At 40.0% G+C, this 144,179-nt stretch overlaps 1 protein-coding gene and 1 pseudogene across 1 annotated transcript; one reads left to right on the forward strand and one right to left on the reverse strand.

Moving 5' to 3' along the window:
- Positions 1–28,849: 28,849 nt before the first annotated feature.
- CDH17 (cadherin 17) lies at positions 28,850–118,070 on the forward strand. The gene is made up of 18 exons (XM_036830603.1): positions 28,850–28,942; positions 40,556–40,626; positions 45,886–45,984; positions 62,026–62,160; positions 63,108–63,246; positions 65,188–65,346; positions 65,453–65,652; positions 69,712–69,843; positions 70,158–70,308; positions 75,332–75,547; positions 79,148–79,224; positions 81,190–81,381; positions 103,382–103,626; positions 106,690–106,820; positions 108,959–109,198; positions 113,788–113,904; positions 114,039–114,152; positions 117,161–118,070. Exons 2-18 carry the CDS (start codon positions 40,576–40,578, stop codon positions 117,259–117,261), a joined length of 2,499 nt encoding a protein of 832 aa, XP_036686498.1. The 5' UTR covers positions 28,850–28,942; positions 40,556–40,575; the 3' UTR covers positions 117,262–118,070.
- On the reverse strand, positions 51,041–53,266 carry LOC118883761 (annotated as a pseudogene).
- Positions 118,071–144,179: the final 26,109 nt, after the last annotated feature.

A 144,179-nucleotide genomic window follows, 5' to 3' on the forward strand; every position in this document is an offset into this window, starting at 1 on the left:
GGATTACATTCTCTGCCAGGGCCGGGGGGAGCTGCAGCTGGGGGTCCTTCCAGACTGGAGAGTGTATTTGTGAGATGTGCAAACCGAGCAGATGGGGGAATAATGAGATTCACTGTCCTCTCCCCTCCCCCCCCACCCCCCCACCCAGAAACCTGGGGAAGTAAAATCGAGCCTGTTCCTTTGGAATTTGAAAGAGAAATCAGGTGGCACAGTTTTTTCCTCAAGAAAGCATATTTTTTCAATAGACACAGAAAAAGCTTTTGACAAAATTCAACACCCATTTATGATAAAAACTCTCCAGAAAGTGGGCATAGAGGGAACCTACCTCAACATAAAAAAGACCATATATGACAAACCCACAACAAACATCACTCTCAATGGTGAAAAACTGAAAGCATTTCCTCTAAGACCAGGAATGAGACAAGGATGTCCACTCTCACCACTATTATTCAACACAGTTTTGGAAGTCCTAGCCATGGCAATCAGAGAAGAAAAAGAAATAAAAGGAATACAAATTGGAAAAGAAGTAAAACTGTCACTGTTTGCAGATGACATGATACTATACATAGAGAATCCTAAAGATGCTGCCGGAAAACTACTAGAGCTAATCAATGAATTTGGTAAAGTTGCAGGATACAAAATTAATGCACAGAATCTCTTGCATTCCTATACACTAATGATGAAAAATCTGAAAGAGAAATTATGGAAACACTCCCATTTACCATTGCAACAAAAAGAATAAAATACCTAGGAATAAACCTACCTAGGGAGACAAAAGACCTGTATGCAGAAAACTATAAGACACTGATGAAAGAAATTAAAGATGATACCAACAGATGGAAAGATATACCATGTTCTTGGATTGGAAGAATCAATATTGTGAAAATGACTCTACTACTCAAAGCAATCTACAGATTCAATGCAATCCCTATCAAATTACCAATGGCATTTTGTATGGAACTAGAACAAATTATCTTAAAATTTGTATGGAAACACAAAAGACCCTGAATAGCCAAAGCAGTCTTGAGGGGAAAAAACGGAGCTGGAGGAATCAGACTTCCTGACTTCAGGCTACACTACAAAGCTACAGTAATCAAGACAATATGGTACTGGCACAAAAACAGAAACATAGATCAATGGAACAAGATAGAAAGCCCAGAGATTAACCCACGCACCTATGGTCAACTAATCTATGACAAAGGAGGCAAGGATATACAATGGAGAAAAGACAGTCTCTTCAATAGGTGGTGTTGGGAAAACTGGACAGCTACATGTAAAAGAATGATATTAGAACACTCCCTAACACCATACACAAAAATAAACTCAAAATGGATTAAAGACATAATGTAAGACCAGACACTATGTAACTCTTAGAGGAAAACATAGGAAGAACACTCTTTGACATAAATCACAGCAAGATCTTTTTTGATCCACCTCCTAGAGTAATGGAAATAACAACAAAAATAAACAATTGGGACTTAATGAAACTTCAAAGCTTTTGCACAGCAAAGGAAACCATAAACAAGACGAAAAGACAACCCTCAGAATGTGAGAAAAATTTGCAAAAGAATCAACAGACAAAGGATTAATCTCCAAAATATATAAACAGCTCATGCAGCTCAATATTAAAGAAACAAACAACCCAATCCAAAAATGGGCAGAAGACCTAAGTAGACTTTTCTCCAAAGAAGACATACAGATGGCCAAAAGCACATGAAAAGCTGCTCAACATCACTAATTATTAGAGAAATGCAAATCAAAACTACAATGAGGTATCATCACACACCAGTTAGAATGGGCATCATCAGAAAATCTACAAACAACAAACGCTGGAGAGGGTGTGGAGAAAAGGGAACCCTCTTGCACTGTTGGTGGGAATGTAAATTGATACTGCCACTATGGAGAACAGTATGGAGATTCCTTAAAAAACTAAAAATAGGATTACCATATGATCCAGCAATCCCACTACTGGGCATATACCCAGAGAAAACCATAATTCAAAAAGACACATGCACCCCAATGTTCATTGCAGCACTATTTACAATAGCAAGGTCATGGAAGCAACCTAAATGCCCATCGACACTGAATGGATAAAGAAGGTGTGGTACATTTATTCAATGGAATATTACTCAGCCCTAAAAAGGAAAGAAACTGAGTCATTTGTTGAGATGTGGATGGATCTAGAGACTGTCATACAGAGTGAAGTAAGTCAGAAAGACAAAAACAAATATCATATATTAACGCATGTATGTGGAACCTAAAATAATGGTACAGATGAACCAGTTTGAAGGGCAGAGGTTGAGACACAGATGTAGAGAACAAACGTATGGACACCAAGGGCGGAAAACTGCGGTGGGGTGGGGATGGTGGTGTGCTGAATTGGGCGATTGGGATTGACATGTATACACTGATGTGTATAAAATTGATGCCTAATAAGAACCTGCAGTATAAAAAACCAAACAAACAAAAAAAGCAACTAATACTAAACTTTCTTTGGGTTATATGTATGGAAATATGTTAATATAAATGTTTCAGACGTTACATGAAATTTCTAAAAATCTTATATGTTCTGGTGTAATGTTATAAGTCATAATTCTAGTTATTACTTTAAAATGTATATCTCAGAAATAACTAAATTTCCTTGTCAATTGCATTATTATGAACTTTCATCAAATCTTTAACCATGGTCATTTTTAAGTCTTTTGTCATTTACAGTCAGTTCTGGGTGTACTCTGATGCTTTTGCAAAAATGTTCCTATAAAAGGGTTTCATCTTCAAGGAATTCATGGAAAAGACTCTGACAAGTACAGGTTTCTGGTAACTGACTATACTGTTGAACTGAATGAATAAGCATTTTCAGAACTCTAATGGAAAACTGATGAATTCATAAAAGTGTTAACAAAAGATCAAGGTAAAAAAAAATTAATTACATGGGACTGAGTGAACTGATGAGGATGATTATAATTTTTGTGACTTTCTGTTTGAATAAAAAAAAAAATCCCACAAGGACTCAGAGCCAAAAAATATACAAATCAATTTTCACTGCAAAGTAAAGGAGCTGTTACAGTGGAGGATTACTGGACTGAATGTCAATATTCTGACATAGTATGAGTGAGTTTTGTGTTTGTTAATTGCAATCATTGTTGCTTTTGTTGTGGTCATCCATTTACAATGCTTGGTGTCAGTTTATTTATCTCTTGTAAAAATAAAATACAGTGTGTGTGTGAGAAAAAACAAACAACAACAAAACAAACAAACAAAAAAAGAAAGCATATTTTTAGGGGAAAATTTCTAGCATCCAGAGATGATATTGACCCTGCACTGGTAGAGCGAGAGGGGCAGGAACACAAACCGTGGGTTCCTGATGTTTTCTGTGATGCCCCAACTTTAACTTGCCCATGTCTTGATTTTCCCCTCCCCTGTGCCACGCGGATGGTCGGCGCACACGCTGGAGTGGGTGAGGCTTTCTCTGGGCTGCACAGCCAAGCACAGGCTCTTGCAAAAAGCGCCGCATCTTGGGGCAGAATTGGACCACTGGGTTGAGCAGGGAATGCTAATGTGACCCCCGGGCTGGTCTCCTGATCTGAGGGCCCAGTCCTACCACATGGGGGAAGACGGGGTGGTCACAGGAACTCGGAAGCACTGGCTCTTGTTGAAAGCAGAGCGGATGGGATGGGGGAAGCCAATGGAATTGTTCACCAGAGAGAAAAGTCCGAGGCGGCTGGTTGGGATGGCACTTGAATGGGATGGGAGGATTTGGATCTTGGGATTAGGGGTCACTTTATTCAACCTTTACATAAGGCTGGGGTACAGTGGAATGCCACATCCTGGGAAGCCTGGAAGTTTTGAGTTTCAGGAAGAAGGGTTCAGAACTCCTACCTCCTAATCAAATTTACTCAGAAAGCTTGAGTCAGACAAATGCAGTTCCACCTCCTCCCTGTTGAGTCATCTTCGGGAGGTTATTTAACTTTCTAATCCTTATCTTTATAATATGAGAGTAATAAATACCTCCCTGTTAGGGCTGATGTGAGGGTCAAATGGAATAATACCAGCATACCCAGGGGTCAGCTGCTGTGGTGTCCTGAGCCCTCTAGCCTGAGAGACTCACCTTTTCCTTGATACCCTGAAAGTCTTACCTGAAGCCCACTCCACACACTGTGGCTGGTCCCATCTCCCCTCCTTCAGGGCTCTCAGAATTCTTGGGGGGATTTTGTTTTCCTCCTGAGGATTTCTCAGTCTGATTTCCTGCCTCCAAAGAATTTTCAGGCCCCGTCTGCATCTTTCTTGCTGTAACTGCCCTCCTGTGACTCCCTGACCCCTGTCCCTTTTATTTACTAGGAAAAGTATCATTACAACGGTGGTTGTGTTTACTGAAGATATTGGTCTAGTTGAGGGTGGTTCAAGAGGGTTTACAGCACAGGCCAGACAACAACCTAAAGCTGAGTGTTAGGTATTACCCTTCTAATGTCTCTCAGCCATTCCACAGGCCGTCTCACTAGTCATCTGTATCAGTTAGCTATTGCTACATAACAAATTACCCACAAGTTTTGGTCACAATTCTGTGCATTAGCAATTGATGGTCAGCAATGTGGTTCTTCTGGTTTCAGCTGGTCTCTCATATGGATCGTCAGTTAGCTGTGGTCAGTTTGCTGATCTTGGCTGAACTCTCACATGTCCGGGGGCTTGGTTGGGACATGTAAGCTCTATTTCATGTGGTCTCTCAACTTGTAGCAGTTAAGGCCAGGTTTGTTCACAGGGCAAGTGAATGGAAGCATGCAAGGTCTCCATGATGTAGGCCTACAATTGGCACTCTACTACTTTTACTGTATTCTGTTGGTCAAAGCAACTCATAGAATCAGCCCCGATTCAAGAGGAGACAAAAAGGAATCTCCTTTTGGATACAAGGAGCTGCAAAGCCACATGGCAAAGGTGTGGATACAGGGCAGAGTGAAGTACTGTATCTATGTTTTGTAACCTATGGCTCCATCTTTTCCCCTCAGGGTCTCTCCTGTTGTCTTATTGTTGGATCTTCAGCCTCTCCTCCTGGACTGTCTGGATCTCTTTCCAAAGAGATCTCTTCTCCCTCTTCTAGGTTCCCCAACTCTTCTTCCTATTTGAAGAACACTCCAACTTCTTGTAACTTTATTATGCAAAATGTTTATTTTTCTTTGTTGACAATGTTTTCCTTTCCAATCATGTTCTCACCAAAAATAGTCCTAAGTGTGTTGATTAAAGTATACCAGTGGTTCTCAACCTGGGCATCAGAGTCACCTGCAAAACTTTCAAAAATTACTGAGGACTGGGTCCCACCCCCAGATGTGGGGTAGGCTTTGATGTTGGTATTTTTAAAAAATCTCTCCAGGTGGTTCTAATATGTAGCTAAGGTTGAAAACCACTGGAATAAACAAAAACACCGTGTATCTCTGAGATGAATTTTGCTCCTTCTTTAAAATGTGGACATCTTAGAAGCTGGATTTTTTTTTTTAATGAGCAAATTCCCTTTTCATACTACACTTGTGTAGTGTCCAGTGCATTGCAGATGGCTCACTAAATATGAGCCATCATCAGTGTTACTATTGCCATCAGGGATAGGACAGTGTGTTGGTAAGGAACGTGGGCTCTGAAGTCAGACCATTTCCCCTCTCTCTGCCTCAGTTTCCTCATCTATAAAATGAGGATAATTAAAATTCTTACTTCATAAATATCTACTTACCTCATAGGACTGTTGTGGGGATTGTCTTAATGATTGAACTTAGACACAGAGTAAGTGTTCAATAAATGGTGGGTACTCTGTAATTATTGTTTTATTCTTTCAGCACCCCGTTTTTTTTTTAACTGAGCTCAGTTTTCTTTCTCTTTGGACCAGTTTCCAAATCAAATATGATGACAATGGATGGGGAGAGGTGGTGGTGCAGTTACACTGGAGCGTGCTGGGGTTGGAGGATGCGGAAGAGGGACATTTCCATTGCTCGGGGGAGCCCTCAGCTCTGCCAAGTCTAGATTAGTCACAGCATTAAGAAAATTCTCTCACAAACTTGGGAATTGTCTTTCTTTTCCAAGCTGAAGTTTTCTTCAGCCCAAACATTCATTTTAATGGAGGCAGCTTCAAACTTGTGCAATTACTTGAGTAGTGCATAGTTGGCACATTTAGCTAATTCAGATGTCCTGAAGATAATAGATGTGAACTAGGATGCGAAAATCTGCCAGGAGCCTGGACCGGGTCTGAGTGCCCGCCTGGGTGGTGGGGTACAGTCAGCACACTGAGGGGGTGGTGGGTAGGACAGAGGACATCTTGGAACCACAGAGAGAGTCAGTGGGACCCTTTGATGTCTAGACCCACATACAGGGAAACAGAGTCTTAGAAGAATTAAGCATATCCAAAATCACATAACTGTGACTGGTAGAGCTCAGACTAGGGGAATCATGCAGATGTTAACTGTCATTGTGTCCTTCCTTGTGCCAGGCTTGTGTTGGGTCTCTATCTTTACTACCTCAGTTATATCTCACAATTCCAGGAAGTAGGGATTATTGACTACATTTTGTAGCTGAGAAAACTGAGGCTTCAAGTTACGATGCCGCAGCAACTAAATGAAGAGTTAGGTCACCACACAGTGAGCCTGTGACACCACAAGGACTGTTTAAGGCATTGGAATGACAAATAAAAAAAACTCCTATAAAATTTCTGTTCACCCAGAAGCAAATTGCTCCCTATCTGCAGATGCAGAATGGAATTATCTCCATGGTATGATTGTAGGAAGACCATAAATTAAAAAAAAATCCTTTCCAAAAACTGAAAATCAGAAAACCCAAATCTCACTTCAGTTTCCTCTCACCTTACTCATTGATATGTGAAAATAAATTAGAGCTCAACTTAAGGCTTTAATTTCTGATACAATGAAATCATTCTTGAAAGAAGCTAAAACTCAGTTTGACCTGAAAGAGGCAACATGGTATAGGGTAATGAGCAGTGTGATCTCATATTTTAAAGAACCAATTTGGGTTAAAACTTGGCCGCCCAGAACAAGTCACATATATGGAAAATTCTGGAGGGAAGGGCATGGACAAGATCTTATTTGTTGGAAAACAAGTCAAAATTATAAAATACTTAGAAAATATACAATTTTATTATTATTATTTATAAACAAATGTATGTGATATTTTTGAACTATAAGATGGGGATAAGGAAAAGCTAAATCTCAACAGCCCTATTAATGTCTCACAGGCATAAAAACATTACAAAATTAGGATGCCGTGTAGTAGGGTGGCTAAGTTTTTAGACTTGGGAGTCACACTTCCTGGTTTCATATTCTGGTTGTATCATGTTACTAGTTATGTTACTTTGTGTAAGTTTAGTTAACTTCTCTGGGGTTGGGGACCCCTGAGTTAATGTATTATTATCTTCTTCCCAGTGCAGGATTCTCTTAATAGAAATCCTCTCTGAATTGTTACCTTATTGCTAGTAATATGTTTTTTTGATTTAAGGCAACCACTTTCCTGGTTTCTGGTCATTATCTTGGCATCGGAATGTCTGGGATTATCTCTTGTCACTTGCCCATGGTTGCCTTGGCTTAGACCAGCTGCTCTTGCATTGTTTTTCACATTAGTCATGATTTGCAGAGCTTTGGCAAATGTACACTGGCCCATTGTTGGCAGCAAGAGGCACTGTGGAGGGGAAGACAGTTTCTCCTGTGTCATTCCCACCAGAAGGTGACCAGGGCATATCCGCTTGCTCTGGACGTGTCTGTTGGGTGTGTAACTCATGGATGGGTGTGTTATTTTCATGTCTGCACCCAGAGGCTTTGCCAAGCACTCAGCCTCTTACCTACTCCCGGTCCTCCTGGAGATCAGGCACTGCACTAAGGCAGGAATAGGGTTATCTGGGACCCATACGGAGAAGAAAGAGATAGACTACTTTCCTAGCCAAAATACCACCACAGACATTTTTTAAAATTAATTTTTATTGGAGTACAGTTGACTTACAATGTTGTGTTAGTTTCTGCTGTACAGCAAAGTGAAATCAATTATACATATACATATATCCACTCTTTTTTAGATTCTTTTCCCATATAGGTCATTACAGAGTATTGAGTAGAGTTTCCTGTGCTATACAGTAGGTCCTTATTAGTTATCTATTTTATATATAGTAGTGTGTATATGTCAATCCCAATCTCCCAATTTATCCGCCTCCCCAATCCCCCTTGGTCCAACACAAACTTTTACAAGCAAACAGCACAAATGTTTCTATTACCACGTTCTTGGATTGGAAGAATCAATACTGTGAAAATGACTCTACTACCCAAAGCAATCTACAGATTCAATGCAATCCCTATCAAATTACCAATGGCATTTTTTACAGAACTAGAACAAAAAATCTTAAAATTTGTATGGAGACAAAAAAGACCCCGAGTAGCCAAAGCAATCTTGAGGGAAAAAAACGGAGCTGGAGGAATCAGACTCCCTGACTTCAGACTATACTACAAAGCTACAGTAATCAAGACAATATGGTACTGGCACAAAAACAGAAACATAGATCAATGCAACAGGATAGAAAGCCCAGAGATAAACCCACACACCTATGGTCAACTAATCTATGACAAAGGAGGCAAGGATATACAATGGAGAAAAGAGAGTCTCTTCAATAAGCGGTGGTGGAAAAACTGGACAGCTACATGTAAAAGAATGAAATTAGAACACTCCCTAACACCATACACAAAAATAAACTCAAAATGGATTAAAGACCTAAATGTAAGACTGGACACTATAAAACTCCTAGAGGAAAACATAGGAAGAACACTCTTTGACATAAATCACAGCAAGATCTTTTTTGACTCACCTCTTAGAGTAATGGAAATAAAAACAAAAATAAACAAATGGGACCTAATTAAACTTTAAATCTTTTTCACAGCAAAGAAAACTATAAATAAGACAAAAGGACAACCCTCAGAATGGGAGAAAATATTTGCAAGTGAATCAGCAGACAAACGATTAATCTCCAAAATATATAAACAGCTCATGCAGCTCAATATTAAAAAAATGAAAAACCCAATTAAAAAATAAGCAGAAAACCTAAATAGACATTTCTGCAAAGAAGACATACAGATGGCCAAGAGGCACATGAAAAGATGCTCAACATCACTAATTATTAGAGAAATGCAAATCAAAACTACAATGAGGTATCACCTAACATGGGTCAGAATGGCCATCATCAAAAAATCTACAAACAGTAAATGCCGGACAGGGTGTAGAGAAAAGGGAACCCTCTTGCACTGTTGGTGAGGATGTAAATTGATACAACCACTATGGAGAACAGTATGGAGGTTCCTTAAAAAACTAAAAATAGAATTACCATATGACCGAGCAATCCCATTACTGGGCATATACCCAGAGAAAACCATAATTCGAAAAGACACATGCACCCAATGTTCATTGCAGCACTATTTACAATAGCCAGGTCATGGAAACAACCTAAATGCCCATCAACAGATGAATGGATAAAGAAGATGTGGTACATATATATAATGATATATATAATATTCCATTGTATATATGTGGTACATATATACAATGGAATATTAGGAATGAAAAGGATTCCTTAAAAAAGGAATGAAAGCCATAAAAAGGAATGAAATCGGGTCATTTGTAGAGATGTGGATGGACCTAAAGACTGTCATACAGAGTGAAGTAAGTCAGAACGAGAAAAACAAATATCATATATTAATGCATAAATGTGGAATATAGAAAAATGGTACAGATGAACCGGTTTGCAAGGCAGAAATAGAGACACAGATATAGAGAACAAACATATGAACATCAAAGGGGGAAAGCGGTGGGGGGGGGTGATGGTGGTGGGATGAATTGGGAGATTGGGATTGACATATACACACTAATATGTATAAAATAGATAACTAATAAGAACCTGCTGTATAAAAAATGAATAAATAAAAAAAAAGAAAAACAAGTTATGCAAGTGAAAAAAAAAAAGAAGAAGAAATAAAATAACCATACCTTGAAATTGATATGAAGATGCTCTCATCAGGCAGGTGACCTCTTTGGAGGGCTCCAGAAGACCCCTGGTGCTTGGCATTATGAGGTAGATACTTCCTTCCTCACTTTGTGATGAATCTTGATCAAGTGTGTGTGTGTGTGTGTGTGTGTGTGTGTGTAAGAGAGAGAGAGAGATTGTGACAGTTAAGGGACAATTTGGCTGGGCCATGCTGCCCAGATATGTTGTCAAACATATGTGCTTCTGTGAGAATGTTTTTGGATGTGATTAAAATTTAAATTGGTGGGCTCAAGTAAAGCAGATTGCTCTCCCTAGTGTGGTGAGCCTTACCCAATAAGTTGAAGGCCTGAACAGAACAAGACTGATTTTCCCCTGGGCAAGAATTCTGTCAATCAGTGGCCTTTGGACTTGAACTGCTCTTCCTGGTTCTCCAGCCTGCTGGCCCACCCTGCAGATTTTGGATTTGCCAGCCTCCATAACTGCATGAGCCAATTCCTTAAAAGAAATCTCTTGCTGTTGGTTCTGCTTCCCTGGAGAACCCTGACTAATTCTGGTGAGACAATAAGGGTATCAGTGTTCTCTGCTGCCTTGTATCAGCTGAGGGACTTCACTTGACAACCCTGCTCATAGCACTTTTTTCACAAAGATTCTTCATTTTAGAAATACTGTAGTCTTTTTGTCTTGTGCCTGCTTTTCAGTATTTCCTTACTTGGGATAAATGAAAAGCATAAAACAGGGAATAATATGGTCATTATTAGATTGTACTATGTTCAAGGGAATCTTAATTCAAACTAAGACCAAAGACACACACCCACTCCTCTTCTGATGACAAAATAAAAGACAATATAAGCCAGTTTCCATCAACGTAGTTCTATTATAAGGACCTACAAGGCAAGGATCATTTTAATAATTATGATAGTAATAACAATAGCTGCCACTTAGGAGCCCTTACCAATTATTTGGCATATACAGGACTTTACATATATTATTTCCTTAAACAAGATAATAGATTTGGACAGCCTCCCCAAATGTACCGGGGAATCACTGCAGGCTTCCAAGTTGTAGTGTTTAGTATCTCCCTAGAAATGATACATTTTGAAAGGGCTATCTCCAGATGATTTTCTACCAGATTCTTTCCAGTTCAGTTTTGTCTATCTTCAACTCTTCATGTGGTAGAGTAAATATGTACGGTGGAGGTTTTGTTTATCTAGATCCAATGACAGAAAAGCCAGCATGATCAGAGAATATGTTTATTCTGGGTAATCAAGTATTCTGGTTATATAGATTTCACATAACCATATGCAGCTGAACAGTTGTCAGATAAATCTAATTCAATAAGATATATTTAATGCTCTGCCTCTGGAATGTAATTGCATTTTGATGGGTCATAAACCTCTTTAGGATATCTCACTGCCTTTGGGTCATCTTCACAGTCCAATTCTCACAGTATTGTACCACTACTTTTTTTTTTTGCAGGGGTATAAACTTTATTCCTAATATTTTATGTCATAAGCTGGGCAATAGTAACATGGGAGTTTAATATATAACTTACATCCTTCATGTCTAAACTGTTTTAAACAAAAAACAAGAACAAAGATTCATGCAGTCTCTGCTTCCAGAGAGACCTGGTTTTGAATCCTGGCTCTGTTACTTACAAGCTGTGTAATGCTGAGTAAATCACTGAACTCCCCTAAATGTTAGCTTGCTTTTCTGTAATTGAGGATAAAAATAGAAGCTACCACATAGGAATGCTATAGAATATTGAAATAACAAGATACATTTAAAGCTCTTAGCATACTGCCCTGTTCTAGAATAAGTGGCAAAGAAGAATAACCTCTGTTTAAACACGCTTTAAATAGTCTCCTTGATATTTTTTATGCTCTTTATTTTTTTTGACAACTTTATGGCAGTATAATTGCTTTATAATGTTGTGTTAGTTTCTGCTGTATAACAAAGTGAATCAGCTATATGTACACATACATCCCCATATCTCCTCCCTTTTGTGTCTTCCTCCCACCCTCCCTATCCCACCCCTCTAGGTGGTCACAAAGCACCGAGTTGATCTCCCTGTGCTATGCGGCTGCTTCCCACTAGCTATCTATTTTACATTTGGTAGAGTATATATGTCAATGCCACTCTCTCACTTCATCCCAGCTTCCCCTTCCCCCTCCCCACATCCTCAAGTCCATTCTCTACGTCTACATCTTTATTCCTGTCCTGTCCCTAGGTTTTTCAGAACCATTTTTTTTAGATTCCATATATATGTGCTAGCATATGGTATTTGTTTTTCTCTTTCTGACTTACTTCACTCTGTATGACAGACTCTAGGTCCATCCACCTCACTACAAATAACTCAATTTCGTTTCTTTTTGTGGCTGAATAATATTCCATTGTATATATGTGCCACATCTTCTTTATCCATTCATCTGTCGATGGACACTTAGGTGGCTTCCATGTCCTGGCTACTGTAAATAGACCTGCAATGAACATTGTCATACATGACTCTTTTTGAATTATGGTTTTCTCAGGGTATATGCCCAGTAATGGAATTGCTGTGTCATATAGTAGTTCTATTTTTAGTTTTTTAAGGGACCTCCATACTGTTCTCCATAGTGGCTGTATCAATTTACATTCCCACCAACAGTGCAAGAGGGTTCCCTTTTCTCCATACCCTCTCTAGCATTTATTGTTTGTAGATTTTTTGATGATGGCCATTCTGACCGGTGTGAGGTGATACCTCATTGTAGTTTTGATTTGCATTTCTCTAATGTGTATCACTACTTTCTAATCAATAGGATGCTAAATAAATGAGCCTTTATTGTATTACTTGCCACAGGGAAAAGGGGCTGTGTTTGTCTATAAAAATATCATTTGAGGTCTATTTAAAAGTGTTATAAGGTAATGGGAAAAAGGAGCTGTGAAATATACTTTCTCCTTACTCACTGCCCACCAGCACCTGTCGGGCTTTCTGGATGTTTTTGTCCTGGATTTGCTGCCCGGATAGGTGACAGCGGCATACATTGTCTTCTGAACTCACTTAACTTCTGTAACAGGTATTCATCCTTTCCCTGATGGTGCCGTTGCCCTTATTTCAAGGGGTAGGATTTTCACCCAGGAAATGCTCTGTGCATGATGCCTGCAGTGACACCAATCACTGGTGTCCACAAAGTGCTGCCCAAGGCCTGCCAAACCCAGACAGTGGAGGAAGGGTTTTGCAGGCAGACTTCCCTAGGTTCGAGGACAAATGAAGTCACTTGCTAGCTGTGTGACCCTGAGAGGATAATTCGACCTCTCTGAACCTCCTTTTTCTTATCTGTAAAATTGGGGTGATAATTCCTGTGCCATGGTGGAGGGGAAGGAGCGTGAAGATTCAATGAGGTAATTAATATAAAATGCTTAGTACATGGTCTGGAATGATAATTCATGAACGGCAGTGAGTCTAATTGCTTGTAAACCTGCCATCAGCTCAGATTTCCCTGACCATTGGAGACACAGAATCTCAAATCACGCTGTGAAAGGCTAAAGACATCCCCAAGATGTCTGCAAATTCCTGAGGCTTAATCTCAAGTGGACAGTCTGCCCCTTTCCCCTACACCCGCTTTGCTTCCAGGTCACCAACTCCTCTGTCTACAAGCACTACTTCTGTTCAGACGCTAACAAAGGAGAACAGTTCTTCTGTTTCAATATTAATATTGTAGTACTTTGACTTCCAAATTTACCTTCCAGTTCAGGAATCTTCATTTACTTTTTCTGAAAGGCCAGATTCAGAATGTGAAATCAGAGGAACAGCACATGGAGTTACGGTGGAACCGCCTCTCTTCCGGCAGCTTTCCAATGAGAATGTGCCCATCACTGTCTCTAAAGAAATAAATGTCTTGATTGTTTGAACAAAAAAAATCACCACTCACCCATTATTGACCCAGATCCTTTGCTCAAAACATGATCAAGAAGGTAGGGAAAGTCAGGGTGTGTGTGTGTGTAACAAATTTTTTCGTTTTAAAGTTTTCTAATAGAACATGTCAAAATAAACAAAAGTAGAGAGAATAATGTAATAAACTCCCATGTACCATCATTGCCCAGTTCCTTTGGCAATTATCAGCTCATGCCTAGTCTTGTTTCACTTCTGCTGCCCTCTACCATACTACCCTCCCCGACAGCCGGAATGGATTCTTTTGAAGCAAATACAAGATAGCTGGGCTTCCCTGGTGGCGCAGTGGTTGAGAGTCTGCCTGCCGATGCGGGGGACGCGGGTTCGAGCCCTGGTCTGGGAAGATCCCACATGCCACGGAGCGACTAGGCCCGTGAGCCACAATTACTGAGCCTGCGCGTCTGGAGCCTGTGCTCCGCAACAAGAGAGGCCGTGATGGTGGGAGGCCTGCGCACCGCGATGAAGTGTGGCCCCCACTTGCCGCAACTGGAGAAAGCCCTCGCACAGAAACGAAGACCCAACACAGCCATAAATTAAAAAAAAAAAAAAAAAATCAATCTAGAATATTAAAAAAAAAAAAAGATAGCAAACCACTTCACCCATAACTATTTTTATGTGTATTGCTAAATGAGAACCTTTTAAGAACTGAAACCACATAACCATTTTCACACCTAAAAGTGGACAACAAAAGAATTTCCCTATTTATATGTATTTTTTTAAAAAAAGAATTGGTTTGGGGAATTTCCTGGCAGTCCAGTGGTTAGGACTCTGTGCTTTCACTGCCGAGGCCCTGGGTTTGATCCCTGGTTGGTGAACTAAAATCTCACAAGCCTCGGGGTGTGGCCAAAAAAAAAAGAAAGAATTGGTTTGTTTCAATCAGGTCCAAATAAGGTCCACACCTTCTCTTAAATTTTTTTTTTTTTTTTTTTTTTTTAAATTAAATTTATTATTATTATTATTAATTTTATTTATTTATTTATTTATGGCTGTGTTGGGTCTTCGTTTCTGTGTGAGGGCTTTCTCTAGTTGCGGCAAGTGGGGGCCACTCTTCATCGCGGTGCGCGGGCCTCTCACTCTCACGGCCTCTCTTGTTGCGGAACACAGGCTCCAGACGCGCAGGCTCAGCAATTGTGGCTCACGGGCCTAGTTGCTCCGCGGCATGTGGGATCCTCCCAGACCAGGGCTCGAACCCGTGTCCCCTGCATTGGCAGGCAGACTCTCAACCACTGCGCCACCAGGGAAGCCCTAAATTTCTTTTAATCTATAATCTTTTAATCTTTTTTTTCCTTTTCAATTTATACATGGAAGAAACAGAGTCATCTGTCCTGCAGTTTCTCACATTTTGTATTTTGCAGCCCTAAGTGTCATTTCATCTGTAACTTGTTCCTCTGACCAACATTTCCTATAGACTAATTCTTTAGACCTACAGTCTAGAATGGAAAGTTTGATCTGATTTAAGTATAATTTTCCATCAAGAATTCTTCATAAGTGGTATTGCATACTTCTTTCAGGAGGCAAACTGGGCGACCAGTTGTCTGTTTGTTGTTGTAGTTTATCATCTTTGATTAGATCCGATTTTTCAGTAGGGATTGCAAAATGGTAATATTCTAATTCTATCATTCCTTCATTTATTCACTGGAAGACTTCTAGAAAGAGAAACTTTTCCTTAAAACTATTGGTTACCCTGAGATACAGTTTGTATGGCAAGGGCAGGTTAAATCCTTGATTCTTAAATGTGTTCAGAATAATGAATTGGTTCTCAGGCATCCTCCAAAGGTGATCAATGAGTTTTTGTTGTCAAGTATAATTACAACTTCATGGATTTTAACATATTTGATGTGTTTCAGTTCATTGCTGTCATTATTCTTGTTGGTTTTCAAATATTTCCACCTTTTGCCTCTGAGAGCCTCTTTCTGTTTGCTTCTGAATCCTTTGACACAACCCCAGTATTTTTTGATAACTTCCTTGCTGTCCATTATGACAAATGTTCTAGGTACATTTTGTACATTTCCTGCTCCAGACCTAGAATCAGCAATTTCTCCAAGGAGGCTTAGTTCCTTCTGTGAAAAACAATATTTAAAGATCACAAGCTGGCTTTAGGGCTGCTCACTGCTTATGAGTTGGTCATTGTTTCTAGGCTGTTTCAGTGGACAGAATGATAAAAAATATTTAGGAGAAAATACATCATGAGTTCCTGCTAATATTTTGAATTTGAACTTAGTACTGCAGGACTTTAACTTCTTTGATTTTGTATTTGTATATTTCCACTCTTCTGCCTAAAATCTTGGTTCCAAACAATATTAACATAATTACTTTTGACTTTACTATCTACGTTTCAGAATGATGATATTAATATAATTGCTAGCAGAATGATTTCTGAAAACAGTTCAAGATTTTTAAAGTGATTTTTGTCCTTAGGTTCTAACCCAGTAAGGTTCACAGAGATATTACTGTTTGTTTTTTTTTTCCTTTTTTAAAATTTTATTTTACTTTAATTTATTTTTTGTTGTGTTGGGCTGCGCGCGGGCTTTCTCCAGTTGCAGCAAGCTTGGGCCGCTCCTTGATGCGGTGCGCGGGCTTCTCATTGCGGTGTCCTCTCCTATTGTAGAGCACGGACTCCAGGAGCACGGGCTTCAGTACTGGTGTCTTGCAGGCTTCAGTAGTTGTGTCACGCGTGTTCAGCAGTTGTGGCTTGCAGGCTCTAGAGGCCAGCCTTAGTAGTTGTGGCACATGCGCCTAGCCGCTCCGCAGCATGGGAGATCCTCCCGGACCAGGGCTTGAACCCATGTCCCCTGCATTGGCAGGTGGACTCCTAACCACTGTGCCACCAGGAAGCCTGATATTACTGTTTTTAAATTACTTGGATTAGTTCCTCTCAGGTTATGCTTCCGACTCAATATGCAGCGAAGTTCATTTGTTTAATTTGCTTTCTATTTTTAGGAATAGCTCCTTTTCAATTTGATTTAATGTTGTTTTGTAGTTATGTAAAGAATTTACATGGTTCCAATGTCAAATCTATACAGTCAGTTATATTCAGAGAAGTTCTAGCGTCTGTTCTTATTCTCTCCACTTGGATCCCTCGCTTCCCCTAAGGTAACTATTAAACAAATATAGTTTATCCTTCTATTTTCTGAAGTATAAGCAAATACACACTTACATGTGTTTATATATGTACATAATTTTATATACATACAAATATATAAATTTGTATCTTCCCCTTCTTCATTATTAGATAAATGGTAGCATACTATATATACTTTTTTCAATCTTGCTTTTTTCACTTAATAGTTATCCTAGAGATTGCTCCATAATGGTATATAGAAATCATCCTTGTTCCTTTTAACTGCAAACTGTTCATTGAGTGGGTGCACCACATTTTATTCAACCAGAACCTTATTGTGGATATTTTGGTTGCTTCTAGTTTTTTTGGTTTTTGGTAATAACTAGTGCTGAAATAAATGACCTTGTACATACATGTTTGGATAATTTTTCCAGTGTATCTATGGGATATATTCCTAGAAGTGAGATTTCTAAGGCAAAGGGTAAATGTAATTTTGCTAATATTGCCAAGTTCCCATCCACAGCGTTGTAATACCATTTCGCATTCCCGCTGCTCCCACTAGCAATGTATGAGAGTAGTTCTTTCTCCATAGCCTCTCCAACAGGACTTGTATTTTAGATTTTTATTAATCTGATAGTTACGAAATAGTCTTTAATTTACAATTTTTTTTAATTTTTAGTGAGGTACAGTGTTTTTCTCATATGTTTTAGGGCTATTCGCATTTCTTTCCTGTAAACTAGTGTTCCTATTGCTTGTCCATTTGTCTACTCTTTTGGGTCTTTTTTGTTTCTATTTTAAGAAGCTCTTATACATTAAATATTTCAAGTCTTTCTCTGTTATATGTTGCATGTGTTTTTTTCCTAGTTTATCATATCTTGATACTTTGTTCTTAGTGTTCATTTCCATGCAAAATTTTAAAAATTAATATTATTAAGTTTATTAGTCTTTTCATTGTTGCTTCTGGATTTTGAGTTAAGAAGGTTTTTCCATTTCCTGATTGTAGAGGAATTCAGCCATGTTTTCTTCTGGTACTTGTATGTTTCCTTTAAAAAATTCAATCTGTGGTCTACTTGAAATTTGTCCTGGTGTGAGCATCCTGGTGTGTGAGCATTCAATCTTTCTCATATTCATTCAGGGTTTTGATCAGAACTGGGTAGCAGCAGGCAGACAAGACTCAGCTGGTTAGAAGCTGGTTAGAGCCTGGAAGTCAGTTATTCTAAGTTGTTGATTGGAGGCCGCTATAGATCATTTGTTCAACTCATGAACTTCTGTGTTCAAAGTCAGAACTCATGAACTCCTAGTTAAGAGGCAGAACTTACCAACTTCTGTGATTAAGAGAGCAAAATTCCTCAAATTGTCTACAACAAATGGGTGATGTTAAGAGTAACTTGCATGGTGCCTCTTCAGACTTGAGCACAAGTAGACTTGGAAAAAGCGTCCAAGGACCTAACCAGTACAAGAGGAAAAGAGAAGTTACCACCTTCCTCATCCTCAGGAGAGCCTTAGTGAGCCCAGGAGGCTTCTGAAATGGAGAGCATGGCATTTGGACAGAGAAGTCTGGATGAATTCATATAAATATGTCCAGGAGGGACTATAGAAGTAGATGAATTAATAGGACTTGTTTAATATTGCCTACTTGAACATTAGTGTGTTTACCCAAAGCAGCAGTTTTAGTTTTGACATAAATTCTCCAGAACTTTTTTTAAGACTATGTAAAACAAAGTTGGTTGTATACTAAGGCCTCTTCTGATTGGTGGAGTCACTCAAGGCCAAGTGATGAGAGAAAGGGTGGGGTCACAGTGTCCAGGGTAGAAGCTGTGACTAGGACATCTCTATAAATCAGGAGCAATGTTCACAGTGACAAAGATCTTGAGTCAGTACATCTGAGTTCAAATCCTAGCTCTGTAACCTACCAGCTATGTGTCCTTTAGCAAGGTATTTGACTTCTCTGAACCTCATTTTCCTTAACTGTAAGTGGGGTTGGAGATTGTGACCTAACTTTCAGACTTGTGTACATTAGAGATAACAAGCCAAGCACTTTGCCCAGTGCCTGGCACAGAATAGACACTTGCTAAATAGACATCATCAAATAACTGTTTAGAAGTAATTCAGAAAGAGAAAGATAAATACCATATGCTATCACTTATATGTGGAATTTAAGATATGACACAAATGAACTTATCTATGAAACAGAAACAGGCTCACAGACATAGAGAACAGACTTGTGATTGCCAAGGGGGATGTGGGGTGGGGGAGGGATGGACTGGGAGTTTGGAGGAAAAAAAGAGAAGGCATAAATAAACAAATAAATGGAAGAAAAACAAAGTAACTGCTTAATGATCAGACTAAACAGTTAAGCAGGAACTGGGGACCATCCCTAAATTCAGTAGATGAACACTTTAAGTGGCAAAACAACTTCTGGGGCAATCAGATGGGCTACATTTGAAAACTGTGCAAGGTTCCTGCTGGGGAGAGTTACAGGCTCCACAGAATATGAAGACAGGGTTATAAAGAATATGCTGCAGAATATAAAGAATATGCTGCAGGGTTATAAAGTCAGGGCAACTCTCTAGTCAGCTACCAATAGAAATCAGAGTTCCCACCGCAACTCCAGAAGTCATTTGGTGAGAAACATGTCCAAATTGTGTTCACTGTGGTGTCTAATGACTCATTTCAAGCTTTCTCACTGATGTTTGCTGCATTTTAACTTTTTAAATAGAAACTTATATGAGGATTTGAACTTAACTTTCTGTGGCTTCCTTTGTATTTGGTTTGCTATGTTAATGACACCAATTTTAGTTTCCTAGCAGGCTTTGTAATACAACAAGATAGGGTGATCAAGCCTCCTAGGCTTGTGACAGATGAGGCTAATTGCTGTTGGTTTCTGGTCTGGGCTTGGGAGGCAGACGGCAAAAACACTCTCAAGGCAGGTGGAGTAGAGTTGAAAGGCTGTTTAGAAAAGTAATTAATGGAAGATGTTGGGATTTCCTCTTTCTACCGTCGATATATTCTTAAATATCTTGGTACCATTTTTAGACAGAGTTCAGAGCTCCCTACAGACACCCCTAATGCATCTTAGTTTTTCACCCCCTTGGGCCACTGCAGTTATGAGCACAAACAGACTAGGGGCTGAGGTATGGAGGGTCTAATCTAAGATTTCCAAATCCATGTTGGTGATAAATATAGAAGTCAAAGAATAGCATTGGAATTGGGATTCAGATCCTAATTTGCCAGTACCCAAAATCTGTTGTCTTAAACACTCTGACTCAGAGAATAGTAGACTTGTTTATTAGGGAGCTAAATAAATCCGGGGAGAAATAAGTTCTCATTGCCTGTGTCAGTCTCATGAAATGTGTCATTGACACTGAGAACCCCTGGGACTGGCTCCCTGGTAATTTTCCCTTCATTCTTTCCCTCATGATCAATAAAAAAAAGGACCAAAGAGTCCTGTATTCTAAAGACAGAAGAAAATTAATTTTCAAAGTCCAAGGTTCTTGTTAAATTCCAGAAGGAAGGTCAGCACGTTGGCATTGCTGCACTGGGAGCCACATGATACCCCAGTAATGGAGAGAATGTTCAGTCACTGAGGGGAGGGTACATGTAGAAAGCTCACTGAGTGAGGGGTAATTGAGTTACTACTAGGGGCAAGGTGCACCTGGCGTCACGTCTAATTCTTTGAACAATATTGGCTGCTAGGCCTGGCTGGTCTGAGCTGAGCTCCAGTAAAGCTAACCACTTCCTCATTAGCTCTGAGAGAGGGTGACCTTCCTCCAGACCAGCTGAGAGAGAGACTGGATCCAAGTCAGCCAGGGGATGCTCTTGCTCCATGACAAGGGAGGTCAGGGGGACGTCTAAGAGGACACAGCTGGGGAAGAGATCTGGGTAGAAAGCGCTCTATGGGATAAAGTGGTTGATGTTATCAGTGAATGGAAATGACACCCGGGCAGGTTTCACAGCTGGGGCAGGATTCCCAGTGAAGTAACTCTCAGAAAAGGTGGAGTGGAGGGACAGCTGGTGAGAATGTTGCTGGGGTGGAAGTGTTGATGTTTTGGCTGTGGCTCTGTGAGCTGATGCATCCGCCTAGCGGACTGAGCTGCCCATCTGATTGTCGTGCCTGGTAGGTAAGTAGAGCTGCGTAGGAGACGCATTCTACAGGAGCTCAGCCCAGGGCAGCTGTGAAGTGCTCTGATTTTTTTTTTTTTTTTAATTCACACCTGGATTCAAGCCTTGGAGAGTCCATTTTTATCTTCTTTGTTCCTCAGTTTCCTTATTTGTAAAGTAATAAAAATAATGACCTCACAGTTTTGTTGTGAGGAGTCAATGAGATACTCTGCTGAGACCAATTAGGAAAGTGCCCGGCAAAGGCAAGCATTAGATCGGTGGGTCTCAACCTGAGCTGTGCCTTTGGTACCAAGGAGAACCTAGAGATGGTTGCTGTCAGGTCATCAAACACCAATCCTATCAGAATCCCTATGATTCCATGCAGCCAGGGCTAAGAACCTCAGTCCTGAAAATTTATTATTTGTCTTCAGAAAACTCTTTCAGGGGTTAGAAAAGAGTGGTGGGTTTTGGTTAACTTTTAGTCAAGTCCTGTGTTGTTAACTGTTATTAGTTTTCTTTTGTATTTGTAACTTAGAGACGGTACAGCCACCTCTGTCTTGTAAGTCTGTTTGGATGTAGTCCTGGTTCTAGGCAACCCCCTTTGTTTCTCATGTTTAGGGAGCAGATTTGGGAGGATATGGGAGTAAAAATAGTCCCTCTGGAGCCCTACCTCTGTGACACACTGGTCAAGCACATCAGGTTTAAATTAGGGGCATGGGGGTGAGAGGGATTCTAAGCAATTTAATTAAAGGTGCTCTGCAGGGCCTCCCCCATGCTTTGTGAGGGAGACCTGGTGCTTCCTGAGCGTTCATTGGTGACCCCCGAGAATCTCTCCCCAGTGGCTCCCCTCCTCCCCTCCTCCTTTCTCTGCACTGTGAGAAGCTCCTGAGCACTGGCAGAGGCAGGGGAACCAAGTGGATCGCAGATGTGAGATTTCAGTTCCTGGATTTTCTCATGTAGCAACTGGAAAATTTCAGGCTTAAGATAACAGAGGTTTTCCAGAAATTCTCCTGGGTTGTTACTGACACTAGGCTTAATGTTACCCTGAGGGGAAAGACCAAAGGGAGCAAAAAATGTCTCCTTTTTCTTCCGAGTTGCTAGGTGTGGTCATGTAGAAAGAAAATTGTCTTCCCTTTTGGGTGGGCAGTGAGTTTAAAGGGTTTCTCTAGTGTTGAACTGCCTGACCTGAAACATTAGGAGAGAGACCGAAGGGCCTGTGGTCACACTGTCTTCTCCTTCCTTCTTTGCTCAGGGCAAAGATAATCTTCAAGTACTGAAATATTCTTATTCACATTTTTAAAAGTAAAACATAAAAGAGGAGATCAAATAATAAGTAAAATAAGTAAAACAAGTATATTTAAGTGAAAATAAAATGATTAAAACCCCTCAAAACATCTATAATAATAGAACACATTGAATTTGTTCTGAAATGCCTGGTCTGAGGTAACTGCAAATGTTTAGCCTGTGTCTTGTATTTCATATCAGGGTGGGTTTGGCTGCAGGACTTGCCTCTTCCTTTTTTTGTTAACAGCTTTATTGAGATAAAATTAATGTACATAAAATGCACCCATTTAAAGTATAGAATTCAATAGTTTTTAGTATATTTACAGAATTGTGCAACCATCATCACAATGAATTTTAGAACATTTTCATCAGCACAGAAAGAAACCCCATATCCTTTAACTATAACCCTCCACCCCATCCCCCTACTCCCTGACCTCAGGCAACCATTAATCTACTTTCTAGCTCTATGAACTTGCCTGTTCCAGACGTTTCACATGAATAGAATCATACAGTACTTGGCCTTTTTTTGTCTGGCTACTTTTACTTCATCCATGTTGTAGCATATGCCAGTGTTTCATTCCTTTTTATGGCTGAAAAATATCCTATTATGTGGATATACCACATTTTGTTTATCCATTTGTCAGATGAATGGACATTTGGTTGTTTTTACTTTTGGTTATTATGAATAATGCTGCCAGGAACATTCATGTACAAGTTTTTGTTTGAACATATGTTTTCATTTTTCTTAGATACATACCTAAGAATGAAATTGCTAGGTCCAATGGTTTAAGTGTTTGAGGAAACTTCCAGATTTTTTCCCCAAAGTGTCTGTATCATTTTACATTCCCACCAGAAGTGTATGAGGATTCTGATTTCTCTACATCCTCTCCAATACTTGTTATTATGTGTGTCCTTTTTATTATAGCTATCTTAATGGGTATAAAGTAGTATCTTATTGTGGTTTTGATTTACATTTTGCTTATGCCTAATCATGTTGACCATCTTTTCATATATTTGTTAGCTATTTGTATACCTTCTTTAATAATGTCTATTCTTACCCTTTGTCTATTTTTTATTAGATTTTTATGTATTTATTTTTGAATTTATGAGTTTTTTTTATGTCTTCTAGCTACAATTCCCTTCTCAGATATGTGATTTGCAATATTTTCTCCCATCCTGTGGGTTGTCTTTTCACTTTTTCAATAGTATTCTTTGAAGCACAAATTCTTAATTTTGATGAAGTCCAATTTGTTTATTCTATTGTTTGTGCATTTGCTGTTATATCTAAGAAACCATTGCCAAATCCAAGGACATACAGATTTACCATTGTTTTCTTCTAAGGGTTTTACAGAGTTCTTACACTTAAGTCTTTAATCCATTCTGAGTTAATTTTTCTGGATGGTGTGAGGTAGGACTTTGACTTCATTCCTTTGCATGTGGATATGCAGTTGTTTCAACACCATTTGTTGAAAAGACTATTCTTTTTCCCAAGAAATACTTCTTAAGGATAACATTTTCAGAGGCAATCCCAATGTTTTGTTGTCTAGTGAGAGACTCATAAGCAGAGAAGGGAAACCAATGTTTATTGAGGCCCCAATATCCAAGTCACAGAGTCCTCCTAGACAAGGTTGGTGATTTCCAGGCATATCCATTGCCAGTCTCCTATTTGTACCCATGACAGGAATTACTAATCAATCACAGCACACATGCTACCAGGGCTAGCATGAAGCAGTGGTGTCCCAGAAGGATCGGTTTGGGAGGAATTAAAACCGTGCGGTTAATTTTGGATATGTTGAGCTTCGTTGTGTGTTTGGGAAGTGTAGATGGTGCTCTGGCAAAAACTGGTTGGACTAAAAAGACTGAAGCCCGGACCAAGAGAGAGATCTGGGCTGGTGAGAGAGACTTGAGACTTTGGTGTACAGATGGGAACAGAGCCAACCTCCTAGAATGAGTGATGAGGCCAGATAACTTGGGATTGACCCCAGGAGTCTAGTGAGGCTACAGATAGGACTAGCAGGGACTGGCTCAAGAGGTAGAAGAAAAACCAGGACAGAGTACTGGCAAAAAAACCAAGGGTAAAGGGCAATTCAGGGAGAGCTGTGGATAGTGTCAGATGTTGTAAGAGGTCTGGTAAGGTGCAGCCCGGAGAGCATCTCTGATTATCATGAGGGGGTGTTATCACCTTGGCGAGGGCAGTTTCAGTGGGGTACAGAAGGTGGAAACAAGATGCAATGGTCTGGGCAGTGAACTGGATATGAGGAATGACCCATGCTGGTGAAATCTGATAAGAGAGACAGAGATAGGTCTCAGAAAACCAACAAGATTATTGTAATTTCTTGGAATTAAGAAAAAAACTGAGGTCAAATAAAACATTCAGTAGACTGTGAAAAAAAAACGTCTGAGGCAAGATGAGCATCTTTGTGTCTGCCAGATTCAGTCTGCATGTACAACATCAAGCCAACTGCAGTGTTGTATGAGACAGATCCTGCAGAAATGGATCCTAAATGATGGGGGGAAATTAATAGCAAGCACAGGCCTTGCTAAAGAATATTTACTGGTGGATAAAGCACAGAATCCTTAAGCTGTGTTTCTCAGCGTAGGGTCCATGTGATTACCCACATAAGGAATCCAGAGGGCTTTAAAAATGTTGATCCCTGGGATGCACCCCAGACCTACTGAACCAGGATCTCATGATATAAGGCCCAGTTTTAATAAACTCTCCAGATTTAGAAAGCTCTAGGCGGCATTTGTCCAATGTATGGCTGATGTGGATATTTACTAACCATTCCAGTCATAAGATTCTCTAGCAGTTTCCTGACATGGGTAACTAGCGCCAGATTAAGGACCTTGCCTAATTGCCTGGAGCAACCCTCTATAGATGGAGTAAAAATATTCCTGAAATAAACAACTGCAAACCGGATCTACTTCTGCCCAAATAGATAGCAGGGGAAAAAACCTCTTTATTAGCCTCAAACTGTATTTTTTGAATATTTTTAGGTTGAACACAGGTGACTCTTAGCTAAGATTTTGCAACTGCATTATGTATGGTTTGGTGTTTCTTAGCATTAGTGATTTATTTTCTTATCTAGGTCTTAAATCATTTAATAATTCCTTAAAGTGTCCTGGTGTGGAAAATTGCCCAAAACAACAACATCAAAAGAATCCCAAACTCAAACAAACCCACAGACAAGTATAAGACCTGTAAAAGTAGGGGGTGTATTGCTTATATTTAAACGGACACTGTCCTGGCCAGTGAAAGGAATTAGGGAAAATTCTGCTTCAGCCTCAAACATTCACTAGCAGAAAATTAGTTTCACCTCATCCCACTAAATAAATATGGAACAAAAGATGTAAAATATTGGTTTGAGGGGGTACAAAATCATTCACTTGTCTGGGTTCCCATCAGCCTTGGTTGAGCCTGCCTGCAATCCTATTTGGAATTATGGAATTAAACAACTGAAAGGAGTTCAATTCTAAAAAGTATTTTCTGAGTGCTAATGGAAGACAAAGTTTCTGCCATCATTAAGTTAACCTTAAGAGACAGATATCGAGTAATTTAAAAATATTATTGTTACGTATGTATGTATTATACAACTTCTGTCAGGTGAGGCTGTATGTTGATAGGCCCATGATAAAATGTTCTCAAGACACATGATATGTAATGCAAATAAAGTCCATGTTAAAGTGCAAGTGCATGAAAAATGGAAAAATTTAGCATTTGTAGACTTCGTTTACCACGAGTTTTAAATAATAGGAATATTAAAAATGTAACATACTTTGAATTTTAAGAGTCATTCCAAATTTCATAAAGTTTTTATCTGGGAGGCTATCCAAACTTTACTCATTGCTGACTAGCACTGTCCAAAAATTAAATATTACTTACATATTTTCTAGGGCTAATGTTTGAGGAATGGTTAAAACATTATTATAGACAGAAGTGCTAATATTTTTAATACCATGAAGTATTTGCCCAAATCTTTCCAATTGTTCACTTGTTTCCATCATATACATAATTTATGTCTACTTCGCTCTGATACAGGGAATTAGTAATCTTCATCAATTAGATTTTCCTTATTATTCCTATTATTACTGAGCCAGTATTAAACTACTGAACTAGAAATGCCTCATTTTTGTGTGAAAATGGGTTCCTAAAATGCAATGGTGTTCACTCTGAAACACAGGGCAAAACATGCATGCTCTTAATCTTTGGATTTAATCTAGAATTATAAAATCCAGATAATTTTATAAATTATAAATGTATAATTTAATACATAAACGATGAAACACACAGCTCTGAGAACCATGCTAACCTGTTATCGTGGAGAACACAGGAAAAGCCTTTATAATTCAGAGATGCAATCACCTGTTAATTTCTCTGATGGCTTTTTTAGAGTTTAATCAATTTGATTCTCTGACTTGGAAGCTACAGCCTAGAGGTAGCATAAAATATATAGGAAAGCCCAGTTCAGGAACTTGGCCATCTCCCTTCAGTAACGGCCTCACACAGAGGGATTTCTTCCTGTAGATTTTTTATTACTTGGAGTCAGAAGGAAAATAATCTGGCAAATTCAACACTTGTGGTGAATAGGTTGGGCTTTGACTCAGACAGACGAGGGCTGGAGTCCTGATTCTGTAATCACAGGCTGCGTGACTTGGGCAAGAGGTAAAACCCCTCTGTGCCTTTGTTTTCTGTTTATAAGATGGAATCCACTTCAGGCCATGTTGTAAAGACTAAACAAGAAAACATCTTTTTTAACATATGCTATGAACATAGCTGTATAATATTGCTAAGAAACAATGGTTAAAAGTGATACATATACATTCTTTTACAGAAAACTTTATAGATTTAAATGTACTTTTTGCATACCTTATTAGAAAGTACCAAATATTTCCAAAGAAGAAGCAAACTCCTTTCAGAGCAATGCCATGAGATTCCTGTCATTGATTCGGGAGGTGAAACATACAAGAGGAAGCTATTTGATTTTGTGGAACAAGGTCATTTCATTCAGCTCAGGGGAGGGCACAGGTGTTAAGAAAGTGAGAGCTGCTTAGCCTCACTGACCTCATTTCCCTAAATGTGGTTATCTTGGCTGTGAGACAGAGGAAGAAGGATCGTTCCTGGTCCTTCTGGTCCACTGAGTATGCTAACCACTGGCATGCAACTAGGTGGTTTCACTTCACGGTCCCCAAGATAAACGAAACTTAGGGCTTCCCTGGTGGCGCAGTGGTTGAGAATTTGCCTGCTAATGCAGGGGACACGGGTTCGCGCCCTGGTCTGGGAAGATCCCACATGCCGCGGAGCAACTAGGCCCGTGAGCCACAATTACTGAGCCTGCGCGTCTGGAGCCTGTGCTCCGCAACAAGAGAGGCCGCGATAGCGAGAGGCCCGCGCACCGCGATGAAGAGTGGCCCCCGCTTGCCGCAACTAGAGAAAGCCCTCACACAGAAACGAAGACCCAACACAGCCATAAATAAATAAATAAATAAATAATTAACAAAAGTGATTGTTTAAAAAAAAAAAAACGAAGCTTAGAGCAATCACTAAGTCTTCTGAAGGGGATCTGGGAAGCAAGAAGCCCATCTAGACAGTGGGCTGTGCTCTTGTGCTTTCATTGTGCTAGATGCACACCTAGAGGCAGATGGAAAACACAACACAGCTCAGGAGAAGCCCAGAAATGAATATCAGAATGGATATCAAATTTGCCACAAAGGTGACCTTGATTCTCATCTTTAGTGTAGATTCCAAGAGTGACTGAGGGGTGGGAATCAGGAATCTCTCTAAGAGAGCCCTTGACTTAAGAAATCTGGGGCCATGTTGTTTAATCGGAAACCTCATTCTGAGTGAAAAAAGTAGTAACTTGCTCTCAGGCAAATCCATTCTCAGAGTGGTGAGAAAAAGGACTTGGTTTGTGTTTTGGGGGAAGGCTACTGCTGGTTGTTTCATGCAGACTTTGAAGAGGACCCTTGGGTTTCAGAAGCAGGTGCAGCCCGTTTGCATCATTGGCTGTAACTTCTGAGTCATTTCCCATGTCTCTCGTGGCTGGTTATCAATGAACTGAGTCACTGCTCAGACATGGCACCCTGTGCTTGTCTGTGTTTAAGACGGAATCTACACAAATATATGTCAGCTGAGTCTTCTGTGCTAAGTGGTGGGGGAGCAAAATATGGATGAAACTCTTGGATGTCATGGACCTCGCACTCTACAGATAGTTGAATACACAGAGAGTTTTTCCACTTTAACTTCTTCTTGTCTTCTAATTTATTAAACCTACATTCCAAAATTCAGAAACCTGTTTTGAGATGTATTAGATGTGAATTAACTTCTTTTGGTACAAACGCATTTCTTTCCTGGAGTACAATACCTTTTATGATATCTGATGGTTCCTGAAAATCAATAAAGCCAGTCGATGGTTAATGTTTGACTGAAGGTGAAGGGAGAGGCTGGGGAAGCAGAGCAGAGCAGAGGGAGTGTCCTCTGGGGAAGACACTCAAGTCCCAGCAAGAGTCTCAACAGTTGAATGGAAGAAAAATAACTTTTAACAACCATTTTGTTACTTACAGAAAGGTAAGCGTTGACATGTCTTAACTATGTCGATAGTATATTTCTTTAAGAATGACAGAATAGATGGTGGTGGGATTACTTAAGTTGCTGGACAAATTTATTCCTTGAGGGGTGCTATGTGTCATTTGCTGGGAAGGAAAGTTTATTTCTAGTGTGATAAGTTTTGCTTACCGAGCACAACTTCTTTCGTGGTTTCTTCTTATTAGTCTATAACTTTTATAAATTCATTTGATGAAGTGGTTTGGCTTGAATCTCGCTTGGTAGTGGCATTAAAGAAAAGAATAAGCTTTTGGATGTTTAAATGTGGATTACACCCATTCTTTGTAATTAAAATATAAAAAAAGTTCCTAGCCCTGAGCTGCCCTGGGGCTCTTACACTCTACAAATCAGGGCTGGAATCTCATTTTTACGAAGTGTCATCTCTCAGATGTGGTCTTCAAAAACTGAGCATTCTCTTTACTTCTCAGAGAGTGAGATTCAATTTAGGATTCTTAGGACTGACTGCCCAGGACACAGCAGGGAAGGGGAAAGCCATAGGAGGAAAAAAGCCCTTTCTTAAAAGAAGTGGAATAAGATTTGAAAACAAACAGATCTGCCTTCCCAATTGGGAAAGCAAAGCTGGTGTGTATGTTGGTCAGATTCTGGTCATTCTTTCGGCCACATCGGCAGATGTAACATCAACTAATGTGTGATTATTTTGAGATGTCTAAACATGTACAGCTTATTGGTGTCTTCAAAGGTCCAGCCCCTGCCTCTGTCTCAGTTTTTTCTTCATTGTGAGTGAGTGACTTTCTGGGAACAGATGCCCTCTGTGATGGGGGATGCCAAACAGGAGATTGGAAGAGCAACGTATTCTCTAATATTTTCTTGTCTTTATTTTTCTTCAAAAACTTAGATAGCAAGAGAGGAATAATTTGAAAGAAGAAAAAAGCATATGTTTAGATGACATGGAAAATGGATGGCATTCAGCTCTTACCAGGAAACAAATGAGTCTTACTGAGTGAGGGTTTATCATGGACTATAGTGTGAGTGAGGGTTTATCATGGACTGTTAGGTATATAGTTTATGAGTCTTCAGGGTTGGGCACATGGATTAGGCCAGTTTCATCATTTACCAGCCAGCAGGCACTGAACAGATTGCTTAAGCTCACTGTACCTTAATTTTCTCATCTACAAAATGGAGATATTTGCCTAACCAAGTGGTTGTGAGAGTAAATTAGATCAGCGTGTAAAGAACTCAGTACCTTGTCTGACACTCAACAGACGTTCAATGAATATTAACTCTTCTTTCCATGAGAAAGTTCAAGCAGGTGATGCAGGTCAAACTGAGAAGTTGCTGTTTCATTCTCTAGGGGAAAAAACGAGTAATGCTGCAATAACTATATCGTCCATTGTGCAAGGGAGAAACCAATTCTATGCCAAAGAAGTGGGGTCAAATAATATGAGAGGATGAGAAAACACTTGAGTTTTGCTTTTTCTTTTTAATGAGGCATTTTATTTTATTTATTTTTTTTGAGGTTTTTTGTTTTCTTTAACAACTTTATTGGAGTATAATTGCTTTATAATGGTGTGTTAGTTTCTGCTTTATAACAAAGTGAATCAGTTATACATATACATATATCCCCATATCTCTTCCCTCTTGCGTCTCTGTCCCTCCCACCTTCCCTATCCCACCCCTCTAGGTGGTCACAAAGCACTGAGCTGATCTCCCTGTGCTATGCGGCTGCTTCCCACTAGCTATCTGTTATACATTTGGTAGTGTATATAAGTCCATGCCACTCTCTCACTTTGTCCCAGCTTACCCTTCCCCTTCCCTGTATCCTCAAGTCCATTCTCTAGTAGGTCTGTGTCTTTATTCCCATCTTGCCCCTAGGTTCTTCATGACCACTTTTTTTTTTTTTTTTTTTTAGATTCCATATATATGTGTTAGCATACAGTATTTGTTTTTCTCTTTCTGACTTACTTCACCCTGTATGACAGACTCCAGGTCCATCCACCTCACTACAAATAACTCAATTTCGTTTCTTTTCATGGTTGAGTAATATTCTATTGTATATATGTGCCACATCTTCTTTATCCATTCATCTGTAGATGGACACTTAGGTTGCTTCCATGTCCTGGCTATTGTAAATAGAGCTGCAATGAACATTGTTGTACATGACTCTTTTTGACTTATGGTTTTCTCAGGGTATATGCCCAGTAGTGGGATTGCTGGGTCATATGGTAGTTCTATTTTTAGTTTTTTAAGGAACCTCCATACTGTTCTCCATAGTGGCTGTATCAATTTACATTCCCACCAACAGTGCAAGAGGGTTCCCTTTTCTCCACACCCTCTCCAGTATTGTACCTGCCCACCAGAAAGACAAGATCCAGCCTCATCCACCAGAACACAGGCACTAGTCCCCTCCACCAGGAAGCCTACACAACCCACTGAAGCAACCTTAGCCACTGGGGGCAGACACCAAAAACAACGGGAACTACGAAAACTGCAGCCTGCAAAAAGGAGACCCCAAACACAGTAAGTGAAGCAAAATGAGAAGACAGAGAAACACACAGCAGATGAAGGAGCAAGGTAAAAACCCACCAGACCTAACAAATGAAGAGGAAATAGGCAGTCTACCTGAAAAAGAATTCAGAATACTGATAGTAAAGATGATCCAAAATCTTGGAAATAGAATGGAGAAAATACAAGAAACGTTTAACAAGGACCTAGAAGAACTAAAGAGCAAACAAACGATGATGAACAACACAATAAATGAAATTAAAAATTCTCTAGAAGGGATCAATAGCAGAATAACTGAGGCAGAAGAACAGATAAGTGACCTGGAAGACAAAATAGTGGAAATAACTACTGCAGAGCAGAATAAAGAAAAAAGAATGAAAAGAACTGAGGACAGTCTCAGAGACCTGTGGGACAGCATTAATGAGGCATTTTAAAGCCCCTCTGATGTTTCACTATAAGCCTTCTGGGGAGGTGTGGGCGTGGCATCCTTTGAAACTTGCTAAGATGTCCCCTGGGAAAAGCCATTGTCATTCAAGGTGAAGATTGCATTTCTGGTACCTCCTCCATTCTTTTATGAAAGGCAAAATATATCCTGGCAGCAACTCGACTTCCTATTCCTTTGTCAAAGGCACTCTCTGGAAAGTGTGCTCTCGCTTTTCTTCCAGGTCAAGAGAGATGACTCTGAGAAGGAAAGCTGAACACCACTGTGTCCCTTTCTCCAAAGGCTGACAAATAAGTGCTTTTATGGCTGTTAGTTTACACAGATAGAAATATACATATTTGTTTGTTGGCATAAAATTGTATTCCTTCAGAAACCTCTGGTGTTGAATTTATAAGGTACTAGTTGTTCTGTGGTCTCCCCAATGATTAAACAAGGAAAGAGTACTGAATTTTGTTAGGGGAATATCTATCTATTTGTTACTTGTGAGAACAAACATGAGTGTTTATTTAGGTATAAGAAATATTAACTTAATAAAAGCAGACATTCACCTAGTGGTGGAGGTTTTAACCATACTCAAGATGATTTTTTCACTTATGCATATATAACAGACGAAGCTATCCTTGGTTATTGTGTATGTGACACAAAGAAAACTTAATTTCTCTTAAAATATTCTGTAAGACTGACACTGAGTTCTCTCATCCATGATATTCTGAATCAATGATTTCTTACTGTATGTTAATTATTTTAAAACTTTAGGACTTGTGTTGCTGAGTAAGAGATAAAGAGAAATCATAAAGGTAGATTTATGCCCTTAAAGAATATTTAAACTAAGGATGAGCACATCTTCCTCACACAGAGGGTCTGTGCTTGGTCTCTGCAGTCAGACTGACACCCTTTCCTCAACCTCTCTGAGCTGTTTCCTGCCCTGTGGGATGGCAACAGGACCTGCCTATAGGATTGTTGTGAAACTTAAATGAAATAAGTCTTCCAAAGTACTTAGCTTAGTAAATGTTCATTAAATGCTAGTTTTTTAAGCTTTCAATTATTAAAAAATACTAGCCAATGAGTGAGATTTCATAGTGGTATGGCATCCGTTATGAAGACAGAACTAAATTTATTTCCGCCTTACTCTCTTGCCCATCCCAGTTGTCAATTATGATTTAATTACAGAAATCAGAAAGTTAGCCTACTACACTCGAGCATGACTGTGCATTTTTGTCATTGCCTCAAGGTCACCTCATAAATGAGCTAGTATTATAGCAAGTCTTTTGTTTTGTTTTGTTTTAAATCTCAATGTTTAAAACATATGGGATGGGATCTAATTGAGATTTACCTCGTACTGAATTTCTAAGGCCAGAGTGTGTAGTTTTATTATCTTGACAAAATACTCATCTGTGCACTTTATAATACACAAAGAAATGTTGTATAATGCATGAAGCAACACTTTGTCAAAAATAATTAAGCCACTTTTTTGAGAAATAGTGATTTCTACCCTCCTTTTTAGGCCAGAAAAGACCCTTGTGATGTTGTTCTGCTAGATATGGAAGAAAGAAAGTCCTCCCTCTGTCTCCCTTGTAGAGTTTCTGGGGTGGAAACCTGTGCACCTCAGAGAACTCAACACTGACATCCTTACTGCCAACCTGCTTAAGACGTCAGAGAAGCACCATGGGGTGGGGGGGTCACCATCTGTGTCCCCATGTGGGGGGCCTCCCTCCCCTCTGACCTCCTCACCCCTGCTGCCCCTTCCCTTGCTCATGCTGGGGGAGTGCCGGGTGGGACAATAGCCAGCTGGGAGTAAGAGTGAGCACACTTCCTAAAATATTCCTTAGAACTCATTATTATTTTCTTTAATAATTATGCTTGGAATTTGTATTTAAGTCAATCATAGAAATTTAAAATATTTTAAGAGGAGCCATCTATCCTCTCATAAGACTATTTACCTGATCATGAACCTATTGATTAAGTAAGAAATCACCCTCAATTTTGCATATGTGTAAATCCAGATTTTCATATGCTGAAAGATTGGCATACTTATTGCAAAGTTTAGTGAGAGAAAAAAGTGCTTACATTTATGTGTACGTTGGGTGGGGAGGGGGCAATCCACCCTTCCTTTTCCTTCCTTGGTCCTTCCTTCCTCCCTCCTAATCAGTCTGAAGTGCCAGGCAGCAGCCCAGATTTTATGCCTGCCTGTTTGTTTCTAGCTTATTAATGGTCACTTTCATTGGGTCCTTAATTTGCCAAGAGTGCAAATTGGTCAGATCCTCCTGTGATTTTTTTCTAAACTTTAAGTGATGTAATTGGTGCCAGAGATTTGTGAGTGAGAACACAAAGATGGGCATGATTGATCTGAACAATACTTGATGAACAATGGTGTGAGCAAGCTTTTTATCTGACCTTTATTCATATCTGGCCTTGCTGTATAATTTATGCTGCTCTTAGCAATATACAATGCAGAGGTAAACTAAATGGCACACAGGATATTTGGTGCTGTTTGGTTCTGGTGATGTTATGAATTCTAGTCACATTCTTTCCTGTCCACATCACCCATGATATTTGAAAACAAATTTTGCAGTCCTCTCCTTCTGTACCTTCTTTGTTCTTTGGAAATGTGTGGTTTAGCCTTAGAGCATGGTGAAGTGTTTTAATTCAAAGCCCTTAACTTTTTTTTTTAACAAAAAGGATGAGCCATGACTGACTCGATTTAAGGTTTACCTATCACTTAGCATTTGTAAGAGAGGGGAAAAAAATCAGTGCTTATGTATTGATTTACTTGTAGATTTTGAGAACTGATACCTAGAAATTTCCTGTCCTTACTCAGATAAATGGGGAAATGACAGGAGTGTCTAAAAATGCCTCTTGGAGTCTCTGGAGCCCAGCAGGAGATTCGATCAAGCTTGGAGTGGACCCCCTGGGATGCCGTGGGCACTGCATGTATAATAACTGGATAAAGCCCCATCTGAGGCCACCCTATCCTGGGACGGCAGTGCCTTTGTCAGTCAAAACTAGAGTTCCTTGATATGTTAGTTTGCTAGGGCTGCTGTAACAAAGTACCACAGATGGGGTGGCTTAAACAATAGAAATTTATTGTGTCACAGTTCTGGAGGCTCGAAGTCCAAAATGAAGGTGTCTGCAGGGCTGGTTCCTTCTGAGGGCCATAAGGATTGGTTTGAGGGCTTCCTCCTTGGCTCTCAGACAGCTGTCTTCCCCATGTGTCTTCATGTTGTCTGTCTTTCCTCTATGTGTGTCTCCACATCCAAGTTTTCCCTTTTGATGAGGACACCAGTCATATTGGATTAGGGCCTACCCTAATGACTTAGTTCTAACTTCATTACCTCTGTAAAGACCCTGTCTCCAAATAAGATCACATTCTGAGGTACTTGGGGGTTAGGCTCCAACATGAATTTTGAGGCAGGGGACACCATTCAATCCATAACACTTGGCTTGGTTAAAAAATAAGAGACTGCTGAGGTGAAAGTCAGAAGGAAATGAGAAGGAGAGAGGGTAGAAATCAGAAATAGATGTGCTGTAGGAGCCAAACTCCTAGGCTGATGGCCCTCTGAGAAGGCAGACTCATGTCAGCATCTGAAGAAGAAGAGCAGCTATGGAGTGAAAAAAAACCTTTTTGAATTTTTGGAAAGATGTATAATAGATTCAGTACTGCTAGATATCTTATTTATCAGGATGCTTGTGCTTTCATAAAGAGAATAATATATGAATAAGAGTATAGGTGTGAAATTAGCCAGGCAGTGTGATCTTGTACAAGTCTGGTAACTTTTTTGACCCTCACCTCTTGATTTTTGATCTTTGAGAGAGAAATTTTAACAGTACCTGCTTCATAGGGTTCTTATGAAAAATCAGTAAGATAATTCATATAAATCTCTCAGCATGTGCTGAGACAAAGGGCTTCTAGTAGATGTTAGCTGCCTTTGTGATGTTATCCTGGCTGGACACAGATTCAGGATATGGAGGGTTTCAGTGTTGTCTGGGCTACGGTGAATTAAATGAAGCCTTCAGCCTTAATCTGCAAGTCCAGCAGCCCTGATTCTGCATGTGTAAATGGTCCAAGATTAAAGCAAGTGGTGGTGGCTTTTCAAAACCCCCCTAAACCTTTGACCTCTGTTGCTAAGGATGTACTTGCCGTCTCAGATAGTTGCCATAGAAACTGTCTGAATTTAGTCTTTGTACCTGAGGAAACCCTGACAAATAGCAAAAATTCCCAGCAGATGGTTGTATCAACTATTTCAGGTAGTTCAGATGGAATGTCACTGAATTATCTGGAAATCTACTCCAATCCTTTGCCAAGTAGGGTTTGTGAAATAATCTATCAAGTGTGTATGGCTTGGTGATTTTAGGCAATTTCAGTTATAAACCATGGTTTCCCTCCAGCATCATTATGATCCAGGATGTGGTATTCATTAGTGAAATTATGTCTGTAAGAAGAGGAAATACAGGCAAGACTTGTTTGAGAGGCTGAAGTCCTCTTCTGGAATAATCCTAGTAATGGTGTAGTTTGCCTTGGATCATTCAGACGAAGGCTTTGCCTTGCCACTTCATTTGGCTGTGAGGGTGTTGCTGTGAAGGGTGCTTCTTGAGTATCCTTATGGCCAGGGCCATTGAAAGCTGGGAATTGTGATAGGAGCTGTCCTGTGGGACAATATTTAATTTCTGACTAAGCAAACTTGGGTGGCAGAAGGAATTTTTATTTGACAAACACTGTTCAAAATATTAACTTATTGAGTCCCATAACTCTCAAAAGTAGATCCTTTATTATCCTTGCTTTACAGATGAGTAGACATGAGTCAGTGAAGGAGCCAAGATCCAAACCAGTCAATCTAACAACCACATGGTGTGATAGATTTGTCCACAAAGAAATCACAAGACCCTAGGCATGGGAGCAGAAAGCAATTACTTCTGTTTCCCACCAGAAACCCTTCTGTGAAGGATGAAACTAAATGTAAATGACAAAAGAAAGGATGAGTGTAATGCTACGTTTACTTTTTAGGTTCCATTAAAACACCCTGGATGGTGGTCTGTTTGAGCATCTGACTAAAATAAGGCATTTATTTTTTATTTTTTATTTTTTTATTTTATTTTTATTTGTTTTTTATCATTCAACTTGCATGTCTTTGGAAGATTGAAAGTGCTAAAAAAATCATTTCAAGTGGAGATGGTATATATATCAACCAGTTCTTAACCTATTTACTGAACAGAAATCTGTTCATGTATTTAAAAGAGAAATAATCCTTTCCGTCAACAATAAAAATTTATTACTTTGCATCAGAATAAACTTTTAGATCTCAAATTAGTTTCCTTTAACATTTTCTGTTTATTCTGAAAGCTCTTATAGATTGGACAAATTCATAGAATACCAATCTTAGACAATCACAAGTGTTTTAGAATTTAACAAACATCTGTTGAGAGCTTAGTATGTGCAAGCCATACTATGAAGAGCCATGAGAGGTTAAAAAAATATAATTTTTTTAAATAAGTTTATTTATTTATTTATTTATTTATTTATTTGGCTGTGTTGGGTCTTCGTTTCTGTGCGAGGGCTTTCTCTAGTTGCGGCGAGCGGGGGTCACTCTTCATCGCGGTGCACGGGCCTCTCACTCTCGCGGCCTCTCTTGTTGCAGAGCACAGGCTTCAGACGCGCAGGCTCAGTAGTTGTGGCTCACGGGCCCAGTTGCTCCGCGGCATGTGGGATCTTCCCAGACCAGGGGTCGAACCCGTGTCCCCTGCATTGGCAGATGGATTCTTAACCACTGCGCCACCAGGAAAGCCCCCAAAATATAATTTTAAAATGAGGTCTCTGTCTTGAAGGATTTTGTATTCTAGTAGAGGCAGCAACACAGACATGTAAATACGTGATAAAAAATAAAAGGCAGGCAGGAGGGGCTTTGAGAGGAAGATGCTTCTGGCTGGAAATCAGGGAGATTTCATGAAGGACGTAGGTTCTAGCTCCATGAAGCAGACCCTGTACCCCTTATTTTGTCATCCTCGTTCTTAGCACAGTATCTGGCACATAATAGAATTATTAAATTCAGTGATTTTAAAATAAATGAATAAGTTGGTCTTAGATGGTAGGGTATGAGAAGTAAAAGTAGAAGTGAGAAAGGATAATCTCAATCCAGCTTGATTGAGAAAATATCAATTGTCATTTACTCCGGGTGGGGCCCTGTGACAGGTGGGGAGAACAGCCAGTGACAAAGCGTGGAGACAGGGAAGCTCGGTGCAAAGTCCATGGGGTGCTCAGCATTACTGGGTGTGGTGGGTGTGGGAGATAAGGCCAGAAGAGTAAAGTGGGAACAGCATTTAAAGGATCTTGAGGGACTTCCCTGGTGGCATAGTGGTTGGGAACCCGCCTGCCAATGCAGGGGACACGGGTTCCAGCCCTGGTCCAGGAGGATCCCACGTGCTGCGGAGCAACTCAGGCCGTACGCCACAACTACTGAGCCTGAGCTCTAGAGCCCGCGAGCTGCAACTGCTGAGGCCTGTGCACCTGGAGCCCGTGCTCCGCAACGGGGATGGCGGGCCACAGCAGTGAGAAGCCCGCGCGCCGCATTGAAGAGTAGCCCCCACTCGCCGCAACTAGAGAAGACCCACGTGCAGCAGCGAAGACCCAATGCAGCCCCCCCCGCAAAAAATAAAAATAAATAAATAAAAGTTCTTAAACGCTGAGGGGTTTGAGGAGAAAGAGCCTCAAATGTGTCATTATTGTCTGTATTTTTACTTCTCTTAAGCAAATATTGGTTGATAGCTGATCATGTTTATTTGGCTAATATAAAAAAAGACTAGTTAGACTTAAGAATACCAATTTATTCATTTAGATACATTTCATATTGCAATATGCTAGAACCTGCGATTGTTATTTGTTTCTGTGTGTTTCAAAACCCTGTGAGCAGTCTAAAGCAGCAGAAAAATGTCTTGTTTGTGTTTGACAAGGAGCCAATTCTAAAATGACGTTTGGACACATAGACCAGACTAATTCTGTTGCAAAAGCTCATTTCTAAACATTCACAAAATTTACAGATCTAATTGCACTGAAGGGGTGTAGTCCTAGCTCTTCCTTAAAATAGCTGTAGAACCTTGGGACAAGTTGCTTCATTTATATAGCATGTACAAGCAATATGTACATTTTATACGTCTCTACATCCCTACACCTACAGCTACGTCTCTTCGGCTATCACACTGTGTAGGGTATAGCAGAAAGACTCGAAAGACTCTTTGGACTTTGGCACCTGACAGATCTGGTTGGAAACACGGCAATATCACTTCCTAGCTATGTGTCTTTAGGTGAATGGCTTAACTTTGAACCTCAATTTCCTCATGTACAAAATAAGAGTAACATTTCCTAACTCATTATGTCTGTGATAAACTCATAAGAGCACTCATTACTGAGCAATTGCTTTATTACTGAGCAATTGCTATGTATTTTCCATTTGAGGAAACTGAGGCACAGAGAGATTAAGTAGCCACACAGCTACTGAAAGGCCAAGCTGGGTTTCCGGTCCAGGCTGACTCAGAGTTTACGTTCTCCACCTCTGTCATTCTGTTTGTAAAGGTCCCTCCACTAATCTACCCTATAGAATGATGCTTAATAAATGTTCGTTTCTATCTTTATCTCCTGGGGCATTTGTGAAGCTAAAATGGGATAGTACTTTGACCTTTTCAAAGTTCAAATATAAGCTATCCAAAAGTAAGGAATTAAACAGTTTCAGGGTCTAAATTTTTAGAGTAGTTAGAATTTTATAACCATTTTCCCATGCGGATTATATTGATGATATAAGTTCAATGTAGAAAACTTTAAAAAATAAAGAAAAAGATAAAGAAATAAACGAAGATCATCCACAATCCCTAGAGGCAATAAAATAATTGGAATTTTAGTGAAGTGAATGCATTCTTCATTTCCCTGGTTTTTTGTTTTGTTTTGTTTTAGCAGTCCAATATTATGATAGGCAACAACCCTGCTTTACAGGCCATGTGGAAAATTTATCTCAGATCTTAAAATCAGTTAGTCATGATGTGTCTTAGGGTGAAAGTTATGATTTCTGTGAAATGCAAAGGCACAAGGAAAAAGGAAAAATAACATTGAACAGAATAGAAGAGGGGCAGAGTTTGGATTTTTATTGGGTTGCTTTTGAAGTAATAAGAAGTACATTTTTTCCTTAGATGTATTGCATAGTTAACAGCAAGGTTTAGAAGAGCAAAGAGGCAGCTGGTGAGGTCTTTGAATGAAGGGTTGTGAACATTCTTGGGTTCTTCCTGCTTGAAGAAGCTCATCTATTTGCAGCTTTGAATCAGCACCACTAAAGTTTCAGTATCTAGTTATTGTGGCATTTACCAAAACATATATCCCACACACATATAATGAGTGAAAATTATACTTATTGCCTATCATTTAAGACTCTTAAATGAAGAAGGCTAATAAAGTGAAGTGGTTAGTAAAGATGGAATTAGCACATGCTTGTTTCCGGATGTTGACTTGTAGTTGCTGTGGACAAGGTATCAGGAAGCTTCTGGAAGTCCAGGCTGTTCCACAGAGGAGAGGCTGAACTTCAAGGATGCATTCTACTAGGTTTATAAATGAATATCATCCAATGATCCTTTATGCTTGGAGAAACATGGTTTTAACAGGATGGCAACTAATCAACTTATCTCCGGTTTATTCACAGGAGTTTGAATAGAGAAAACCATGATGTTGCAAGCCCAACTGCACTGCTTGTGTCTCTTTACACTTTACTTGGTAAGAGAAGAGAATGTTCTTTATTTATTTAGTAGAATATTTCCAGTCATCCTTCTACCCCGTACCAGGGAAGCAACGGCTATCATCATTTAAAAAATAGTCTATCAAAATGAACTCATTGCGAACAAAGGACACTTTGCCCCGATGGACTATTTTTGTTGAAATAGCTACAAGTCATATGTCCAACCTTCAACCAGAGATGTGCTTTCTCCTCAGCTCTTAAAAGCCAATGCCACTTCACAGGCAAGGTTTAAACAAATCCATCTACTTAGCTTTAGACCATTGCATACAGCTCAGGGAATCTGGAAAGAAAAGTATACTGATACATGTGTTAGTCTATGTCCCTTAATCATGACTTTTTTTTTTTTTTAACTTTGACCATGAGAAATTACCACCAAAATTAAGAAAAGCATTTTCTCCATTTTTGACCCTTCTCTGCTCTGTACTTTTCTTCCCATATATGGCTTGGAGTTTTCTGACCAAATTTGTGCTTAGTCACTTGTTGAGCTAACCCTATCGACTCGGGCTTCTAGAAGTTGGAGCTGGATGGAAACTGGGGAGACCAGATCTTAACCTCCGGTAGAGACAGGGATGCCGTCTTCACTTTCCTTATTAAGCTCATAAAGGTTATACACTTTCCAAATCTGTTGTATTATGAAGCAAGATTATGGGGAAGCATTTGCTTTCTCCTTAGAAGGAAGCTACTAGATCCTCATACCTCTAATCTTGGTTCCTTTCTTCTAAAACCCAAATATAACATATTGAATTTCAAGTTCCAGAGAGCCCCTGAGAGCCCACACAGTTCAAAATATTTAGAGTGAAATACAGCCAAACTTGTAAACCTACCAGAGCTTTCCCCTTGGGGGGAAGATCTGCAGTTCAAACCTTATGAGCAAGGTGCATCCTCACAGACCTGGGCTTGAAGCTTGTAGCTAAGACTGCCTAAGGACTGGGTCCAACATCCCCACTTGACTTCTCTCCTCCTCCTACCCTCTCAGATGTCCTTTGCTATCTATATTATCTCAGAATGGTGGTGAAGTCAGTGCCTAGTTCAAACTTGGCACTGCTATTGATCAGTGACAAGAACTTGGGTGAGTTACTAAGCTCTGAACCTCAGTTTTCTGCCCTGTGAGATGGGTCTAATAATAGTACTTGCCTTATGTGGCAATTAAATGAGATAATGCATTTATAAAGCCCTTGGATCAATGACTGGCACAGTCTAAGGGCTTGATAAATATTAGCTATTAGTATTACTACCACATTTTAAATATTCAGCATCTACACTCAAATGGACTCTGACCTCCATGAGGAGGACTGTGTTTTAATCATCTTTGCAGCCTCAGCACATAGAGCAGTGCCTGGAACAAGTTAGAAATTAAATACATAATTATGGATTTATATTAGGAAACATTAGGAAACAACAGTGAGACCTTAAGAGAGACAGAAGATTCTGTCGCGATAATCTGACATCAGCAGGCTCATCAGCTTCTTGTCTGAGAAGGAGACATGCATTCTTCTTCCTAGATAAAGGATGAAAGTAAGTTTTCCTTTTTCCCTGCTCTCACCCCAGTGGGATTTCTACCTGGAGTAAGAAACACTGCCCAAACTGCTGCTGGCAGCAAGAGCCTTGCCCAGGAGACAGCCCCGTGCACAGCTGTCTCTGGGTGAAGGAGGGAGGCTGAGACCTGTGTGCTGGGATTTCAGGGGCATTGGGACAGAGCCAGTTCTCTTCTGCCTTCACCGACCCCTATGCCCAGACCCCCTCCTGTGAAGGCTGGAAGTTCCATTGGAGCTTCTTTCCTTCAGCATAAAGTTTTTTTAATCAGCAGAGGTAGCCATTTAAAGTGATTGCCAGTCATTTATTCTATACTATGAATGGCTCTCCTGTCCTTTCCTGAGAACTGGTTCTCATAGAGGGTTAGAAACACTGCATGAATATATTGTAAGGGCACTGATGAGAGGGTTTGGGAAAGAGTGCTGAGTAGGGAGGCAGGGAAATCAAGGAGAAGCCAACTATTTTGGAGTTTTGCCTGGGACTATGCTTCTTCCGGAAGGAAGATGAGCTGACATACATACTATGTAAACAATGCAGAGCACTCTTGCTGGAAAGTACAATGACGGTGGCTACTAGGCAGGCAGATCTGACAACAGCATGCATCCTTTGCTGGCCTGGAAGGCAATGGAGCAACATGGTGCAGAGTTGGGGCTTGGTGGTCCAACAGAGCTGGCACCATCCCACAGCAGCACCAATTACATGTGCCTCTGCTGTGGGACTTCTCCAGAGCTTCCCTGATATTGTTGAGGATCAGAAGAAATGATGTGTGTGGAGGGTCTAGTTCCATAGCTGCCATACAGGAAACACTCAAAAATATCAGTTCCATTCTCTTCCTACTTTTCACCTTTTTATGCAAGATGGTGGGTTTTATTCTTCCAACTCTTTTCACAAATTTCCACCATAGCATTCTTCCCAATTATGGATGTATGGCTTGATGACTCATGATGTGCCCATGCATTTTGAAATCTTTATAGCTCAGATAGCCAGGTTAATGGGCAGGAAGAGAGATTTGTTGCCCTGATACGAGAACCCAACCCAACTTTGAACATTGCAGCTGAGACTTATCCTTTATTTCTCATAGGTGAGTCAGCTCATCCACCTGGGAAAAATGCAGGCTTATTTGTGAGGTTTGCCTGACTAATGTAGTTTTCCTATAGATGCCGTCACTGGTGTGATCAGCTGAAAGATGGACTGCTTGCTGATGTGAGCAGAAAGTTGATGAAACCGTTTGCTGTTAAGCAGTAGCCCCTCAAAAAGCACTGCCCTCGTCCTGTACCAACCATGGCACCCACTTCTTGTGTCCTGCCTTCCAGAGGAACTGATGGAGCTGGAGAAGATGTGGAAAGGAGTGGAAGGGAGGAAGAGCCCCCAGAGGAAAATACACTTTGAGAGGAACTGATGAGCTAGAAGTCTATATAATTATTGTGTCAGTTAAGAATGCTTTTAGCTACAAGCAAATTTAGAGTGTCTCCAGTCAATAGGGATTTATTTTTCTCAGACAACGAGAAGCCTGCCGTGGGCAGTCCCGGGCAGGTTTAGCAGTTCTGTGATGTTATCAGAGATTTGGGCTTCTTTCTCTTTGCTCCACCGTTGTTTGAGCTGGTTTGTCCCCTCGTGGTTTCATGATGGCTGCCACAGCTACAGACATGAGGTCCATTGCTTGAGCAAGAAGAACAGGGCAGATGCCAGCCACATCTGTCTTTCTTAATCAGGAATACAAAATCTTGACCAGAACCATTCCCCCACCTCCACCCAGACACAGCAGACTCCACCTTTTGTTTCGCAAACCAGAACTGGGTCACTTGGTCACCCTCCTAGCAGCAAGGGAGTCTGGGAAAGAGATCACTTGTCTTCCCAAGGGAGAGAGGCTGGCGATGGCTGGGGTCAGCTAACCCAAGGGCCTGACACAACTCTGAGGGAGAGGAGACCAAATTCCAAAGTCCTCTGTATTCTTGTTTGTTACTATTTTTTTGTTGGACAACCCAGATCAACTTAATCAAGATTCAATGAACCAAGGGATATAGTACAAGACCTTCTTCCCCATGATTTCATCCTAATTGTTTTTGGGTTATTCCCAGTGTTTCTATACGATAAGGACGTACTAGCTCCTCATAAAGAAATGGAAAATAAATTCTCTTCTCGCCAGTTCTTCTTTCTTTTTTGGTTTTACCTGTCCAGTTCCCCAAACCATTAACTTTCCGTATCATACTTCTGATTCTAACCTATCCCACCCCTGATTCCCATAACAAGTAGGAGACCTAAAGAACCACTCGGGAAGGAGGGGGGACTGGCATCGGTGTGGGTGCTAGATCCTTCGTTCCAGAGGGTGCTCTCTGTGGGGGTTTACCGCTGGCTGTCCCTTCCTGTGTTCTGCCTGCTCCGCTCTGCCTTGCGACTCCCGTTAGTGACCAGTCCTGGTGGGAGACGAAGGGATGGCAGGAACTACTGCTGAATGCACCCTCCTGCACATCCCCATGCTGCCAGCTTCCCACCCCCCTGACCCCCACCCCAGGCTGTCTTGGCTGCTTTTGCTGGTGTGTAGTGGGGGTAGTGGCTAAGAGGGCCGGGTCTGGAGTTGCAGGTTCGAATCCTGCTTCCTGCACTACCTGGGCAAATTTCTTAACCTCTCTGCGTCTCAGTCTAATCACCGGTGAAACAGAGCTGGCAATAATAATCTACCCTGTAGGGCTGTTGTTGGGATTCAATGTGTTTAGGACAAAGCTCAGCATATACTAATTTAGCAAGTGTGAGCTCTTCTTGTTGGGTGCCAGGCAAGCATTGTACTAAACACGTCTACATATTTTTTCCCCTTAAAAGTTCAATTGTCTTTGAGGTGCCTGAACTCTAGTGTGCTGGGAATCTGCCATGGATTTCCTTATAAACCAACAGGAGTGGAATAGAAGGGTTTTAAGAAGCTGGTGTAGGGCTTCCCTGGTGGTGCAGTGGTTAAAAATCCACCAGCCAATGCAGGGGATAGGGGTTCGAGCCCTGGTCCGGGAAGATCTCACATGTCGCGGAGCAACTAAGCCCATGCACCACAATTACTGAGCCTGCGCTCTAGAGCCTGCGAGCCACAACTACTGAGCCCACGTGCTGCAACTACTGAAGCCCATGTGCCTAGAGCCCATGCTCTGCAACAGGAGAAGCCACTGCAGTGAGAAGCCCTGGCACCGCAACGAAGAATAGCCCCTGCTCGCCGCAACTAGAGAAAACCTGTGCACAACAACGAAGACCCAACGCAGCCAAAAATTAAAAAATTAAAAAAAAAAGAAGCTTATGTAAAACCATGTAGAATTTAACAGCATAGTGGCATTGTGGGAAGATCATGAACTTTCCTTCAGTTAGAACCCAGTGTGTGTGCCATGTCAACTGCTTATGGGTTTTACTCTGGGCAAGTAGCTAACCTCTGTGAGCCTCATTTATAAAACGGGAGTGTTAATTTCTCCCCACAGGGTGATTGCTTGAATGGTTAAATGAGAAAAGCAGTGCTAGGCTCTAAGCAAACCATTTTGACATAGTAGAGCCTCAACAAATATTAAACCCCTTCCTGCCTGTTTTGACTAGATTTTACACTGTTTTGAGCCCGGTTAGAATCTTAGGTTTCATATATCAGTCCTGGAACCATAAGAAAATCAGCAAGTGACACATATATATTCATAGTAGATGGTGATGCTAATCTTCTTTTTCTTTCTTTTTTTTAACAGACAACTGGATATGGCCAAGAGGGAAAGTTTAGTGGACCCCTGAAGCCCATGACCTTTTCTATTTTTGAAGGCCAAGGACCGAGTCAAATCATATTCCAGGTAATGGCTGCTCTTGATCACTGTCATCTTGATTTTGCAGGCTCTCTCAGTGGACTTTTACTCCTTTATCTACTGTACACCCAGAAATAAAATATAGGCATAGTAGATCTCATTACCAAGAATGATTTCAGAAGCTAAGTTAAACACAGAGATGAGTGGCTTCAGTGTTGTAAGACGCTGTACCTGACATCCTCATTTGGACTTCCTCAGTGGTGTCTGGGGCAAGTACTCTCATCTCTGGGGTGGGGACCTTGGTGTCTGTAGACTCCGCCTCTTCCCCCAGGGTGGGAAGGGAAACTGTCTCTGGAGTGGCATGGCCATCTGAGTATCTGTCTTTTCAATGAGCTGGCTGCTTGAAGCATTTGAAGATGAGGGTTCTCTGGATTAGCGCTGAAATAGCCTGCTTTCCTCACTGCCTCCTCTGAGCCCATCCCTGGGCCCTCACCCATGGGTTGGACAAGGCACACTGGGTGGCAGTCATCTCATTTAGTTAGTTAACTGAGAAAAGCATCAGATTGAGGGGTGGACTGCAAGAGACTTCAGCTTTAAGGGCACTGAAATAATCCCGGAAATGTAATGGAGAGAGGGAGAAAAACATACTACAGCACGGACCAGAAATCCCCTGGGGAAGCCTGCTTGGCCTTGGAGTGGCTGAGGATACTTTGATGAGCCTCTGGGTGTGCCCATGATCTCCCATCCCATGCACTGGGGTAGCAACAGAGGGTTGCTAAACTACCATCTAAGGTGGATGCCTTCTGTTAACTGTCCAAGCATTTGTTTTCGGCAGTTCCCGTCCACAGAGGAGAGACTGAAAGCTGCCTCATCCCACCTTCTCTCATTTGGTACCAAATTAGTGCCAAGGGGCTCCATAGTATGAGCTGCTGGGGGTGCACGTGTATCTCTGTGCCCTGCTGTGGGTATTTTAGAGGCTTTGACCTCTGCAGTCAGGGAAGCCGCCACTGAGCGAGCAGCAAATGCTTTGAGAACTGGAGGCTAATAAGAGAAGAGTGTCCCAGCAAAGGCACAGCTTGGACACCTGTCCTGTGCTGGGCGAGGGCAGGGCATGCCCCGAGTTTTGGCAGAAGGCCAGCAGAGATCCTAAAGAAGAAGGTAGGAGAGGAGGCTGCAGAGACAGGAAGGGTCCTGACCTCTAAGGCTCTTAGATTTTCTCCTCAAAGCAGCGGACCTGAATCAAGTTTCCATTCAGGGCTACAAACTGGAGGGGGGGCGGGAAACAGAAGAGGTTGCAAAGGAACTGGTTGGGAGTCTATGGCAGGGCTCACACAAGAGGTGATCTCGTTAACTAACTTTCTTTCCCTTGCCAGGGAGCACTTAGTTATAGATATCTCGCTTACATTAAAAAAATTCTGTTCAAGATGTAGAGAACAAACATATGGACACCAAGGGGGGAAAGGGGGGGTGGGATGAATTGGGAGATTGGGATTGACATATATACACTGATATGTATAAAACAGATAACTGATGAGAACCTACTGTATAGCATAGGGAACTCCACTTTGCTGTACAGTAGAAACTAACACAACATTGTAGAACAACTATACTCCAATAAAAAAAATTCTGTTCATTTGTGTATTTTTATGCTTCATAAGCTGGTAAGAATGCTGTGGGCTAGGCACATGTTCATCTTTTTTTTTGAATTTGATATATTCTTATTTATTTTTATTGGGGTATAGTTGCTTTACAATATTGCATTAGTTTCTGCTGTACAACAGAGTGAATCAGCTATATGTATACATATATCCCCTCCCTCTTGGACCTCCCCCTCCCATCCCACCCATCTAGGTCACAACAGAGCACCGAGCTGAGCTCCCTGCGCTATATAGCAGGTTCCCACTAGCTATCTATTTTACACATGGTAGTGTATATATGTCATTCCCAATCTCCCAATTCATCCCACCCCCCTATGCCCCTGCCCCGTGTCCACATGTCAGTTCTCTATGTCTGTGTCTCTATTCCTGTGTTGCGAATAGGTTCATCTGTACCGTTTTTCTAAATTCCACATATATGTGTTAAGATACAATATTTATTTTTCTCCTTCTGATTTACTTCACTCTGTATGACAGACTCTAGGTCCATCCACATCTCTACAAATGACCCAGTTTCGTTCCTGATGGTGCCTATTGTTACAAGGCACTATGCTGGGACTGAGGATACAAGATGACCCCAACACCATCCCTGCGCCCAGTGAGCTCATAGGGTAGTAGCTCTACCATTGAGTAATCCATTAACTCAAAATGGATTAAAGACCCAAATGTAAGACCGAAACCATAAAACTCCTAGACGAACACATAAGCAGAACACTCTTTGATATAAATCATAGGAATATTTTTTGGATCTGTCTCCTAAAGCAAAGGAAATAAAAGGAAAAATAAACAAATGGAAACTAATTAAACTCAAAAGCTTTTGCACAGCAAAGGAAACCATTGACAAAATGAAAAGACAAACTACGGAATGGGAGAAAATGTTTGCAAATGATGTGACTGATAAGAGGTTAATATCAAAAAGATAGAAAGAGATCATACAACTCAACATCAAAAAGCGAACAACCTAATTAAAAAATGGGTAGAAGACCTGAATAGACATTTTTCCAAAGAGGACATGTAGAAGGCCAACAGTCACATGAAAAGATGTTCAACATCATTAATCATCAGAGAAATGCAAGTTAAAACCACAATGAGATATCACCTCACACCTGCCAAATGGCTATCATTAAAAAGAACACAAATAACAAATGTTGGTAAGGATGTGGAGAAAAGGGAACCTTCATGCACTGTTGGTGGGAGTGTAAATTGGTGTAGCCAAGGAAAACAGTGTGGAGCTTTCTCAAAAAACTAGAAATAGAACTACCATATGACCCAGCAATTCCACTCCTGGGGTATATATCTGAAAAAAATGAAAATACTAATTTGAGAAGATACATTCACCCCAATATTCATAGTAGTATTATTTACAGTTGCCAAGATATGGAAGCAACCTAAGTGTCCATCAATGAATGAATGGATAAAGAAGATATAATATATATATATATATATACATATATGCACACACACACAATGGAATACTACTCAGCATAAAAAAGAATGAAATTTTGCCATTTGCAACAATGTGGATGGACTTGGGGGGTATTATGCTTAGTGAAATAAGTCAGACAGAGAAAGATAAATACTGAATGATATCACATGTGGAATCTAAAAAATAAAACAAACTAGTGAATATAACAAAAAAGAAAAGACAGATACAGAAAACAGACTAGCTGTTACCAGTGGGGGGAGTGCAGGGGAGAGGGACAAGATAGGAGTAGGGGATTAAGAGGTACAAACCATTATGCATAAAATAAATAAGCTGCAAGGATGTCTTGTACAACACAGGGAATACAGCCAGTATTTTGTAGTAACTATTACTGGAATATGACCTTTAAACATTTTGAATCACTATGCTGTACACCTATAATTTATGTAGTATTGTACATCAACTATACTTCAATTAAAAAAAAGGCCAAAATAAAAAGTAGGTTACATAGCAAAAAAATAAAATAAAATCTGGAATATACAAAAAAAAAAAAAAAAATAGCATACCATGCTCTTTCCATCTTCTTATGTGGAAATGATGTAGAAAACCCAGCCTTGGTAAGATGTACTTTGGGCTCTTTATTACAGTGGTGGGAAGGAGTTGTCCCAGTTCCCTCATCTGTATCACTTGAAATGTTCTTACCTGAAGTCAGGGAGGCACAAAGCAAGCTTTTTGCCCCATGAGGTTGATCCTTGGGTTATTAACATGTCCTCCAAAAAAGAAAAGAAACAAAGAAAGAAAGAAAGGAAGAAAAAAGAACTAAACACCTACAGACTTCTTTCACTGAGGATTTTCAACTGTCCCCAGCTCTGTACTCTCAGGGGCTTCCAGATCTAAGGATAGTATGATACGTATCTCAGATACGTAATTTTTTTCTTTTTTTTTCTTTTTTTGCTTCAAAGGAGTAATTTTATTTTATAATTCTCCCCATTTTTTAGTTACTTAGTACTTGATTTTTAAAACTGCACATTAAAAAAATGATTACTTAAAAAATGAGAGTTGAATACAGGACTTTGGAATAAAGAGGGCAGGAATACCGAATAAATTGAGCCCGTTTTTAGTTTTGTTCATAATAATTAAAGATGATTCAGCAACGATGGCCATTTTACGCAGCTCATTCAGGAGGGCTTCTGGTACATGCAAGTGCATGAACTTGATACAGAGGAGGATTTCACGAAGTTTTAATGACGACTAGAAATATCATAAGGTGACTATGGACGATCTATAAACACCTGTTGTTGTTGTCACTGGACAGAGAAGGCTTCCAGTTTTCCAGTTCACAGCTGGAACCAAGCTCTTGGATCTTCCACTCGTCTTCACTGGCCAAAGGAAAACTTTGTAATGGCTGATATTTTTTCCTTACTATTTCAATGAAGCCTTAGATTGGATCACATGAAAATGCCTCTGCGTATCTTCCAGAACTCCCCAATACCTTCCTTAATAGCATATTCAGCACAGTTCTTGCACTCTTGGGGTGTAAATCCAATTAATGCTCTCCCTGTAGTACCAATTCCCCAATCACTAGTCAATTTTTTAACTTGAGCTTCTATGTAATGAGGAGATGCATAATAAAAATGGTCCCCAAGGACACTGTAAGCCATGTATTGAGAGCCTTCTGAGGTTTATGTAACTTCTTGATCTTCAAAACTCTCTACATTGCAAGCTATCTCCATTTTCCCTTCGTGAGGAAAAGCCATCGTTTGGACGCCCTTCAGTCCATTCACATTTGAGCCCCGAATGGCACTAGCGATCTCTTTTCCCAGAGCCAAGTCTTGAGAATCTATGGTAACATTGCAGTTCATCACATACGGGCTAGCTACGATCGATGCCTGATGTGAAAGTTTGTTTCTCAGTTTGAGGTTTCACTCAGCTCCTGCCTCCCGCAGATTGGCTCTCGGCTGCTCTAGCGGCGGCATGAATCTCCTCACGGCAAAGCTGTAATTCCAATTTTATTCCAACGCAACTGTCACAACGCCCTGAAGCAAGCTGTTAAACCACATCTTCGGGCAGGTGCAGCTCCCAGGTCAAGTTTAAGAGCACTGAAATCCCTCCTTGTGAACCAGCCCAGTTGCTTCCTTCTCTGGACAAGAGTGCGCTTCTCAGGCAGGTCAGCCTCACCAAAGAGAAACACACTGCAGCCAGGAACACGCTGGACCAGACTCTCAGCAAGGCTTCTGGCCACAGCTCCACACTCTTCCACTCCAACACCAGAGAGAGGGTAAATGGGAATCAGGTCCACTGCTCCCAGGCAAGGATGGATCCCCTCTTGAACCTCCATATCAATTGACTGGAAGGCCTCCAGGCAGGCAGCCAGAAGGGAATTGCCTAACTCAGCAAGAGAAGCTGCTATTGTAGTGACTGATCTGTTGCACTCTTGATCAGAAAATATATTGAGCACTGAGACCTCAGGATGTTTCTGTCCATTTTTTTTCAAGAAAAGCTGCTTTCGCTGCGTTCTCACCAATGTATTTTCTTCTGGCTTCTGAAATGTTTCATAAACAGGCAGCCAAACGGAGCCCCAGTCTGTGTCCTGCGCACACACCACCGTTGGCACTTTCAGGGCGGCAGAGGCTCTCCGAGGAGGCCGTAGTGCGAGGTCTGGGCAGACACCGGCGCTGGGACCCCCTGCGCGGTCCCGCCCAGGTTCTGGTGTGGAGTGGCCCAGACCCACGTGGGCCGAAGGGTAACCCGAGGGACTCGCTGAGGGCCCCGGGAGACTCCAGCAGGGGGATCAGCGTCCCCGGGCGGCGCTGCCCCGGGCCCGCCTCCAGCCTGCGACCACGCCGGCAGCTCCGCGGTTTGGGGGGACCCACCTGCGGGGGCGGAGGACGTCGCGATAGGACGACCTCTTTTTTCTTTGTGTGAGATATAGCTTATGTATCATAAGATCTACCCTTTTAAAATGTCCAATTCAGTGGTTTTTAATATATCACAAAAATGTACAACCATCACCACTATCTGATCCCAGAACACTTTCACCAGACTCAAAGAAACCCTGTACCAACCAGCAGTCACTCCCTATTCTCCTCTCCTCCCAGCCCCTGGCAAACACTAATCGACTTGCAGTCTCTAGAGATTTCCTTTATAGACATTTCATATAAATGGAATCATGTAACATGTGACCCTATGTGTATAATTTCTTTTACTTAGCGTAATGTTTTCAAGGTTCATCTATATTGTAGCAGGTATTAGTACTTCTTTCCTTTTTTTTATGGCTGATTAATATCCCATTGTATGAATATAATACGTTTTGAATATCCAGTTATCATTTGATGGACATTTATGGCTATTATAAATAATGCTATTATGGACATTCATGTACAATTTTTGTGAGGATATATGTTTTCCATTCTCTTGGATATATACCTAGGAGTAAAATTTCTGGGACATAGTTAATTCAATTTTTAACTTTTTAAATAACTGCAAAACTGTTCTGCAAAACAACTGAACCATTTTACATTCCCACCAGCATTGTGTAAGTGTTCTGATTTCTCCACATCCTTGCCAACACTTGTTACTTATCTGTTTCTTTATTGTAATGATAGCTATCCTAGTGGAGTAAAGTGATATTTCTCTGTGGTTTGGGTTTGCATTTCCCTAATGACTAATGTTAATATCTTTTAATGTGCTTATTGGCTATTTGTATATCTTCTTTGGAGAACTGTCTGTTCAAATCCTTTACCTCTTTTTAAATTGAATTATTTGTTTTTTATTGTTGTAAGAACCCTTTATATATTCTGCATAAAATTCCTTTTCATACACATGATTTGCAAATATTTTCTCACATTCTATAGGTTACTTTTCACTTTCTTGATAGTTCATTTGAAGCACAAAAGCTTTTAATTTTGATGAAGTTCAATTTATTTTCTTTTTTGTTTGTGCTTTTGCTATAATATCTAAAAACCTATTGCCTCATCCAGAGTCACAAAGATTTATGCCTGTGTTTTCTTCTCAGTTTTAGAGTTTTAACTCTTAACATTTAGGCCTTTGGTCTATTTTTAGTTAATTTTTGTGCATGATACAAGAGGTAGGGATCTAACTTCATTCTTTTGCATGTGGATATCCAGTTGTTCCAGCACCATTTGTTGAAAACACTATTTTTTCCCCATTGAATTATCTTAGCACCTTTGTCAGAAATTAATTTGACCATAAATACAAAAGTTTATTTCTGTACTCCTGATTTTGAATCCATTGATCTATATGTCTGTCCTTATGCCAGTTCCACACTCTCTAGAATACTGTAGCTTTGTAGTAAATTTTGAAATCGGGCAGTGTTAAGTCTCTCAACTTTGTTCTTCTTTTTCAAGGTTGTTTTGGTTATTCTGGGCCTTATACATTTTTATATAAATTTTAGGATCATTGTGTCAATTCTACAAACAAGACAAAAGTAATTTTGATAAGGATTGTGTTGAGTTAGTATCTCAACTTGGAGAATAGTACTATCTTAACAATATTAAGTTTTTCAAGTTTTGAGCATGGGATGTTTTTCCATTTATTTAGATCTTCTTTAATTTCTTGCAACAATGTTTCGTAGTTTTCAGTTTACAAATCTTGTATTTCTTTGGTTAAATTTATTCTGAAGTATGTTATTCCTTTTAATCCTATTGTAAATGGAATTGTTTTCTTAACATCATTTTCAGATTTCTTTTTGCTAGTGTATAGAAATACAGTTGATTTTTTTTGTATATTGATCTTTTATCTTGCAACCTTACTGGACTTGTTTATTTGCTGTAAAACGTTTTTAGATTCCTTAGGATTTTCCATATGTAAGATCATGTCATCTGTGAATAGAGATACTTTTACTCATTTCTTTCCAATCTGGATGACTTTTATTTCTTTCTCTTGCCTAGGATTTCAAGTACAATGTTATATAGAAGTGACAAAATTGGGCATCATTATCTTGTTCCTGGTCATATAGGGAAAACTTTCAGTCTTTCACCATTATGTATAGTATTAGCTGTGGGTTTTTCTTAGATGCCCTTTATCAGGTTGAGGAATTTACCTTCTATTCCTACTTTCTTTTTTTTTAAATTTATTTTTATTTTTATTTTTTTAAACATCTTTATTGGCGTATAATTGCTTTACAATGGTGTGTAAGTTTCTGCTTTATAACAAAGTGAATCAGTTATACATATACATATGTTCCCATATCTCTTCCCTTTTGCATCTCCCTCCCTCCCTTTGCCAGTGGTAGTTTGATAGGGATTGCATTGAATCTGTAGATTGCTTTGGGTAATAGAGTCATTTTCACAATGTTGATTCTTCCAATCCAAGAACATGGTATATCTCTCCATCTATTGGTATCATCTTTAATTTCTTTCATCAGTGTCTTATAATTTTCTGCATACAGGTCTTTTGTCTCCTTAGGTAGGTTTATTCCTAGATATTTTATTCTTTTTGTTGCAATGGTAAATGGGAGTGTTTTCTTAATTTCACTTTCAGATTTTTCATCATTAGTGTATAGGAATGCAAAAGATTGCTGTGCAAAAAAAAAAAAAAAGATTTCTGTGCATTAATTTTGTATCCTGCTACTTTACCAAATTCATTGATTAGCTCTAGTAGTTTTCTGGTAGCATCTTTAGGATTCTCTATGTATAGTATCATGTCATCTGCAAACAGTGACAGCTTTACTTCTTCTTTTCTGATTTGGATTCCTTTTATTTCTTTTTCTTCTCTGATTGCTGTGGCTAAAACTTCCAAAACTATGTTGAATAATAGTGGTGAGAGTGGGCAACTTTGTCTTTTTCCTGATCTTAGTGGAAATGGTTGCAGTTTTTCACCATTGAGGACGATGTTGGCTGTGGGTTTGTCATATATGGCCTTTATTATGTTGAGGAAAGTTCCTTCTATGCCTACTTTCTGCAGGGCTTTTATCATAAATGGGTGTTGAATTTTGTCGAAAACTTTCTCTGCATCTATTGAGATGATCATATGGTTTTTCTCCTTCAGTTTGTTAATATGGTGTATCACATTGATTGATTTGCATATATTGAAGAATCCTTGCATTCCTGGAATAAACCCCACTTGATCATGGTGTATGATCCTTTTAATGTGCTGTTGGATTCTGTTTGCTAGTATTTTGTTGAGGATTTTTGCATCTATGTTCATCAGTGATATTGGCCTGTAGTTTTCTTTCTTTGTAACATATTTATCTGGTTTTGGTATCAGGGTGATGGTGGCCTCATAGAATGAGTTTAGGAGTGTTCCTCCCTCTGCAATATTTTGGAAGAGTTTGAGAAGGATATGTGTTAGCTCTTCTCTAAATGTTTGACAGAATTCGCCTGTGAAGCCATCTGGTCCTGGGTTTTTGTTTGTTGGAAGATTTTTAATCACAGTTTTAATTTCAGTGCTTGTGATTGGTCTGTTCATATTTTCTATTTTTTCCTGGTTCAGTCTCGGCAGGTTGTGCATTTCTAAGAATTTGTCCATTTCTTCCAGGTTGTCCATTTTATTGGCATAGAGTTGCTTGTAGTAATCTCTTATGATCATTTGTATTTCTGCAGTGTCAGTTGTTACTTCCCCTTTTCCATTTCTAATTCTATTGATTTGAGTCTTCTCCCTTTTTTTCTTGATGAGTCTGGCTAATGGTTTATCAATTTTGTTTATCTTCTCAAAGAACCAGCTTTTAGTTTTATTGATCTTTGCTATCGTTTCCTTCATTTCTTTTTCATTTATTTCTGATGTGATCTTTATGATTTCTTTCCTTCTGCTAACTTTGGGGTTTTTTTGTTCTTCTTTCTCTAATTGCTTAAGTGCAAGGTTAGGTTGTTTGTTTGAGATGTTTCCTGTTTCTTAAGGTAGGATTGTATTGCTATAAACTTCCCTCTTAGAATTGCTTTTGCTGCATCCCATAGGTTTTGGGTCGTCGTGTCTCCATTGTCATTTGTTTCTAGGTATTTTTTTATTTCCTCTTTGATTTCTTCAGTGATCACTTCGTTATTAAGTAGTGTATCATTTAGCCTCCATGTGTTTGTATTTTTTACAGATCTTTTCCTGTAATTGATATCTAGTCTCATAGTGTTGTGGTCAGAAAAGATACTTGATACGATTTCAATTTTCTTAAATTTACCAAGGCTTGATTTGTGACCCAAGATGTGATCTATCCTGGAGAATGTTCCATGAGCACTTGAGAAAAATGTGTATTCTGTTGTTTTTGGGTGGAATGTCCTATAAATATCAATTAAGTCCATCTTGTTTAATGTATCATTTAAAGCTTGTGTTTCCTTATTTATTTTCATCTTGGATGATCTGTCCATTGGTGAAAGTGGGGTGTTAAAATCCCCTACTATGATTGTGTTACTGTCGATTTCCCCTTTTATGGCTGTTAGTATTTGCCTTATGTATTGAGGTGTTCCTATGTTGGGTGAATAAATATTTACAATTGTTATATCTACTTCTTGGATTGATCCCTTGATCATTATGTAGTGTCCTTCTTTGTCTCTTGTAATAGTCTTTATTTTAAAGTCTATTTTGTCTGATATGAGAACTGCTACTCCAGCTTTCTTTTGATTTCCATTTGCATGGAATATCTTTTTCCATCCCCTCACTTTCAGTCTGTATGTGTCCCTAGGTCTGAAGTGGGTCTCTTGTAGACAGCATATATACGGGTCATGTTTTTGTATCCATTCAGCCAGTCTGTGTCTTTTGGTAGGAGCATTTAATCCATTTACTTTTAAGGTAATTATCTATTCCTACTTTGTTGTGTATTTTTTTATCATGAAAGGATGCTGGATTTTGTCAAATGATTTTCTGCCTGTATAGAGATACTCATCTGGTTTTGTCCTTTATTCTATTAATATGGGGTATTAAATTAATTGATTTTCATATGTTGAACCAGCCTTGTATTCTGAGATAAATTCCACTTGGTCATGATATGTAATTCTTTTTATATGTTACAGGATTCAGTTTGCTAGTATTCTGTTGAAAACTTTTGCGTCTATATTTATGAGATATTGCTCTGTAGTTTTATTGTGTTATTTTTTTTTTCTGTTTTGCATATAAGGATGACACTGGCCTCATAGAATAAGTTGGGAAGTATTCCATACTCTTCTACTTTTTGGAAGCATTTGTGAAGGTTTGATGTTAATTCTCCCATACTTGTTAGGTAGAATTCACCAGTGAAGTTACCTGGTCCTGGACTTTCCTTTGTGGGAATTTTTTTGATTACTAACTCAAGCTCTTTACTTGTTATAGTTCTATTCAGACTTTCTACTTATTCTTTGGTCAATTTTGGTAGTTTTTATCTAAGAATTCATCCATTTCACTTAGGTTGTCTGATTTGTGGGAAAACAATTGCTTATAGTATTCTATTTCATCCTTTTTATCTCTGTAAATTTGGTAGTACTGTCCCCTCTTACATTCCTGATTTTAGTTGTTTGATTCTTGTGTTTTTTAAAAAAATATTTATTTGTTTATTTATTTATTTTGGCTGTGCTCGGTCTTAGTTTTGGCACGCGGGATCTTTTTTTTTTAGTTGCAGTGTGCGGGCTTCTTAGTTGCGGCATGTGGACTTCTTAGTAGTGGCATGCATGCAAGATCTAGTTCCCTGACCAGGGATCAAATCCAGGCCCTCTGCATTGGAAGCAGGGAGTCTTACCCACTGGACCACCAGGGAAGTCCCTCTTGTGTCTATTTTTTTCTTGGTAAGTCCAGTTGAAGATTTGTCCATTTTGTTGATCTTTTCAAAAGACCAACTTTTGGTTTTTCTGATTTTCTCCTTTGCTTTTGTATTCTCCATTTTATTAATTTCCACTCTAATCTTTATTTCCTTCTGCTTGCTTTAGGTTAGTTTATTCATCTTCTTCTAGCCTCTTAAGGTAGAAGATTATTGATTTGAGATTTTCTTCTTTTATAGGCATTTACAGCTACAGATTTGCCTCCATGTACTGCTTAATCTGTATCCCATAGAGTTTGGTATGCTGTGTTTTCATTTTCATTCATCTAAAAGTATATTCTAATTTCCCTTTTAATTTCCTCTTTGACCTATTGGTTATTAGAGTGTATTGTTATTTCCATATATTTGTGGTTTTCCCACATTTCCTGCTATTTGGTTTTAGTTTCTCCATTGTGGTTAGAGAACATATTTTGCATGATTTCAATGCTTTAAATTTACTGAGACTTGTTTTGTGATCTATCATATGATCTAGCCTGTAGAATGTTTAATGCATATTTAAGAAGAATGTGTGTTAGGATTTTGTTGGGTGGAGTGTTCCATAGATGTCTGTTAGCTTCTAGCTGGTTTATAGTGTTGTTCAAGTCTTCTATTTTCTTGCTGATCTTCTGTCTGTTTGTTATATTCATTATTGAAAGTGAAGTTTTCGAGTCACCAACTATTATTGTTGAATTGTATATTTTATCCTCAATTCTGTCAGTTTTTGCTTCATGTATTTTGGGGTCTGTTGGTAGGTGCATATATGTTTATAATTGTTATAGAATCTTGATGGATTGACACTTGTATCAGTATAGAATATCCTTTTTTTCTCTAGTAATAATTTTTATCTTAAAGTTTGTTTGTTCTAATAGTAGTATAGTTTAATTTCACCCTCATTTTGAAGGATAGTTTTGTTGCATATACAATTCTTAGTTGGCAGTCTTTTTCTTTCAGCACTTTGAATATGTCATTTCACTGTCTTCTGGTCTCCATGAGAAATCAGCTGTTCAGTTTATTGAGGATCCTTTGTATGTGATGAGTCTCTGCACTTCCAAATTCTCTTTTTGTTTTTTTTTAAATAAATTTATTTATTTTTATTTATTTATTTTTGGTTGCATTTGTTCTCCGTTGCTGCACGAGGGCTTCCTCTAGTTGCGGCGAGTGGGGGCTACTCTTCATTGCAGTGTGCAGGCTTCTCATTGCAGTGGCTTCTCTTGTTGTGGAGCATGGGTTCTAGGTGCAAGGGCTTCAGTAATTGTGTCATGCAGCTCAGTAGTTGTGGCTCACAGGCTCTAGAGCACAGGCTCAGTAGTTGTGGCACATGGGCTTATTTGCTCCATGGCACATGGGATCTTCCTGGACCAAGGATCGAACCCATGTCCCCTGCATTAGCAGGTGGATTCTTAACCACTGCACCACCAGAAAAGTCCCTGTTTGTTTGTTTTGTGTTTTATTATGATGAGTCTAAGTTTGAGTCTCTTTGAGTTTATTGTATTTCGAGTTCAGTGAACTTCTTGGAAGCATAGATTAATGTTTTTCTCAAATTTGGGAAGTTTTTGATTAGTCTTTCTTCAAATAATCTTTCTGCCCCTTTCACTCTTCCCTTTTCTTCTATGACTCGCATTATGCATGTTTGCTTGATGATGTTCCATTTGTCTCTAGGGTTCTGTTAATATTTCTTCTTTCTTTCTGTCAGGATGGATAACCTCACTTGATCTATTATCAAATTCACAAATTCTTCTCCTGCTAGCTGAGACTTACTGTTGGGCCTTTTCTAATGAATTTTTCATTTCAGTTATTATGCTTGTCAACTCTAGAATTCTTATTTGTTTTTAAAAAAAATAATTTCCATGTCTTTATTTATATTGTCTATTTGGTAAGACATTGTTATAATACTTTAGTTCTTTAGAGAAAGTTTCCTTTTGTTTTTGAACCTGTTTAAAATAGTTAATTTAAAATCCTATTTAGTAAGTCTAACATCTAGACTTCCTTGGGGACAGTTTCTGTTGACTGCTATTCTTCCTATATATGGGCCTTACTTTTCTTTTATTTGCATGTCTCATAATCATTTGTTGAAAACTGGACTTTATAAATAATATGATGTGGCAACGCCAGAAATCGTATCCCATTTTCTTCCCAGGATTTGTTGTTGTTGCTGTTTGTTTGTTTAATGACTTTCCTGAATTAATTCTGTAAAGTCTGTATTCTTTGCCATATGTAGCCACTGAAGTCTGTTTGGTTAGCTTAGTGTTCAGCTAATGATTGAATTAAGATTTCCTTACAAGCCTAGAATCAATAAGTCTTCCAACCTTTGCCAATAGGCTCTGAGTACTTGTTGGGTACATCTTCAAAGATGTGGCAAACGGTTTACAACTCTGCCTTAGCCTTTACTTCCTGCTTGCACAGAGCCTCAAGGTCAGTCAGAGGTGAGAGATTAGGGCCTTCTAAGGTTTTTCCTGGGCATGTGTACAGCTCTACTTATGAATGTGGCCTTTTAGACTCCCAGAAATCTATTGGAGATTTTTGATGCTCCCCCAGCCCCTGCAAGGAACATCTTATTCTCAAGTTTTACCTTTTAAATGTTTTAGTTAGAGTCTTGTTTGCATCAACTGTTATCACTGTCTCAGGTAGCTGCAGTGTTAAGCAACTGCTGATGATTATTTTCAACAAATTCCCCAGGAGGAAAATTGTTTGCAGTGAGTGCGCTCTGAGTTGGGTCAAATAAAGACAAGCTGCATGAGTAGGTGTTTCCAGGGAGCTTCCAGATAGGTTAGATAATATCAGTTCTTTGGGGACAGGACTTCTGGGAAACTCCAAACTCCAAACTCCTTCTACCCCCTACATAGTACCGTGGTTGTGAGGCTGTTGGTTTTCAAGGCCACTGCATATCCTGAGAAAGGATGATGCCATTAGGGCAAGTCAAAGCAACTACAAAGCTTGGTTCTAACTGATAGTAATTTTCTTAAATAAACAGTCCTTGGATTTTGAAAGCATTTGGTTTATTTCCAAGGTTCTGAAAAAGTTGATATTTACAATTTTTGCCAGTTTCTCATTACTTTTATGGAGAGGGAGTTTTTGTAGATCCTTACCCCACCTTTCCATTGATTTCCAGGCTTTTTAATTAAAATGCAAAATAGTAACATTTTCATTTATTATATAAACAACATAATATCAACAAGCAAACACTCATAAAAAGCTCTTCACCCACAGTTCTACCCAGGTAACACATCAGCTGTTTTTTTTTTAAATTCCATTTCTTGCCAGCTGACATGAATACACTTGGTACTGTTGCAGTCATAGTCTAGATTTACTCATGTTCTCCTTTTGTTACTTTACGCCGTATCATTGTTCTTTTGCTGATTCATAATTTATAGAATGAACATTTTAATGCTTAAAATTCATTAAGTCTATGTGTTATATAATTGTATACCTTTCTTTTTTTGACCATTTAGGAGTTTTCAACTTTACCAGTATTGTAGGCTACTATACTACAAGCATGCAGTTTATTGTTTAAAAAATATTTCCTTACAATAAATTCTGTTTAGTAATATTTGCTATCAAAGGTTACAAACATTTTATGCCTCAAGTTATTTCCAAAAGGATTATGCTAATTTATATTTTCATCAATAATATGTGTGTTTATTTACATCCTTTACAACATTGACTATTAGTGTTTATTTTTTAAATATATAAAAATATATTAAAAATTATTAATGAGGTTGAACAACTTTTACATCTGCTTTATTTTATGTAAATTTTCTATTCTTGTGGTCTTAAAAGTATTATAGCTATCCCATGAATAATCATTGGGATTTTCTTTACTTCTGAAAAATTAAGTGAGATTGTCATATAGAACTTTATCAATTAAAGCCAATTTTAAGTTGTTTTCCTTAATATTAAAATGTCTTTTAATCTTTGTTACAATTTTTAGAAGTACTAAATGACATCTTTTTTATCCTAGCAATGAAGCTACCCTTTGTAATGTTACTTAAAAGCTAGTAGTATTATAGCTTTCCGATATTCCCAGAAAAATCTCATCTAACTTTAGCTACAATTTAAAGCATCTATTGGCTTTCGTCAATGTACTGAATTATGTCACACATTGTTTCTTGAGGAAAATGTATTTTGAATGTACATAGCTAACGTTCAAGCAGACTTTTAGAATGTATCACTTTAAAAGCTTAGAATTTCTTATTTTAGTGATTGCACAAATGAAAACGTTACCTGAAATTGGTGACTTACTACAAATTCTACAACATTGTTTTTCCTTACAACCTAATCTAATGTTTGCTTTTTCCCAGTTTAAGGCCAGTCCTCTTGCTGTGACTTTCAAACTAACTGGGGAGACAGATGACATATTTCAGATACAACCAGATGGACTTCTGTATCACAACAAAGCCCTGGACAGGGAAACAAGAGCTGTTCACAAACTCCAGGTGAACTGAGACCAGACAAAGAACACTAACTCTAATCTCTCTGAGCACTCTTTGTCCTGGAAGTATCACTGGCACCTTCTTCCCTAGCACAGAATCCTGTTTCAGCTCTCCTAACACTAATGACATGCTTTGCAAATCTCATTTGTCTTTTTTAAATTTAATTTAATTTTTTAACAACTAGAGAGGCGTGTGGCAAAGGTATCCTCTTTTTTAGGCTTTTTGACCAGAGTAGCCCAATTTATATTGCTAAGGCTCTTAGATGGCATTACTCATCAAAATGAGTGGAAACCTGGATGGCACCTGGATCAAAATGATGGCACCTGTTTCAAAACTAGCCAGTACTTCTCTGATATTTCACTGGTGTCTGCCTATGGCTGTTGGGTGGGCTCTGGACCCACAAAGAAGGCAGCACTGGTACTAGATGGAGCTCCTTTGGGCCTTGCAAGAAACAGAAGTAATCAATGACCAAAGTCAGAGGCTGCCTAAAGAGACCCTTCTCTCTCTCTTTCCCCCTTAGTTTTCATGGTTTGTATCTCTATCTGAATGATAGAGAGCTAATTGTGGGGAAAGAGCAAGCCAAAAACTTTCTGTTTAAGTTTTACTACTGGCTCTGCAGATCACGGCTAAAATGCCTCTGTAACAGGACATATTTTCATACCCTCAAGGGTCAAAGTGTTCTTATTTTACTGATTCCAGCTATTTAGAAAAAAAGCATGTCCAGTGTCCAGCCAACCCCACTGCTGGAAAAACACAGTCATGCTTAGATTGGTTTAACTGATAGGGCCTCTATTTTAGCAGCTCCCAATTTGGGCTCTTATGGGTGTCTTTCTCCCCTGTAGTGACCAGGTTATTGGTTATTTGGGCTCTAATTTCCTTCAAGTGACTTTTGACTGTGTGATATGAGGTCCAGACTCACCAAGGAGGTTTCCTTTTCCTGTCAACATCAGGTCTCAGCCCTGGATGCTCATGGCAATACAGTGGAGGGCCCAGTCCCCATCACCATAGAAGTGAAGGACATCAACGACAATCGACCTGTGTTTCTCCAGCCAAAGTATGAAGGTTCAGTAAGGCAGAATTCTCGCCCAGGTAATAGGCAGGAGCCTGGAGATATCTGTGGAAAGATGGAAGTGTAACAGGCAGAGGGGCAGATTTGTGTGGCTAACATGTGTAACTATCATTCATTAAGTACTTACCATCTTATTTAAATTTTATTTATCTTATATAAACTTCACAGCAATCCTCTGGGAGTTGTTTTATTACCCCCATTGCTCTAGGACACAACTTCTCCACGTTGGCACTATTGACATCTTGGGCCTGATAATTCTTTTTTTGTTAGGGGCTGTTCTGTGCGTTATAGGATGTTAGGCAGCATCCCTGACATCTATCAATGCACCAGATGCCAGGAGCAACACTTCCCTTCTAAATTGTGACAGCAAAGACGTCTTCAGACATCGCCAAATGTCCCCTGGGGGGCAAAATCACCCTTAGTTAAGAATCACCATTTTAGGGTGAGAATTTAGAACACCTTACAGCTTTAGAACACTCTAGAACACTCTGGAAAGGTAAGCTTACTCTCCCACATCCTCCCAGAAATCCACACTCTCATGGTCACTGCTGGCTTCCAGTTCTTATTCTTCTCTGTCTTCAGCTCCTAGCTATGGCTCATCCCTTCACTCTTTTACTTTTCATTTCTACAAAAGCCCCTCATCAAAGCATAGGTGTGTGTGGCAGGCTTTACTGAAGATTTAGAGGAATGAAGGAGCATCATGTCATAACAGTGCACAAAATAAACATGAATATTAGAGTGTGAGTTCTCAGAAAGACTTTTGGCCATTTCCATCAACTCACTGTCAAGCTTCCCTCTGTGTCACTTAATCGCTCTCACTCTTCAATGCCCACTTCCAATAACTCAGGAAGAATATTCCTTCCACTTTATTATGTGGAGCAATTTCACGTGTCTCTGCCCCTGAGGTTGCATACCAAAGGCTCACCACTAAACTCTGCCAAGTAATAATCTTCCAGGTCTTATTCTTTACCAATAGGGTTTTCTAATTCAGTGATTCTCAAACTTTTTGGTCTCAGGGCCCTTGTATTCTCATAAAAACTATTGTGGACTCCAAGAAATTTTGGTTATATCCAGTGGTGTGCTGGTAAATTTTAATAGCTGTCTCTCTGGGGAGAAAAAACCCTGATTTGTAGAATTTGTCAATTTCTGTGGTATAAGTACTCTCACCATAACCTATTTTAAGCTACCACTGGTGTTAATAATTGGCTCACAAAATTTCTGAAAATTCAACTAGGTCTCACGAGTTGACTCCAATACATCACTGGCTATATCTATCAATATTTATCGTATTTGAAATTAAAACTGAGAAATTTAAAAATATTTATTTAGTAATTGATTTAAAGTAATAAGCATATTTTAATAAAAATAACTATTTTCAAAGACAAAAGGAATGTTAAGAAGAATGGCATTGTTTTAATCTTTGCACATCTCTTTAATGTCTGGATTAATTGAGAACAGTTGGATTCTCATTTCTGTTTCTGCATTCATTTTGTTGCTGTATGCTGTTTTGGTTGAAATATTTAAAGAAAAACTCTCCTTACACAGTGTTAATAGTGTAATAACGCTTCACATAATTGTGGATATTCTTTGATACTAGACCAAAACTCAACAAGTGGTGGTTTCTTAAATGCTAGTTGCAATGTATAATCTGAAACCATATTAATGCCTTTTTGGGGATATTCCTTTATGCTAAAATCCATCAAATTATGTTTTGATTTGAATGGGTCTTTTACACATGTATGACCCTAAAAACAGTCTCAAAGACCTCTAGAGGTCCCTGGACCATACTTTAAGAAACCTCATCCTAGAGGAAAGGGGCAGAATAAAGAATTATTCCACCACTGATATGAATTATGGCACCTTCCTCCATTCTATTTCTGCCTCTTAGAAGGCAAATGTGTCTATGGTTGGTTTGGGTTTCAATTAATATCTTTTTTTTCTGGGTACATTTTGTTAAACAGGAAAGCCCTTTATGTATGTCAATGCTACAGACTTGGATGATCCAGCCACACCCAATGGCCAGCTTATTTATCAAATTATCATGCAGCTTCCCAAGGTCAACAATGTCATGTACTTTCAGATCAACAACAAAACAGGGGCAATTTCACTTACTCGAGAAGGTAAGTTAAGTGATGCCCTCATATGACTCTATGAGTCAGTAAAAAGACCTAGATCTGTATCACCTTCAGAGACATTTCCTTTTCTTTTCTCTCCTACTTCCCATAGGATCCCAGGAACTGGATCCTTTGAAGAATCCTTCCTACAAGCTGGTGGTCTCAGTGGAGGACATGGGAGGCCAGAATGATCATTCCTTTAGTGACAGCACATCTGTGGATATTATGGTGAAGGAGAATATTTGGAAAGCACCAGAACCAGTGGAGATTGAAGAAAACTCAACTAATCCTTACCCCATTAAAATCACTCAGGTAGTGCCCAAGGAATGCCTAGAGCCTACCCAGTCAATCAGCACTCACATTGTAGGGGCCCACCCTCATGGTCTTCACTGACATTTTTGCATAGCATCATTATGAAGCAAACTAAATAGACAAGGTCTCTGGCCCCAGGTCTCTGGAGTTTGCCATCATGGGTAAACTCTGAACTTTATAACTTGGATTCAGATATATATATGTGTGTATATATATATATATATATATGTATACATATATATATATATATATATATATATATATACACACATATATATACATATATATACATATACATATGAGTTTTAAAAGAGAACTTCACTCACCTTCACCTTCCAAGTAGATAATACTGTTGTTCCCTGTCTATAGTGTAGGATAAGGCTGCCCTAGAGTGGGTTGTATATGGTACATGTACATGATTCAAATTTGGGGCTGCAAATTATTTTTGAAAAGCTGTTTTTTATTCCTTTGGGAAAAATCTCTATGCAAAAGACTCAACCCATCACAGGCTGAGGAACAGAGATAAGACTGGTCAAGTGTAAAAGCTGAGTAGACAGCCTTTACCCTTGGAGCCCACCCCTGCCAACTCCATCTCCTGTGGGTACCTCTCCCCTCCATTCAAACCCTCCCCTGGTCCCACCTCTATGGCTGGTGTTCATCCTGAGCCCCCTCCTCTTTCTTTAGCTCCTGGAAATCCACTCTGGTGTTCACCCAGATCTGATCTTTTCTGGAAGATCAGGAAGTTTCTTGACACAAAAGCTGTGAGTTAATGGGAGAGCACTGGATTTGGAAACAGATAAACTGTTATGAGCCCCAACTTCTCACCAATAAAATGGGGATAATAACAGATCTTTGGGTTGTTGTGGATATTAATTAGTATCTGTGGAAGTGAATAAAAGTTATTAATGTTATGAAGGAGTTGTAGTCTGTAGTAGCCCTAATTTCTTTTAGATGACACTGTTGTTGTTAAGGGGTACTGGAATCGCCTAGTCCACCATATCTATTGTCTAACTTAAAAGGATTTTTATTTATTAAACGTTGAATTAATGAATTTCACCTTCAGAGGAAAAAAAAAAAAAGAATGAAAGCAAGAAATATTCTGCTTTACCAGCTAAGAAAGTATGTCAGGACTCTTTACCATGAGAATTTCAGATTGGGTTCCTTTACTAAAGTCTTCCTGTTTATTGTTTAGGTTACCTTCATAAGGATTTGTAAATGCTAAAAAGAACACATACACTTGTTTTCTCTTAGGGCTGTCAAAGAAAAGAAAATCTAAAGAGCCACACCCAATACCTAGGCCTGGGGAAGGTACTTTGTGTGTCTTGAAACTGAAGAAGAGTGGAGGGGGACAGCTCAAGAGAGAAGAACTTAGGCTGAATTTTTAGGGCATAAAAGGAGCTCGCTTACAACTAAGAACACGGTCTTTGGCTTGGACAGAGGGTGTGCTTAAATAACTAGAAAGGGATACCCTTCCCAGCCTCGTTTGAGAGAATAGTTTAGTGTGGAAATTTCAAATGGCTGTAAGACTATAGGCAAGTCACTTAAATTTTTGTGCCCTAGTTTCCCCATTTATAAGGTGGGGATAACAATAGTCTCTACCTCATGGGGCTGTTTGAGGATTTAATGAGATAACATATAAAAGTGTTTAGAATTATGTCTGGAATGGGGTAAAACCCTCAATACTTGTTGTTATTAGTAGTAGACTATCAGATAGGCCAGGGTCTGTCTGTAGCAAGTAGACAGGTCTTACTATTGAGTTTATTGATTTTTTTTTTCAAACATCTTTATTGGAGTATAATTGCTTTACAATGTTGTGTTAGTTTCTGCTGTATAACAAAGTGAATCAGCTATATTCACTTATATCCCCATATCCCCTCCATCTTACACCTCCCTCCCACCCTCCCTATCCCACCCTTCTACGTGGTCACAGAGCACCGAGCTGATCTCCCTGTGCTATGCAGCTGCTTCCCACTAGCTATCTATTTTACATTTGGTAGTGTATATATGTCCATGCTACTCTCTCACTTCGTCCCAGCTTACCTTTCCCCCTCCCCATGTCCTCAAGTCCATTCTCTATGTCTGCGTCTTTATTCCTGTCCTGCCCCTAGGTTCATCAGAACCATTTTTTTCTTAGATTCCATATACATGTGTTAGCATGTGGGATTTGTTTTTCTCTTTCTGACTTACTTCACTCTGTATGACAGACTCTAGGTTCATCCACCTCACTACAAATAACTCAATTTTGTTTCTTTGTATGGCTGAGTAATATTCCATTGTATATATATGTCACATCTTCTTTATCCATTCATCTATCAATGAACACTTAGGTTGCTTCCATGTCCTGGCTATTGTAAATAGTACTGCAATGAATATTGTGGTACATGTCTCTTTTAAAATTATGATTTTCTCAGGGTATATGCCCAGTAGTGGGATTGCTGGGTCATATGGTAGTTCTATTTTTAGTGTTTTAAGGAACCTCCATACTGTTCTCCATAGTGGCTGTATCAATTTACATTCCCACCAACAATGCAGGAGGGTTCCCTTTTCACCACACCCTTTCCAGCATTTATTGTTTCTAGATTTTTTGATGATGGCCATTCTGACCGGTGTGACGTGATACCTCATTGTGGTTTTGATTTGCATTTCTCTAATGATTAGTGATGTTGAGCATCCTTTCATGTGTTTGTTGGCAATCTGTATGTCTTCTTTGGAGAAATGTCTATTTAGGTCTTCTGCCCATTTTCGGATTGGGTTGTTTGTTTTTTTGATATTGAGCTGCATGAGCTGCTTGTATATTTTGGAGATTAATCCTTTGTCAGTTGCTTGGTTTGCAATATTTTCTCCCATTCTGAGGGTTGTCTTTTTGTCTTGTTTATGGTTTCCTTTCCCATTTGTTTATTTTTGTTTTTATTTCCATTTCTCTAGGAGGTGGGTCAAAAAGGATCTTGCTGTGATTTATGTCATAGAGTATTCTGCCTATGTTTTCCTCTAAGAGTTTGATAGTGTCTGGCCTTACATTTAGGTCTTTAATCCATTTTGAGTTTATTTTTGTGTATGGTGTTAGGAAGTGTTCTAATTTAATTCTTTTACATGTAGTTGTCCAATTTTCCCAGAACCACTTTATTGATTTTTTTTGCCAAGTTGTTCACAAAACAACTCTAGGAGTTGGCAAATATTCTTTGTTTTAAAAAAGTAATTAATTAGTTAATTTATTTCTTTTTGGCTGCGTTGGGTCTTCGTTGCTGCACGCAGGCTTTTCTCTAGTTGTGGTGAGTGGGGGCTGCTCTTCGTTGCGGCGCGCAGGCTTCACATTGTGGTGGCTTCTCTTGTTGTGGATCATGGGCTCTAGGCACGCGGGCTTCAGTAGTTGTGGCTCGTGGGCTCTAGAGCGCAGGCTCAGTAGTTGTGGTGCATGGGCTTAGTTGCTCCGCAGCATGTGGGATCTTCCCTCACCAGGGATCGAACCCGTGTCGCCTGCATTGGCAGGTGGATTCTTAACCACTGCACCACCAGGGGAGTCTGTTGGCAAATATTCTTATCCCTGAAGTCTTTAAGACTAAAGATTTAAGGGAGGAATGTTCTTTACTTATGTGTCGTTTGTCTTGCTTAAATAATAGCATGGTGAAGAACTGAAAGTGTCTCATCATCTTCACTGGTGAGTTCTGGGAGCTTGTTGTCCATCATGGCTTAGTGCTCAGATAATGCCGCTACTAAGTACATTTTGTTTCTTAAATTGGTGTTTCATGACATGAAGTCTTCACATTCGGACTTCCAAAAGAACAACCCACAAACTCTTTAGAGGGTTCACAAAGAATTGCTTTAGAAAAGAAAAATACCCCTATGTGCTTATTTGGAGCAATATAACTTAGTAAAAAGGAGAAAAAAGGGGAGGGATTATTTTAAGCTGAAAATGAAAAATGTAATTTAGTAGTTATAAGAAACCACAGACATCTAAACAAGGTTGTCAGAAATTTCAAATCGAGAACCAGAAAATTATTTCCTTCCCAGTTCTCTCTGTCTGGATGTATCTTTCCTAACAATTCACTTTGGGCCCTGTAGGTGCAGTGGAACGATCCAGGTGCACTATATTCATTAGTGGACAAGGAGAAGCCATCAAAATTCCCATTTTCTATCGACCAGGAAGGAGATATCTATGTGACTCAGCCCTTGGACCGAGAAGAAAAGGACGCAGTGAGTAAAATTAGGAGGACTTTCACAGGTGATGAGATCCTGGGCCCATGGATATCTGAGAGCAGAAACAATTTTACTTAACACCCTGCCCCCCACCAATATCCCCCAAACTGTGTTCTGAACCTCAGTGCATTATTGCTCTCAGAGACTTGATAATACCCCGACAAATTCAACCCATTTTATATTTTCTCATTTCCCAATTCTAAGCGAATTGATGATAAGGGGATAAATGAAATAGCATTGAAATAGTTGTTTTCTCTGCCTTTTAAAGGAGATGATGAAGGATTCATGTCTTAACTCTGATCTCGTTGTAGTATGTTTTTTATGCGGTTGCAAAGGATGAGCATGGAAAACCACTCGCCTTTCCACTGCAAATTCAAGTGAAAGTTAAAGACATTAATGATAATCCACCTACATGTCCATCTGCAGTGACTGTACTTGAGGTCCAGGAGAATGAACAAATAGGTAAGAAACCGTGTATCTGTCCTCCCTATGTTAACTCTGTAATCCCTTTCTCCTCTTTGTCAGGTAAAAGGTGGGCAGGTAAACCTGATTGGGGATAAGTGGTCCATGCCCAGCACAGCATAGAGGTAGAATAGACTTTGGGACTCACATAGGTACAGTATTTAATTTCAAGCAATATCTGGGAAGTGTTTTAAAATTGGAGATTTTATAACTACTACCCCTACTCCTAGCACTGTTACTGCCACTACTATTACTACTACTACTACCACCCTTACCACTACCACTAGCACCGTAACCATTTACACCAGTATCCTGTATACATGTATAAGGTTATCTCTTTGCAAGGTTTTTTTTTTTTTTTTTTTAGATTTTATTTATTTATTTATTTATTTATTTATTTACTTATTGGCTGCATTGGCTCTTCCGTTGCTGTGCACCGGCTTTCTCTAGTTACAGTGAGTGGGGGCTAGTCTTCGTTGCTGTGTGAGGGCTTTTCATTGCAGTGGCTTCTCTTGTTGTGGAGCACAGGCTCTAGGCACGCAGGCTTCAGTAGTTGTGGCACACGGGTTTCAGTAGTTGTGGCTCACTGGCTCAAGAGTGCAGGCTCAGTAGTTGTGGCACACGGGCTTAGTTGCTCCACAGCATGTGGGATCTTCCCAGACCAGGGCTCGAACCCGTGTCCCCTGCATTGGCAGGCGGATTCTTTTTTTTTTTTTATTTTTTATAATTCATCTATTTTATTTATTTTTGGCTGCGTTGGGTCTCCGTTGGTGCGCGCGGGCCCTCTCCAGCTGTGGAGAGCGTGGGCCACTCTTCGTTGCGGTGCGCATGCCTATTGTGGTGGCTTCTCTTGTTGCGGAGCACGGGCTCCAGGCTCACGGGCTTCAGTAGTTGTGGCACGCGGGCTCAGCAGTCGTGGCACACGGACTCAGTAGCTCCGCGGCACGTGGGATTCTCCCGGACCAGGGCCCGAACCTGCGTCTCCCGCATTGGCAGGCGGATTCTTAACCACTGCACCACCAGGGAAGCCCCTGCAAGGTTTTTCCATAGATTCTTATTTGCCTTCAACAAACTCAGTGACAGGTAAAATCCCATCAAATTTGCTAAATAATTTAAACAAACATTCACACTCAATGTCAGATATCCTGCAATTGACCCTTGATTGTCCCTCTCTAGGAAGCTGATAATAGCGCATGAGGCTGGAAGATGAAGTTCAAATCCTATCTGTTTTTGTCCTTTTGTTCTTGACCTGTTTTGTTTCCTTGTACTGTGCCAGGATAGCTTTAGTTTTGTACAGGGACAACTACTATTAGAGCACTGTGATTTCTGGGAGTTTTATGACTTTGCTGGATTTGGGACACCTATTGTCTATTACCCCTTGGTGTTGAGCCCATTGGCTGAGCAGGCTGGCATTGCTTGAAATGTTTTTGTCTGTTTCGTGTAAGTTTCAGGGCTTACAGGGTTAGCAGGCTCCCATGACTACCATTCCCAGGGCTTGGCTGCCCTTGTAGGCAGATCCTCACCTGCCTCATGGGCATTCTCATCATTTTCTTTTGATCTCTTTACTCTTCTTGCCACACACTTTTCACACAGTGGGTGCTGTCTTGGTGGCTTGGTGGACACTGGTCACATGGCTTGCTTGCTCAATGCTCACTTTTTTTCCTTCTTGCTGTCAAGAGTCACATGTAGGCTACCTATTGTCAGTGTGTTCTGCTTAGGTCTTCTCTTTTTCATTTATTCCAGTTATTCTTACAACAGGAAGTATTAAATGACAGTTTGAAGGATTTCAGTTCATTATAAGGAAGAATCTTCTAAAGTGACAGTGGAATAACGATGAAATGTGTGACAATAGCCAAGAAACACTTATGGCATCACCCTTTTTGAAAACATGGGATGGTCTGTGATGCTGAATGAAGGCAGAAGACCTTTGAAGACCTTTGTAGATGATACCTCAAGTCTCTTTGCACAGGGCCTAACATTTAGTGTATTAGTCATCTATGTTGCATAACAAATTGTCCCAAAATTTAGCAGCTTAAAACAGCAAACATTTATTATCTCACAGTTTCTGTGAGTCAGGAATCTGGATATGGGGTGCATGCCTTTGATTCAGAATTTGGATGTGAGGTGAGTGCCTTTGATTCAGAGAGAGAGAGAAAAAGAAAGAGAGAGAGCTCAGAAAATGGCAAGTAAGATGGAAGTCAGTCTTCTTATAACTAATCTCAGAAGTAGCATCCCATAACTTTTACCATATTCATTAGAAATGAGTCACTAGGCCCAGTTCACACTCAAAAGGAGGAGGTTACACCAAGGCATCAATATCAGGGTTGGGGGGATTGCTGGGAGCCACCGTAGAGGCTGCCTGCCTTATTTGGGAGGAGGACAGTACTAGTTTTCTGAAGCTGCTAAGGATGTCATTGTTGGTAAAACAAATTGTTCAGAGGTGCAGCATGCTCTTTGCATCTCCAAAAGTGAGAATTTATTTTGTAACAATATTTCACAAAGTCTTGAATTGTGGACTTAATGGACCAGGAGTTCTTATAAATCAACACAGATTGAGTCTATTTTCTATATGTAGCCCAAAGGGGTACAAAAAATGTCCCTGCCTTTTGGGGGCTTACCGTATAGCTCAATAAAATACTCAATTATTCCTTAGTATATTTATATTCTCCTGTTTGGTGTCTTATATTGGCCAGAATCTTGTGGGACTTATGTCCCCAAGTCTCAGCAATAACAACATTAATTCTGAAATCCCACCTGCTACCAAGACCTTTGTGTTCATACGGGAACTTTATCCTCTCGTAAAAGCCCCACCTCCCTAAAGTATTTCTGAGTGCCCCAAGAGTTGCTGTATGTACCTCTGAATCAATCTGGGCTGCCACTTGTTCCTGGCCTTTATCACTCAGGGACATGGCACTTCTTTGACTCCTGGCTCATTCATAAGTTCTCTGCTCCCACTGAGTGGCGTCTCTTACTGGAATTTCCCTGTCACTGACGTCAACAGTCTTCACGGTGCCTCTGACAGCTGGAGGTTTCCTCCGTGGTGAGAGAAGGACAGTGTCCTCTGTGTTATGCTCACTTGCTGCGGGAAAGGTCCAGAGCAGGGCTGCTCAGACACCAAACAATCACAGAAGTTTGCAAGACACTCTTTCATTCCAACACACAGATGCTTTTCTTTCAAAGACAGATGCATATTCCAAAGGTGACTCGGTTGTTTGTGAAAGCAGAAATGGCAGCAGCTGCAACACTAGATACGTGTTCTCTTCTGCTACCCACGTTGCCCCTCCTCCCCAGCCCATGAGACACATCTGCTCGTGCCGGCTCCATTATAGACATAACATAGGTACTTCCATTCCTCCCCTCACAAACCCTCCAAATCTCCCAGTAAATCAGTAGATGCAAAGTAACATGGGGGAGGGGATGAAACCGACCTCCACAAGTGGGGAATACATATTCAAGTTTTAGCCCTCACACGGGATTCTGGCTGTGTGTAGAGAAACCCACAATTCCCATTTCACGGAGCAAGATGACCCAGCACCTACCAGAACTCACCCAGACCTGGGTGGAGCACTGAGTCAGAACCGGACTTCTGGAACTCCCTGGACTGAGACGTCAATAGAAATAAAACTTAGGACCATAAACTGCAGCAAGGCAGAGACGGTGTCTGCCTGCTCTCTGTCCCATGCCTGTCTTTATCTTTGGGGTGGAGTCAGTCTCTGCCATTTTTCCAGAAAGTTACTTAGAAGTAACCACGGTTGGCTTGTCCTTGTTTAGTTTTACCATTTGCCTTGTGTATTAGTATCTGAGGGTGGCCGTAACAAATTACCACAGACTTGGTGACTTAAAACAACAGAAATTTATTTGCTAAGAGTTCTGGAGACTAGAAGTCTGAAATCAAGGTGCCAGCTAGGGGAGAAGTCTTCCTTGCCTCTTCTGGCTTCTTGTGGCTCCTTGGCTGCTTGTGGCAGCATCGCTGCAGTCTCTGCGCTCTCTTCACATTGCCTCCTCTTCCTCCGTGGGCATCTCTGTGTCTTCTTTTCCTCTTATAAGAACGCCCATCACTGGATTTAAGGCCCACTCCAAATCCAGGATGAGGGACTTCCCTGGTGGTGCAGTGGTTAAGAATCCGCCTGCCAATGCAGGGGACACAGGTTCGATCCCTGGTCTGGGGAGATCCCACATGCTGTGGAGCAATTAAGCCACGTGCCACAACTACTGAACTTGTGCTCTAGAGCCCATGAACCACAACTACTGAGGCTGTATGCCATAACTATTGAAGCCCGTGTGCCTAGAACCTGTGCTCTGCAACAAGAGAAGCCACCTCAATGAGAAGCCCACACACTGCAATGAAGAGTAGCCCCCTCTTGCCACAACTAGAGAAAGCCCGTGCACAGCAAGAAGACCCAACATAGCCAAAAGTAAATTAAAAAAAAAAAAAGCAAATCCAAGATGATTTCATCTCAAGATCCTGGATTGTGTCCTCCCAAAATTTATATGATGAAGTCCTAACCTCCAGCACCTCAAAGGGTGACTATTATTTAGAGATTGGATCTTTAAAGAGGTAATTAAGTTAAAATGATGTCATTAGCATGGGTCTTAAGCCAATATGACTGGTGTCCTTCTAAGAAGAAAAAATCTGGATAGATACAAGTACTGGGGAAGACCATGTGAAAACATGCACCAGACAGCTATCTACAAGCCAAGGAGAAAGGTCTCAGAAGACATCAGCCCTGCTGACACCTTGATCTCAGACCTCTAGTATCCAGAAACTGAGAAAATAAGTTTCTGTTGTTAAAGCCATCCAGTTTGTGGTACTTTGTTATGGTGCCCCTAGCAGACTAAGACACTTCTCCACACACTGCACTACTGAAGGGGTTAGAAGAACCAACATCGATCTAAGAACTTTAGTCTGCTACTCAAAGTTACTTCCAGTGCTCTCTAGGAACCTGATTCTTCAGTGAAATCATTTTTTAATAGAGTAAAAAGAGCCTATAATGGATGGGTTTCCTTCTTTTCTTCTCTACAGGGAGCAGTATTGGAACACTTATTGCTCATGACATGGATGAAGAAAACACTATCAACAGTGTTTTAGGATACAGAATTGTGGATCAAACCCCCAAAGTTCCTAGAGATGGACTCTTCCTGGTCCAAAGCTACTCAGGAACGTTCCAGTTAGCCGTGCAGTCTTTGCGGAAGCGAGACACTCCGCAGTACAATTTGACAGTAGAGGTGTTTGACAAAGGTTAGTATCGCCTTCACTGTGTCAAGAGTGATAACACTTGTCTTCTTTCTAGTTGTGATTTGTTAGGCTGCTCTAATGCCTGGGTGTATTACAGAAGGATGCTGTTTAAGAGTTCTTGCTTCCTATGTAAAACACAGCACAAAGGCAGCAGGCCCAACATGGTAACGGCCAGAGTTGCAGCTTAGGCAACGTTATTATGTTGGTTCCTTGAGAAGAAGATGCCCAAGAGGGGATTAAATATATAAGGATTTTATTAGGGGATTGCCTATGAGAAAAAATGGGGAGGGATACAGAGAAGGCTGGGAGAGCCATCAGAACTCAATACAAGCTGGACGCTGAGTGAAGGAGAGAAGGAAGGACAGTGGTGGGAGTACCATAGACCACTAAGCAGTCAAAGGGAAGCTCAACAAGGTCATTAGGAGTCCAAAGTTGGCCGTGGAAGGAGTCTGTGATCTCCAAAACAGGCCTACCTTAGCCTGCCGGCCTTGCTCTGTCACTGGCTTGGGGAAGCCAATGGGAAGCAAGGCCTTGGTGCAAATGTGGTGATGGGTTTCAGAGCAAGGCGGCATGTTGTCAATTAAGATCTCTGGTGTTAGGGGTTGGCAAGGCACGTTGTCATGGCCACCATGGTCACAAACAAGAAAATTAGTTGTATTTCCCAAGTCTCTCTTTCAGACTCAAAGGATTCTACTGTATGACAGTGAAGGAAAAATGTATCATTTGGGAAGTTTTGTCTTCTTATATTAGCTTCGAGTTAGCCATTTGACGATATCTGGAGACATTCTTCCTTATGCCTTATACAATTTCAAAGCAAGTGGTTTTTAATCTTTGTTAAGTCATGAGACCCTTTGAGAATCTGATGGAAACTATGAATTCCTAAACAAATGTACACATTATTAACAAATCGCACAGACACACAAACTTACATGAACTCAGGGGCAGGCTTATTTTAAGATCATTAATACTCCTAGGTTAAGAATCTTTCTTTAACTAGCACTGAATCTTAGATTACCAAATAGTTCAGTGATTTTTATGCTACGAGAGAGAGATTATACAGGTGTGCGGAAGTGAAGAGCATCATTTCATACTGTGCTTCACATTTTTTTTTCATTACACAGTTGCTGAGATACTGAAGAGAGCTGGGGTTTAGCAGGCCCCTGAAGCAGAATGTTTGAGACATAGTGATTAGGCAAATATTGAGGGCCTAACATAATGTCTAGTATTACGTTAAGAGGTACAACAGAAGTGGGTATAATAAATCACCCCCGTCCGTGATGAGCTGACAATCTCACACCATTAACCAGCCATTCTTTCAGCAGCTATTGAGCATTTACCATGATTGAGGCACCATTCAAGGTACTGGGGATACACAAATGAATAAGACCCAGTGTCTGTCCTCAAGGAGCATTTGTGGTAGAGGAGATGGACATGTGACTAAATAAATTGTAAGAAATATGTACAAGGTAGCCCATGAAGGCAATGAGTGACTCAGTGGAGAGGGAGAGAGCTGATAAAGCTTTCTGGAAGAGGTGTCATTGATCTGAATTTTGATGGATGAATATGACAAGTTACAAAATAGTGTAGAGGCTTACAGAGGAGAAGAAAGCCCATGTGAAAATGCATGGGGACCTGAAGCAGTTTGAGGCTGCAAGAGCATCAGATTACAAATTGTCTATGTACCTGAGTACATCTATAGACTATATGGACCAGATTATACAGTATATTTATATATAACTATGTATGTGTATTGATGGAGTTAAACATCCAGTTGTGTACTATAGAAAATTAGACTGGTAGGCTGTAATGAACATAGTTTTACCTAAAATCAGGGAAAGTCTGCTAGCCAGGGGGTCCACTGCTGGCCCAAATAAGGTTTGTGCAGAGCAGGGAGCAGGGAGCCAGTGAGTTCAGGCCCTGGGACCTCCTGAAATCTTCAGCCATTCTTGCTGTCTACAAACGTTCTGGGGACTGGACCCAACTTGAGTTAACATCCACTTCTTTGTAATACTGTTATTATTAGATTACATGCCTGGCTTTGTGTCCAGTGCATCGAGCACAAGCTTCAGAGCTAGGCTGTGTGAATATATTTGTCAGAATCCCAGCAGGAAACAGACAGCCCCCTCAAAAGAAGTAACCAAAAAGTGTTTAGAGAGGGGATTATTTGTAAAGGCTGGGAGTAGGGGTTATGGGAAACCAACAGGAGGTGTGAAGCACAATGGCAGCCTTTCTTACCTGAAGGTGAGAAGGGATGAGGGAAGGTAACATTCCCTGAAGGAGCAAGGCCTGTCCCTGTGACTATAGAAGAGGCTGCTGGCAGGTGGGGAACTAGACCCTGACCCTGTTCCTCCTGCCCTTCCTTAGATCTCCTGCCAGTGCTCCCACTGGTAGAACCCAGAGGGCCAGGATGCCCACTGATGCAGTTCCTAAGGTCAGCCTCCGGGGCACAAAGCAGGGTGAAGGGCGGAGAGTGGACAGAGAGGGAAAAGAAGCGCATGGATTTGAATTCTGGCTTGACCACTAGTTAGTTGTATGACCTTGGGCAGGTCACCAACTTCTCTGTCCTTTGGCTTCCTCATTTGTGAACTCAATGAGAATGATAATTGTACCTACATCATGGAGTTAGAATGAAGATGAAAAGAGTCATGCAAGCAAAGCACTTAATATGGTGCCTGGTACATAGAGAGTGCTAACAATGTCAGTTAGGACGAGAACCTTGGCTCTGTTGCAATCTACATTTTCTAGATAAACTGACGACTGCACAGAGATTTTGAGTGACATTCCCAAGCTCTCACACGTCTGATAAGTAGCAGAGACAGAATTTGAACAGTGGGGTTCCAAAGCCAGAGTCTTCGCCCTTGTATAATACACTACTTCATAGTTAGAACAATGGAAACCTCAACAAAAAAACCTATCATGTTGGTTCTCACTGTGGATATTTCCCTGGGGACCCCATCCCCACCTGTACTCCATGCTCATCTTGGACCTAGGTTGAACCTGCTGTCTCTGACTAGGTCTCTGAATTGTCAAACCCACCCCTCAAAGCCTATGCCATCTCCCAGAGTTCCATGAGCTACCTCTGCCTCTGTAGGCTGGGCAGCCAGGCCTTTTGAAGGGGGCTAATTGTACATTTCCTCCCTCACTTGGGCCTTCCCTTTAGGGGGGCAGAAGGGATACAGGACAGTAAGTGCTGGAAGTGTTCAGAGTAGGAAAGACAACCCTCTGGGATGCTCAAAGAAGTCTTTCTAGAAGGATAGTTTTGTACTGGGCTTTGAAGGCTACATAAGTTTCACTAGCCAGAAAAGAGAGGCTGCCTCACAGAAAAGAAACCATCTTGCTCAGGGACAAGCCTTACTGAGGAGGGGGCAGGTAGAGGGAGTGGGAAGCCCAGGGGAGCCTCTCGTGGGGTTTTCTTCAGCCCCTGGTGACCTGCTCATGGGTGCAGGTGGGGAGCAGAGAATCCCCTCACCACACAAATCTCATGTCAATAGTAAAATTGTGGCTATGGCTGTCACTTTACATGCCAACTGTTTTTCTTGCAGATTTCTGATTTTAATGCATGATTTTCAGTGAAAATTTTTGTGATATGACTTTGATTTTCAGATTTCAAGACCCTCTGCTTTGTGCAGATCAACATTATTGATATCAATGATCAGATCCCCATCTTTGAAAAACCAGATGTGAGTAGTTATCACCTTGCTTTTTCTTTACTTTGTTCATATTACCTGACCCCTACTTCTGGGATAAAGACACAAACAGTAGTTAGGGAAAATGGCAGACTTAATATCTTAGTCAATGCACTGGTACCAAACTCAAGCATCATCTTCAGTGGAAATCTTCAGGGAACAGTAACATTCACTGTTATAGTATCTGGGAGCATCTGTTCTTTTTATTAGAAACTTTTGCCAACAACTCATTTATTTCAAGGACTGCTTGGAAGCTACAACCACAATCTTTGTCCAATTGAAAGGAGTTGAGTGGCTGCTTGCAGTTTGTCATTATATATTTTGTGGGTAGTAGGACAATAAATAGATTACTGCTAGGTCTCAAACAAGCATGTGTAGTCAGAATTTAAAATTTTGAATATTGGCAATTAAAACTCATTTTGTAATTATTGGATAAGAGAAAAGGGGAAGAAAAAACTAATCTCTGGTTTATGCCAAAAAATGTGCCCAAGACATCTGCAAGAATTAGAATTGGGAAAAAAGAGCAGGAGAAAAAAGATCGGTTGAGTATATCAAGAGGAATTCAAGTTAACTTATTATTAATGTGGGGGTAGTTTGACCGTTGCTTCCCTTAAAATGGATGCCTCTATTTATTTATTCTGGAGAAGAGAGAAGCCCTTTTGGCTAGATTGTTGTGTTTGAAGTCAGTTTATGAGGCGGACAAGACCCTTGTGATTATGTTCATAAATCACAATAGGGATAAGGCAGCGACAAAGAACGGGAATTGATTTATGGGAGGGTTTGAGGAGGTAAAAGGTGTGACAATATAACTTGTAGAGTAGGCACTGAGGTTAAGCAAGTGTGAGACTAAGAGCCTGTTTCTACTCTGCTTCCATTCTCTTGGGCATTTGGTCCTTTCTGTGTGTTGTAGTTTCCTTGCATTACCTCTAGACAGTGTTTTTAGATTGAGGGTAAGAGTTCTGCTTTGGGAATCTCAGAGCTTGGAAAGGCAAACTGGGCCTTAGAAAGGTGAGTCCACGTCTTTCATTGCTGTGGTCCTTTCCTGGACCCTGCCTGTTACCATCTTCATGATCATCATGCCAAGAGACATGATCTGGGGGATTTTCAGCGGAGGAGTGGGAGATGGTCTAGGTCAGTGTTAATTAAGAGCACCTGCTTTGGAGTTGGACAAACATTGGTTTGAATCCCAATTCTGTGACCAGCTAGCTGTGTGGTCTTGGGTGGGTTTTACCTCTCCAGTCTTTTGCTCCTCTGTCAAATGGAGATGATAATATAGCTACTCAGTAGGGTGCTTTGTTTTGTTGCTTATCTTTATTGAGCACTTATTATGTGCCAGGCATTCAGGGGTTTTATATGCATTGTCTCTGTAAATCACCACAGCACACATGAAGTAGGTTCTGTTATTATTATTATTATTATCATCATCATCATCTCCAAGGACAGATGATGAACCTGAGACTTTAAAAAATTAGATAACTTATTTCAGTTCACCCAGGTCATAAGTGACAAGCCTAGGATTCATACCCAGGCCATTTGACTCCGAAGTTCAGGCTCTTAACCACTATTCCCTGATTGATTTAAGAATTAATTAAAATAATGTAAAGTGCCTGCCACATTGTAGGTACGCCATACATAGTAGCTATCTATTTGTCTCAACTATAATGATAATTACAGTTATTAAACATATTGGATGTGAGTGGAGGGATACGTTTTAGAATCCTATCAGTAGATCTCTGAGACGTTGTGTTTCCTGGTACGATGGATATCAGTCTACAAGTATGACTGATGTCAAAATCAACTGTAACCCACTCATTAATAGAAAAAAACATGCTTGGTAAGTATTGACGCAAACTCTGACTTGTGTCCATTCTGAAACCAAGGAGACAAGTTTGCCCTTTGACAATTGTACTCGCTGACAATGGACATTCTCATTGTTTCCTTCCCCTGTTTCCTTCTTAGTATGGAAACCTAACTCTCCCTGAAGATACAGCCATTGGAACTGTCATCTTAACCATCCAGGCCACCGATGACGATGAACCACATACGGGAAGTTCTAAAATCCTGTACCGAATTACACAGGGAGACAGTGAGGGACGTTTGGAGATTGAAACAGATCCCGAAACCAATACTGGATATGTCAAGGTTAAAAAGGTAAATAGCACATTGAATGGAATTTGTCTTTTTCAAAGGTTAATTTACTTAGGACCATTCAAGGACCTATAAGCAGAGGTGACATATTAGCAGTGACCTCTCGGGTGTGTGATGGACTCCTGGAACACTCTCAGTCATTCCTGTCCTCCCAAAAGACAGAAGGCAGGATTCTTGTTCTGGGTCTGTCACTAACTGACCAAGTAGCCTTTGCAGAGTGAGGTAGAATTGACATATAAAATATATAAACTACAAGATAGAAAATTTTTTAGTACAAGTATGTCCCATGAAATACTTGGGACATACTTACACTAAAAAATTGCTTGTTGTTTACCTGAAATTCCAATATAACCAGTTGTTCTATATTTTTATTTGCTAAATCTTGGGCAAGGTGGTGCTCCGGGCTTTATTTCTCTCTTTGCAAATGTGCGGTATTAGACTAGATGAACCCTATGAGCCCTTTAGGCTGTAGACTCTTTATCCTAATGGGCCAGCCATTGGCTCCTCTTTAATAATGACTGGAAATTGGTAGGTCTCCTTTAATAGACAAGTTTTAATAAACAAGTTTATTCTTTCATGGCTTCTTCCCTGCCTACCCCTTACTTTCATCTTTTATGGTATTGATGAGTCCACTGGCTCTTGCTTTGTAAGGACTGGGTAGTCTAGAGCCAAAATCTTGATTACCATTATACTTGCTTTTTAATAGAGGGTCTTCCCATCCTTCCCTCAATCTACTCCCATCCCCCACTGTGTACAGCTGAAGTTTGACCCTTTCCTCCATGGCTGCCTCATTTATGCTTTAGAGCATGTAAACAGTTTACCAGATGACTCAATAGGAAGCAGCACTTGTCATCCAATGTAGTTAGAATTAAAAGGCGTCAGAGTTACAGCAATGGAGACTTTCCAGACATGGTTGAATGCTGAAGGCAGTGTGTTGGAGGCTGCAAAAGAAAGCTCTGGAAGAAAGTTTTGACCCAGAATAAAGGAAAGCTGAAGTAGACGCTAAAAATGAAGACAAAATAGAATAATTTCACAGAAAATGCATAGAAGCACAGGGAGAAAAGTGCTATTGCTGAAGGAAGCCCTGGGGCAGAATCTCAGAATTCTGATACCATTATGACTATATGACCCACCTCTGACAAAGAGCCTCGCTGGGTTTTAGCTGTGAGGTTTTTCTGTGGACCTACTCAACCCATTAGTATTTTGTGTGAGTCTAGACATTTGGAAAAGGTGCCATAACATCTTCCCCCTCTATTCATGGCTGCCTACATGGAGACAAAGAACCCAGAAGAAAAGGCCAGTTTTCAGAGTTTGCAGTGGGTGGTCCAGGCAACATACGTGATCTTTTTGCAGGAGGTGGGGGCAGATAGCTTCAATCCTCCTACAGGCCCAGAGGTCTCTAGGCATCTAAGAGAAGATAAAGTCCTGTCCATCTCAGTATGAATGAGTCCCACATGTCAGTAATTTTTCACAGTGGCTTGTTGTGAATCAACTTAATTGGACCATTTGTGGCTAAAGGCCACCTATAGGGAAAAATTGGTAACCTTGATGATTAACAGTAGGTGAGGGCTGTAAGTATCCTCCCACACGCTCTTGACATGAGGAGGTATGTTACAGTACAGCAGGCCTCTGGCCAAAATCTTTGTCACATCCTTATTTTGTTTGTGGTTATATTCCAAGTGTCCAGAATATTGCCTGGCACACAGTGGAGGTTCAATAAACATTGGTTGCATTGAATAAATAATTGAATTCTGTGCCACGTACAATTAATAACAAGCAGGGACAAAAACCATCATCCAACTTGTGCTTTAGGCTTGTGATGTCCCAGCTCTCTGTCCCTCAGGCACTGTGGGCACAGTACTCTAGTGAGAGGATTCATGTGACTGTCCAGAGAAAAGGTGTTGATAGACAGAACAGAATTGGCGCCCTGGAACTATGAAGGGTATAAGCTGCTGGACTAGCCAGATGCTACACTCTTGTTCATTTAATGACCAAGAGGTATACTATATTTTTAACCAAACTGTGTGTCTTGAATACCACTAATATCACAAAACCTCTTTGTGAGATCACTTTGCTAATTAACAAATCTTCTAGTGCAGCTTGAGATAGTGTGAGCTCAAAGCCTGTAGTAGCTGCCTCTGGAGTGTGGATCTCTGATTAGGATCTGTCAAATGCTAAGTGACAGCCAGCCCAGAGGTGTGGATTCTTGATGAGGATACACTAGATGTTAGCCAACTGCCCCTAGGATGTGTGTACTCACATTGACAGATGTATGTATTCATACAGTTTTCAGTATTTTAAATAAATTAGACTCTATTATGTGGTTTTTCGTGTGTAGCTTAGCCTTACTTCTAACTCCCTCCCCATTAAGCCATCCATTGCTTCAGAACCATTGTGTTGATCATTTTTTAAAAATTTAAAATCCCAATGTAGGTTACTTTTATTTCCTGATATTTTCTTCTTTTTTTTTTAAATAAATTTATTTATTTATTTATTAATTTTTGGCTGTGTTGGGTCTTCGTTTCTGTGCGAGGGCTTTCTCTAGTTGCAGCGAGCGGGGGCCACTCTTCATCGCGGTGCGCGGGCCTCTCACTGTCGCGGCCTCTCTTGTTGCGGAGCACAGGCTCCAGACGCGCAGGTTCAGTAGTTGTGGCTCACGGGCCTAGTTGCTCTGCGGCATGTGGGATCTTCCCAGACCAGGGCTCGAACCCGTGTCCCCTGCATTGGCAGGCAGATTCTCAACCACTGCGCCACCAGGGAAGCCCTCTTCTTTTATTTTTTAACATCTTTATTGGAGTATAATTGCTTTACATTGTTGTGTTATTTGCTGCTGTATAACAAAGTGAATCAGCTCTACATATACATATATCCCCATATCCCCTCCCTCTTGCGTCTCCCTCCCACCCTCGCTATCCCACCCCCTAGGTGGTCACAAAGCACTGAGCTGATCTCCCTGTGCTATGCAGCTGCTTCCCACTAGCTATCTATTTTACATTTGGTAGTGTATATATGACCATGCCACTCTCTCACTTTGTCTCAGCTTACCCTACCCCTCCCCATGTCCTCAGGTCCGCTCTCTACTTCTGTGTCTTTATTCCTGTCCTGCTCCTAGGTTCTTCAGAACTATTGTTTTTTTTTTTTTTTAGATTCCATATATATGTGTTAGCATACAGTATTTGTTTTTCTCTTTCTGACTTACTTCACTCTGGATGACAGTCTCTAGGTCCATCCACCTCACTACAAATAACTCAATTTTGTTTCTTTTTATGGCTGAGTAATATTCCACTGTATATATGTGCCACATCTTGTTTATCCATTCATCTGTCGATGGATACTTAGGTTGCTTCCATGTCCTGGCTATTGTAAATAGTGCTGCAATGAATATTGTGATACATGTCTCTTTTTGAATTATGGTTTTTTCAGGGTATATGCCCAGTAGTGGGATTGATGGGTCATATGGTAGTTCTATTTCTAGTTTTTTAAGGAACCTCCATACTGTTCTCCATAGTGGCTATATCAATTTACATTCCCACCAACAGTGCAAGAGGGTTCTCTTTTCTCCACACCCTCTCCAGCATTTGTTGTTTGTAGATTTTTTGATGATGGCCATTCTGACCCATGTGAGGTGATGCCTCATTGTAGTTTTGACTTGCATTTGTCTAATGATTAGTGACGTTGAGCATCTTTTCATGTGTTTGTTGGCAATCTGTATATCTTCTTTGGAGAAATATCTATTTAGGTCTTCTACCCATTTTTGGATTGGGTTGTTTGTTTTTTTCACATTGAGCTGCTTGTATATTTTGGAGATTAATCCTTTGTCACTAGTTTCATTTGCAAATATTTTCTCCCATTCTGAGGGTTGTCTTTTTGTCTTGTTTATGGTTTCCTTTGCTGTGCAAAAGCTTTTAAGTTTCATTAGGTCCAATTTCTTTATTTTTTTAATTTCCATTTCTCTAGGAGGTGGGTCAAAAAGGATCTTGCTGTGATTTATGTCATAGAGTGTTCTGCCTATGTTTTTCTCAAAGAGTTTTATAGTGTCTGGCCTTACACTTAGGTCTTTAATACATTTTGAGTTTATTTTTGTGTATGGTATTAAGGAGAGTTCTAATTTCATTCTTTTACATGTAACTGTCCAGTTTTCCCAGCACCACATATTGAAGAGGCTGTCTTTTCTCCATTGTATATTCTTGCCTCCTTTATCAAAGATAAGGAGACCATATGTGCATGGGTTTATCTCTGGGCTTTCAATCCTGTTTCATTGATCTATATTTCTGTTTTTGTGCCAGTACCATATTGTCTTGATTACTGTAGCTTTGTAGTATAGTCTGTAGTTGGGGAGCCTGATTCCCCCAGCTCCTTTTTTCTTTCTCAAGATTGCTTTTGCAATTTGGGGTCTTTTGTGTTTCCATACAAATTGTGAAATTTTTTGTTCTAGTTCTGTGAAAAATGCCAGTGGTAGTTTGATAGGGATTGCATTGAATCTGTAGATTGCTTTGGGTAGTAGAGTCATTTTCACAATGTTGATTCTTCCAATCCAAGAACATGGTATATCTCTCCATCTGTTTGTATCATCTTTAATTTCTTTCATCAGTGTCTTATAGTTTTCTGCATACAGGTCTTTTGACTCCTTAGGTAGGTTTATTCCTAGGTATTTTATTCTTTTTATTGCAGTGGTAAATGGGAGTGTTTCCTTAAGTTCTCTTTCAGATTTTTCATCATTAGTGTATAAGAATGCAAGAGATTTCTGTGCATTAATTTTGTATCCTGCTACTATACCAAATTCATTGATTAACTCTAGTAGTTTTCTGATAGTATCTTTAGGATTCTCTATGTATAGTATCATGTCATCTGCAAACAGTGACAGTTTTATTCCTTCTTATCCAATTTGTATTCCTTTTATTTCTTTTTCTTCTCTGATTGCTGTGGCTAAAACTTCCAAAACTATGTTGAATAATAATTGTGAGATTGGGCAACCTTGTCTTGTTCCTGATCTTGGTGGAAATGGTTTCGGTTTTCCACCATTGAGAACGATGTTGGCTGTGGGTTTGTCATATATGGCCTTTATTATGTTTAGGTAAGTTCCCTCTATGCCTACTTTCTGCAGGGTTTTTATCATAAATCGGTGTTGAATTTTGTCGAAAGCTTTTTCTGCATCTATTGAGATTACCATATGGTTTTCATCCTTCAATTTGTTAATATGGTGTATCACATTGACTGATTTGCATATATTGAAGAATCCTTGCATTCCTGGGATAAATCTCACTTGATCGTGGTGTATGATCCTTTTAATGTGCTGTTGGATTATGTTTGCTATTATTTTGTTGAGGATTTTTGCATCCATGTTCATCAGTGATATTGGCCTGTAGTTTTCTTTTTTTGTAACATCTTTGTCTTGTTTTGGTATCAGGATGATGGTGGCCTCGTAGAATGAATTTGGGAGGTTTCCTCCCTCTGCTATATTTTGGAAGAGTTTGAGAAGGATAGGTGTTAGCTCTTCTCTAAATGTTTGATAGAATTCACCTGTGAAGCAGTCTGGTCCCAGGCTTTTGTTTGTTGGAAGATTTTAAATCACAGTTTCAATTTCAATGCTTGTGATGTGTCTGTTCATATTTTCAATTTCTTCTTTGTTCAGTCTTGGAAGGTTGTGCTTTCCTAAGAATTTGTCCATTTTATTGGCATATAGTTGCTTGTAGTAATCTCTCATGATCCTTTGTATTTCTGCAGTGTCAGTTGTTACTTCTCCTTTTTCATTCTAAATCTGTTGATTTGAGTCTTCTCCCTTTTCTTCTTGATGAGTCTGGCTAATGGTTTATCAATTTTCTTTATCTTCTCAAAGAACCAGCTTTTAGTTTTATTGATCTTTGCTATCATTTCCTTCATTTCTTTTTCATGTATTTCTGATCTGATCTTTATGATTTCTTTCCTTCTGCTAACTTAGGGGTTTTTTTGTTCTTCTTTCTCTAACTGCTTTAGATGTAAGGTTACATTGTTTTTTTGAGATTTTTCTTGTTTCTTGAGGTAGGATTGTATTGCTATAATCTTCCCTCTTAGAAATGCTTTTGCTGCATCCCATAGGTTTTGGGCCATCGAGTATTCATTGTCATTTGTTTCTAGGTATTTTTTGATTTCCTCTTTGATTTCTTAAGTGATCTCTTGGTTATTTAATAGTGTATTGTTTAGCTTCCGTGTGTTTGTATTTTTTACATTTTTTTTCCTGTAATTGATATCTAGTCTCATAGCGCTGTGGTCAGAAAAGATAGTTGATACGATTTCAATTTTCTTAAATTTACCAAGGCTTGATTTGTGACCCAAGATATGATCTATCCTGGAGAATGTTCCATGAGCACTTGAGAAGAAAGTGTATTCTGTTGTTTTTGGATGGAATATCCTATAAATATCGATTAAGTCCATCTTGTTTAATGTATCATTTAAAGCTTGTGTTTCCTTATTTATTTTCATTTTGGATGATCTGTTCATTGGTGAAAGTGAGGTGTTAAATTCTCTTACTATTATTGTGTTACTGTCACTTTACCCTTTTATGGCTGTTAGCATTTGCCTTATGTATTGAGGTGCTCCTATGTTGGCTGCATAAATATTTACAATTGTTATATCTTCTTGGATTGATCCCTTGATCATTATATAGTGTCCTTCTTTGTCTCTTGTAATAGTCTTTATTTTAAAGTCGATTTTGTCTGATATGAGAATTGCTATTCCAGCTTTCTTTTGATTTCCATTTGCATGGAATATCTTTTTTCATCCCCTCACTTTCAGTCTGTATGTGTCCCTAGGTCTGAAGTGGGTTTCTTGTAGACAGCATATATATGGGTCTTGTTTTTATATCCACTCAGCCAGTCTATGTCTTTTGGTTGGAGCTTTTAATCCATTTACATTTAAGGTAATTACTGATATGTATGTTCTTATTACCATTTTCTTAATTGTTCTGTGTTTGTTTGTTATTGTAGGTCTTTTCCCTCTCTTGTGTTTCCTACCTAGAGAAGTTTCTTTAGCATTTGTTTTAAGGCTGGTTTGGTGGTGCTGAATTCTCTTAGCTTTTGCTTGTCTGTAAATGTTTTAATTTCTCAGTGAATCTGAATGAGATTCTTGCTGGGTAGAATAATCTTGGTTGTAGGTTTTTCCCTTTCATCACTTTAAATATGTCCTGCCACTCCCTTCTGGCTGCAGAGTCTCCGCTGAAAGATCAGTTGTTAACCTTATGGGGATTCCCTTGTATGTTATTTGTTGCTTTTCCCTTGTTGCTTTTAATATTTTTTCTTTGTATTTAATTGTTGATAGTTTGATTAATATGTGTCTTGGTGTGCTTCTCCTTGGATTTATCCTGTATGGGACTCTCTGCACTTCCTGGACTTGATTGACTATTTCCTTTCCCATATTAGGGAAGTTTTCAACTATAATCTCTTGAAATATTTTCTCAGTCCCTTTCTTTTTCTCTTCTTCTTCTGGGTCCCCTATAATTCGAATGTTGGTGCATTTAATGTTGTCCCAGAGGTCTCTGAGACTGTCCTCAATTCTTTTCATTCTTTTTTCTTTATTCTGCTCTGCAGTAGTTATTTCCACTATTTTATCTTCCAGGTCACTTATCCGTCCTTCTGCCTCCATTATTCTGCTATTGTTTCCTTCTAGAGAATTTTAAATTTCATTTATTGTGTTATCATTTTTTGCTCTTTAGTTCTTCTAGTTCCTTGTTAAAGGTTTCTTTATTTTCTCCATTCTATTTCCATGGTTTTGGATCATCTTTGCTATCATTACTCTGAATTCTTTTTCAGGTAGACTGCCTATTTCCTATTCATTTGTTTGGTCTGGTGGGTTTTTACCTTGCTCCTTCATTTGCTGTGTATTTCTCTGTCTTCTCATTTTGCTTAACTTACTGTGTTTGGGGTCTCCTTTTCACAGTCTGCAGGTTTGTAGTTCCTGTTGTTTTTGGTGTCTGCCCCCAGTGGGTAAGATTAGTTCAGTGGGTTGTGTAAGCTTCCTGGTGGAGGGGACTGGTGCCTGTGTTCTGGTGGATGAGGCTGGATCCTGTCTTTCGGGTGGGCAGGACCACATCCAGTGGTGTATTTTGGGGTGTCTGTGAACTTATTATGATTTTAGGCAAACTCTCTGCTAATGGGTGGAGTTGTGCTCCTGTCTTGCTAGTTGTTCTGTAGGGGGTGTCCAGCACTGGAGCTTGCTGGTCCTTGAGTGGAGCTGGATATTAGTGTTGAGATGGAGATCTCTGGGAGAGCTCTTGCTGATTCTGATTGATGTTATGTGGGGCCAGAAGTTCTCTGGTGGCCCAATGTCCTGAACTTGGCTCTCCCACCTCAGAGGCTCAGGCCTGACACCCGGCCAGAGCACCAAGACCCTGTCAGCCACACAGCTCAGAAGAAAAGGGAGAAAAAATAGAAAGAAAGAAAAATAAATAAAATTAATAAAGTTATTAAACTAAAAAAAATTTTTAAATTATTAAAATAAAAATAATAAAAAAAGAAGAGAGCAGCCAAACCAATAAACAAATCCACCCATGATAACAAGTGCTAAAAACTAAACTAAGATAACCATATAAATTAGAAACTAGTCAGTTGCATACAGCAAACCCGAAGTCTACAGTTGCTCCCAAAGGCCACCACCTCAATTTTGGGATGATTCATTGTCTAGTCAGGTATTCCACAGATGCAAGTACATCAAGTTGATTATGGAGATTTAATCTGCTGTTCCTGAGGCTGCACAGAGAAATTTCCCTTTCTCTTCTTTGTTTGCACAGCTCCTGGGGTTCAGCTTTGGATTTGGCCCCACCTCTGCATGTAGGTCATCCTCTGGTGTCTGTTCTTCACCCAGACAGGAGGGGGTTAAAGGAGCGGCTGAATAGGGGGCTTTGGCTCACTCAGGCCAGTGGGAGGGAGAGGTATGGAATGCGGGGAGAGCCTGTGGCGGCAGAGGCCAGTGTGACTTAGCAACAGCCCAAGGCATGCCGTGTGTTCTACCGGAGAAGTTGTCCCTGGATCACAGGACCCTGGCAGTGGTGGGCTGCATAGGGTCCCGGTAGGGGAGGTGTGGATAGTGACCTGTGCTTGTACACAGGCTTCTTGGTGGCTGCAGCAGCAGCCTTAGCGTTTCATGCCTGTCTCTGGTGTCTGTGCTGATAGCTGCAGCTCGCGCCCTTCTCTGAAGCTTGTTTAGGCGGTGCTCTGAATCCCCTCTCCTTGTGCACCCCGAAACAATGGTCTCTTGCCTCTTAGGCAGGTCCAGACTTTTTCCTGGACTCCCTCCCAGCTGGCTGTGGCGCACTAGCCCCCTTCAGGCTGTGTTCATGCAGCCAACCCCAGTCCTCTCCCTGGGGTCCGACCTCCGAAGCCGGAGCCTCAGCTCCCAGCCCCCACCCGCCCCGGAGGGTGAGCAGACAAGCCTCTCGGGCTGGTGAGTGCTGGTCAGCACCGATCCTCTGTGCAGGAATCTCTCCGCTTTGCCCTCCGCACCCCTGTGGCTGTGCTCTCCCCCATGGCTCCGAAGCTTACCCCCTCCACCACCCCCCATCTCCACCAGTGAAGGGGCTTCCTAGTGTGTGGAAACTTTTCCTCCTTCACCGCTCCCTCTCAGAGGGGCAGGTCCCGTCCCTATTCTTTTGTCTCTGTTTTTTCTTTTTTCTTTTGCCCTACCCAGGTACGTGGGGAGTTTCTTGCCCTTTGGGAAGTCTGAAGTCTTCTGCCAGCGTTCAGTAGGTGTTCTGTAGGAGTTGTTCCACAAGTAGATGTATTTCTGATGTATTTGTGGGGAGGAAGGTGATCTCAGCTTACTCCTCTGCCATCTTGAAGACCCTCTCCCTGATATTTGCTTAATCACAATTCTATCAGCACCTGTTCATCTGAATTACAAATGTGCTAACGGCAGGTAAAATTCACTGAGGAGCGCACACTCCACAGCTGAAGCCCCTTGTGCTTCATGAAGCGCTTCTGCACACGCTCCTTTTCTTCTCATGCCGACTCTGAGGGAGGCAGAAATAGCCCCGTTGTACAGATGAGGTTCAGGCCCACAGCAAGATACAGTCAGTCCCCCAGGGATGGCAGAGTTGGGAACTTGACCCCAGGCTTCTGACTCCCTTCAGGAAATGATTTCTGTTGGGGCCTGGCATTGCCATTTACTAGCTCTGCGACCTTGACCAAATGTTGTAACCTCAGACCTCAGTTTTCTGATCTGAAACATTGGTGAAATGGCAACACCTTCTTGATAAGGACATTGGAGGATTCGGTGTGAAAATACATATATAGCTCTTAACACAGCCCCCAGAAGGTAGCAGTCAATTTAATAAATGTCCAGCATTATCTTAATTCTAATTAATTAGAGTGAGGGCAGAAGCCAGGATTCTGCCTGTGGACAGATGTGTTTTCGCTTCTTGACAAGGGGACCAAACTTGTCTAATCCAAGAGTCAAATGGTGCCCACTGGGGACTGCTGACTCAGCCTCTCTATGGGAGGACCTGGAAATCAGTAATTTTAGTGCCCTGCAAAGTGTTCCTCCTTTACTCTTGCATTACTACCACACTTCCCTTTTTACACCAGGTTTGTGGCTTTTCCACACATCAAGCCATTCTCCAACAACAGCCTGATGTCCTACAATTTAACTCAGTTCTGACACTGTCTACCTGGAGATAGCATCAGACCCCACAGGTTAAGGGCTCAGTCCCACAAGACTCCCCCCACCCCACTTCAAGAGTCAGTTGCAAGTCCTAGGTTGTCACCTGTCCTTCTGACTGACTGGCTATAAATCAGAGGTTCCCATGACTCTCTCCTTGGGTTGGATCATTTGCTAGAACAGCTCACAGAGCTCAGGGAAACATATTTACCAATTTTTATTTAACAAAGGATATGATAAGGGATATAGATGAACAGCCAGATGAGGAGATACATAGGGCGAGATCTGGGAGGGCCCCAAGAGTAGGAGCTTCTGTCCCATGGAGTTAGGGTGTGTATCACTTTCCCAGCACATGGATGTGTTCACTAACCCACAAGCTCTCTGAAGGCCTTACTTTGGGGATTTTTACTGAGGCTTCATCATGTAGACATGATTGATCATTAACTCAGTCTCCAGCCCCTCTCCCCTTCCGGGGGAGGGGGGTGTGGGGCTGAAAGTCCCAAGCTTCTAATCATGGCTTGGTCTTTCTGGTAACCAACTCCCATCCTGAAACCATCCAAGGAGCCACCAAGAGTCACCTCATTAGAATAAAAGGCACTCTTATCATCCAGGAAATTCCAAGGGATTTAGGAGCTCAGTGTCAGGAACCAGGGGCAGAGACCAAAATATACATTTTTTATTGTTTCACTTGCCCCAAGTGATGCTTAGGATTAAGCAAGTTTTAGAAGTGCTGTCCTCTCTCTGTTTACTGCTGCCCCAAGCTCTCGCCTGCTGTGTGGTAAATCATCATACTCTTGGGACCAAGCAGGTGTCAGGAGCCAGGAAGGCTATTTCTTTGAGCCCTGCCTGGCTCATCAATAACTCTCCTGGCACCCCTTTCTTGAAATTCAGGGGTTTGTTTTGGCTTTAATTTTTTTTTTTTATACAAATTTCGTCACTTCTTCATTATAGCTGATCCTTTTTCATTCTTAGTACGTGACTTATTTTTAACCAGCCAGAGTATCATCTGGAAAACGAATGTGCACTTTTTTCTCATCACTGATGATTGGTGAAAATGTTAAATATCCCCAGTCTCAATTCCTTTCCTTCAGCACTTTATCTCTGCTTCCAGGTTGAATCTAAATCATGGGGTTTGACCTTTTGAGCAGTTGTATGCAGAAGAGGGATTGTGGCATGAGTATGTGTTTTCAGCTTACCTGATGAGTAAGTTGCCCAGATGGGCCCGAGGTTATCCCAAGAGGCCATGAGGGTCTCTTGACTTGGTTTTGCAGGCCTGCCATGTCATGAAAGACAGTATACGTGGTTTGACAAGGCTTGTCCTTGATTAAACTCTGCTGATTATCATTTGCAAATTTAGCATCTTCCATTTCTAATTTTATCCCTGGAAAATTTGGTTCAGTGTTTTACCTGGTGTGAAAGTTAAGCAGACTGATTGATGACAGGCTGATTCTTCCATTCAGTAAGTGTTTCAGGAGCACTGACACCCTCTCCTAGGAGGGTGACTCCCAGGAGACTGACACTGGTCTCCCTGCCCAGGTCAGATAAATTCAAATCCATCCCTCCCATGGCTGCTCCCAGAGTTAACTTTCTACAACACAAATCCCCCCCTTGTCAGTCTTGCACTCACCACCTCTCTCTGCTCATCAAGAATAAAGTCCCAACTTCTTAGCTTGATGTGCATCTTCTCTGTCATCCCTCTCTTCTCTCAGCTTCACATGTTCTGTTCTGGTAACACAGGCTGCTCCTCATCTGCAGATATACCATCTCATTTCTTTACCCCTCACCTCTGGTGACCACATGAAGGGATGGAAAAGCCAGGGAGGGCACTTAGGACCTGATGGCAAGAATGGAGGGTGTGCATACTCTGCCTGAGCACATAGAATGCTGTGCTGCCTGTCTGAGCCTGGGTGTGGCTGGACCCACAAGGAGCAGAGTGCTGTGTCCTTTATCCACATGGCAGGCTTGCTCTGGGGGCCGCTGCCTTTCTGCTCCATCAACCAGACCTTCTCAGTTTGACACCCCTGCCCTTATCCCTTGAGATGATGAATGGGTCCCGGGGAGTCAGATGCTCCAGCTTGCTCGCACTTCCTCACAACCCTCCAGGTGAGGGGCCCTTTCAGACCATGTGGTAGTGATCAAGAGGTCATCATGTGGTTGTGCCCTGCAGGCAGTGGGTGCTTATCTCTATGAAAAACCTCTTTTTTTACATCTTAGCTAGCTTACAAAATTTTATATCCTGTATTTTAACAAAGGTCAATTGATTCTTATTTTCTATCTCAAATGACCTTGAGTCTTCATACTTAATTCTTTCTTTTCCATATGGGCAAACTTTCTATTATACTTTCTTTTGAACTAGAAATTGGGTTGTGATGTTGTGTGTGTTTGTGTGTACATGGAGGAGAGGGTTTCTAGAGAGTGGGGATTTTCTCCAGAATCTCTTTCCCACTGGAGTCTGCAAGGGCTTGAGAAGGACCAAGGCCTTCTCATTTTTATCTTTCCTAATGGATATACTATAGGCACTGCATGTCAGGGAAGTGATGAGAAGCAAAGAAGAATATAAAACAATTCCTCTTCTCAGAGAGCTCATGGTCAATGAGGATCTAGAATACATAATCAAACAATTAGAATCCTGAGTTAAGTATGATGAGATTACAGAGGACATGGAGCTCACCCATTTGGGGATAGAGAGGAATGTCCAGGGAAGCCAATATGGAGAGGACAGCATTGAGCCAATTTTTGACTGAGGGGGAGAATTTTTTCAGATGTTGGGGAAGGGCAGGCCAAGCTAATGCAATCATGTGTCAGTTTTTCTCTTCATGAAAGGATACTACCATTTTTGTTGAACTGATGAGAAACTGATATAAACTCAAGTTAAAGAGCTGACAGCTCACCAGGAGATCCTGGGTCCTCCAGGCCTGGAAGAGTGAATAAAACAGTGCAGTTCCCATAATCTATAATGTGCCTTTTGGGCTTTACTTTGGTTCCTTCATCTTTTTGAGGTCATGGGTACCTTTGAGACTCTGACAAAAGCTACATATCCTCTCCCTACCAAAAGATTCACATATGTATTGTTAAACAACAAAAATTCAATTGAGTAAATTTAAGGATCAAATTGGCTTTATTAAATACTTCATAAATCAAGTGTCATCCCATTTAGCAAAAAGAAAGAAGCTCCACCAAGCTGTAGAAAAGAAAAGATTTTTTAAAGGTAGAAAGGGGAGGGACAAAGGAAATTATTAACAAAGAATTCATTGTTTCAGACAAGGTTGCCCCCCTAAGGGGAACAAAAGGGCCTATGGGGTGGATTACCTCACTAGTGCTGACCAGATAATTCAAGACTGACTGGTTAAAGGTTGCATTCCTGGAGCAGGGATTGAAACTGCAATAAGTTAGTTATTAAGTTTTGATTTGCTTACATGGGGTTTAGCACAAGTGACTCCATTTTGGGCCTGCTGTTTCTTTTTAACAATTTTCCCCTTTTGATCAGACTCTCAGCTTATCTGAGAGATGTGATCAAAATTTAAGGCATTAAATGCCACTATCACATACTCTCTGTAGTTCTCTCAGCTTCTGTTGATCCTCTGTGTGGTATTCACAAGTCATAATGTTATTTTGCTTAATCTCTGTGATAGTCACAGGCATCAGCTTCAGGTTCACAATTTTTAAGTTGGTCATTCTCTTTGTCTCTTTTCTGATGTTCTAGTCTGAGGGAGACTTGGTAGTTAGCAGTTGTGAGCATGCATTTAATGCTTTTGAGAGAATACAGCACATGAGGGAGAGTACTCTGATTCTAACAAGCAGGATAATTCCCAATGTTTGGAGTGCAATTTGGAGCCATGGTCCCCAAGACCCAAACCAATCAAATCAAATAAGTCAAAGAAAGACTCCATTGCAGGAGTCACCCTTTTAAGCCAAGAGGAGTGGCTTGCTCAGTGATCTTATGGAACTGAATTTCAGCTTCCCCAGAAGTGTTACTCCAGCTGCAGCAGGTGGTGTTGGCCACAGTGCAGACACCTCCTTGCTCAGCTAAAAGAGAATCAAGGGCGATATTATTATCAAGAACAACTTTGGTCAGAAAGTCTAAAGATTTTTTTGTTGGACAGCTATTGCTCTAACGGAGGATTTTTCAATATGTTTCAATATTTTCAAGAGTTAAGGAAAGGTTCCTGATCTAGTCTCATTTACATATACTCTTTTTTTTTTCTCTCATTTACATATACTCTTAACCGGGGAAGTATGGCCCTGCTAAAGGAAGTGAATCCTGAGTCATGAATACCTTTTGATAATTCCTTTCTAACTCAATGATGTAAATCCAGGGGAGTCAACCAATGAGGTGTCTCAGTTTGTTTGTGAACAGTTAGGGGAACAGTTAGATAACCTAAGAGACATTGCCTGATATGTACCAGCCGTCTAGGTACATGAGAAGAATGACAACCACCACAGAAAAAGATAAATCCCGTCGGGACACAAATCACTTCCACCAAGGTGGCACTGTTAATAGATTCACTTGCAGGGATAGTTGCATTTGCCTGTTCAAGCTAGATGTCAGTTAGGTTTTCTCCTAGCCTGAAATAGTAGTTGTTTTAAATTTCAGAGGTTACCTCCCTTAGCAATGGCCTGGAAGATACAGATGATGGTGTTACCTTTCCAGGCCAATGCCAGAGTAAAAGAAAGGGAAAGAAAAAAGAAAGTTTCTTGTTCAGTTGAAGTGTGAAGTCTTGATGTGGTGTCTTGGAAGGAAGCATCTACCTCAGTGTCAGCTACTTCTCTTCCCAGTCAATTTGATTTGGAGATTTCCAGCATTTGTATAAGACCAGATGTCAGGTGGAGCCTTCTTCAGCTGTGAGATGTGTATCCAAGGTTTACGACCCTGAAGTTTGGCTGCCATCTGGGTAGTGAGGAGGACCTGGTATAGTCCCTTCCAAAGAGATTCAAGGGCAGTCTTTGTTCTTAGTGATTCCAATTCAGAAGGGTGGGAGAAAACTGGAAACATTAGCTTGGAAAGTTGTAGCCAGATATTTGAGGAAAGTAGAAAAATTCAGGATCCAGTCCAGTTTACAGGTATATAACAAATCCTTAAAGATAATTAGCAGGATTAGAATCTAATATAGATAAAGGTACAAACATAATTTATTAAGCAGTTAATAAATTTAAGCAGTTATTCCTGCTTTTTAAAAAAAGTCTTTTTAAGGATAATCCCACTAAAACTTAATTTGTTTGCATTAAATTTGCCTTGATTATTTACATAAGTGCAGCAAGAATAGTGATTGACTATATAAGCTCTTTTTTTTTTAACATCTTTATTGGAGTTAAATTGCTTTACAATGGTGTGTTAGTTTCTGCTTTATAACAAAGTGAATCAGTTATACATATACATATACATATGTTCCCATATCTCTTCCCTCTTGCATCTCCCTCCCTCCCACCCTCCCTATCCCACCCCTCTAGGTGATCACAAAGCACAGAGCTGATCTCCCTGTGCTACGCAGTTGCTTCCCACTGGCTATCTATTTTACTTTTGGTAGTGTATATATGTCCATGCCACTCTCTCACTTTGTCACATCAAGCTCTTTTTAAGATTGCTTTGCTGGAACCTTGGAAGCAAGGTACTCTCTGAGTCTATGTACATCTCTCTCAAATGTGACAATTCAGTCCAAGCCTTGGTAATATGGTCAATGTTTCCAGTTGTGTTCCATTACAGGAGAACAGATTCTTATTGAACTTATGTGAATGACTACCTATATTGCCATGAAAAGAATACATTAAGAGTTTCTGAATTCTGGAGAGATCATGTAGAAAAAAATGTCATTTTTGTTTACAAAGGTATAGTGTATCAATTGCTGTAAGTCATAGATTGCTTAAGAGAAAAGATTTCTTTAAATCTGGAAAACCAAAACATTAAGGAACCAGCAGTGTTTTAAAAGTCATACAAATTATAATCAATCATCCTCCTCAGTTTATTTAATCCAATGTAATTAATACTTGCTCTATTTGAATCTTGTTTTTCCACTAGTTCTGGAAATTCTTACTCAGTTTAGTTTTATGATCTTAAAATGATCAGAAACCTGTATTCTAGAATACCTGTCAGAGTCATTTTTATGGATTTCTCTGAAGATGAAACAATTTTGTAGGAACATTTTTGCAAAAGCATTAGGATAAAAAAATTAACTATCTGTAAATGACAAAATCCTTAAAATGCCCATTATTAAAGATCTAATGAGAATTCATTATAATGGAATTGACAAGGAAATTTGGTTATTTTTGTAATATGTAATATTTAAGATAATAATTACAATTATGACTGATAACAACATACCAGGAAATAATAGATTTCCAGGAATTTTATCCCATTTCTGTAACACTTATAACATGTACCTATACAAATATAACATAAAGAAGGCTCGGTATTACTTGTTTGACGATTTTTCCCATGTAATTTAACATATCAAATAAGCCTAATTAGTGTAACATCTCTCTTTTTATAAGGAGAAAGAAGAAATCTTTTCTGATTTTTCCAAAGGCCCTCTGGAAAATCCCAAAGTTATTTCCAGGTCAAAAAGACTTCACTTAGAATTTGATTTGGGGAAGTTTGCCAAAAACTTCAAAAGGTTTTGGACACTTGGCTAAAAAGGATTACAGATCATTATGAAACAATACTTAATTATCCACTTAATTATCCAAAGTGACAATAAAAGATTTCAAGAGCAAATGCAATAAGTTACATACTTCTGAGCCAAACTTTGCTCTTTTAATATTGAGAAGACTCAGTTTACTTAAGTAATCAAAGACCTGATAATAAAGATATAAAACACAAAAAATTATTTTGATAAAACACAAAATCTTTGCTTTCCAGGCAGGTTATTTTAAAGGTAAAGAAAAAACTTTGTTTAAATTTCTTATTAAGAGTAGATCTCATTTATTAGTAAATCTAATAAAACTTTGTCCTTTTAACAGAGGAAAGAAAATTAAGTTTTAGTTTTACATAAGTATACTACTGGTATTAAATCTTATTTTAAAACCCTTATAAAAACAATTTAATTTTTAGCCAACTTGACCACACAAGATTTCCTCTTTCTTCCTCTCTTTTTCTTTTTCTCTCTTTCATTCTTCTTAACTTCCTATGTCCATAGTTTGTCCTTTTTTTTTCTTCCCATTTTGAAATAACTAGTTTTACTTTAGAGCAAAATCACTTTTATTTCCCTCAACAAAATGTATCTCCATACTTCATACCCTTTTAACCAAAAAAAAACCAACTCCAAAACAAAAAACACATCCAATTTTCCTTGCATACAGAGTTGTTTCTTATTATTTTAAATTGCATGTATTAGAATTCTTAACCCTTAGAAACCTTAATTTATAGTGAAAACTTAGTAAGCAGTTGTGAACTATTACACTAGCATTCTTTAGATTAGCAAATTTGTGAATACACTTCATAATTTTTAGAAATACATGCTTCCTCATAGTAAAATTTGTAATGTGGCACAAACCATATATACTAATAGAGTCAAATATCTTTAGTTCCTCTGCAAAAGGAAACCAAAAGTAGATAAAAATCTATGTTCAGTAATTAATGTTTTAGTATTTTATATTATTTAGAAGTGATCTAGATATTCAATGAACTTCTATCATTTAATTTAGCAAAATGCTAAGGGTGTAAGTTATTAAAGAGATTTGGGAGACTAAGTACACATACCATAAAATATAATTATTGCAGAAAAAAGGTTACCTAAAAACTCTTATCCCACTTCCATCTATCTAAATCACTTGCTCCCAACTAGTATGTTTAGATTACCCATGAAAACTTCATGAGACATTAGACAAAGTCAGCCATCACCCCAAGCTATTTTTTTTTTAAATTTTTTGCTGACAAATTTTGTAACAGAGATAACATGGACTTATTTGACTAATAAACCCATGTAGAATAAAATTTGTGTGCCTGTATTATATTCAGTGTAATTCTAGACACATTCTATTTTAATCAAACCAGCAACTTTAAATTAACTTTGATATAAAATATTTTCCCAGAATATATAAACCTGAAAAACATTTGGATTAGCCTCTATTATATTTTTAAGACTTTCTATGAAGACTAAATTTATATAAATGTTTATTTGTTTAAGCCAGATAAATAGAACTCTTTTGTAAATGAGTTTTAGCAATACCATACATCTGCAACACATGTATATGTAGACACACACGAACATACAGACGGATGCAGAGACCTTATCACTTCTGTTTTACTAGTTATTAAAAGAGTTGAATTTAAGTTGCTTTTTTTGGTCCTAAATTTCAAATGACCTTTCCCCTTTTTGTTTTTCTTCTGATAAAACTTACCTCCCTGAAGTTTGTACTTTAACATTTACATCTCAGAGGCACAGGGAAAGAATGCAAGTTATAAGCCTTTTAAGATAAAATAGGGGAGGTTTGGAGATGATTGGTAAAAGGAATAGGTGAACTTTGAATCGCCTCTAGAGCTGCATATCTAGTTTTGCAAAGATTTGTAAGATGAAAAGAATTGCTCTTGATTCCTCAAGGAATTGGGTTGAAACCTAAATGACATCATAAATAGCTTGTCAGTGTTCAGCCTGTTTAAATGGTAAATGTTTCTGGCAGTATTAAAGAACTCCATGGACCCAAGAGGTATCCTCAAAGAGGGTGCAAAGGTTACTACCTTTCCAAGATCCAGAGTTACTCCCAAAGATAGCGAAAGGAAAAAACTGACAGCCTGCTTGCCCTAGGTAGGCAGAAAGCCAAGCCAAGCTCGTATTTTATTAATAAAAGGTAACTAATTAATAGTTTCTTCAGAGTGGAGAGGCAATTCAGACAGAAGATTACCAGAATGAATATTCTAGTAAAGGAGGATGGAGGGGAACACTAGGAATTATGTCAGTCCTATAGTCTTTTTTGGGTACCTTTTATATCTCTAATTTTTTATTAGCCTCTTGCAATGAAATTTTCAATGACACTATTTTGGAATTTTTAAGTCTTTTGGAGGCTTCTGCATGCCAATTAAAATTGGTATTCCTTGATTTTAAGTGCAATTCTTAAATGCTTTTATCTAATTGGAACGTTCCTCATGATGGTCATTGTCATTCCCCTGAGGGCTGGCAGCAGTTTGCTAGGACCCTTAGCAGCAAATGGAGTTCAACTTCCATTACTTTCTGTTCAGCCATATTTGGGACCTCAATCCGATGGTTACCAAGCCAAGTTCTTATGCACAAAATTCTAGGTTGTCTTTAGTAAAATTTTGGCCATTTTTTGGTAGGTATTTATAGCTCCTGAGACATAGTTTTTAGACATAAAATAAGCAAGTATGCTGGAAGGTGGCACACTTAACTCTTTAGAGTTTATGGATCCCATTAGCTATGCTGAACTAATACCTAAAAGGCCTGTGCCTCTGACTTGGGGATTATGCATTGTTTTACCATGTATTGTACCTTGTTGCACAGAAATTTTTTTTAGGTTGGCAGGTGGTCTGTATCAATCTAACCTGTTCTATGACCAACTTATCCTAATACAGGAGTCTTTGAGTTAGGTGGTGAGCACTCTAACAGCCCTTAAATGCTCCATATGTACCCACCAAATTTTGCAGCTTTGTTGTTTTTTTTTTGGCTTCTGAGATCTCTGCTAGCAATAGCCCTTATCCACACAAAATAAGACAAACAAACATGTACACCTTAACACACCAGAGGTAACCAAGAGATGTTACTGCAGACTGACCAAGAGAAGGCTGTGCACACCATCAGCAATTCCCAGCGTGGATTAAGTCAACAGACTCCAGTAAATGGGGAATGTGGAGTGGAACTAGGGAAAGGGATTCTATACAACCGAGGGGAACTTCAGACAGAACCAAGGGCTAGAGACTCAGGTTCTGCATGGAACCATCTGCCAGCTCAAGCTGACCCACTGAGCCCTGGACTGGAAAGCCAATTGGATCAGGAGCTAAACACAAAGAGAGTGGAGCTCAGAGGGGTTTACCCCCAGCTCTTAGAAATGGCAAGAAGGACGGTGAACTTAGAGTTTTTGAGGGGTACCACACCTGTGTTTCTCATTATCCTCAAAGCTGTTGTAAGTCTCCTTCAATCCCACCACTGCCACCAAATTTGTTAACAAAAATTCAACTGAGGAAATTTAAGGATCCAATTGGCTTTAGTAAACAATTAATGGATTGGGCATTAGCAATCTAGCAAATAGAAAGAACCTCTGCCAAGCTGTAGAAAAGGAGAGGTTATTAAAGGCAGAAAGGAGGTGGAAAAAGGAAATTATTAGCAAAGAATGCATTGTTTCAGGCAAGGTTGCCCTCCTAAAGGGAACAAAAGGGCCTATTGGGCAGATTACCTCACTAGTTCTGATGAGGTAATTCCAGGTTGATTAGTTAAAGGTTGCATTTCTGGGCAGGGGTTGAGACTGTAATTAGGTTAGGTATTAAGTTTTGGTTTGTTGACATGGGGTTTAGCACAAGTGACCCCATTTTGGGCCTCCTGTTTCTTTTTAACAATACAATATTTAGAGTTTGGTTTCTAGGAGTTCTTGGATCCCAGGAAGCCCCTTTTTCCCCCTTTAGAAGCCCTACTTTAGGGTCTGTCTCACTACTCAGCAGGTCTCTAGGATTAGGACTTTTTCCCCATAGAATTATGGACTCTGCCTTGAGAGAAACCTTAAAAGAATGTAAACCAATTGTTTGGGTGATATTTTTAAAAAAAACAATTGCTTAAATGATACTTAAGTCCTTTTATGCTAGCCTGACATGTATTGTTTAAGCCTATTCTTGAAAGCTTCCAGAGTTACGAACTTGCTTTTTGAAGCAACTCTTTCTGTCTTGGGTAACCCTAACCGTTAAATTCTTCCTCAAACTAAACCAAAATTAGTTTCTTGATTTTCATTCCTGGTCCTGTCCGACATGGCTTGAACCAGAGCAGACCATCGATTTCTTGATTGTCTCTGCTAACCTCTCCCACCCTCCATGAGTTTAAAGTCTTTTATTTTGAGGTTTGAGTTCTGAGGTTTCTGGGAAATCATCCTCCACCAATGTGAAAATCTCTGCATAAGCATTTCCCAATGACTTCTGAGAACCGTCTTGAGAGAATCAGTAAGTTTCTGCTGAATGAATGAATTACTCCAGGGTTAATAAATTTGAGGAGTGCTGCATTGATTTCCTCTTCTAGGAGAGTCAGAACACACATTAGCATCTTAAAAGTCCTGAGAAGTCCTGCAGCAAAAACTTTTCCATGGCTCTATTATCCTGAAAAGTAAGTTTTTGCTGACACTAGATTAAGAACTGCTGCTCTGTAAGCGTTTTTCAAGGAACATAGGGAATGAATCTTAAGAGAGCTAATTATCCCCCAATTAATTTTCCTTCTTTTTTTCCCCTACACAGCCTCTTGATTTTGAAGCAGTAGCCGTTCACAATATTGTGGTCCAAGCAGAAAATCCTGAGCCTCTGGTGCTTGGTGTACAGTACAATGCCAGCTCTTCTGCTACATTCAGACTTATTGTGACAGATGTGAATGAAGCACCACAATTTTCCCAACAAGTATACCAAGCAAAAGTCAGTGAGGATGTGGCTAAAGGCACTAAAGTGGGCAACGTGACTGCCAAGGATCCGGAAGGTCTGGACATAAGGTAGAGGAGAGCAGTGCTGGGCAGGCCTAGCCGCGCACTGTGGTCACAGATGGTGGGGAGGAAGAAGGGCTGGGAGGGGCAGAGAAGCTGGCCTGACTCCAGGATTCTCCCCTAAGGGAGCAGCCAGTAATCTGAGGCCATGTTCCAGTGCACTTGGTGAATCTGCCCTTGGGTCTGGCAGGTGCCAGTACCCTGGGGGGCATCAGTGAGAATCCAGGCTTGGGCAAGCGGGAAGCGGGTCAGATTCCACCCCAGCCTGCCTACTGCAGGTCCCAGCTGAGAGCTGGTGAGTTCAGGAGGTGGGGTCTAGAGACTGGGCTGTCCAAAGCTAAGCCCTCTGTCTGGACCAGTCATGGGACCAGGGTCTGGGAAGAGTTCCAGCCCCTAAGGCGAACTGGAGTTCTAAACAGAAGAATAAAGCAAAAAACCTGACTGGGCAGACTCAGCCACCTGACAGGGTGAAGGGAATCTTCTCAAAGGGGGTTGTATAGGATCCTCAGCTTTGCAGAGAGCAGGTCTGGGGCAATAAGACTCATTCCAGAACTCAGCCCTGGAGAGATGAGTACATGGGCTAAGAAGGTTAAACAAGATATATAACTCTTTCTATCTTAGCAATTCTCAATCTTTTTTTTTTTCTTCAGTGCAATAGAACCCACACAGATTTGCCTTAAATATGTACAATGATAATTAATTTTTCCAAGATAACATATGTATGTGTATGTATCCATATCTGTATCAATATCTATAACCTTTCTAAGACCATCTAGTTAATAAGCACACAGATAGGACTTGAACCCCGATCTTTTGCTTCTATTGTATAACATCAGTCCTACTGTCCATGGCATGACAAATATTTTAGCATGACTTAAAACCCATGCATGTGGTTATGAATGACAATTCCTTAAGTGCCTCTAAACATTTAAGGGGAGTTTTGCCTCCCATTGAAAGATCATTTAGGCAATTGGAATCAGTTCCAAGACCTTTTTCTTATTGTCTGTCAGAGTAAAGATCCCACCTACTGTTTCGCTCTGCAAGCACTTGCCAACTTTCATAAAGACAAATATGAGAAAGGAAAGAAGACTTGGGTTGTACTGTATGGATAGTGTAGATACTGCTTCATACATCAGAGTCACTAATTATGATGGGGCACAAAATGTTCCTAATTTAACAACCATTTATTGTTTAACAAATACTTCTAGCTCCCTTATGAGAATGCTATGAAAGTTATTAGTCAGAGACAAGTGAGTAAAAATTTGAGTTTATGAGTGGAGAAAACAAAGGCATTTAAGATCATTCCTCAGATGGATCCAGGAAAAGATATAACGCATGTACTATTAAGTTAAAATCAGGAAGATGAGAAAGAAGACTGAGAAAGGGAGTGTCCTGTAAGAGACAACTGAAAAAAATACTTCATGAATGAGGAATAATCAATAGTTCGAATGCTAGTAATGAGTCAGTTAAGAATTAAGGATGACTCCAAAGCTGCCAAAGCCTGAGCAATTTAATTCTTTTCTTTCTTTCAGGTCCACAAACTTAGAATCCATTAGCACCCAATGGCTCCTAATCCAATGTATCAGTAAATATTAGAGATTCTTTCATTGAAATATATCCAGAATCCACCTGCTTCTCACCACTTCTGCAAGGGTCCAGGTCACCATAATCATCTCCTCCACCCCTCCCTGAGTCCATTCACTGCAGACTGTGGGTCTTTAAAAAAGTAAATCAGATCATGTGACTCCTCTGAAAACCCTCCAAAGGGTGTCTGTCTCACTCAGAAATCCCGACTGCATAGGAATTTTTAATTCACCGACCATACACATAACCTAACACAGTGCTTGGCATATAGAATATTCTAACACTGGGGAAAAATTAATTTGAACTAACACATCATAACTTCTTAATCATTCTCCTACTACTGGACATGTAGGTTGCTTCCAGTATTTTTTTTTTTAATTCTAGAAAAGTTTTGAATGTATGTATATAATTCTTTTTTTTAACTTCTATTCAATTGTGTTTTATTTGGAGAACATTTTCAGAGGTGGGATTCTTTGACCTAAAGATATAGACATCCTTATGGCTCTGATGTGTTGTTCCCAAAAGGCTATAGAAATTGGTTTTCCTGGGTTCTAGGCTCGTCTCTCTCAAATTCACCTTTCATACACCTACCAATGAGTTCCACTGAAGACACAAACATGACTAGGTCACCGTCCTGCTTACCACCATTCCCTGGCTGCCCAACTGCTTCTCATGATCCAGCTCTTTCCAATCCCTCTGGCTTCATCTTTTGCCATCCACTGCGTCCTATTGATATTTTATCCCACCACTGCTGGAACGTCTGATGCCTCCACACCCTAAGCTACTCCTTGGCCTCTCAGCCTTAGTTCATACAATTCCTTGTGCTTAAAGCATCCTTCTTTTTCTTGCTTTAGTTAACATCTACTCTTTCAGAAAGACTTCTCTGATTCCCCTTAACTTATTTGGGATTCCACATGGCCTCTTTGTATTCACCACATTTTACTGGAATTATCTGTCTCTGTGTCTGTCTCCTCCACTGGCCTAGAACCTCTTTTTGTAATCTCCTCTCTTGGTCCACAGCCTGATGTTTGCTAAGCCCTCAATAGATGTCTGCTGAATGAGGAATTCACTGTGCCACCCACCAGTAGCCTCTGAGTATCCACCCATTCACACATTTCCACCAATGAGTGTTCAAGTTTTCTGAGAGGGGGCGGTTTGCTAATCAATTTTAAAAGATAATTCCAGGTTGTTTTAATTGAAAATCTTTGATTGCCAGAAAAGTTTAACTTTTTTCTGCTAGGGTTTGTGACTATACCTTTTCTTTTAAAACAAGTACAAAAACCACTTTGTAAGGATGAACAGATCCTCCCTTTGAAGGCAGATGGTATACAAATAAAGCAGTAATAATATTAGATCATGCTTCTTTAAATATGTTGTCAGTAATATGCAAGGAATAGTGCTGATATAATAGCATAGTGATGCATAAACTATCTTACATTTTCATGCAGAGTAACGTGGGCTTCCTTTTGCTCTTTTCTCTTACTAAAGTTATTCATTAAGAGGTGACAAGAGAGGTTGGCTAAAAATTGACCCCGTCACCGGCGAGATCTTTAGTGTGGCTCCGCTGGACAGGGAAGCTGAAAGTCTGTATCGGGTACAAGTGGTGGCAACAGAAGTAGGTGAGCCTAAATAGATAAATAAATTTAAAAAATAATAAATAAAAGGTAACACAAATGATTAGGGGCTACATCAGTAGAAATGGGAAGGAGGGTGAGGTGGGTGGGAAACTGGGTCAAATTGTCAGAATATCTTACAGTGGAAAAATGAGAAGGGTACAAAAGTGGAGAGAAGTGCTCACACCTCAGTTTTGTTCAAGATGAGAACCCCCGTGCCCGGTAGCAGGGCTCTTTCAGGCAGGGATGCACCTGGAGGCTGGCTAGGCTTCAGGGCTGCTGCTTACTCTGGGGTGTCCTGAAGGGACCACAGCTTCTAGGAAGGTTCCTGTGTCCCCACTGAGCTACCTCCTTTCCTCCAAAGTGGCTGTGGGTTTCTCCAGGGAGCAGGGTCAAACCACTGCCCTGCTGACCTAGACTATTACTTGCTCCTTCAGGCTTAAATTGCAGTGACCGAGGTCTCATCCTTTTGAAACATAAAATGTTTTATTCAATGTTCTCAACTTTATATATGCCAGAATCACCTGGGAGCTTGTTCAATACAGATAGGAATTCACCTTGCAGCTTCTGATTTGGTAGATTTGGGTGGCCCTGGATATCTGTTTTGATGAAACCGGGTGAACTTTTGAAAGGAAAGATTTATTATAAAGATAAGCCAAGGATGTTTGAATCTTATATAATCTATAAAAATAAACTCACAGGAATATTATGCTTACCAGGCTTGTGATTAAAACACTGAGTTTCTTTACGTTTAAATGGAATTTTCCAACTTGGAGTCGGGATTCTGTTGCTCTTATGCTGGTCAGAGCCTCTAATTAGACAATAAATATATCTGCCTGGTTTACCAAAAAATTAGAATTGAACAAATTATGACTAAATAAATATAGTTTTATGCCAAAGAAGGAAACTTTCAAAATGTGAAGCCCAGGGTTGGGAGCTGGAATGTGGAACATTCCAATAGGTGGGAATCATGAAAATGGTCCCTGTCTGTGAAAAGATGAAGAAAAACAAAAGTACTGCAGTCACGTTAAACCAATGAGGGTAGACATGCAGAAGCGTGTGTCGAACTTGGAATGGTGTGTGTGAGTGGACCGGCCTCGCTGAGGCAGGTCGGGGACTGGCTCTCTCTCTTACTTCTAGTTGATGTGCTTCTAGCACATACCACTATCACACTCTATAAATTTAACTCTCAATTTAAAAGTTCCTGATTTAATCAGCAGGAAGTTTCTGGCTAAGCCTTTGTGCTGTCCCTTCCGCTAAAATGTACTGTGGGGTCAGCACTTCGCTTTAGATGTGTCCTAAAGGCCTCTCACATTTTAGAAGTTTCATGAATCAAAACCAGGGTTCAAAACCCTGCTCTGTTTGCAGTTGTTGGCCCTGAAATGATACACATTGATGAAATGACTTCCTCCTTTGGTTAAGGAGACAGCCGACAAGAAAAGCAGGCAAATAGGGTTTACTGGAATTGAAGCAGCTCGGAGTCAGAAATTCTAGAAACATCAGGGAGAATGAGAATAGTAAGTGTTTACGTTGTACTGACCATCCTGTTCTAAGCACTTACCCCTCATACAAAACTATGGGGGTAGGTACTATTATTGACCGTATTTGATGTATGAAGAAACCAAGGTACTGAGAAGTAACTTGCCCATGATCACACAGTTACCAATTGTTCAGGCTACAGAGGTCAAAATTTTCTCCACAATACCACAGCAAATAACATTTGTACAGCTCTGTACAATTTTCTAAGAATACATGTCAGATCCTCATAAAGTCACATTTTACAGCTGAAGAAATGAGCCTTAGAAAACTTAACGAACATGCCTAAGTCAGTGTTGAGCAATTAAAGGTGTGGGCTCTAGAGTCAGATCCCCTGGGTTGGAAGCCTCTCTACCGCTGTGTGACCTTGGGCAAGTCACACAACTTCTCTGAACCTGTCTTCTCATCTGTAAATGTACACCAGTGTTGTTTTGAAGTAATGTATATAAAATATTAGCACATAATTCTTATTATTATCAAGACTTTCTAAGCAGAAAATGAAACTAGGTCTGAATTGTAAATTCTTGTTTAAAGAAAAGGAAATATCCTTTCTTATTGAGAGGAGAATGAGAAAGCAGATACCCTATTTCAATGGTTCAATTCCTTAGGTGGATCCTCCTTAAGCTCCATGGCGCAATTCCACCTGACCCTCATGGATGTGAACGACAACCCGCCGCGGCTGGCCAAGGAGTACACAGGCTTGTTCTTCTGCCATCCCCCTAAAGCACCCGAAAGTCTCATTTTCGAGGCCACTGATGATGATCAGCAGTCATTTCGGGGTCGACACTTTACATTTTCCCTTGGCAGTGAAAGCTTACAAAAAGACTGGGAAGTTTCCAAAATCAATGGTGAGTTGTCAAAAGAACATCGAGAAAAACACTGATGGGCGATGGAGTGAGTTTTTATTTGCCTTGGTATGCAAGCAGCACTCAACACAGAGCTTTCTTCCACGCTCCAGGAAGGAAGTTTATGCTGTGGAAACTTGCACAGGCAAGCTCTCCAGAGGGTTGAAAGCCCCCCGGGGTTTGGAGGAAAGAAAGATTGTTAATACACAACATCTCTCTTAGTGTACATGAATAGTTGGACAATCAGAGCAGCATTGCAAAATTTCCAGCGGCAGCTGAGAAACAGGTTTCATCATGATTTTTTAAAAAATAAATTTATTTATTTTATTTATTTTTATTTTTGGCTGTGTTGGATCTTCCTTGCTGCACGGGCTTTCTCTAGTTGCGGCGAGCGGGGGCTACTCTTGGTTGCGGCGCGTGGGCTTCTCATTGCGGTGGCTTCTCTTGTTGCCGAGCATGGGCTCTAGGCATGAGGGCTTCAGTAGTTGTGGTGCACGGGCTCAGTAGTTGTGGCACGTGGGCTCTAGAGTGCAGGCTCAGTAGTGTGGCACATGGGCTTAGTTGCTCCACGGCATGTGGGATCTTCCCGGACCAGGGCTCGAATCCGTGTCCCCTGCATTGGCAGGTGGACTCTTAACCACTGCGCACTAGGGAAACCCGCTCATCATGATTTTCAAAAAGAGCTTTACTGAAATGTAATTGACTTACAATTAACAGCACATATTTAAAGCATACAATTTTATAAAAATCAGTATATGTATATACTATTGAAGCCATCAGCACAATCAGATAAGAACAGTTCCACCACCCCCAAAGTTTTATTCATGCTCTGCTGCAATCCCTATTTTCCACCCCACACTGTCCATCCCTCACCCCCAGGTAATCACTGATCTGCTTCCTGTCACTATAGATTCGTTTGCATTTTCAAGAATTTTATCTAAATAAAATAAGAGCATGTACTCTTTTTTTGTTTGGCGAATATCACTTAGTATACTTATTTGGGGATTTCACCATGTTGTTGCATATATCAACACTTCACTCCTTTATATTGTAGAGTAGTATTCCATTGTGTGACTATATCATGATTTATTATTCATTAACATATTGATTATTACTTAAATTGCTTCCAATTTTTGCTATTTCAAATAAAGCTGCTATGAACATTTGTGAACAAGTGCTTTGTAGGAGCTATGTTTTCATTTTTCTTGGTTAAATACCTACAAGTCACCATGTGGTAGCTATACAGTCCAATTTTTAAGAGAATATCAAATTGCTTCCCGAATAGTCTGTAACATTTTACATTCCCACCAGTGAATGAGAATTCTAGTTGCTTAGTATTCTTCCCAATGCTTGCTATGCTCAGTCTTTTTAATTTTAGCCATTGTAGTGAGAGTGTAGTATTTCATTATGGTTTTAATTTATATTTTCTTAATGACTAATGGTGTTGAACATCTTTTCATATGTTTATTTGCCATCCATATATCTTCACTGGTGTAGTGTCTGGTCAAATATTGTGCCTGCTTAAAATATTTAGCAGTTTGGCTTCTGTTGTTGCGTCATAAACATTCTTTATATAGTCTAGATTCAAGTTCTTTGTCAGATATATGTTTATAAATATTTTTTCCCAGGCCATGGCTTATGTTTTTATTTTGTAACAGTGCCTTTTGAAGAGCAAATTAAAATTTTTTGATGACATCTGGTTTACTGATTTTTTTCTTCTATAATTTGTGACTATTTTGGGTATTAAGAAATTTTTGCCAAGGTCACTAAATTTTTCTAATTTTTTTTCTGCCAGAGGTCTTATAGTTTTAGCTTTTACAGTTATGGCTATCTAATTGTTTAAACACTATTTATTGAAAATATCCTTTTCACATTGAATTATCTTGGCAGCTTTGTCAAAAATCAAGTGACCACATATATATGAGTCTATTTCTGGACTTTCTTTTCTGTTTCACTGATCTCTTTGTCCTTATAACAATACTCTAATGTTTTGATTACTGCAGCTCAATAGTAAGACTTGAAATCAGGTAGTGTAAATGTCCTTGCTTTGTTCTTTTTCAAAACATTTATTTTGCATTTCTATATAAATTTTAGAATTGAACTTGTCTATTTCTACCCAAAAAGCCTATGCAGATTGTGATTGAGATTGTGTGAATCTATAGCTGAATTTGGGGGAGAATTTACATCTGAACAAAATCGAATTTTCCAATCCATGAATATGATTATGTCTCCACTTATTTAAGTCTTCGTTACTTTCTCTGAGCAATGTGTTTTAATTTTCAATGTATAGTTCTTATAGAATTTCCCCTAAGCATTTCATATGTTTATGCTATTTTAAATATTTAAAAATTTAAAATTTTTAAGTAATTCCAGGATGTGGAAATATAATTGATGATTTTTGTATGTTGATCTTGTAGCCTATAACATTGCTGACCTCACTTGTTAGTTCTCTCTCCCTCTTTTTCTTACATATTCATAGATTTTCTACGTAGACAGTCATGTTGTCTGTGAATTATGTTTTATTTCCTTTCCAGTCTGGATGGCTTTTATATCTTTAGCTTGCTTTCTTATAGGCTAAAATCTTCAGGACAATATTGAATGAAGGTAGTGAGAGCAGAAACAACTTAGCTTGTTCCTGATCTTAGGGAGAAGGCATTAATAGTCTTTCACCATTAAGTATAAAGTTAGCTATAGGTTTTTTGTAGATGCCCTTTATCAGACTAAGGACTTTATATTCTATTCTTAACTTGCTGAGAGGTGCTTTTTGGTTTTTTTTAATTAGGAATGGGTGCTAAAAATTTCAGGGTTTTTTTTCTGCATCTATTGAGATGATTGTATGGTTGATTTGGGGTTTTGGTTATTGTTGTTTTTGTCTGTTAACTGGAGAAGTATATCAATCAACTTTTGGATGTTAATTCAGTCTTCTCTTCCTGGGATAAAGCTTACTTGGTGGTGAAATATTAGCATTTTTATATGCGGTTGGATTTTATCTGCTAAAATTTTAAGGATATTTCTATCTATATTCATAAGGGATATTGGTCTGTATTTTTCTCTTCTTGCAGTGTCTTCGTCTGATTTTGGTATCAGAGTAGTGCTGGCTTCATAGAATGAGTTAGGAAGGGCTCTACCTCTTCAATTACCTGGAAGTTTGTGTAAAATTGTTTTTTATTTCTTCCTTAATGTTTGATAGAATTCACCAGTGAAGGTTTCTGGCCCAAAGTTTTCTACAGTAGGACTCAGTGCCTACTGTAGTCCTTACCCTCTTTCAACTGGTGTCCTTACCATAAGTTAACTACAAATTCAATTTCTTTAATAGATATAGGGTTACTCAAGTTATAGATTTATTTTTGGTTGAGCTTGTTAGTTTGTTTCTTTCAAATAATTTCTCTATTTCATTTGATTTGTCTAATTTCTTGGCACAAAGTTATTCATAATGTTATTTTATTATTCTTTTAATATCTGCAGAATATGTAGTGATATCACCTCATTCTGATATTAGAAAATTCTGCCTCTTTTTTGGTCCTGATCAAGCTGGCTAGAGGTTATTAATTTTGTTGATATATTCTCAATGAACCAGCTTTTGGTTTCATTGATCTTGCTCTATTTTTTTGTTTTGTATTTCATTGTTCAGATCTTTGTTATTTCCTTTATTCTTCTTATGTTGTATTTAGCTTGCTCTTCTGGTTCTATTTTTATTTAGATGGAAGCTGAGGCAATTGAGAACTTTTTCTTTGTTAACACAGGCATTTGGTGCTATAAATTTATCTCTTAGTGTCATGTTAGCTGTATTCTATAAAGTTTGATATGTTTTCATTTTCATTCAGTTCAAAATACTTTCTAATTTCCCTTTAGATTTCTCCTGTGACACATGGTTTATTTAGAAGTGGGCTATTTAGTTCTCATATATGTGGGGATTTCCCACATATTCCTGGTTACTGATTTCTAATTTAATTCTGTAGTGAACAGAGAACATTTGACTGGAATATTTTTAAACTTATTGAGACTTTTTTCTTTGAGTACTTTAAAGATATTTCTCCATTGTGTTCTGGATTGTATTGTTTCTTCTTCGTTCCTTTGAATGTCATGTGTCTTTTTTCTCTGGATGTCTTTAAGATTTTCTTTTTCACTAGTTTTAAGTAATTTGAGTATTATGTGACTTGGTGTAGTTTTGTTCATTTTTCTTTTTCCTAAGATTTGTCTGTCTTCTTGGATCTGAGGATTTAGACTTTTCATCAAATTTGGAAAAAAAGTTAGCAGTTATTTTTTCAAATATGTTTTCTCTTTCTAATTCAGTGTTTGCGGTCACTATATAGAACATAACTACCATGAGTAATGACAACCTACTATATTTAGTACTCATTTCTACAGAGAAGTCATGAATTGAGAACTTGAAGGATGCTTTAGCATCCTTTTTGACATTATGGAGGGTACCTGTGGAGTGGTGATACTTTTGGTAGTTTAACTCATACTTATATCTAACCATTTCCCAGTCAACTTTAGTATTATATGATACAGAGATGAGCTTTATTCCTGCTCATCCAGGGGCCTACAGTTGTGTTTTCATGTCAGTCATTTTTTCCCTATTCTGACAGGAACTCATGCCAGCCTCTCCACCAAGCACACAGGCTTTGAGGAGAGAGTTTACCACATCCCAGTCCGCATCAATGATGGTGGTCGGCCACCCTTGGAAGGGACTGTCTCTTTACCAGGTAGATATTTTGCTGCAGGCAACTTGGGATAATGTCTGTCAATATGGTAGTTTGTAGGACTTCTTGTCTTTGAGATGGGATTCTGCAATTGTTCGCTCGAAAATTTATCTACGAAATATTGTTCTGTTTTTCAGTTACTTTCTGCAAGTGTGTGGAAGATAGGTGTTTCCAACCAGCAGGTCACATGCCTGGGATACCCACTGTGGGCGTGACAGTTGGTGTACTCCTTACCACCTTTTTGGTCATTGGTGAGTATAATTTCTCAGATTCAAGGATTTCTGTTCTGGGCCTTGGAAACATAAGCTCACATCAGGGTCTGACTTCATGGACTGGTCTGGGGCTGCTCAAATGGCAATCTAGGCAATAACCAAGAATATAGATCACCAGTAAACCATATCCAACTTTCCTGATTGGGAGCTACTGCTTTAGTACCACCCTCTACCTATCACTGCCTTGCTGGTTAGTTTGGGAAATACAGCATAAGAGGCTTTAAAGAATAAATTAATGTATTTTATGCCTAGTTACCAAGTTTTCATGATGAAAGAGAAAGAAATGCAGTAGCTGTGCCTCTGCTATGTGTCAGGCACTGTGCTTGGTGGGGAACACAGTGACAGACATACACAGATCCTTCACTCACAGAGCTTATGGTCTAGTCTGCCATTGTTGGAATAGGTAGAAGGTAGCCTTCCAGTGGAGATGCTGGCATACCTGAAATTTTGCAGAACTCCCCTTTTTATGTTTTGTGACTGCGGGCCTTGATTCTTTATTATCTCAGAATAATTCCACTGCATCACAGGCCTCACTCTGCCATGGCCCCTGGCCCGGCTAGACAGCAGAGTTCCCTGTCTTCTTTTTTGTAAACAGAAAGTGCCTACTGTAGTCCTTACCCTCTTTCAACTGGTGTCCTCACCACCAGTTAAGTATTAGAAGTAGATACTTCTTCTGCCCATTTTTTAATTGAGTTGTTTGTTTTTTTGCTGTTGAGCTCCATGAGCTACTTGTATTTCACCAAAGAAGACATATAGGTGGCCAAGAGGCACGTGAAAAGATGCTCAAAATCACTAATTGTTAGAGAAATGCAAATCAAAACTACAATGAGGTATCACCTCACACGGGTCAGAATGGCCATCATCAAAAAATCTATAAACAATGAATGCTGGAAGGGGTGTGGTGAAAAGGGAACCCTCCTGCACTGTTGGTGGAAATGTAAATTGATACAACCACTATGGAGAACAGTATGGAGGTTCCTTTAAAAACTAAAAATAGAACTACCATATGACCCAGCAATCCCACTACTGGGCATATACCCTGAGAAAACCATAATTCAAAAAGAGACATGTACCCCAATGTTCATTGCAGCACTATTTACAATAGCCAGGACATGGAAGCAACCTAAGTGTCCATCAACAGATGAATGGATAAAGAAGATGTGGCACATATATACAATGGAATATTACTCAGCCATGAAAAGAAATGAAATTGAGTTAGTTGTAGTGAGGTGGGTGGACCTAGAGTCTGTCATACAGAGTGAAGTAAGTCAGAAGGAGAAAAACAAATACTGTATGCTAACGTATATGTATATATGGAATCTAAAAAAAAAAAGTGGTACTGATGAACCTAGTGGCAGGGCAGGAATAAAGACGTAGACATAGAGGATGGACTTGAGGACACAGGGTGGGGAGGGGGAAGCTGGGGTGAAGTGAGAGTAGCATCAACATATGTACACTACCAAATGTAAAATAGATGGCTAGTGGGATGCAGCAGCATAGCACAGGGAGATCAGCTTGGTGCTTTGCGAAACCTAGAGGGATGGAATAAGGAGGGTGGGAGGGAGGCTCAAGAGGGAGGGGATATGGGGATATATGTATGCATATGACTGATTCATTTTGTTATACAACAGAAACTAACACAGCATTAGGAAGCAATTATACTCCAAAAAAGATGTATTAAAAATAAAAAGTAGATACTTCATCAATTCACCTGTGTAAAGGGGTTTATACAGTTCCACATCCTTTCTCTTTTAAAGGAAGAGCTGGGATTATTCTAAATCTTCTTAATTGCTCTCTTGGCATCTCGTCTTTTCTGCTGCCATCCAATCTACCACATTGGACTCTGATTCACATCTCTAAAAGGGATCTCATTTCTTTATACCCTTCCATTCTAATTCCTCATTATTATGACATAGAAGGGCCTTTGTGACATGACCATTACGCATCCTAATATTGCATGGTGACCATCATTTCTCTTTGAGAACCACAGTTTGGTGCACACCTTTTATACTAATTGAGCTGGCTTTTGAGGTTTACTCACTTATCAAACTCCCCTCTACCTCTATGCCTTTTCTTATTCTATTTGTCCTCTCATCTTGAAAGGATTTTTGAGTTTATATGCCATGGTTTTCTAACATGACCATTTACTCTCATAATTTTACCACAAGTTAAAGATTGGATGAGTTTGGTGATCTAAAGATAGAAGTAATAGGATCTTGTAGTTTCATATCCTTACTTTTTTCAAAATAGGAGGGTTGGGATTATTGCAAGATTCTTAACGGGCTTCTGAGCAACCAGTCTTTTTTGCCATGATTCCTCTTGTAAACTTACTGACAAGTTAATTTCTTAAAAACAACTTACTTTTCCAGATAAGTCTCTGATTTACAGTATACATTTAGTGCTAAAATGCACAATGTAATTTTGTAGGAGGTCAGAGATGGGGGAAACCAGAGAGGTTAGGTAGTCTACTCAAGCTGGAGTGATGAGGAAGATGGCAAAGAAAATGTAATACTTGATGTGGACATGGTGAAAGTAGGCTTTAGGTAGGTGAATTGGTCTAAGAACAGCTTTCTGGTTTTTCTCATTGGACTACTTCCTCTAGGGAAGAGGAAGAAGAACTGGAATCAACACTTACTGACTGTGTCTGAAGTTCAGGAATTCTGTCCGATGCTCATACACTTAGTCTTCAGGGTAGTGCAGGCATTAGGTCCTATATTCCTTGATAGAGACCCAGCAATCACCACCAGCTTCGATATGACTTGGGACTTGTTACATACTTACTGACAACAAGATAAGTGGTAAGCTTACTTATCCAAGAAAGCCCATGCCTAGAATCCCTTAATCACCAGGACAATGAAACTTTGTTGAACCACAAACAAAAATGAAATTATATGAGTCATTTTTTCCTATGCGGGTGCTACTTTATAAATGAATGTGACAGTACATTTTAAGACTCCATCTATTTGACTCTGAATTTTCTCTTTTAGGTATAATTTTAGCAGTTGTGTTTTTCCAGATAAAGAAGAATAAAGACCAACATAATGTTGAAAGTGCTCAAGCATCTGAAGTCAAGCCTCTGAGAAACTGAATATGAAAAGGAATGTTTGAGTCTATGTACCAAGTACTATTTCAGTAACACAACCATTTAATCCCATAATTTTGCTTTTCATCCAACATGTGCACTATAATTTTTTATGATATACCCTCTTGCCCTTTACTATTTTATTACTCTTAGATATTTCATGTGCTATAGACATTAGAGATATTTTCCATTTTCTCATGACACTTTTCCACCCTGCAAAAGCCTTAGCTATTTATCCAAACACAAAAATGTATGTGCTTTTCCCTCTTAGGGAAAGAGGGGCTGATGAAATACTCTGTGCATCTTTTTCTTCGTCAAGAGATCTATCAGTCATCCATCACAGCACATCCTGGATTCCATTTATGCTTTTTCTAATTCCATCCCGTGTCTCCTTCCTCCATATCTCCTTTGGTATTTCACTAATTTTAAAACATTTGTTGGAGGAAAGAACAAAGCTAAGTCTCAGGAAAAAAGTTAAAGCGCAGACCTGTCCCTTAGTTTGAACAGAAACTCTTTGTTGTTATTAGACTCCTTTAGCCCCACGTGGCTTATGGTGCTTTTCGTTGGAGGATTTTGCACTTGGGAACAGCATGAACTCACTGCAGACCATGCAGAGGCCTGCTTCATAAACTCTGGTGCCAACACCAGCCGCTAACCTGTTTACTCACTACCTACCATGCTCGCATGCTGCGCATGTTTTCTTTATGTGTATATTAATAAAGTTTCAGTTATTATATATTTAACAGTAGAGGAAGATAAAGAAGCACAAAAGATGTAGTGACAAAAATCAAGAATAAACATTGGCTTTGGTTTTGTTTCTTGGATCTCTTTGTCTCTGCTTCCTGGTTCTCTGCATTTGTTGAGGAAAGGACTAGATAACAATGGTTATCTGTCATTTATCAAAATTGCCTCCCATGTAGAATTAACCCATAAAGAGGGGGTCCACAATGAAATAAAAATTCCCTGTGCTCATGACTGTGGATTGGGGTGTTCAAGGCAGATACACTAGGAATTTTAAAATTTTAAATAAGAAAACCTTAGACATTTGGAAGCATTTCGAGGCCCTGTAGCTGTTTTCTGGCTCCTGATTCGAGGCTTGAAAGCATTCAACATTACACAGCCTCTCAGAATTTTCAAGAATTTTTGGGAAAACAACTTGTATCTGAAAAGGTGCTCCTACAATGACGGCTGAAGCAGGCCATGGAGTTCTGTTTTTCATAAATAATCCTCTTTGTGGGCTTTTATTATATTTTTTAAAGGCAAAAAAGTAAAACAAAAGAAAATATCCAAACTCTATTTCTAAGACCTCAGTATTACTTTCTTGTATTGATATAATGTTATCCTGTGCTTCAGGATGATATTGAGCTCTTTCACCTGTTTTTTTTCCACACAAGGCTCATCAGAAATCTCATAATGGCAAGGTTCTCTCTTGTCTCACCATACGCTGAAAGACAAAACAAGAAAACAAAAATCTAAGAGCACCAACAGCAAATTATACCCCAACCTAAGGAATGGCTTAACTTTCTCAGCAACTTCTATAGGTATTTTTTTGTGTGTTTTTGACCAAGAGTGACTGTGATATGACATTTAGTTCACTTAAAATTGCATCATTGCTAGCCCTGCTTATTTTCCGGAAATCACTTTATTATTCCTGAAAGACTGAGGCAGTCCCAAGGCAGGTCTGCTCAGAGGGCTCAGGGATGCCTCCTGCCTCAGTTCAGGGTTGTTCTCTCTGGACCAACTTGTATCACCTAATAATGGACTGATCACACATAACCTTCTCGTCTAAAATCACTGATTACTATTCACATTTCTTGTGCTGTTCTTCCTCTGGGTGGGCCTTCCCTCTAAACCTTCTCTTCCTTCCACGACCAGATCCCACCCATTCCTAAAGGCTTAAAGACCAATTTATATACTGGTCCCTTTGGAAAGCCTTGTCTTAGGAAACTACAGGGTACCAGGCCACTACCTCATCTAAACTTCTATACTGTGGTGAGGAAAATTCTAGGATCTGTTCCCTCTTCTGGTAAAGATGGTTCCATTTCCACTGAAAAACATCTTCCCCTCTCCTTCACCTGGCTCTTCCACACCTAGTCTGTATAGTTTGAGTAGAGTCAACTTCCTGTTCTCCCCCATCTTCCCATCTCTCACTTCTAGAATTTTGTTGAAACTCTTAGAAAATAGCTCTCTTTAAGTGAAATTTGCTAAACTAGTAGGAAATAAACTCAGAGCATTCTAGTTACCACAAAAGGTAAGCCTACCCCAGAACAAGGACCACAGAGACTTGAGAGAAGATTCTGAAGATGTTGAGTGCCTGGATCCAGCTGTGTCTGAAGGCAACCTTGCCCTGGACTTTCCTATCCTGTGAGCCAGTACATTCCTTATTACTTAAAGCTCAATATATTTCTGCCCTTGCAACCAAGATTGCATATTTGTGCCTTGCTTATGGACCTTATGTTCTACAGTTAGAGCCCATTTGATCTCCCCAACTAGTCTGGGACTTCTTGGAATCCTTTCAATGTCTCTATGACAAGTCTTGGCTCATAGTGGCTCCTCTATAAGTTTTTGAAGAATGAATACATGAAATAGCTGATTCATGTAGGCCACTTATGCTGTTGTCGTCTTAGAGCCACCCACTTGACAAAACTGAAACTAATCCTCTCTCTGTTTTTAGTTACAGTATCCTCAAAGAGGCCTTAAACTCCCACTTCACTACACTCCGTTTCCCTACATACAAACTCTTATGCTCCGTTCAAACATCCTCAGAGCTGAATGCAGTGGTGAATGAGGCTGTGAGTGACAAAGCCCTCAAGAATTTCTGGATGGTTAAGAAATAGCAGGGAGAGTGAGAGGGTCTCAGGGTGGGGATGGGAAGTATAGGGGCAACTCCTGTGAGCAGCTACGTAGAAAGTCTCAGGGGTTTCTGGAGAGCAGTAAATTAAGAGTAGAGATCTCAGGGTGCTGGTCCATGGTCTAGATAGCTCACAAGAAGGAAGCTGAGATTACCTCTGAAGTATCTAGGGCAAGAAGGAAATAATTTGTTTCCAAGATTCTGTGTAATGCCATATGCATCATGGGAACTTATTAAACTTGGAACCTTAAAAGTTACCTGAAAAGATACAATATTTTACAGTTTGATTTTAAAAACTCATTTAAACTGTTTTGAAATGTACAGTTCAGTTGCATTAAGTCCATTCACGTTGTTGGGCAATCACCACCATCATCCACCTCCAGAACCTTTTCATCTTCCTAAATGAAACTCTACTCATTAAATAAGAACTCCCCATTCCTTCCTACCTCCAGTCCCTGGTAACCACTATTCTAACTTTCTGTCTCCATGAATTTGGGTGTGCTAGGTATAAATGGAATCATACAATATTTGTTCATAATATCAATGTTTTAAAACAGGTTTTAAAATAGTAAGAGAGAAAAAAATAGAATTCAAACCTAAAAGTTATCTTATGAGGAGACTCTCTCAAGACAAATGCTATTTTTGATTTTGTTGCATTCAAATGTGTCACACATTGTAAATACTTAAATATACATTTTACACACCTGTGAAGATATCCATACAATGTATACACAATGCAGGTGTGTTCTCCAAACACCACTCATTGCTCCTAAATTTCTTCTCACCAAAGCCTGTCTTATTCTGACTGAGTCCCAAAACTGTGGTCAGGTGTCGGATGCCCAGCTCTCTACCACAGGAGTGCTCAATGGATGCAGGTTAGAAACACCTGGGGGAGTTTTTCAAAAATACTCATTCCAGAGCCCTATCCCCAACTGAGTCAGCATCTCTGGGCAGGGTGCCCTAGCTTTAATATTCTGAAAAAATATCCCCATGTGAGTTTAATGTGCAACCACAGCTGAGATCCCTTATTCCAGACAATCCCCAGAGGAGTTAGTACCAGTCTGGTGTGGAATATGATCTTTTGTAGGGTCTAAATCAGCGTCTTTCTTCAGAACATCAGCTTCCCAATCCTCTCAACTTTCTGGGCACCTTTAATCCTAACCAGGCCTGCTTAGACCCTTTCCCAATGCAAACATGGGCCATGCCCCAGAGTTCAGGGAAGGTAGGAAGGGCTGCTGTCAAGAGAGCCATCCCTTGGCCCACAGAGATCCTTCAGCTAAGAGCAGCCTGGTGGGTCCAGACCCAGGTCACTCTTGCCAGCACATCGGAGCCTATGAAATCCAGCCACGAAGCTGAGAAGAAAGAAGCTGGTTTCACCTGCAGGAGAGTCGCCCCTTTGTAGACCAGAGCAAAAATTATTGTGAAAACACACATTTCTGTAAAGTGATCTTCTTCTGCTTGTGCTTGGAAAACTGGCTATTTAAAGGGAAATTCCTGACAATGTTAACAAAAATAAATAACATTTTTTATAACACAAACAATTATTTCCCATTTTATTGGTTTTCCACTTTTACCTCCTAGCATAGTTCAGGCTCCATTCGACATTTCAAAATGACTATATGCTATGTGTTAGTCGTGTGTCAGCCATCTGGGCCCTTAAGACAAGCAGGATGGCCTCCTGAGATGGTAGATAATTCTAAAGGGTAAGACGCTGCCCTGGAATCCAGGGCTAATAACGTCGATGGCTAAAGCACAAATCCCACTTTAGGCCTCCGCAAGTTCCTTGCCTCGAACAGTCATTGGTTTCTTTGGGCGGAAATCAAAACTCCCCTTTTTTTCATGTGATCCTTATCCTGGAAGGGCCGACTGAGTGCACAGTGCTACAGGAAGGGGTGTGACGAATGGCCGGTTATGGAAACAAGCGTTCATCTGATTGAGAGAAAGAGTTCTCCTTTTTTCCATTGCAGCACTTGGGCTGAGGGTAAGTCCAGGATTTGGAGGGCTGCATTTGGAAGGGGAGGAGGGTATGCAGAAGGAGTTGGGAATAAAAATAGCCCCTGTGTGTACCCAGCATTTCAGTTAGTCTCTTGAATTAAGCACAGGACAGGGAGACAACAGAATATATTTTTAGTAACAGAAGTTAAACTGAGCCTCTTTGGCTCCTGGCCAAGAAGAGATCCCGGAGGCAGAGTTTCCGGGGGCTCTGCTCTGGGACAACCAGAGTCAGCCATGGCCTTGGTTGGCGGTGGACACAAAGAACCAGGGAAATGTCCACTGTGGGGAAGGAAGGGAGAGGCCCCAGCTGAGGTTCCCTGCTGAGTTTTGCCTTTTGTGGTGGGGTCTCAGACAGCCTTCCTGGAGCCTATGAGGGGGAGGGATTCCCCTGAGTAAGGAAACATGGCTTGGTGTATGCTCACAGAAATCCCAGCACAGGGATTTTGACCTTGAGCCGTGATGGAAGGTTGACGGGTGTTAAAGAAGAGAAAGAGGGAGGGGGTATTGATGCGAAGAGCCTCAGGCCCATTATACAGCTCTGAGAGAGCCTGGGCCAGGCAGGAGCAGAGCCCCGAAGCAAAGACTGATGGAGGAGCCCATGTTTGGCGGAAACCACTGATCTTAGAACCCCTACTCTGCCAGGTTGCTGACTAGGGGTGTGATCCTGAAGGTGAAGATGGCAGTCAGCCAGCTCCTGCAGTGGGGGCCTCTTGAGGGAAGGTCTGAGCCTGCCCTCCCATGGCTGTCATAGTTTGCTGTTTTGCTCTTTTGCTTATTTGTCAGATATTTATCGAACCCCCATCATGGCCAGATACTGAGTTGGTCACTAGGAACACAAACAGCAGTAGCTGATAATTCTACAACATTTATAATGTGCCCTGAACTATTCTAAATGCCTTACAAAATACTGTCATTGAATCCTTACAACAATTGTATGAGTGAGATACAATTATTATGTCTATTGTACAGATCAGAAACAGTGATAGAGAAAGCTTAAGCATGTAACTTGCTCAAGGTCACAAATAAACGATCCCAGAAGTCTTACTCTGAAGGCCATGCCCAAAGCTACCGTATTTCGTCTAATCTATGGAACCATATATTGTAAGATGTGTTGTTATTTTATGTGACACTAAGAAAGAAAAGAGCACTATCAGTTAACTTTGCCGTACCATTATATGATTGCATCCTCAACTTCAGAGATGTTAAAATGTGAAAAAATGTGAGTCTTGAATCGACAGTTGTTACACAGAGGCACTTTCTCTGTTCTCATGGGCTGCAGAATTGCACAGGAGAGACAACCTAAACAGTCATCATGCAATAAGGTGAGCATCAGGTATCACCAAGGTGGAGCACACAGATTGCTGTGGTGATGAGAGAAGAGAGACCTTCACTTTTGCCTGAGGGTCTGGTAACCCATCACAGAAGTGACACCCAGCTGTGCCTTAGTGTTTCTCCAAATGCAGAAGGGGAGGATGAAATGGGAAATCTGGGGCATTTTAAGGGCCATGGTTGATAATACTAATGCTAATAATATAGCAATAGCTAACAATAGCTAATCATTAAGCACTCACTGTGTGCCAGGCACTGCCTAAGGGCTTTCTATGCATCATCCCATTTAATCCCCACAGAAACTCTATGAGAAAAGCACTCTTGTCAGGAAGAAACCTGAGGCTAAGGAGGTGAACCGATTCATCCTGCAGGGCACAGCTAGAGGGAAATATACCAGAATAAGGATCTCCGGAAGCCTGACTCCCAAGTTTCAGACTTTAACCACACTGCTGGACCAGCTCTCAGAAGTAAATTAGTCTGATAACACTGTACTGTATAACTGAAATTTGGAAGACAGTAGAACTGCAATGTTCTCACACACACACACAAAATGTAAATATGTGAGGTGATGATTGTGTTAATTTAAATAGTTCAATGGGAGGAATCCTTTCATAATGTGTACGTAACTCAAATCATCATGTTGTACACTTTTGAATATTGGATTGGCCAAAAAGTTCATTTGTAACATCTTACAGAAAAACTCAAACGAACTTTTTGGCCAACCAAATTTTATTTGTCAATTACTATACATCTCAATAAAACTGAAAAAAAGAAAAAGAAAAAGAAGAGAGTTAGTGATGAGACATGCTCACCAAAGTCATTCTCATCCACTGAGCTCTCCATTTCCTGGGATAAGCACGAGTGAGGGCTGGACATTGTCAAACACAAGGATTGAAGAGAGACCTTTGGGAGACCTGACTCTGAAGTTGGGCAGAGAATGACTGATGGGCGGGAGGTTCTGGAAGGGTTGCTCAAGACTGGGACCTCAGTCATTTCAACTATCAAGTATCTGCTGAAAGCTCATCCTGAGCAAAGGTCTGTGTCGGGCATTAAGGGGACTGTTGAAGGAAGTCGTGGCCTGAGAGCCAATGCTGAATGAAACAAGTATAGCGTTGAATCCCTTTGCAGGCCTGCCTGGTGTGGCACTCTGACCTGGTCTCCTGCCTCCTTCCTCTTGCTCACCATGCTTTAGCCACACTGACCATCCGGCACTTCCTTGAGGAGGCTGAATGCCTTCCATTTCGTTCCTTTATGCGTGCCTTGCCTGGAACATTCTCCCAGCTCCAGCCTCTTTTGTATGGCTTGCCTTTTCTCTTGCTTTAGGTCTCTGTAAAGTTGGTCTCCTCTGAGCTGTCCTGCCAGTTATTTTCTACCTGTTAATTTTCTTCTTAGCACTTTTCATAGTGTATAATATATCCTTTATTAGTTTGCATCTTTGCGGGCAGAAATTTTGTTCACTGTTGTGTCCCAGCACTGAGCATGGTGCTGGCATATAGTAGACACTCCCTATTTGAATGGATGAATGGCTTAGCTTAGAATCTAATTATGGAGCCAAGAGGTACATCTATAATACAGAAAATAGCTGCTGAACTTCTCAAGGAATGGAGAGATTGGTGTGGGTGGAAACTGTCAAGGAGACGCAAGCATTGAACAGGGTGGGCAGAATTCAGACACTTAGGGATGGCCTTGGAGAAAAACCAGCTGGGGGAGATAATGCAGTCTGTGGGAGAACAAAAAATAGTTTTCTCTTCCCTGCAGGTTTGAAGCACCTTTATTTTCAGTATCTGGAATCACCCTAGCTTTCCTTACCTCCTGAGCTCTCCTTCAACTTACTGTAACATGGGTGAAAGCCATGGCGGCCAGTTGTCCAGCCTTCTCTCCCCAGAGTGCTTTGGTGGGCTCCCTTAGGGGACCAAACACAACATTGAGACTAAACTCTCATATGGCTCCTCAGCCTAGGAATGAGGATGTTTTGGGGAAACCATTATGGATGCTGTTCTCACTTCGAGCATTGTGAACAAAGTGATTCCCAATGTCCAGAAAGGACCTCAGATGGCCATATTTTAAAATCCCTTCAAGGATTTTAGAAGCAGAGATATAGCTCAACAATTATAGTGTCTTCAGTCAGCTATTCCTGTCCCCCCTCCACCCACTCACACAGATCTAATAGAGCACATCATTTGATTCACTCTCTTAATAGTTGTACTTGTACAACTTTGAATTTCATGGATTTCCACACCATAAATTTTGAAGGTCAAGATTTGTTACCATTTTATACATGTTTTGCCTTATTTATCTTACATGTCTAGAAGGATGTCTGTCTATAGAGTATCAAGTCTTATTTTTATTATTTATTCATGTGTTTACCTCTCCTCACCCCACCTCCTGAGGGCAGAAGACCATGTCTTATTATCATTGTAACTCTGCTGCTAGCAAAGCATCTTTAATAAAAGTCTCTTGGTAAATGTTGAATTAAATTGAAGAGTTCCAAGACCTTCCAGAAGTTCAGTTCTCTTTTTAGCGGAGCAAGTTGTCTCAATTCACCTGAGCCCAAGGTTGTTGCCTGTTAACCATATAAACCAAATTCGTGTCCTCCTTGTCAAAGACTATTAAAGAGCAGAAATCTCATTTTAGCTTTAATTGATCTGTGACTTAATTTGGGAAGCCTTGCCTTACCCAAGATTAGACATTATTGAACAAGAATACAGAAGAATGAACTAAAATAACTTTCTGCTATAATGGAACAACAATTTAAAAATTTAAGGAAAACTCTTTGCCATAAACTTCAACCCTTTAAAAAGCATCTAGTTATTTCAGAATTTGTAGGGAATATTAATTGCCACTTTTCAGCCAAGGACAACACCATGCAATGGAGCTAGGAATGAAGTCATTTTGGTATGTGTTTTCTGGAACTGTGCCCTGAATAGTTTTCTTCTTGACATATGTCCAGCTCTTTAATACAGCTTAACATTAGTAATGCTCATAGTTTGTTTATAAAAATCATGTTTAGAATATAAAGGAAGCATGGAAAAATGCTCAGAGTGAGGGAAAGGAGAGAAAAGTAAGGAAAAAAGCAGTTGTTGAGGATGAGTGAGCATTTACCCTGAGAGTGCATGATGAGATTGCTCTGTCAATGAGAACCTTATCTAAAGAGTCATCCCAATGATTGACATGACATTTGCTCCCTGAATTAGGACACTCTGAATTTAGCTAAGGATTATCTTCTTCAGATTCATGCATTACTCACTTAATCCACAAACGACTATTTATTACTTTTTTATTCCTATGAAGCAGGCAGAAGCAGTGGTAACAACCCCTATAGCTTTTGTTCATGCAGTTTCCTCTCCATTAATCTCATTCAACAGAACTCTGTCAAGTCTTCAGAAGGAATTGTGGATGTTCCCAGACTCCAGGTTCAAGGACTCTTCCACCAAGTGATTATTAAGTAAATGTTTGCAGTAATATTTACCCATTTTGGACTGTTCCTATCTCTGGTGTTTCACCACAATCAGAGCCTGATCCTAAGATCAACTGGGAAACATTTTAAGGAAATAAAAGGTAAAATCCCTTTGTGAGGGTGGAACTATGGAATTACAGAGAGACTTGGTAAATTCTCCCCAGCAGCTGGGAACAGTCAGCCAGAGAGTGATGCAGAATTCATAAACCATGTTAAAAGTTTTGGTGCCCTGGAAAAAGCTCTGAAATGTTCCAATCATTAAATTACTCAACTGAAATCACTTTCAGATGAGCAAATTCAGAGCAAACATTACCAAGCTTTTAAACTACATCATATGTTCCAAAAGTAAAATGGAAAACAATAAAGCAGAAAGGTCTGTTCCCTCACTGGCTTATGCAGGTGATTTCAGATTTAATACAAAGAAATCTCCAGTATGTCTGCCATCAGTGCCAATAATGTGAATAAGCTTGGACCACTGATTCCAAGGAGTTTAATCTTTAAATGGTTCTGCCAATTAGAGTGGTTAATGTCAGGACACTTCATACGTGGTAGATGTTCAGTAATGTTCATTTCACTGATACATAAACACATGGATAAATAACATGTGATGAAGAGAATAAGGTGAAAACTCCTTATTTTAAGATAAGGATAAAGGGCATAAGATAGCCCTATGAAAGAGGGTAAAAACAGAGGTCAAAAAAGTAAGACAAAAACTTGCAGACTAAAGGGTTGACAAAAATCAGAGAGGAAAATTATAGAAAGGAGTAAGTGGTTGACAAGATCAAATGTAGTGAGATGCCTTGGACTGATAAGTGTCAAGTGGATTTAATAACAAAGTGGTAATCTGGATGATGATAGTTGCAATTTGCATATAAGACCAATTAAGTAGGCAGGCTTCACCACTACCTCCAACTTCCCGCGTTCACACCCTTGTATAATCTCCTACCAGGAGTGTGGGCTGGATTTAGTGACAGAATCCTAGTGAATAGAATCTGGCAGAAGTTAGGGATGTCACTTCTGGTGTTAGGTAGCAGAAAGACTGTGGCTTCTCTCTTGGGCTGCCCTCTCATTCTCACTCTTTGATTTGCTTTTCCTGGGGAAGCCAATTGCCACATTGTGAGCTGTCCTAAGGAGAGAGTCACATGACAAAACCCCTAATGTTTCTGGCTGGTAGCCAGGGTGGACCTGAGGCCTGCCAGCAGCCATATGTACCTAAGCACATTTCTGCAGTCACTTACCCTGTTAGGAATATGTATTAATAGACATGGATTATTTTCATTGGTCTCAAGAAGTACTGCTATGCTATTGCTGAAGATCACAGGGTAGCCATTCTCTCACCTAACAGCAAAGAGTGGTGGCCCTATGGGCTTAAGGATAACTATGGAAGACATCCCTCCTAAATGACTGAGCTAAGAAGACGTATGTCTTCTCATATTCAATTTACTCTTTAGTCTCCCAATTCATGGTTTCACATATTGCTTCAAGGTCCATTTAGAAAATTCTAATCTGTTTTGACTAAATAGACAAAATAGATAACTAAGAGCCAAAACAAAATATTTCAGAAATTGTGATCTTTTAAAATGGGATGTGTTTTAAAGTCACTTTCTCTTTTGAAAAAAAAATACCTGAAGAAAAACATTTTAACAGGATTGATTAACACAGCCATTTGGTTGTGGTTATTTTGATATAGAAAGTATTTTTTTTTATTTATTTTTTATTTTTTTTATATTTTATTTTTGGCTGTGTTGGGTCCTCGTTTCTGTGCGAGGGCTCTCTCCAGTTGCGGCGAGCGGGGTCCACTCTTCATCGCGGTGCGCAGGCCTCTCACCATCGCGGCCTCTCTCTGTTGCGGAGCACAGGCTCCAGACGCGCAGGCTCAGCAGTTGTGGCTCACGGGCCCAGTTGCTCCGCGGCATGTGGGATCCTCCCAGACCAGGGCTCGAACCCGTGTCCCCTGCATTGGCAGGCAGACCCTCAACCACTGCACCACCAGGGAAGCCCATAGAAAGTATTTTGATGTAACTATTTTGATCACAGTATTCTGTTGCTTCAACAGAATGAAAAATTACTGTTTATTTTTTAAAATTACCAACTGATACACCCAATAAATTAGTGGATATTTCTATTCTGATCCTCCCCTATCCTAGATCACTTTGATCTTAATTTCCAGGTACAAGTTGACGATGGGATGAAACTTGGGGATTGGGTAAGGATGACAACTTCACAGTATTGCAGAATGATATTTAAAATGTAAAATTTTACATTACAAGGAACTAGCAGACTAGGATGCCAAAACAGCTGTATTTGAGTGTTTAAAGACAAAATATTGAGATCAGTAGAGCTATAAATAAGAACTGGAATGGAAATTCTAGACATAAAAACCACAATATCTGAAATTTTAAAAAGTTCACTGGATGATATTAATAGCCAATTAGCCACTACAGGAGAAAAGATTAGTGAATTTGAAGACATAACAATAGAATCTATACAAACTGAAGCAGAGAGAAAAAAGACTGTAGAAAATGAGCAACTCAGTAGAATGAAAAGACAAGTCACAGACTGTGAAAAAATATTTGCAAAAGACATATATGAAAAGGGATTGTTACCCAAAATACATGAATAACTCATAAAACTCAACAATAAGAAAATGAACCTGATTTAAAAATGGGCAAAAGACCTAAACAGAGGCCACACTAAAGAAGATATTCAGATAAAAAAGTACATGAAAATATAGTCAACATCATATGTCATTAGGGAATTGCAAATTAAAAAAACAATGAGACACCACTACAAAAAATTTAGAAAACATTTAGATTTAAATGAAAATTAAAACACAACATATAAAATGTGTAGGATTCAGCTAAAGCAGTTCCTAAGAGGGAATTTTATAACTCTACAAGCTTATATTAGAAAAAAGGAGGGCCAAAATCAATGATCTAAAATGTCACCCTATAAAACAAGAAAAAGAAGGGTAAGTTAAACCTAAGGTAACAAGAAGGAAGAAAATAATAAAGAGCAGAAAACAATAAATTAGAAAATGGAAAGAAATAGCAAAAATCAATTTATGTAAAAGCTGATTCTTTGAAAAGATCAATGAGGGGCTTCCCTGGTGGCGCAGTGGTTGAGAATCTGCCTGCCAATGCAGGGGACATGGGTTCGAGCCCTTGTCTGGGAAGATCCCACATGTTGCGGAGCAACTGGGCCTGTGAGCCACAATTACCGAGCTTGCGCATCTGGAGCCTGTGCTCTGCAACAAGAGAGGCCACGATAGTGAGAGGCCTGTGCACCGCGATGAAGAGTGGCCCCTGCTTGCCACAACTAGAGAAAGCCCTCGCACAGAAACAAAGACCCAACACAGCCATAAATAAATAAATTAATTAATTAAAAAAAAAAGATCAATGAAATTGATGAACATTTAGCTGGACTGATCACAGAGAGAGAGAGAGAGAGAAGACACAAACTACCAATATCAGAAATGAAAGAAGGAACATCACTATAGATCTTATAGACATTAAAATGATAATAAGGTAATATTATGGGCAACTTTATACCAACAAATTTAAAAATTTAGACAAAATGGACAAATTCTTGAAAGACTCAAATTACCAAAACTGACTCAGGAATAAGTAGATGATACTTATGGAGTCAACCTAGCACTGATTCACTGAATGCTATTGAAAATGACTGGTTTTGATCAGATTTTATCTAAATACATCAGTGGACCAAAATTACAGAATATTTGAACAAGATTAGGGTGTCCAACTAAAGCCAAACAACCCATTAAATAATAAAATATACAATGCAATTGATGGCTGCACCACCAAACAAATCAAATATTTTTCACTGAGTTGCTGAACAACTTGAGTCAGTTATTTAGGAGTTTTATAAACCTAACCTTCAAGATTTAGATGTGAAGGCATTGTGGGTTGGCTTACTCAACAGCCTTTCCCCTTCCCTCTTGCTTATTTTCTAAGCCTCCCTTGCAGCTAAATAAAGGTGGCCATATGCACCAATCTGGCAAGAGTTATAAGCAGATGTCTGCTAGAGGGTGGGGGAAACACCTTGATAAAAGGAAACAAAGTTCAGCAGCCGTCTTGCAAATGAGAAAATTGCAGAGTCAGTAGTCCTAACATTTTTAGCTGTTGAATCAGTAATGGAAATAATGGCCTTCCTATTGATTTTTTATTGTTGTTATGTGAGAAAAATATTTATTTAAACAGTTGATGTTGAGCTTTCATTTACTTGCAACTAAACACAGTCTTAACCAAAGAAGACTAGGGCACATTTATATACCCCCATAATGAAGGAAACAACTAAGGCAAAAAGGGAGCCATCATTCAGCTCTTCCCTTGACTGGCTACAAAATCTTAGAACCATTACTTAGCATCAATGAACCTGAGTTTTGACACCAATATATTAATAAAAATAATAGCAACAATAATAGCTATCTAGTAAAAACAGTGCTGAGAGAGGGAAGAAAGAGGCTTCAGAATCCCTTTTGGCCACTGGAAAGAAAGACAGTATGTCAATACAGGAATTTTTTACACATCAGAATTGCTAAATCTAGGCTGTGATTCTCCATGTGGCATAATAAAACTTCACTAAGCATCAGTTTTAGTATGAATATGAAGAGTCTTGAAATTTTTTAGAGGCACTGACACTAAGAAGGAGTCAACTCCTAAGAGGAACAGGAAAAGTAAATTAAGCACATTCAGTGTTCCCCCAACAGAAGCCTGTGACAATATTTCATATGAAGGAATCTTTGCCTCTGTGATTCACTGCAAATCCCATGACCCGTGTTTCTTTTTACATGACAAACCACCAGGGTTCCCCCAGAATAACTCCTTGTTTAGCAGATATTTGTGGTCAAGGTTCAGAGAAGATTTTTGCCCATAAATGGCTTGTGCTCTATCCAGTTGGAGGAAAGGAGGTCTCATGGAATTTCAGAAGACTGCAACTGCCCAGGGAAATCCATGCAAACCAAATGGGCATGTAAGCAAACAGAGCAGGCCACAGTCATGAGCCACTTCCAGTTGAAAAGGAAAGGTAATAAGATTGGAATACACACAACCATGGTGCCTTACCTTTCTTTCTTGAAGCATGGAACTCTGTTAGCTTGCTAGGCTAATTGGTTTCCTGTATAAAAAGAAAGGCTCTGACATCACCCAGCTCCACCACTTACCAACCGGCTGAGTTGATATTGGGGAAGTAAACAAGTTGTGTCTCAGTTTTATCATATGTAAAATAAGGATAATAATAGCCCCTCAATAATAATAATAATAATAATAATAATAATAATAATAATAACAATAATATTAAATTTATTGAGCATTTATCTTATACAGAACACTATTTTAAGCACATTAAGTATGTTAAACTCCTGTAATCTTCACAACTCTATGATGTAGACTCTATTATCATTATTGTATTTTATGTCGAAAAAAATTCAAGAAAGAGTAAGAACCTTCCTGAGGTCACATAGCTGGTAAGTGGCAGAGATTAGATAGAGGGTGATTGTCAGGATTGAATGCAATAATGTATGTATGTAAAGCCCTGCCTGGCACGTAGTAGGTATGTGCCATGATAAATGCTAGTTGTTATTTCTAGGTCACCTTTTGCCCATGATGTCACCTTAGCAACAATTACAGGAATCTATTGGAGGCCATGAGTAGGGAAAGTACCACAAATAAAAGCACTGAATCTTTTCATTGAAAACAAAGTTAGTGGGATAGGAACATGTTGGGTAAGGCAGTTGTAATAGTTTTCTTGGAAGCCTTTCGGGAGAAGCAGCCAGCACAAACCAGATACAGAGCCATTGTCAATGGAGAACTAAACTCAAGCTTAGGAGAGAAACAAATGCTGAATTCTCACAATGGCAGGGGAGCTATAAGAGAATGTAAAGTGGGTAACACTGAAACAGACACATTCCCACTTCTTTCCAAAATAATCTACAGTGATCCAATCCTTTTGTTTTTCTATTTCATAATTAAAGAGTCACTGGCTATCTTTCTGCTCCCCAGACAACCCCTTCTATTAATATGGACTCTTAGAACATTTTTTCCATTCCCCAAGATATACTTACTGCTAATCCACTCTTGATTTCATCTTTAGCCAAGCTGAATTTTATGCATCTTTACTTGTATCGCCTCCAACCCAGTTTAGAACTATTCACTGAGCTATTTTCTCAAAGATTTTTTCTGCAATCAAAAAGATTTATTCCTTAATGAACTTCATGGAAATAATTTTAAGGTTGTTTTTTTTTTTCTTTCTTTTTTACAACTCTCCAACACAGCTTTCTGTTCTGATATATGGGACCTTTGGGAACTATCTTGTGATTTGTAATATTCTCAGAGAGATGACTCCTTCCTTTCCCAGAGGTCTTGCCCTCTGACCAAGGTTAACCTCCTGTGCACACCCTTGGCTCCTTCCTCTCCTTCTTCCCCTTTGAGTCCACTCTTACTCTTCTCTTCCACCATCATCCATTGCTCCCTCTCCTGTGTCCCCACTTCCCACAGTCTCATTGACCTCTTGTCCCTTTAGCACACTAGTCCCCTCTGCTGTCTTCTTACTTCCTTCCCACAGTGGTCAGTTCTCTCCAACAAGTGGTATCACTTGTAGTTTCAGCTTTGTCACTGCCTCAGTCTTATTTCCCTTTAAAAATACCCTCTCCTTGATGACCTATGACCTCCTACTTGTCAAAGTCAACAACCTTTCCCTGGTTTTTGTCTTCCTTAAGCATTCGGTACTATTTGGTGCTGTTTACTCACCACACCCTTCCTGAAATTCTCTTCCTTCTTCTGGCTCCTCTTCCTGACAGAGGTGTTTCCTTGGGGTAGCTGTCTATCCCTGATTTCCCCAAATGAGATGTGACTTCCTCCTTCCTGCAATTGCATGTGTCTATGTCGTATCTGTTCTAGATTATTAATTCCTTGAGTGCAGCGACTTTGTTTTTATCTCTTTCTCCACATACATATATACACATACAACCTGGAACTAATACAGTGCCCTGCTCAAAGCTAGTATTTAACAACAATGAGCACAGATAGAAACATGGCCTCAAAATGTCAGGATGGAGGCCCAAAGTCTGAATGTGGCCCAAAGATTAATTTAATTTGTCCCACTTAGTTACTTTAAAAGATTTAATAATCAGCTTTTTAAAATTGGGATATTTCGGGCTTCCCCGAAATATTTCCGGTGGTGCAGTGGTTGAGAATCTGCCTGCTAATGCAGGGGACACGTGTTTGAGCCCTGGTCTGGGAAGATCCCACATGCCACGGAGCAACTAGGCCCGTGAGCCACAACTACTGAGTCTGCGCGTCTGGAGCCTGTGCTCCACAACAAGAGAGGCCGCGATAGTGAGAGGCCCGCGCACCGCGATGAAGAGTGGCCCCCGCTGGCTGCAACTGGAGAAAGCCCTCGCACAGAAACGAAGACCCAACACAGCCAAAAATAAATAAATAAAATTTAAAAAATAATAATAAATAAAATAAAATAAAATTGGGATATTTCACATAAAATATTCATATGTTTTGGTCATTTTTTTGACAAATCTGGTTTAATCTGATCTGGGTCCCTATTCCTATATGGCAACACTTAGAGGGTCTGAGCATCCACTGTCACCATGGGGAGGACACATGTCCCCAGTTTTCCACTTCACTCATTGATATTTCCTCCGTGGACCCTCTAGGTACTTTTGTTTTATGAACTCTTGATAAATGAACCAAGACAATTGGATCAAGCAGAGATAGACTTTTCAATTTCTCCATCAGTTTTCCTATCAGCTCTGTCCTTTGGCTATCTATTAAGAATTTGGAGTGAATGGCAAATTGTAAGTCTCTCTGAGCTTCCTGTAACTGGCCAGGATCTGGAGCTAATGCTTCCTCCATGAAGTCTTCCATGGTTGCTCCTGCTAATACAGGACCCTCAAACTCAACACACACACACACACACACACACACACACACACACACACACACACACACACATTTCAGTCAGCTTTGGCTATATATATGGTTTAACTTTGACCGCCTACACCATGATTGCATCTTGGGGTCTATTCCCCTCTGTTCATATGTGTCTGAGCTTTTGATTGGTGAGCAGTAGAGGAGGAAGAGCCTTGGTGGGGGCAGGGAGAAGAGGAGGAGGACATTAGAAAGGATGATTTGGTCTCTTCCTCAAGGGCTGGCCCTATGGACTGAGTGTGCCTCATGGTGAAGAGGGAGAGCCTGAAGCTGACATCAGTGTCTGGAGGGGTTCTGGGTAGAGCTGCCCAGATGCCCCAGGAGACACAAGGTGGCCAGATTTGCAAAAGAGTCCCTACTTACCTTTGTAAAGAACTTTGGCACCGCTATTTACCCAGAAGTCTGGAGAGGTTGGAAGTGGGGGAAATAGTCTCTTGGCCTGGGTAGTGGCCATCTTGTGATGGGCTGTGACTGTGGCAAGGCAGGCCAGGCTGAAGGCAATGTGGGTGACGGAGCAGAAAAGGAAGGATAGAAGAAGTGTGCACATTAACAAACTAGTTGTGGGCCACTTGTAAAGCACCTTCTGGGCCTCCCAGGAGTAAGTGGGGACACCATTACGCAAACGGGGCTTACCCAGTTATTGGGCACTGATTTACAGGTATTTGTGTTCACATTTCTATTAATTGGTGTCTTTAACAAAGAGACCTAAATAACAGTGATTTAAATGATAAGTTGACTTCCCTCTCAGGTAAAAGTACAGAGAGATAGTCCAAGGCTGATATGGCAGCTACATAATCATCACAGTCTTAGCTCCTTCTATGTTGCTGCTCTGCCATCCTGAATATGTGGCTTCCACTTCATGATTCTAGATGGCACTTCTTGCTCCTGCCATCATGTCTGCATTCCAAGCAGCAGGAAGGAAAAGGAGGGGGAAAGAATGAGGACACTGCTTCTTTTTCTTTTTTCTTTTTTTAAATTTATTTTTTATATTTATTTATTTTTTTATTGAGGTATAGTTGATGTACAATATTAGGTAAGTTTCAGGTGTACAACATAGTTACAATTTTTAAAGGTTATATTCCATTTATAGTTATACAATATTGGCTATATTCCCTGTGTTGTACAATATATCCATGCTGTTGCAAATGGCAAAATTTTTTTTTATGGCTGAGTAGTATTCCACTGTGTATACATACCATCTCTTTTTATCCATTTATCTGTTGATGGACACTTAGGTTGCTTCCATATCCTGACAATTATAAACAATGCTGCTATGAACATTGGAGTGCATGTACCTTTTTTTTTTTAATTTTAAAATATTTTATTGATAAAAATTCCAAAACAATTACAATAGTAACATCAAAGATCACAGACCACCATAATAAGTATAATAATAATAATGAAAATGTTTAAAATATTGCAAGAATTACCAAAATGTGACACAGAGATATGAAATGAGCAAATGCTGTTGGAAAACTGGTGCTGACAGACTTGCTCAACAGAGGGTTGCTAAAAACCTCCAATTTGAAAAAAAAAAAAATGCAATATCTTTGAAGCACAATAAGGCTAAGTGCAATAACACTAGGTGTGCCTGCAGTTGTAGTACTACACTTATGTTACTATTAACAGTCCTTGGTCACAGTGAAGCCCTCCAGACAAGGTGCTAAACCTTTCCTGGTTCTCAGTCACTTGTCTCAAGATTCCTATTTACTACTCACTCTTAAAGTCAGCATCCCACAGTTTAACATATTTAAATGTCCTCTAGTTTCTTCATGTGCTTTAGTCTTCTTAATTGTAAGTATTATAGGGCAGAGACCATGTCTTGAATTCTCAGAGATTCTGATTCAGCTAAGCTAGCATGGGGTGCAACAGTTTGTTATAAGCACCTGAAGTGATTCTAACGCAGGTGGTTTATGCAGACCACATTTTGAGAAACAATAAGATAATGGTTTAGAGTGAGCTCTGGAGCCAGGCTGCTAGTGAGTGGTTGTAGACGTGGGCAAGTCAACTTGCCTCTCTTATGCTCAGTTTTCTTGTCTGTGAAAAATGAATAATAGTATCTGCCTCACAAAAGTTGCTGTGAGGATTGAATGACATATATTGATTTAAAGCATGTCTCATTTGATGTGCCTGACCCACTATAAGTGCTCAATAAACAGTAGCTCTTATTCCTGTAATGCTATTTATATTAATCACTGCACATATCTTTTTGAGTTAGTGTTTTTATTTTTTTCAGATATACACCCAAGAGTGGAACTGCTGAATTTTATGGTTGTTCTCTTTTTAGTTTTTTGAAAAACCTCCGTACTGTTTTCCACAGTGGCTGCACCAATTTACATTCCCATCAACAACAGTGTACAAGTGTTGTTTTACACTCCACATCCTCACCAACATTTGTTATTCGTATTCTTTTTGATGATAGTCATTCTGACAGCTGTGAGGTGATATCTCTTTGTGGTTTTAATTTGCATTTCTCTGATGATTAACAATGTTGAGCACCTCTTCATGTGCCTGCTGACCATCTGTATGTCTTCTTTGGTAAAATGTCTATTCAGGTCTTCTGCCCATTTTAAAATTGGTTTGTTTGTTTTTATGATGTTGAGTTGTGTGAACTGTTTATATATGTTGGATATTAACCCTTATCAGTCTTATCATTTGCAAGTAAATATTTTTTCCCATCCAGTAGGTTGTGTTTTTGTTTTGTCTTTTCTGTGTAAAAGCTTTTAAGTTTAATTCAGTATCATTTGTTTATTTTTGCTTTTGTTTCCTTTACCTTAGTAGACAGATCCAAAAAAAGATTGCTTTGATTTACATCAAAGAGTGTTCTGCCTATATTTCCCTCTAGGAGTTTTATGGTTTTGGTCTAACATTTTGGTCTTTAATCCATTTTGGGTTTATTTTTGTATATGGTGTGAGAAAATGTTCTAATATCATTCTTTTACATGTAGCTGTTCAGTTTTCTCAGCACCACTTATTGAAGAGACTGTCTTCTCCATTGTATTTTCTTTCCTCCTTTGTCGTAGATTAATTGGCCGTAAGTGCCTGGGTTTGTTTCTGGGCTCTGTATTCTATTCCATTGATCTATGTGTCTGTTTTTGTGCCAGTACCATACTGTTTTGATTACTGTAGCTTTGTAGTATAGTCTGAAGTCAGGGAGCATGATACCTCTACCTCTGTTCTTCTTTCTCAACATGGCTTTGGCTATTCAATGTCTTTTGTGTTTCCATACAAATTTTAAAACTATTTGTTCTAGTTCTGTGAAAAATGCCACTGGTATTTTGATAGGGACTACATTGAACCTGCAGATTGCCTTGGGGTTATGGGCATTTTTACAATATTAATTCTTCCAATCCATGAACATGGTATATCTTTCCATCTGTTTATGTTGTCTTCAATTTCTTTCATGAGCCTCTTATAGTTTTCTGAGTACACATCTTTTACCTCTTTAGCCAGGTTTATTCCTAAGTATTTTATTCTTTTTCATGCAACGGTAAGTGGGATTGTTTCCTTAATTTCTCTTTCTGACAGTTCATTGTTAATGTATAGCAATGCAACAGATTTCTTTATGTTAATTTTGTATCCTGCAACTTTACTGAATTCACTGATGAGATCTAGTAGTTTTTTGACAGTGTCTTTAGGATTTTCTATGTATAGTATCATGTCATTTGTAAACTAACAATTTTACTTATTCCTTTCCAATTTGGATTACTTTTATTTCTTTGTCTTCTCTGATTGCTGTGGCTAGGACTTCTAAAACTGTTGAATAAGAGTGGTGAGAGTGGACCTCCTTGTCTTGTTCCTGATCTTAGAGGAAATGCTTTCAGTTTTTCACCATTGAGAATGGTGTTTGCTGTGGGTTTGTTGTATATGGCTTTTATTATGTTGAGGTACATCCCCTCTGTGCCCATTTTTTGGGCAAGTTTTTAATCAAAACCTTTTTCTGAATCATTTGAGGTTATCATATGGTTTTTATTCTTCAATCTATTCATGTGGTTATATCACATTGATTGAGTTTGCAGATATTGAAACATCATTGCCTCCCCGGAGTAAATCCACTTACTCATGGTGTATGATCCTTTTCATATATTATTGCAGGGGTTCCCAACCCCTGAGCTGCAGACCGCTACCAGTCCGCAGTCTGTTAGGAACTGGACCACACAGCAGGTGGTGAGAAGTGGGCGAGTGTGCGAAGCTTCATCTGCTGCTCCCCATCACTGGCATTACTGCCTGAACCACCCCCCAACCCAGGCCATGGAAAAATTGTCTTCCATGAAACTGGTCCCTGGTGCCAAAAAGGTTGGGGACCACTGTATTATTGGATTTGGTTTGCTAGTATTTTGTTGAGAATTTTTGCATCTATGTTCATCAGTGATATTGGCCCATAGTTTTCTTTTTTTGTGATATTTTTGTCTGGTTTTGGTAACAGGGTGATGCTGGCCTTGTAGAATGAACATTTGGAAGTGTTCCTTCCCCTGCAATTTTTTGGAATAGTTTGAGAAAGATTGGTGTTAACTCTTCTCTAAATATTTGGTAGAATTAACCTGTGAAGCCATCTGGTACTGGACTTTTGTTGTTGGGAGTTTTTTTTATTACTGATTCAATTTCAGTACTGGTAATTGGTCTGGTCATATTGTGTATTTCTTCCTGGTTGTGTTTTGGGAGACTGTACATATCTAGGACTTTGTTAATTTCTTTTAGTTTGTACATTTTATTGGCAAATAGTTGTTTGTAGTAGTCTCTTATGATCCTTTGAATTTCTGTGGTGTTGGTTGTAACTGCTTTTTCATTTCTGATTTTATTGATTTAGGTCCTCTTTTTTTTTCTTGATGATTCTGGCTAAAGGTTTATCAATTTTGTTTATCTTTTCAAAGAACCAGCCCTTAGTTTCATTAATCTTTTCTATTGCTTTTTAGTCTCTATTATTTCTGTTCTGCTCTTTATGATATCTTTCCTTCTATTAATTTTGGGTTTTATTTCTTCTTCTTCTAGCTCCTTTAGGTGTAAGGTTATGTTGTTTATTTGATATTTTTCTTAGTTCCTGAGGTAAGCCTATATCACTATACACTTCCCTCTTAGAACTGCTTTTGCTGCATACCATAGATTTTGGATCATTGTGTTTTCATTTGTCTCCTGGTATTTTTTGATTTTCTCTTTGATTTCTTCAGTGATCCATTGGTTATTTAGTAGCATATTTTTTAGACTCCATGTGTTTGTGTTTTTGCAGGGGTTTCTTTGAAGTTGATTGTTTTGGCCTGCTACTGGGCTGGGCCAGGGCCCAGCTGGTCCCAGGGCAGGATCTGGACTGCTAGTGGGTGGGCTGGGTCAGCAGGCTGTGGGATGTTGGGTTTCTTGAAGGTAGTGTCTGTCCACTGGTGGGTAAACCTGGGACTGAGGCTAGAACAGGTTCACCAGTTGGTAGGGCTGGGGACCAGCTGGTCCCAAGGCAGGATCTGGCCTGCTGGTCAGTGGGCCAGATCCATAGACTGCAGGGCTGCAGTTTTCTTGTGGCTGGTGTCTGCCCCTTGGTAAGGCTTGTCCCAAGGCTAGAGCAGGTTCCCTGGAGGGTGGGGCCAGGGCCCAGGGGATCTAGGGCTGAGGACTGCCCACTGGTGGGTAGAGCTCGGTCCTGGGGTCTCTGGTTGGAGGGCCCTGGTTGGGGGGAGGTGGTCTCATGTCTGGCGCACTGGTGCATGTGGCCAGGTCCTGGGCCCTTTGGTGGTCAGGGTTATGTCCAGAGGAAGCTGTGGGCTCAGAGGGTCTTAAGGTAGCCTGTCTGCTGGTGGATGGGGTTGTGTCCATGCCCAATTAGTTGTTTGGTCTGAGGCATCCCAACACTGGCACCTATAGACCGTTGGGCCCTGGGACTAATGAGCTAGAGGGAGGATTCCAAAATGACATTTGCCAGCACCATTGTCCACTTGGTAGAGGAGCTCCCCAAAATGACAGCTTCCAGGGTCTATGTCCCCAGGATGAGCTGCAGTTGCCTCCTTCATGTCCAGAAGACTCTCCAAGATCAGCAGATAGGTCTGACCCAGGCTCCTACCAAACTACTGCTTCTGTCCTGTGTCCCAGAGGGTGTGAGGTTTAGTATGTGCCCTTTAAGAGTGACATCGCTATTTCCTCCAGCTCTGGGACTCCTGAAAGCAAGCCCAACTGGCCTTCAAAGCCAAACGCTATGGGGACTCATCTTCCTGGCACAGGACTCCCCAGGCTGTAGAGCCTGACATGGGTCTTGGACCTCTCACTCCTTGGAGAGAATCTCTGCAATTGTAATTATTTTCCTGTTTGTGGGTTTCCCACCCAAGGGTATGGGACTTGACTACATAGTGATTCCGCCCTCCTACCCAACTCTTGTGGTTCCTTTAGTTATCTTTAGTTGTAGGAGATATTTTTCTGGTAGGTTATGGTCTTTTTCACCAATGGTTGCTCTGCAAATAGTTGTGATTTTGGTGTACCTGTGCGAGGAGGTGAGCTCAGGGTCTTTCTACTTTGCCATCATCGCTTCTTTTTAAAGGCACAATTAAGAAATTGTGAAGACCACTTCTTCTTATATCCCATTGGCCAGAACTTTGTTATAGGGTCATTCCTATCTACAAGGGAGGCTGGGAAATACAGTGTTTAGCTTGGTTATAATGCACCCACATAAACATTCTCTTTCCTAGGAGAAGGGGAGAATGAATTTTGGATTTCATCTGGAAGTCTATTTTACAACAGCTGTTTCCAATAGACTGAAAGCTCATGGAAGACCAGGTCTTTGGCAACACTTATTACACTAAGTACTAGCATAATATATATGCATAGTTGGTTCATAAACAAGAACTGCCATGAAATCTTCTCTTGCCATCCTGGTCACTATGGGCTAGTCATGGAGTTAGTGCATGCACCTGCAATAGAAGCTGATCATCACAGAATCAGTGTCTTCTCTACTGCTTTCTAGCTGGGGGGTCTTTGAACAAGTCAGCATGGAATCGAGTCTCTTCATCTATTCAGTGGGAATAATAATACCTACTGTCACAGTGTTGTTAGGATTAAAGGTATGCTTAGTGTTTGGTACTCAGTCAGTGCTCTATAAATGTTTTAAGAAACTAGAATCACAAGTAGATTATCCTATAGCTGATAGGGACAGAGTAAAGGGACAAAGTAGGTGATTAAATAGTTAATCCCACTAAGGGATAGTAAGTAAAAAAAAAAAGTATGGGAGACCCCTGTAAGTTAATGATCACTCAAGAAAGCAGGCTTGCTTAACAACAAGACCAAGCAGGCTTGCTTAGCAATAAAGCCATGCAACAGAAGCATGAGACAAGTCCTGAAACATTTAAACAATGGTGGAATGAGATGCACATTGTGCCCAGTGAGGTCAGTAAGTTAATGATTCCTAGGACATGTTCCTCTGTGCACACTAAAAACAAAAATATAAGGAAAAGGTGACATTATACTGAAGCCTGAGATGGTTTACCATACTTTAGTATATGTTATTTGCCTTTTTGCTCATCTCGGTTGCACCATGACAATCCCAGTTTGACCATGTAGGGACAAGAAAACTACCCCACCCAATGTGGAGGAGGAACTGATAATGGAAGCTTGTCTACACAAGAATGAGGAAGAAGGTGGTCTTCTCCCCCCACCCCCCACTTTTCCTCTGATTATAAAACTGTAGCCCACTAAGTTCTTGGGGTGGCACCCTCTTGCCCACCTGCTTGTAAACCTCACAAGTGTCCTATTCTAATAAATCACTTCTTTTCTATCACTTTGCCTCTTGCTGAATTCTTTCTGCACTGAGACATAAAGAACTGGAGCTCCTTGAAGTCCCTGAGCTGCATTTCTGTGGTTTCATAGCAACATCAGGGAGGGGCCACACAAAGAATCCCCCAGTGCACACAGCTGCTGGTAAGGAATACAGAATAGTTCTGGGTAGGTGTGTGCTTGCTTGAGGAAACCCAATTTATAATCATCTTTATAAACAACCAAAGAAAATCCTCAGCAAGTAACATTAGGAGGCCAATAGCTTGAATTTCTCCACTGATTTATGATATAGCTTTTCTCAGCACGACTCTTTTGCCAGGTACCAAGAGAGATACTGGGAATGTCTTCTCTCATGACAGAAGGGTACTAGTGGAAGGCAAAGAACTTTTCATCTAAAGGTTGAGCACTGCAGAATTCTAATCCTGTGGGAGGTTTGTCTATGAGACCTGCCCTAAAGGGCTTCTCCTGTTTCCAGACAATAAGAATTCTTGGCTCCAGGGCTGAATTTTTCTTGTGAACTCTCAAGGCGGTTGGCTCCTTTTGTGCTCTCTAGAAGGGTGAGAGTATAGACCTCCCTCTAAATCACACAGTCATTGCAAAAACCATGCAAGCTACCATTCCCAAAGTGCTGCCACATATTTTTTAAAGTAAATGGTCTTGAGTGTGTCACCTGCAGGAACAAGAGTCATATTGACAAACACAGTGACATGGGAAGAGCATGGATTTAGAATCAGATGGACTTTGGATCAAACCCCAGCTCCACCGCTTGGCTGAAAGAATTTGGGCAAGTTCTGTAACTTCACAAAGCCTCAGTTTCCTCTGGAGGTGAATGTATTGCCTCAATAGTATCCTTAAAAGAATCAAATCAACTAAAATCATGTATCAGAAAAGCACTTTGTACACTGAAGACCTCTGAAAACATTATTTCTAACGTTGTGAAATTGGTCAAGGGACCAATTTCATGCTTTTAAAGGGACCTCCGGGGTCCTCTACTACACAACCCCCCCGCCCCACCCCCATTAAGAGGCTAGGGTGTTATGCCACTCTGGCCTCTTATCCCTCCCCCATCTGATGAGGAATATTCAAAGAAGAATTACACTCTCTCCCTTATGATGTTGCATCCCCCACGAGGGTCTGGATCATTGTTTCCTTGGCTCCCCTCCCCTCCATGAATGGCCCCTTCTCAGACTAGTTAGCAGGTTAGACCTTGGCATCAGAGTCAGAGAAACCCCATTTTGAACTCTGTTCTCCAACTTTTGAGCTAGTTAGTTAGCTGTCTGAGTCCTGATTTTCAAGTGGGGAAAAAATAATAGCAATGTATCAGCTTTGGGCTGCAAGTAGCAAAACAATCCAACTCAAGCTGGCTTAAGCAGTAAGTTTATCTTATATAACAGGACATCCAGAAGAATTCTGGGAAGGAGACAAGATTACCCTGAAATGAAGCCAGCTTATCATTGGTGTGGGAATGCATTTGTCTTTCCTGAGGCTACACTAGGGAAGAACAAAACTGTGATTCAGTTAGAAGAAAGGGAAAAATGGATGCTGGGTGGGCAACCGAGAGTTTCTCCTGCCAGGATGCTACCAGGGT

The sequence above is a fragment of the Balaenoptera musculus genome, chromosome 17 (genome assembly GCF_009873245.2).
Source record: "Balaenoptera musculus isolate JJ_BM4_2016_0621 chromosome 17, mBalMus1.pri.v3, whole genome shotgun sequence".
NCBI classification, from domain to species: Eukaryota; Metazoa; Chordata; class Mammalia; order Artiodactyla; family Balaenopteridae; genus Balaenoptera; species Balaenoptera musculus.

Excerpts from the sequence above, each read along its gene's own strand:
- CDH17 (XM_036830603.1), top strand. The coding sequence starts at position 40,576 with ATGATGTTGCAAGCCCAACTGCACTGCTTGTGTCTCTTTACACTTTAC. Across the intron at positions 106,821-108,958 it reads AGTGGTGGCAACAGAAGTAG|GTGGATCCTCCTTAAGCTCC; the intron begins GTGAGCCTAAAT and ends TCAATTCCTTAG. Across the intron at positions 109,199-113,787 it reads GGAAGTTTCCAAAATCAATG|GAACTCATGCCAGCCTCTCC; the intron begins GTGAGTTGTCAA and ends CTATTCTGACAG.